This window comes from Carya illinoinensis, chromosome 1, assembly GCF_018687715.1.
Source record: "Carya illinoinensis cultivar Pawnee chromosome 1, C.illinoinensisPawnee_v1, whole genome shotgun sequence".
NCBI lineage: Eukaryota > Viridiplantae > Streptophyta > Magnoliopsida > Fagales > Juglandaceae > Carya > Carya illinoinensis.
Window position 1 is genome coordinate 57,006,723 of NC_056752.1, and position 125,699 is coordinate 57,132,421.

The 125,699-nt window shown below is 36.3% G+C and overlaps 14 protein-coding genes and 1 pseudogene across 22 annotated transcripts; 8 read left to right on the forward strand and 7 right to left on the reverse strand.

Moving 5' to 3' along the window:
* Positions 1–1,778: 1,778 nt before the first annotated feature.
* On the forward strand, positions 1,779–6,246 carry LOC122291997 (cytochrome P450 90A1). Of its 2 annotated transcripts, none has more exons than XM_043100128.1 (8): positions 1,779–2,462; positions 3,027–3,176; positions 3,357–3,602; positions 5,089–5,175; positions 5,293–5,371; positions 5,453–5,559; positions 5,692–5,822; positions 5,924–6,246. In XM_043100128.1, the coding sequence occupies exons 1-8, from the start codon at positions 1,944–1,946 to the stop codon at positions 6,036–6,038; spliced, it is 1,434 nt and encodes a 477-aa protein (XP_042956062.1). In that variant the 5' UTR covers positions 1,779–1,943; the 3' UTR covers positions 6,039–6,246. The 2 variants fall into 2 exon arrangements, with proteins under 2 accessions (XP_042956062.1, XP_042956073.1); XM_043100139.1 differs by lacking the exon at positions 1,779–2,462 and adding an exon at positions 2,542–2,670.
* A 491-nt stretch (positions 6,247–6,737) lies between these two features.
* Positions 6,738–16,954, reverse strand: LOC122292003 (nuclear pore complex protein NUP88). 4 transcript variants are annotated; one of them, XM_043100151.1, is made up of 9 exons: positions 16,561–16,954; positions 15,997–16,148; positions 15,509–15,631; positions 14,339–14,483; positions 13,719–13,780; positions 13,150–13,366; positions 8,638–9,558; positions 7,711–7,960; positions 6,738–7,479 (listed from the first exon to the last, which is right to left on the reverse strand). In XM_043100151.1, exons 1-9 carry the CDS (start codon positions 16,834–16,836, stop codon positions 7,214–7,216), a joined length of 2,412 nt encoding a protein of 803 aa, XP_042956085.1. In that variant the 5' UTR covers positions 16,837–16,954; the 3' UTR covers positions 6,738–7,213. The 4 variants fall into 4 exon arrangements, with proteins under 4 accessions (XP_042956085.1, XP_042956109.1, XP_042956094.1 ...); XM_043100175.1 differs by lacking the exon at positions 15,997–16,148 and adding an exon at positions 15,806–15,996 and having other exon boundaries at positions 14,339–14,463; positions 16,561–16,696; XM_043100160.1 differs by lacking the exon at positions 15,997–16,148 and adding an exon at positions 15,806–15,996 and having other exon boundaries at positions 16,561–16,696.
* An 8,301-nt stretch (positions 16,955–25,255) lies between these two features.
* Positions 25,256–28,083, reverse strand: LOC122292027. The gene is made up of 4 exons (XM_043100186.1): positions 27,556–28,083; positions 27,183–27,457; positions 25,730–25,877; positions 25,256–25,564 (listed from the first exon to the last, which is right to left on the reverse strand). Exons 1-3 carry the CDS (start codon positions 27,830–27,832, stop codon positions 25,782–25,784), a joined length of 648 nt encoding a protein of 215 aa, XP_042956120.1. The 5' UTR covers positions 27,833–28,083; the 3' UTR covers positions 25,256–25,564; positions 25,730–25,781.
* Positions 28,084–41,418: 13,335 nt separating this feature from the next.
* On the forward strand, positions 41,419–45,626 carry LOC122292031 (annotated as a pseudogene).
* An 801-nt stretch (positions 45,627–46,427) lies between these two features.
* On the forward strand, positions 46,428–47,263 carry LOC122292053 (protein EARLY FLOWERING 4-like). The gene has a single exon (XM_043100239.1). The coding sequence runs from the start codon at positions 46,683–46,685 to the stop codon at positions 47,064–47,066; it is 384 nt and encodes a 127-aa protein (XP_042956173.1). The 5' UTR covers positions 46,428–46,682; the 3' UTR covers positions 47,067–47,263.
* Positions 47,264–49,180: 1,917 nt separating this feature from the next.
* On the reverse strand, positions 49,181–51,969 carry LOC122292046 (peptidyl-prolyl cis-trans isomerase CYP20-1-like). Its single transcript, XM_043100226.1, has 8 exons — positions 51,809–51,969; positions 51,531–51,593; positions 51,324–51,399; positions 50,591–50,638; positions 50,464–50,487; positions 50,116–50,298; positions 49,908–49,983; positions 49,181–49,509 (listed from the first exon to the last, which is right to left on the reverse strand). The coding sequence occupies exons 1-8, from the start codon at positions 51,884–51,886 to the stop codon at positions 49,371–49,373; spliced, it is 687 nt and encodes a 228-aa protein (XP_042956160.1). The 5' UTR covers positions 51,887–51,969; the 3' UTR covers positions 49,181–49,370.
* A 1,087-nt stretch (positions 51,970–53,056) lies between these two features.
* Positions 53,057–57,009, forward strand: LOC122292038 (phosphoinositide phospholipase C 6-like). The gene is made up of 9 exons (XM_043100213.1): positions 53,057–53,580; positions 54,185–54,381; positions 54,633–54,768; positions 54,859–55,101; positions 55,184–55,404; positions 55,513–55,630; positions 56,127–56,279; positions 56,361–56,447; positions 56,617–57,009. The coding sequence occupies exons 1-9, from the start codon at positions 53,275–53,277 to the stop codon at positions 56,908–56,910; spliced, it is 1,755 nt and encodes a 584-aa protein (XP_042956147.1). The 5' UTR covers positions 53,057–53,274; the 3' UTR covers positions 56,911–57,009.
* Positions 57,010–58,280: 1,271 nt separating this feature from the next.
* Positions 58,281–64,464, forward strand: LOC122292058 (phosphoinositide phospholipase C 2-like). Of its 2 annotated transcripts, none has more exons than XM_043100253.1 (9): positions 58,281–58,718; positions 59,441–59,637; positions 60,048–60,183; positions 60,258–60,503; positions 60,587–60,822; positions 62,611–62,728; positions 63,259–63,411; positions 63,519–63,605; positions 63,899–64,464. In XM_043100253.1, the coding sequence occupies exons 1-9, from the start codon at positions 58,395–58,397 to the stop codon at positions 64,190–64,192; spliced, it is 1,791 nt and encodes a 596-aa protein (XP_042956187.1). In that variant the 5' UTR covers positions 58,281–58,394; the 3' UTR covers positions 64,193–64,464. The 2 variants fall into 2 exon arrangements, with proteins under 2 accessions (XP_042956187.1, XP_042956193.1); XM_043100259.1 differs by having other exon boundaries at positions 58,283–58,718; positions 60,590–60,822.
* A 1,385-nt stretch (positions 64,465–65,849) lies between these two features.
* On the forward strand, positions 65,850–67,399 carry LOC122292069 (F-box protein At5g49610-like). Its single transcript, XM_043100272.1, has one exon. It carries the CDS (start codon positions 66,231–66,233, stop codon positions 67,380–67,382), a length of 1,152 nt encoding a protein of 383 aa, XP_042956206.1. The 5' UTR covers positions 65,850–66,230; the 3' UTR covers positions 67,383–67,399.
* Positions 67,400–67,853: 454 nt separating this feature from the next.
* LOC122292077 (NF-X1-type zinc finger protein NFXL2) lies at positions 67,854–73,657 on the forward strand. 4 transcript variants are annotated; one of them, XM_043100297.1, is made up of 13 exons: positions 67,854–69,212; positions 69,317–69,430; positions 69,515–69,570; positions 69,920–69,986; positions 70,422–70,514; positions 70,921–71,006; positions 71,112–71,274; positions 71,356–71,529; positions 71,667–71,857; positions 72,035–72,116; positions 72,256–72,462; positions 73,074–73,177; positions 73,266–73,657. In XM_043100297.1, the coding sequence occupies exons 1-13, from the start codon at positions 68,067–68,069 to the stop codon at positions 73,282–73,284; spliced, it is 2,502 nt and encodes an 833-aa protein (XP_042956231.1). In that variant the 5' UTR covers positions 67,854–68,066; the 3' UTR covers positions 73,285–73,657. The 4 variants fall into 4 exon arrangements, with proteins under 4 accessions (XP_042956231.1, XP_042956238.1, XP_042956222.1 ...); XM_043100288.1 differs by having other exon boundaries at positions 67,855–69,212; positions 73,094–73,177; XM_043100284.1 differs by having other exon boundaries at positions 67,860–69,212; positions 73,088–73,177.
* Positions 73,658–75,601: 1,944 nt separating this feature from the next.
* LOC122292096 (putative serine/threonine-protein kinase-like protein CCR3) lies at positions 75,602–78,708 on the reverse strand. Its single transcript, XM_043100316.1, has one exon. The coding sequence runs from the start codon at positions 78,281–78,283 to the stop codon at positions 75,887–75,889; it is 2,397 nt and encodes a 798-aa protein (XP_042956250.1). The 5' UTR covers positions 78,284–78,708; the 3' UTR covers positions 75,602–75,886.
* Positions 78,709–83,518: 4,810 nt separating this feature from the next.
* LOC122292110 (carboxy-terminal domain RNA polymerase II polypeptide A small phosphatase 1-like) lies at positions 83,519–87,236 on the reverse strand. Its single transcript, XM_043100338.1, has 6 exons — positions 86,820–87,236; positions 85,641–85,769; positions 85,432–85,552; positions 85,046–85,127; positions 84,106–84,259; positions 83,519–83,994 (listed from the first exon to the last, which is right to left on the reverse strand). The coding sequence occupies exons 1-6, from the start codon at positions 87,102–87,104 to the stop codon at positions 83,860–83,862; spliced, it is 906 nt and encodes a 301-aa protein (XP_042956272.1). The 5' UTR covers positions 87,105–87,236; the 3' UTR covers positions 83,519–83,859.
* A 1,583-nt stretch (positions 87,237–88,819) lies between these two features.
* Positions 88,820–93,931, reverse strand: LOC122292104 (dual specificity tyrosine-phosphorylation-regulated kinase 2). The gene is made up of 7 exons (XM_043100329.1): positions 93,412–93,931; positions 91,539–92,376; positions 91,021–91,300; positions 90,635–90,742; positions 90,111–90,389; positions 89,782–89,925; positions 88,820–89,330 (listed from the first exon to the last, which is right to left on the reverse strand). Exons 1-7 carry the CDS (start codon positions 93,698–93,700, stop codon positions 89,157–89,159), a joined length of 2,112 nt encoding a protein of 703 aa, XP_042956263.1. The 5' UTR covers positions 93,701–93,931; the 3' UTR covers positions 88,820–89,156.
* A 2,904-nt stretch (positions 93,932–96,835) lies between these two features.
* LOC122301324 (disease resistance protein RUN1-like) lies at positions 96,836–106,405 on the reverse strand. Its single transcript, XM_043112603.1, has 7 exons — positions 105,732–106,405; positions 104,208–105,306; positions 103,700–103,975; positions 102,707–103,612; positions 101,566–102,156; positions 98,548–99,068; positions 96,836–97,766 (listed from the first exon to the last, which is right to left on the reverse strand). Exons 1-7 carry the CDS (start codon positions 106,226–106,228, stop codon positions 96,974–96,976), a joined length of 4,683 nt encoding a protein of 1,560 aa, XP_042968537.1. The 5' UTR covers positions 106,229–106,405; the 3' UTR covers positions 96,836–96,973.
* Positions 106,406–119,148: 12,743 nt separating this feature from the next.
* On the forward strand, positions 119,149–120,607 carry LOC122303756 (bZIP transcription factor 53-like). The gene has a single exon (XM_043115702.1). It carries the CDS (start codon positions 119,498–119,500, stop codon positions 119,927–119,929), a length of 432 nt encoding a protein of 143 aa, XP_042971636.1. The 5' UTR covers positions 119,149–119,497; the 3' UTR covers positions 119,930–120,607.
* Positions 120,608–125,699: the final 5,092 nt, after the last annotated feature.

Here is a 125,699-nt window from a genome sequence, read left to right on the forward strand (position 1 = left end):
TAATAAATGGATCAATGATGAAAAATAGTTTTTTTTTTTTTTTTTTGTTAAGAAAAAGGAGAGGCAGGATCAACCAATGTAGTAACCCTCTTTGAGCATGACCATGATCCTCCTCGGACATGACCATGATAGGAGTATCTCCCCTCTACAGAATGTCCGATTTGAGCCATAATTACTACTCCAAAGATGAGTCTAATATTTACAGCACTTCTAAAGTATCCAACTAGTTCAAAGCACATCATATGGCCTAAATGTCAGATTTTACTACCACAAGTGATTCAACTTAATTATATCTTAACTTAAACTCTTAATCTTGAAATCATAAAGTATCAATTCGTACCAATTGAGCTACCACCTTGGTGGTGATGACAATTAGGTTGATCCATTAAAAAGACTGCTAACCAGATATTTGTTTTAAAGATCAGACAGATGAAACATCGATGCTAATATATAATGGGTTTTTAAGAATTTTATATGGTAACTGATAATCTGTACAGCCAAATTAGTGAACCAATTAAAAAAGGTTTGGAGAGGGCAGGCAAAGACGTACACATGACATGATTCTCCCTCATCGATCTAATTATTGCAATATCAAAAAGGTGGTGTGGGTGCTACTTGGGGATCATAATTCTTATGGGGCTGTCTAGTGGGTGGAAAGCTTAATGTCCCTTATGGGGACCATCATGTGGATCCATGAACATGCTTTCATAAAACTCATATTAAAATCCATCCCTATTATTGAAACATACTCCTCATTATTCATCAACACGTGTCCGGTTGTTAAGCTGGATGATCATCAATTGCTTTATATATACCGTTTAGTACTACTAATTCTTAATTAGAACCTTCATCTGTGGGATCTCACCCATGCAACTAGTAATTGCCCAGGCCTTGAGTCGATCTGCTTAATTGATCTCTACCTCATGCTAATTAATCAGAACTTTAGCTAATAATTAATTTGCATCAAAAGGAAGGGCTTGATCTATATATATATATATATGATCAAGATCATCAGAAAAAGCTAGCTTTTCCTCATCTTTTCTTTGATACACTCTGATCATAAACTCCTCAATTAATCCGATTAATGTGTACACTTAAAAGGAAAGCCTTAATGATAGTTGGGCTCATTATTAAAAGCTCCTCCCTCGATCAGTGCCTTTCCTTGGAATTCTTTTACCATTCGGCCTCCATATATATTCCAAAAATAAATTATTTTTCAATTTATTTCTCCAAAGTTTTATCTGATCAGAGACATAAAGGGGATGAAAAGTTTCTGATGAAAAGAAGGTTGTCATGAGATACGAAATTATATATCGACCAGACACGGGTTTATTTTCCACGACCTTCTCGCCCTTTTGACATATCGAATACTCTAGTACGTACCGTGTAGCATGCATCCGGACACATTAATAGATATTTGTCAAAATTATTTAATTTTAAAAATAGTAATTATTAAAATATGATTTAACAGCTTTGAAAAAGTCAGATATTTGACTAGCTAGCTATAGCCATTTGAATTGGGATTTCATCGGAATTGTTAGAACTCGTCATTTCAACAAACTGATCTCTCGAACAGGGAGTCGGAACTGTCACCTCCTTTTTTCGCTTTAATTGTTTTCCATTTTAAACGTCATACTTTTTTTTTTCCATGTTTATTGGAAATCTCCATTCTAGAATCTATTATATTTCAATGTTAATCAGTTTTTTATTCAAAAAAATCAATTTTAATTTAGTAATAAAAGAACTAAATTAGCATGCCAGACTATATATATATATATATATATGTACAAGTTGATCTGTACGAACAAAAAGGATATAAGATCCCCCATCCGTTTCTCTCTCTGCCCTTCCCTCTCTCACCGTAAAACCCTGCATTCAAAGGCTCATGGATTACCTCCAGTGATTTCCTCGATCCAATCTCAGCGGCCCTGTTCGTAAACTTCATGGCGGCCTTTGTTTTTCTGCTTCTTTGTGTTACTCTCGCTGCTATCCCTTTCTTCTTCCTGTTCCGTGCCTCTCGGTGCCGGAGGCGGATGCTGCCACCAGGAAACCTCGGCCTCCCTTTCATCGGGGAGACTCTGCAACTCATTTCGGCTTACAAGACCGAGAATCCTGAGCCGTTCATCGACGAGCGGGTGAAACGGTTCGGACCCATATTCACGACCCACGTTTTCGGCGAGCCCACCGTGTTCTCCGCCGACCCAGAGACAAATAGGTTCATCTTGATGAACGAAGGGAAGCTTTTTGACTGTAGCTACCCCGCCTCGATATCGAACCTGCTGGGAAGGCATTCTTTGTTGCTCATGAAGGGTAGCCTTCATAAAAGAATGCACTCTCTCACCATGAGCTTCGCCAACTCGTCGAACATCAGGGACCATCTTTTGGTCGATATAGACCGGTTGGTCCGGCTCAATTTGGATTCTTGGAACGGTCGGATCTTTCTCATGGAGGAGGCCAAGAAGGTGAAATCAATTTTAATGTAATTAGCATTCGGGACTAATTCATTTTTTCACCGAGGGAAAAAAAAAAAAAAAAAAAAAAAAAACTTATTGCCAAAATGTTCATTGAGTCGACTCGGTTCTGTGTGGTCTGATGTTACCACAGTTCAGGCTTCAGGCTAGGGGTCCTGTGTCGCACATTAGAGTTGCTCAGCACTTTACCTTGGCTCGGGTTAGTAATAATTGAGCAGAGACATTCTTCCCTCTTAATTTGTCTAATTAATGGTGTGTGTCATACTTCTTGTTAAAGAAGTAGTGGCGATTAAGATTCCATGTCTAGTGGGTGACATGCATACGTGCCTGTGCACGTTGGTGTGTAAAAGTTTACTGCTAAAACTCAATTCTCTCTAGGTCATCATATCATAGGCACATTTGTAATATGCTCTTCTCTCTCTGATCTTTCTCTCTCATCATCATAGTTTTTCTTTTTCTTTTGTTGGATAAGTTCATTAATTTTCATAATAACCTCTCAAGAGGCTTGTTTTAGGTTATATAAGAGAACACTTATATTTTTCCCCCTCGTTGCAGATAACATTTGAGTTAACGGTGAAGCAGCTGATGAGCTTTGATCCAGGGGAATGGACTGAAAGTCTGAGGAAGGAGTACGTTCTAGTCATTGAGGGCTTTTTTACCGTTGCTTTGCCTTTCTTCTCGACCACTTACAGCAGAGCCATCAAAGTATATTGTTTCTCTCACTAATAGATTTTATTACCGTTTAGCTTTTACGTTGTCGAGAAAACTACAAGATCGAGTTTTGTTTTCTTATACTAAGCTAGGTTTTCCTAGCTAGCAAACGTCATTTTTTTTTCTTGTCTTAATCATCCCTATTAAGTTTGTTATTGCTATCCTGTTATGAAGGCCAGAACTAAGGTAGCAGAGGCATTGAGCTTGATAGTGAAGCAAAGAAGGAAACAGAGCGAAGCGGGAGAGAAAAAGAAAGACATCTTGGAAACCCTCTTGGCCGGAGACTACGGATTCTCCGACGAGCATATTGTAGATTTCTTGCTGGCTCTTCTTGTTGCCGGCTATGAAACAACCTCAACTATTATGACTCTCGCCGTTAAGTTTCTGACTGAAACACCTCTAGCTCTTGCTCAGCTCAAGGTTTGTAACTTTGTATGCCTCTCTCACCCTCTCCCCCTCTCTGCCCTCGGACCGTCACGTGCTCCTTTTTTTTTTTTTTGCTTGCTGGTTTGATGTTTGGTCAATAATTCTCTCTCCCGGTATACCTAGGCCCCACTGCCAAAATGATAGAGAGTTGCCTAACTCGTTAGGAACGTTATTTTCATTATCTGAAAATCCTCATCCGTCCACATTGGACGCTTTTACTACCGATATGTGGGTAAGATCTCATGCTTTGTTTTACTGTTTGTCATTGACAAATGAGAGCAGTACTACTTGAGCACGCACGTACGTCTTTAACCTTTTAAAAAAAAAAAAAATTTTGGTTTGTTTGATGGGCTACATGTCTCAACTTTTTGGCAAAAACCGAAACTTTATGCCTCACTCAAAAGGTAAATTAATTTCATATATTGTTGTGCAGTATGATCACCCTCTCAATTTTGCTACATTTTGAGTATAGTCTGGGAGCTGGAGAGATTATTCTTCTGAATTACCGAAATTCTTGCAAGCAAATCTGAGAAAAAAGGGAAAGCTTTTCTTCCAGTAGGCAGTAAAGTGTCTTTTAAAAAAATTAAAATAGGAGTAAAGGTGCGTATGCCCCGGGAAGTGTAACTACGTGGTCAAAAGTAAAAGGAAAGGTACAGACCGTAAAGTCAAAGTAGTAGAAAAAAAAAAAAAACAATTCGTCGAAAACCAACGGACAAAATGATGGTCTTTCTTCCAAAACTGCCCGTCTCAAGATGCGCTTAGACGTGTCAGATTCTGATAACACATGATCTTTGACCACAGGGCCCCTCACGTGCAACGGTGTGAGGGGGTATTTCTGGCACCGAAGATTGCACGGTCTCTATGGGTCATCGGAAATCGTGTGGTTCAGAGTTCGAGGTCTGTAAAGGATCAGACGGTGAACAAGTGAAGGATGATGAGGTCATAGAGACACGAGACACCACCCTAGCGTGCCCCTCTCTATATTCCTAGGATTGTTTTTGGTTTCTGTGCGCACACGTGATTAGTGTAGCGTCACCGTCGGATTATCTTTTGATTCAATGAGGGGTGGGGCCAGTCAGTGGTAACCACCAAGTCATTAGGGATACCGCATTGTCCATCTCGGCTTTCTATCACTGAACATTAAATGGGCTTAAATCCCCTCTCTCTCTCTCTGTGGACCCTTTTGCAGTCATTAGGAACACCACGCCCACATGGTCCATGTTGGCTTTTAACACAACATTAAATGGGCTTAAATACTCTTCTAAGGTATATACACTTTTCCTCGGCACTCTAAATGGTGTAATCAGATATAGCTTCGGCTCACAAAATTAGAGGTAGCGTGTGGGCTTTCAATGCAGCAGGTTGACATTTTTTGTTTATGTTTATCCAAATTGTTTTAGCCAAGGGTACAGTAGTTTGTATCAAATCCTACCATTTTGTGCAGTGGTCTAATGGTTGATGCGTATGTTGTGTATGGCAGGAAGAGCACGACCAAATTAGAGCAGAGAAGAGAGAGAACGAGGCTCTTGAATGGAGTGATTACAAGTCTATGCCATTCACTCAATGTGTAAGTACATGATTTAATGAACCCAACATCAGTATCACTACAGATGTCAAAAGCTTGATTTTGTGGTGGTTGCCTTGCTGAGATGTTCTTTTTTATTTTTCCCGTTGTGATTTCAAGGTTGTTAACGAAACTCTGCGGGTCGCAAACATAATTGGTGGGATATTCAGGAGAGCAATGACAGACATCCCTATAAAGGGTAAGGACTTTTCCTGAAAAGTTAAGGATAATTTTATCTACAGATTAAGGGTAAGATGGTGTATTTATCTCATTGGAACAGGTTATACAATTCCTAAAGGATGGAAGGTTTTTGCATCATTTCGGGCTGTACATTTGGACCGTGACCACTTCAAAGATGCTCGCTCTTTTAATCCATGGAGATGGCAGGTAACTACTCTCTGTCGACTGTCCCTGATCACCTTCAAATCTCTCACACTCTTCATGTACATGTCCTGTGTTTTAGCTGCTCCTAATTAAAAGAATCATCACAATTTTGAACATGTGTATCTAAATAAACAGGAGAATTCGGGAACAACAAGCGCAGGGAATGTGTTTACGCCATTTGGAGGAGGACCGCGGCTGTGCCCTGGCTATGAGCTTGCTAGAGTGGAGCTCTCCGTCTTCCTCCACCACCTAGTCACTCGTTTGAGGTTAGTGGAGTGAACAATTGGCATACATACAATATTATCTTTATGATTCGCGTTCTATTATCCATTTATATATATTGCATTTGTCGTCATTGGGAATGCAGTTGGGTTCCTGCTGAAGAGGATAAGTTGGTTTTCTTCCCAACCACCAGGACGCAGAAGCGGTATCCGATCAACGTGCAGCGTCGAAATCATGTGTCCAAGTTGTGTAAAGAGTAAGACCAGGAAAAATGAAAGAGAGGCAATTTGCAAGAGCCAAGAGGGGGGTGTAATCCCGCTGATCTGATCGTGTCAGTAGGAAATAAAATCAAATTATTCGCTTACTAGCCGATGTAAATTAATTTTATTCAAAATGTTGTTTTACTTACAGCAGCTGTATCAATGGCTGCGTATTATTTTTCTCCTCAATACATCCAATTGCAAGCAACCTTCAGATTCCAGCTCCCAATACATAAATTGCTCTCGCTAGCACGCAAACTTTGTTGTCAAAATCAATATTAATATGATCTTTTGGTTGGCCTGGAAACTAATATTTGGGAGATGAAGAGAGAGATTTCTCTAAATTTCATTCCTAATAATCATACAAATACAAACTATTTTTTTATTTTTAATTTTCAACCTTTTTATCTAATTAAATTGTTATAATTTTTATAAATTTCAAAACAAATTACAAAAATCAGTATAGCCTTTTCAAACTTCTAAATAAAAATTATATTCAAACAATTTTTTTAATTTTTAATATTTTTATTCAATTTTTTCTCTTGTTTTTCAAAATTTAATAAAATATTTTAATTCAAACTATATTTATTCATAGAATTCTAAGCTACTACAAGTGTCCTAAAAAGGAATAAATCCTTTTGGGAAAAAACCAAAAACAAAAACCAACCTCATAAGCCTAAAAAATCGTGAACTCGGAAATTACGTTTTAACGGCAATCAGTAGAAGTAATGTTTCATATAAATCATCATTTTGCAATCCAATCGTGTTTCTTTCATGTTAGCAATGGGAAGAGATTAACATTACTCGGCAGTCAAGACCAAGGAATTGTAGCACAAAGACGAAGAGCCTCTAGTTCTCCCAAGGAAGTGCATGTCAAAATATCACCCATAAGATATACTATACAGACTCATATCATCTACCTCTCAAAACATGCAAGAACTATCTCTCGAACTGCTCACGGGCGCCCACGGGGCAGGGGCAGGGGCAGGGGCGGGGGCTGCGGTTTGCTAAAAGTTAAATAGGTACTCAGTCGCCAGGTGATTGCTATGCAAAGTGCAAATCACCGAAGCTCCAAAGACTAGAAGTGGCTCCCGTGATTCTTCTTCATACTCACTAGAAGGGTACTTCAATCACCCGGTAATCCACCCTGTAAACAATCACTGAAACGGTAGGTTTCAGAATCTTCTGCTTTCCCGGTTTTTTAATGCAGCCTCCACGAGCTTTGCTTTTTGTGTATTCTCACTATTGACAAGTGAAAGCTTCTCGAGCGAGGATTTCAGCTGGGAGATGTGGGTATCATGGCCAAAATCCTTCTTAGCTGATATTTGTCTTGGTCGATTTGATATGTTATCCTTTGGAGATTGTGTATACCTTCTTAGCCTCGCGGCCAAAGCATCAATGGATGTGTGTAAAGCATCCAACTCAACTCCTGTGTAGTGGCCTACATAGCGAGAACATTTTATGTAAATAAAGTGCAAGCAAAATGCAAAATCATAATGATGTCTACAAGATCACGTTACGAATAATCTTGATAAGCATAGTCAATCATGGTCAATTGAATTATATGAGCAATAGTATTGAGCTACCATGCTAGGAAAATTTGTATCAATGCAAAACTTTTTCTTTCAAAGGATTTCACCACAGTATTTATAATGGACAAGAAGTTCATCACCAAGCTCAGATTTGAACTGACGCTCTGCCCTCGACAGTGGTCTTTTGTGAGCACCAGGCAAGTTTCTCAACCCTTGCAAGCGCTGCTCCAGAAAATTTTGCAGCTGGATTGCTCGATCAATCCTCTCCTCCAACCTTGAGTGCTTATCCGCAACTTTCTGAAGCTTCTGCTGTGCCTCAACTAAACGTCTGTGTTGGTCGTCGATTATTCTCTTCAACTGAGGCCCATGATGCTTGATCTCAAAGTGAACCTAGAAAATAGGGGTAAAATGTTGATATGATATCATCTCAAATTCACAACAATCTGGTAGGTAGTCTGCTGTTCGTCTTCTAGGCAGATCAAGTTATTACCATGTATGAGCAATGCATTAAAGTGGTGGACATTCCTAAAATCATAAACCTCAGGATTACGGAACTGAGAAAGCAAACGTATTTTCACAATACTGGATATATTCCTCTGATGCATTAAATGCTGTTATAGATCTGTATGATCATTTAGGCTACCCAAAAGCAGATCCTGTTGAAAACATGGGACTGCTTTATTGACTACTTACAAATATTTACTTTCTCTGAAAGGAGTCAAACTTTAACCATGATAGTTCATCCAACTTTTGGGACTCTTTTTTTCAGCTGGTTTAAAGCCAAACAAACATTGGGAAGATCCTTAGTTCATGAATGGGCAAATTCTTATGTGTTTTTCGCATTTTGCCCAAGATCAAGCCTAATGCACAACAAAACTTAAAAATGAAAAGTGAGATCTTGAAAGCTAATTATGTTAGCTGAGAAAAAGAAAGAAAAAAAGGGAACTTATTATCTCCTGCAATGACTGACAGAGTAACCATATATGAAAGAGGTCCTATTGTAAATATACCCTGTTAATGAGAGTAAAACACGGTTATTGTATGTTTATTGGTAGGTATGTTCTCACCTTATGTGCATACTCCACATAATTTTCATGAAAAAGCTTGAAGTACTGATGAAGGGTTTGCCGACCTTCGATAGAATCAGCAGCAACAGAACGAAGATTTGGTGAGGCCTGTGGAAGAAGAATAGCCTTAGGTCCAATGAGTAGTTCTTTGCTTATAATATCCGGAATATCTCTCTCCTTCTGTTCATCTGAGCTAATGGATTTCTTCTCAATATCAATATGAATAGGCAGCAAAAGATTCCAAGTTTTCATCTCTAGCACAACACATTCTTGAGAAAGTGTGACTCCAACAATCCATGAATATCCAAACGAATCTGATAAAGATACAAAACCACACAGCGGATACTGCATGGAGGTTTCCCCCTGGCATGTACTTAGAACAGGATGCACAGAGGGTGTTCTCATGGTCTCATCCTTGCCAGTGGACTGACATGTAAATGGGAGAAAATGTAACACTATTGAATCAATTCCTCCATCATGAAGGCAAAATAGTCTTTCCGGCATAAGGGGATCAACAAACAGCATGATAAGAGAACCACTATCTGTTTCTCTTGGCAGAGCTAAATCCACTAGAGCCAGTCTCAACAGAGGGGGTGGATGGCCCAACCAAACAGTGTGATCAAGTGGTTGATCAAGCTTCACTACAGGAAGCTTCCCTTTGAATGATTCACATATCATAGCAACACCAAGAATATGGTCATTTGAATCAACACGAAGACGAGGTGGGCTACCAACACTCCAGACCGGCTGAATTTCATCAGCTAGTGCATCAATTTGCAGTTGCCCACCACTCCAGGCAGTTACCAAAATGGAGTCCTTGCTTACAATATTATAAAGAAAACTGACAGCACAGCCTTCGCATTCTGCACCCCGAACTGCTGAATCTTCATCTCCACCATGACCTACTTTCCGCAGTGGACCCTATTAAATACAACAAAATAAGAATGTTGGGCCGTTGGCTTCACGGAAATGTGTAATAAACAAGGCCAAATTTCAAGTGGTAAAACTCGATGAACTATGTTATCACTAGTCAATTACACATTTGAGCATCACTATGCCATGCTAACTTGAGTGTAAGTACAGATTTAGACAGACTTCAGCACATATTAGGTAAATGTGTCTAGATGTCAGATTGGCTCAACCCGGCGAATTTCTCTAAATCTCCCAATGTTATACAGAGCAATACCAAATATAATGGATGATTCATCCACAAATAAAAAATCCCACATTTTAGAAACAAAAACTTCAAATCTTCCACTTGTGTGGCATATCCAATAGGTATATATGACAATCATCTACAGATATAGGCAACCATGAAAAGTAAGTTACATATCCCATATATCTGGCTTCACATAAGTAATTTACACATCTCAGAACATCTATGGAACATGGGCAACTACCAGATCACATAGGCAAGAAAGTATAGATATGTAACATCCCGATCCCAAAAATGTAATTATTATTATTTATTATTATTTTTTTATTAAATAGGTCTTGAGATGGTAATTGTTTTGAATAGGATTTCTCTACTGTTGAACCATATGCCTCTTTTATTTTTCTTTTTGGTTTCCAGAGTGAGTAGTTTTCTTATTTGAAACTAATTTTCAATTCAAACACTTCAAAACTCTTATCCTCTTGAGAGTAGTTTTCCAAAGTTTAGTTGAATTCAAACCCTCCAAATTACCCACGACACTTCCCTCTCCCTCATCTAAAAATCCCACGGGACCCTCAGAATTAAACAAAAGAAACCTTATACTCATAACCACCGTCGCAGCCTCTACAAGCCAAGAACCCACCTCCTTCAACCAAACAGCCGCCACTTCACCGGAATCCACCACAGAGCCCGCCGACAGTGAGTTTTCCTCCCACCTTGACGTCCGTCATTGCCATTTAAGCCTTTCTCGTCGTTTTTCCCTCTGTTGTTACTGACCAAAACCACTGGGTGTTGTGACCAGCCACCATCGATCACATAGAGGAGGTCGGAGCACTTTTCTGACTGCCCATAACCTGTCGGCCAGGCACCCACTGCCACCTCACGCCGTTTCCGGTAAGCTCATGTTGGAATCTTTCTCCCTCCTCTCTCGGTTATTCTCGGCTAGGCAGTTCTCTCTCTAACTCTCTCACTCTTTCTCTCTCTTACGTCGCATCCTGCTCAGAGTACCCAGTGGTGTCACCGACCACTCCCAACCACTCTTGACCCACCATCGCCTCAGCTTCCTCTCGGTGAGCATTGCACGACCACTCCCTTTTGTTTAGTCCCAATTTCCTTTGTTGCGTGATGTGAGCTTTCCCCGCAAGCCTTTATGCTCCCTTTATATTCAGTTTTCCAGAATGACCATGCCATTAGGATGTTTTCCCAAAATGCCTTGTTAGTAAGATGAGTTTTTTTGCTGGGCCTGGGTTTTGTATCTGGGCTAATGTTTTAAATCAGGTGGGCTTGATGATTTTAATGGGCTGGTTGTGTTTGCAGAGAACTGTTTTAGTGATTTTAAGTGGGCTGTTTTCTTTAATTGGGGCTGGGCTGGAATTTAAGTTAACCGAAAGTTTTACATGAATAAATATGAGCCCATAGACTTGTTTTTATCAGAAAATATTTAAGGAATTTTAAGCATATTTCAAAGTATACTTTTTAGTCTATTATTTTAATTAATATTCTAATTGTCTATTCTATTTAACTATGTTTTTAAGAAAATTATTAAATCATATTTTAAATAGAGAATTAAGGAATATGTTACAAGTTTCGAAAAATATTATTATTAATCCTAGTGTAATTGAATACGATTAAATTATCTCTATGGTATGATTTTAAGCATTTAGAATGCTACGACACGTTTTTCTAGAAAAGTTAGTAACGATTAGTGCCTTCTATAGATTACGAGCTACGACGTGAGATTTTGGAAGCAGCGGTAAGAGGTAATTAATATGATCACATAATTGCATGTGTACTGTAATTTTCTATTGGTATATGAAAATATGATATTTGTCTACACTATGTTACGAGCTAAGTCAATGTTAGATTCCTTTCAGGATCTGATGGAGTGAATGATTCTAAAATCACATGGAAGCCATGAAATGTACATGTAGTAATTTAAGTTAAGTATACCATGTAATAAAATAGCCAGATTATGTATGTTATGTTCATGGAGTGATTAAATCATATATGCTATGTAATGTCATGAAGTATTTAGATCAAGTATGTCATGTAAAGTTTACATAGAACTCAGATCATGTATGCCATGGAATGTTTATGAAGTATTTAGCTCATATTATGCCATGTACAAAAATATTTCATGTTATGCTATGCCATGTACAAGGATATGTCATGTTATGCTATGCCAATTACAAGTATATGCCATGCTAGAAAAGTTCATGATATTAAATAAGTTCTCATGCATTAAGAAAGATAAGATGTTTAAGGGTGACACAGACCGAAGCGTGTTCACCACAAGCTATGTTAAGACGATGCCACATACCTAAGTATGGTTCACTATATGTTATGTGAAACATGGACCTAATTGTGTTTCACCCCAAGTTATGTTAAGGATGACACGGACCTAAGTGTGTTCATCACAAGTTATGTTAAGGATAACATGGACCTAAACGTGTTCATCACAAGATATGTTAAGGAAGACATGGACCTAAGCGTATTCATCACAAATTAAGTTAAGGATGACACGGATCTAAGCATGTTCATCACAAGTTATGTTCAGGGTGACAAGGACCTAAGCGTGTTCACCACAAGTTATGATAAGAGGTGCCATGGACCTAAGCATGATTCACCATATCACTCCATGATATGTTAAAAGGTGACACAGACCTAAGCGTGTTCACCACAAGTTATGATAAGCAGTACCACAGACCTAAGCATGGTTCACCATATGTTAAGTGAACACGGACTCAAGCGTGTTTCACTCTATGTTATGACACGTTATGTGGTGCCACAGACTCAAGCATGGTTCACCATATAATAAATGAAAGATAAGATAAACACGTAATTTATGCATTCACGTTATATGTGTGCCATGATTATGTATGTTTCTGCTCATGTTGATGATGAATAGACATGTTATGAGAATCTATGAATGATATATGTTGTTTGAAGAGTCTTTCAAAAATTAGGTCTAAGCTAAATTATATTTTACGGTATGATGTATTATTTACTGAGTATTCGACTCATTTTTTTTGTTTTTGTTTCTTGGTTCTCTTCTACGTTTAACTGTCACAGATGATGATTGTAAGGATGTAAAGCTGGAGGACCAGGAGTAGATCTAGTGCAAGGACTTAATTTCTTTTATAATTTTTGGATAAAAAAGTTATGCGTAGGGTTAGTTTATGTTTTTACTTTACGTTTTTAGTTTCATGTTTTCAAAAAAAAAAAAAAAACAGTTATGTTCAGTTTAATTAATGTTTTCAATAAATGAGGTATTTCAAAATATGAATCTCTTTACCGGGTACTATGCTATGAATGTTAGTGATATCTCTATCCTACGGGAATGGGGTGTTACAAGATACCTGCAAGGAAAGTGATGCATCAAATAAAGCATAAGGATGAGCTCTTAGCATAGAAAGATCTCCCCCTTCCAATTCTGAGTCCGCAAACTCAGGAAATGTTGCTTCCAGCCAAGAAATTGCTACATTAGAATTGCTAACAGCTGTTGAATTGGCCGATTGCAGCCCAAATGTATGAGCATCTGTGTGTATCTCAAGTATAGATTCCCACTTGTAGAAACTGTAGGAAAAACAAAAAAACAAAAACAAAACATACTCACATTCAATAAATATTGTCAGCCAACAAGCAAAAAGGCACACTCAGAATAAACTTTCAGCAAGCCATCAAGAAACTGCAGCCTTATTGAACAACCAATACATTGGATAAGGAATCTGGGTGCATCATAAAACGATGCATCCAGCTTCCTCCATGGCATGCCACTCCAATAGTAATGAGCAAAATAGGTCTCTTCAGGTTGAATCTTAATCGTTGAAGTATCAATCAATAACTCTCTCAAGAAGTAACTCTAAAACATCAAGGAAAGGAGAAAAAAGAAGAAGAAAAGAACAGGTAGATCATAATTTATTGTTACCTTCCAAATGGAACAACTGGGCAGAGGATGTAAATTGTACCATCGGTGTATAAAACAAAAACCTGCACAGTGGCATAAAAGTGAACCAATAGATGAGAAAAACGGCTACAGATTAAACTGCTAATCACAAAATCTATTGCAACAAACAAGATTAATTCATGGAAGATTATATGAAAATAGTTCAAATCCAGATTTACTAAGTCAAGAAGTGCAGGAAACAGCATTTAAACGTGGATCATGATTCTTGATTTCCAGAAAATATCAGCTGAGCCACAGGAAGAACGGAATGGTTTGATGTCCATGGAATGTCATTCTGAATAATTGCAAGCAAACACAAAGCATAGTAATTTTTTTATAAGTAAACACAAAGTGTAGTATTAGAACTGTTTTCATTGATGTGAACAAACCTACCATGAATGAGCGCACACATTAAGCAAAGAATAAGACAGATTTGGGTAAAAAGTGCACCAATGTATTATTGACATTGGTCACAATTATATTAATTTGGGTTTTTTTTTTTTTTTTTTTTTTTGGGGAGGGGGGGGGGGGGGGAAGCAGGAATTTATGCATTAAGAATGTCTCAAAAAGTCAATGTCATTGTGAGTTTCAACTGAACTTACGCTAAACCTATCCCATAAGTGATCCCCTCCAAAAGAAAAATCAACGGGGCAGATTGATGTGGCACTCCTGGATCGACCTGGTTCCACAGGCTGCAAATAATATTCTTGCTCTGGTAGCACAAGATCTGAAGACAAATCAAAGATTCTAAAAGAAAATGAAAAAAAAAAAAAACAGTAAGACCAGATAAGAATTAACCAATGGTTCTCATGTATAAGTCTTAATACAACCCCAAATCTTTTACAGAACCCATAATTATTACCAACATAACACTTCACATGGAAGGTTATTTTTAAAAAACTAATCGAATAATTTATCAGAGAACAAAAGGCACAATCCAAGTAATAAAAAATATATGAGAGGAACCCCTAACTGGGAATAAAAAATAAAAAGAGAAACAACAAAATCACAAAAACTCAGCCCATTAAAACCTAGAGAAGCCGCCCAACGGAACGGAGACTCAGAGAGTGTTGAAAAAGAAGAAACAAATGGAAGTTTAGCAGTTGGGTTTTTTTATATGATGCAGCCTTTTTGTTTTGAACATCTCTTTATTATATTCCCCTACAAAAATAAGTCATTAACCAACCAATATTGTGATACCCCATATGATAAGGATAAGGGTAGGTGGTGTATGGGATTCCACATTACTTGGAAATGAGAAGTTCTCGCTTTTTATAAAGTTCTAATAGGGCTCCAATCATATCATTGACTAGTCCTTTTAGAGTATAGGCCATGTGGTTTGGGCCTTCCATTGGGGCATTACAAATGGTATCAAAGCCTATCACAACCAAAAATGTGGGATTTGAGCTGTGCCACCTACGACAGATTGGCCCGGGAATTTGAGGGGGGAGATTGTTATACCCCATATGATAAGGATAAGGGTGGATAGTGTATGGAATCCGACATTACTTGGAAACGAGAAGTTCTTGCTCTTTATAAGGTTCCAATAAGGCTCTAATTGTATCACTGACTAGTCTTTTTGGAGTATAAGCTATGTGGTTTGGACCTTTCATTGGGGCATTACAAATATGTAGTACAGTTTTAATGCAATAACATGCATGCTACTACCTGAACCTAATAAGAACGCCCCCCCCCCCCCCCCCCACCCCCCCCACAAAAAAAAAGGTAAAAAAGTGGTAAACAAAACAAATAAAAAATAACTTAACTTATACCTGAAAACTGAATCAGAAGAAAGTATTCCCAGGTGTGTGTCACTATATGGGTGCCATGAAACCTGTAGCATACGTATGGCATTGCTGCCATCAGAATAGGTTTGTGGACCGACAGTAACAGTCCTGTAAGAAAGGTACAATAAGAATATTCTCAATGGAAACACTATAACCAATTGCATAGCAGATAATAACCAAGAAAATTGAAAATTTAACACATCAATACACCCATTATATCATAAGTTAAACTTCCCCGCGGGGGGAAGGGGGGTTGCAGACATTTTGGATATCAAGAGTTACCATCAGATCGGAAGGGTTTAAAAGTTTGTATTCTAAAGAGAAGTGCGCCCCAACTTGGATGCGAAAATACAATTCAGTCACTAGTCAGCCAGATTAAGTCACATTTCAGTGATTTCACCAGGTGTTGCTTCCAGAGACGCCCCACTCCACATGCAGAAAATGTGAAAAAAATGGCATCATGTTGCTAGTACCTGCAAATTATTGTATTCTCTTCAGATGAATTATGCCCATAGAGGTACATGATGTATAAACGCTCTGAACCGGCAAGCAGTAGTGCCGATCCATTCCTATTGATGGAGATTTTATGAACTACAAAGTTGAGCTCCATATCTGCTTGCAATACCTATTAACCGATGATATTATTAGCGAAGCACTTCAAGCTAAAAAATGAAACAGAACTAAATGTAGCATTCGAGCATGAGGAGAAGAAGAGGTTTAAAATAAAAATAAGAGGGGCAAACTTTCAAAGCCTTTATGCTTGCTTAGCTCATGTGATAATACTAAGCCATCCAATTTTAGAACCAAAATGATTATTCTCAACTCAACTCTTCAAGAATTTATCCCAACTTCCCAGACACTCAAGTTGGGCTGCAATACTACAGAAAAAAAAAAAAAAAAAAAAAAAAAAAACATATAGAACTAAAAGAAGATCAAATTTTAAACCATATTGAGTTATACCTTTCATTTACCAGCAAGTCAGGGGAAAAGAGCGTAAAAATTGTAAATTAGAGGGAGAGAAGAGGGAGAGAGAGAACCTTAGAGGGCGAAGCAGCAAGAACAGAAGTGGGTTCGGGCTCGCCCAGGCGAATAGAGATGCGATGGAGACAATTCTTGTGGGAGTCCCAGAAGTAGAGTCGGGAGGCACCGTCCCATGCCACCAGGTTCCCAGGAAACGAGGCGATAGACGCATGGGCGACGGTGGAGGTGAAGACGGGGTGGTTGTGGAGGGGAACCCATTGCACTTCATCTTTGGGCGTGACGGAACGCGTTTGCACTATATCCGAATCGTACAAGTCGAAATTGAACCTCATTTTGGTTCCCCAATCTCTCTCTTTCGCTCACTCTTTTGATGTATGCTTCTGCTATGAGCCCGCACTGACTGTTGGAACTTGGAATTTGTTTCCAGGAAATGGTAAGAGAAAACCTAGCAGACACGCTAGCATACTTTTATTTATTTTTTATATAAAAATATTATTTTTAGAACTTTATTTATTTACAGAAATATTCTTTGTATTATAAATTTTTTATATTTTTAATTTCTCAAAGTTTATAACCAAATCGTTCCATCTAAAAAATCAATAACTTTCTTTTTTTACAAACGAATATTCAACACCGACTTTCATTTAATCCATTTTTATGAGTTGAATTTAAAAAAAAAAATAGAAATGAGATCAACGCCTTTACTTCTCGTATGTTTTGATAGGGGTTTTATTAGATCTTCATAAATGATATCAAAGTCAAATAAAATTAAAAAGTGCGTGACTTAAAATCATGATATGTTATGAATCAATCAAAATAGAGAGAGAGTTTCAAAATTGAGAGAGAACGAGAGAGGAGATTCTCTTATTGATCTGTTATCAAACTTATATATTTCTTAAAGAATTCAAGGATAGATATAGGCGTACAAAGGGAACTATGCTAACTTACTATGCTGCATTATGCACTATGCATTTGACGACTAGATAAATGTGGTCATACAATTCAAGATAGTTTATAACACTTCCCCTTTGGATGACCATATTTAAAGAATATGCCTCGTTAAAATCTTGCCAAGGAAAAACCCTGTGAGAAAAAAAATCAATGGCGAAGGAAAAAGAGTACAGTATTTATGTGTATCGCCGAGTGCTTTAGGATTGCCTCATTAAAACCTTGCAAAGGAAAACCCAGTGGGATAAAACCTTAGCGAAGGAAAAAGAGTACAATCAGCACAAGTCTTCAAGACATTACTTCCCCTGAAAAGTGCATGATAACAGGTCTTCAAACCTCTGCATTCTAATGTTCTGCATAATCTTCTTAAATGTTGCAGTTGGTAGTGCATGATAACAGGTCTTCAAACCTCCGCATTCCAATGTTCTGCATAATCTTCTTAAATGTTGCAGTTGGTAATGCTTTAGTGAATAAATCTGCCAGATTTTTACTTGACCGTACCTTCTTGATATCAATTTCAACTTTCTTCTCATGAATTGCAATGATCTTCTTGTGTGTATCTGAAAGATAACTTGCATCTGTACATCTAACTAACTGTGGACTTGATCCATGTTGATAAAATAATCACAACTGGATCTTTCTGCTCATCACTACTCTTCTGGAGTTGTACTCTTCTGGAGTTCTTGTAAATAACACAGTTAGTGGAGAATTCATCAACATTAAACCGCTAACCTCATTTTTTAATAAAAACGGTGGCTAGCCTTTTAAGATCAGACAAGCATCGCGGATTTTCAACTCCTCTGTAGGTGTCAGGCGTGCTGTCAGGCACCGCAGCTGTCAGGCGCCGCAGAGCTATGAAGCTATATTTCATCTCTTTTCTCTTGCTTCACGAGAGATGTTGTATCATAATTTTCTCTATAAAAGAGATATTCAGTTCATCTTCATTCGCATCTTATCTTCTTTACTTTTCTGTAATCATACTGCATTTTTACTCTACAATCTCTTTCTGCATTCTTATCCTGCAATCTTTCTCTGCAATGGCTCAGCAATCTTCTCAGGGTCAATATATGAGGTATTCTGCACCTCGTTCATCAGTTGTTCCTACTTCTACCACAGGTGCTATCATACAATATAATGATCTGACTCGTAGGTCAGATAATGAAACTATCTATGAGCTTGTGAGTCTCGGTACCCGATACTCATCATCCATTGTCGCATTTTCTCAACGACTGCAATCCAGAACTTGTGGAGTTGACAATCTCCACGAGAATATTGCTATACTTCAGCGACTTCTTCTGGAGTCCAACATGAAGATAGAATCAATAAAGAAAGAGAATAGGAATTTAAAATCCTTACTTAAATCTTCTTTTCGATTGCCCACCCCTTTAGATAGGGATGCTATGCAGATTCTTGAATAACAAGAGCGTTTGAAGAATGAGGCAAAGTGTCTCAAATTTTTGTAATTCTTGCTTCAAGATAATAAAATAATATTTCACAAATATTCATATTTGTGTTTCTATCTTTTAGTAGATGTTTTGTGTGCTCCCTTTTATTTCTTCTTTAATAATGCACACTTCATATCAAACCCATAATATGAATCTGAAATACTAATTGTATTAAAAGATGGTATTTCATGACTAATAACATCATCCATCTTCCCCTTGAAACCGCAAGGGTTTCATATTTATATTTCAAATATGTGCAGTTTTTATGAGCTCTTCTGGAGCCTCAATGACATTTAAATCATATATATAAACTGCAATAATAGCTTGTTTTCATTTGCATTTGGATTGCTTTAGATCATATAAGGATCTTTGAAACTTGATAGAATACATATTTCCAGATGTATTCATATTAGAAGTTTCAGACATTTTCTATCATTCAGGGATTTTCATATATATATCATGATCCAATGATCCATATAAATATGCAGTTAATCATGCATATCCAAACTCTCGGTAACTTTCAAGCTAATAAAAATCTCAATATGATTTCAACCACTTTAAAATCATATCAATATTGTTTCTTCGAGAAACTAACTTGTGATTTCTATATCACATTTTCATATTAAAAGTTTCAGGTTTTTTATATCATATATATAAATATCCACTGATATTTAACAAAAATCACATCTTTAGATGTTTGGACTTTAAGTCCATATTTATCACATTTTACTTAGTGATATCAATTCTGCAGGAATTGAGAAACTGACTCGTGATTTATATATCACATATTTATTTTCTTTCCATAAATACCCACTGACATTCAACAAGCATCACCTCTTTAGGTGTTTGGACTATAAGTCCCGATGTATCATATTTTACTAATGAATCAATTCTGCAGAAATTGTTTCTTTCAAATTTGGCCAATATTTTACGTCATATTCTTCGACGATTCTTGATTCACTTTTCATCATTACTTCTGGTAATGTCAATTGCCATCTCATATAGAAATACGTTGTCAACAACGATTTTATTTCTATCAATAATTTCTCCATTATTCATGAAATGTAACGAGATCTCGTTATTTTTAGGTACCTGTCCCTCTTCAAGGGAAGACATTTTCATGAAAAACCTCTTCAGAAGGCACTCTTCAGGAGATTTATACTCTTCAAGAGTTTATATAGGAGAATTTTATACAGAAAATTTGGATGGACTTTATTGCTTGTTTTGTGGGTATGGCCTCTTCAGGAGCACCAAATTATTTGTGCTTTTCTCTTTTGAGATACTCTATCTTTTGTATCAATAAGTCTCACATGCCTTTAGACATGTCTTTAGACTGCTGAATTTCTTAATTGTCCTACAGGGACTACAATCCTCGCTGGGATTTTAGCAGCTAGAATATGAGACATTTTTATCTTATTGCATCCAAAATTTAATTATCATCTGAACTTCTGGTTCACATATGATAATCAAGATAACGTCGAATTATTTCATCTTATTTGCTTCTGGCAAATTTTTCTTTCCACTTCTGGTGGTAAGACTTTATAGTAAAAGAATCTTCTGGTTCTTTAGAAGATTCTTTTACTGACGTCCATATGAAAATCATTCGACTTATCATAATTGATTTTGGATGATCAAGATAACCATGAAAAGATACAAATATTTTGAATCATATCACCTTTTGATGCATTATAATATTTGATTCAATAATTTGTATAATATTATCTCAAAGAGAAAGCTTACAGCTTTTCTAATACGAGTTTCTGGCCCGAAAAGATATTCATTATCACGTCTAATCTCTTAGTTTCTTTGAATGAAATGCATCATTCTTTTCATTTCAGGGAATAGAATGATATAAATTCATTATCATTCACTTCAGGGAATGATATAGATCTAGTAAGACATAACTAATGATTCTTATCAAAAACTCATTATTTTACTCAGCCACTAAAAGATCAGATATAAATTTAGAATATATTGTGAACTTTTGCACTTGATATTGCTACTTCAGGAGCACATTCGAGACGTTCATTTAAATATATATTCTTTAGTGGCTTTTCAATACACAATTTCAATTATGCAACTTCAGGTGCATTAATCATAATGAGCTTTTGGTACACAATCCTTCAGGGATGTTCAATTTCTATTTCAATATGAAATTTAACATCAATAACTCATAACAAGTATAAAAGAATAAATAAAACTTGTATATTAATTATGAGAATAAAAATTTACCACAGATATAACTGAAATATAAATTATTTAAATTTTAATTCACCACAGATATATCTTGAGAAATAATTATTAATACTCACCTCAAAAATTATAAATAATATATTAAAAAACTTACTTGAAAACTACTATCTTCAGTGTCACCAGGACCTCCGTGTATTTAAAAAAAATCACGATATACAGCTCCTGTCAGAAAATAAAAATAAGTAAGTTGTAGGTAATGGTGTATAAAATAAAGCTTCTTTTTCAAACTTCCATGTTTCCTTTAATGACTTTGTTGCATAAAGCCGAAATGATAAAGGTCCACTCTTGAAAATTGCATGTGAGATCCATCGTCAGTGAAGTCGGCCACGTTCATGGACTCCAGCACCTCCTTTTCCTGGGGTAGAACCCAGCTCACCTCCCACCCACCTTTGTCGGCAAAATCATTGCTGCCTTTCTTATTTATTTTTATTTTTCTTTCATTTTTTTTTAATGGTCAAACTTTCAAATCAACGTCTGAGACGCGTTGGGCACCAGAATTATCGGCACCCCTTCACCGATCTTGCTTCCCTTCATGTGCGTCGCGTCATAATCACGTAGGAGGTTTCGCAACTGAGAATCCAGTTTGATCTTCTCCTTGTGTTCTCTAATAATTTCATCGCAGACTGCTCTTAGATCCTCTAGGTTCCTGGTCAACCTCGTTGTGTACCCACTCAGCGAGTTCACCCACTTCCAGTTGGGATAGAAGTCACCCAAACAAAACCCAGCAAACAATACCGAGTAACCTACCTCCCCTTGGTGCCGCCCATTCTGGTGGCGCTTGTTAACGGTGCTGATCAGATACGGTCCAAGTACGATCTGAGCTCGCTGCAGTCGGTCTTGTCGGGTGGTGCGCCGCTGAGCAAGGAGGTGATCGAGGGGTTCGTGGAGAGGTCTCATGGATTCTGCAGCAGCAGAACACTAATAGCTTCGTCCACGCTCTTCACCTGGAACATACCCTCCTCCATGTCTTTATCCTCCATGCAAACCCCGGTGCAGCACAGCACCAACCGATCTCGACCCTCGGCGACGTCATTTCCTGGCTAACAATCTAAAGCTCCAGCGATTGTGGTGGCCGGTGGAGATCGGCCTGTCGTCCTAGATCAGGGTGAGCTTGGACATGTCGGTCGGAAGACAATCTGAACAACCGGAGCTGCAAAGTAGTTTCCCATGACGATAACTCTTTTTCGTCACCAGAAGTTGCTCGCCAGCCTCCTTCTCTTCTGTCATTGCCAGGAAAAACCAGGGGCCGTGGCTTCTGCGAGGACCATCCCGAAGCTGCAGCGACTTCGGCTCGACCTTCCAGATCTTTAGCTAGCTTGAGTCCGAGGTCGACCTGCACCGCCTCCCAGAATCCGTGCCCCTCTGTAACCAGCTTGTTATCAAAATGAAATAAAAGCTCTACTGCTCCCTCTCTTTTCGAATGTTGGGGACCTCGGCTTGTGTGGTACTGACGGATAATGGCTACGTTTGAACTTTACCGGAGGTCAACGATCGGGATATGCCTGATAGAGACTTTGGACGAGATGGTTCAGAACGGCACTCTTAGTCCTGAACTGGCAGTTCAGGTTCTTGTCCAGTTTGACAAGCCTATGACTGAAGCTTTGGAAGATCAAGTGAAAAGTAAGGTCTGAGAGTATGCCGATGGCTTGCAGGTGTTTGGTGTAGCATACGCACCGCTGCAACAGTATTCCGGCTGGCCAAAGAGAGATGAGTGTTGGAGTAGGTGGAGTACTTGGCCTGGTAGGTGGCTTGGTAGGCGGTGGAAAAAATTGCATCGTGCTAATAACGTGTTATGAATCAATCAAAATAGAGAGATGGTTTCAAAATTGAGAGAGAACGAGAGAGGAGATTTTCTTATTGATCTGTTATCAAACTTATATATTTCTTAAAGAATTCAACGATATATATAGGCGTACAAAGGGAACTATGCTAGCTTACTATGCTGCACTATGCTAGCACTATGCACTGTGCATTTGACGACTAGATAAATGTGGTCATACAATTCAAGATAGTTTATAACATGATAAAATTATTTGACGAGAATGTCATATCTTTAAAGGGGAGATTGTGGTGAATAGAATTTCATACCGCATCATTACTTGTGATGTAGATATATATATTTTTTTAATAGTGATGATAAGTGATTCAAATTAGAATAAATCTTCAGAGCAGCAACTATTTGGCAGCAATCATTGCACTCATTACGTGTAAACCGGGTTCACTAACAAGTGAACTGGCTCTACCCTAAACCGACCCCATCCCTTTGAGCACAACCAGGATTCCGTCGAGAACACGAGGATCAGATACATCAAGAGCAGAAGCAGATACAACACGTACCCAAGCGTTTGTAGTTCCCCCTCTCTTCACAGCCTTCAACCCCTCCAATCTCGCGTTGCCCACTCAGTTCCACGACTTTTCTTCTGCGGCACGACTCTTCTTCTGCAGCTCCCCCTCCCTTCACCCGTCAGCCTTCCACGTCCTCAGTCTCACGATGGCGATGCGGTTGCTCCCTTGGTCTCACGATGGTGGCTCGAGCCTTCAACGTCCTCAGTCTCACAATGGCGACGCAGTAGCTCTCTCAGTCTCGCGATGGCGATGCGGTTGCCCCCTCAGTCCCGCGACGGTGTCCCCTCAGTCCCGTGACGGTGCCCGCAACCCTTCTTCAGCAGCTCCCCGTCGCAGTGATTTCTTGGTTTTTTTTCTTTGAATGTCTCTGTAATTTGCCCCAAATTGATAAGAATCTAGAGTTTTTGTTTGTGATTTGCCCCACCCCACCCTGACTTCTCTGTGATTTCACTGATTTCTTGGTTTTTGTAATTTTCTCCAAATTGATAATAATTTAGGGTTTTTGGCTATGATTTGAATTTGGTGATTGTATTACTAGCTGATGTGCGGAGTAGATGTAATTAGTGACAAAAATCTCACAAATTTTGCACAAATTTTGCTTCACCGTGGAGATCAAGTTCAATCAATGTCATTATTTCCATATGAAAATCTTGAGTTATATCTCTTTCAACTTCTATGAAGTTCATTACCTACTATTAATCTATTGGTTACAAAACTAAATAGACACGAGTTGAGAAAATCTAAGCATCTATGTTTCAAGAGAGTTGGATTGTATGCCAGTACACGAGTCGCGGGTGCCGCTGGGAAGAGACGCAGGTTCCTGGCAAGGGAAGAGGGTAGGTTTCAAGATGGGATTGATGCAAAATTCAAACGGGGGAAGAAAGTAAAACCTGTTTTACTTGAAACACGTTCTGCTTGAAAAAAAGAAAGAAAGCAACAGAAGCAGCCACGTAGTGTGTGCAATGTGTGCACTGCTACAATGGCTGCTATGTAGCACGACTCTTCAAATTATACCTTTGATTGATTTTCTCGAGTATGGAAGCATGACTTACAATTTTCTTGAATTTTTAAGTACTAATTTTTTAAAATAATAAATTTGCAATTACCTATAAATACAGAATATGTATTATTATTATACTGTCAAAAAATACCATATTAGTAGGAAAATATCACACTCTTGTCATACCTTCATTCTATTAAATAAGATATATCATATTCATTATCTGATAAATAAGCATGTAATAACTAATAAATCAAATGATGATAAGTATACTATATCTTAATTAGTGGGATAAGAATATGGTTTATAGAATTTTTCTATTAACAAAGGGTTCACGTTTAAAGCCCCCATAAACTCTAATAAAAGTGGCTGTCAAAGCCTCACAGTTAAAATTTTTACAAGCTTGCTCGTGTCTGTCAACTGAAACAGAACAAGGCCCTTAAAACCTCCAATCCCCCGAGAAGGAGAAATTGAACTGCACCACCGGCCTCGTTTGAACCTGACCGCGAAGAATTCATTAGCTTTTGCTTCTTCTTCTTTTTTTTTTTTTTTTTTTTTTTCCCCTCTTGGGAGGAATTAATTTTCTTCATTGGCTGGCTGTACAACAGAAGTGATCCCCTGTTTTCTCATAGGCCTACGCTTGTTTGAACGCGCTGCATTTTGGATACTAAATTAATTGAGGCATCACTGCGGAAAGATCCATGCGCTGAATTTACAGGGAACCTCGATGCAGGGACACAGGGATAGCTCACTCTTTGATTCCTTAAGAGATAGTACCCTTCATTGAGTATCAAAGAATAAAGTCGATATATTGTACGGTTCGGAAGAAAGCCTTCGGCCAATTCTTTCACCCTTCGATTTTCATGTACAAATATTGAGTATACATCTCTAGAAAGAGAGGAGACGACTACAAGTTAGACAGACATGCCGACATCATAGCCAGCCAGCCAGCCAACCTCTATAGTGACAAATAAAACTTATCCAACACTTGTTTACTACAGTATAGCCGATGGTTAGTTTCCCACATGTTCGATCTCCAGGAGCCTGGTTTTCCTCGAATGAATGAGTCTGTACCCAAGAAAAAAAAAAAAACCAGAGAGGCATAAGGTGACGGTTGGTTACTAGAAGTTAGTGAAACATAATAGATTAAGGAGTCAAATGTGCGTTTGGTAGTAGCACATGGACATGGGTTTTGATGAAATTTAGTTGACAAAACCAGTTTTAAAATATTACCTGAAATCTCACGCCTCTGAAGATTTTGATTACCATATGAAAAAACATATCATCATAATGATATCTGCTTCATTGTTAGGTTCACTTCACCCTTTCTTTCTTGCAAAATCTTCTGATACCTTAGAAACCCATTCTTGAAAGCTGAAACCTGCGCACATGACATAACATGACCTATTATTTCAAATCCTTTCAACATTATTATTATTTATTATCAACGGTCACATTGATTAATAATAAAAGAGACAACAATAGTATTCTATTTGCCAAGTAGTGGTTGTGACTATGTTGTCAAAAATGGCACATGGTCAACATACTCTCATGGTGTTTAGTTTCCCAGGGGCGGCTACCCATTAAGATTCGCTGAACATAAAAACATGAGGGCTGGAGGAACAAGTCAAATCTCTAAATTCTAAAGGAAAAATATAGTTATAAGTATAATTGTGTACTAATTTATGCACCAATATGATGTGATTGACTAAAAAGTAAATTTTATTAAAAACAGTGTTAATTTAAATTTTAAATACGAATAAATCAATATTAATATACAGATTAGTATGCGATTATGCTTATATGTAACAAAACTCAATTCTAAATAGTATAATAAGAAAAATTTTATATATCATAATACCATTCTACTTGAATCTTATGACACATTTATCGTTATTAAATGATTATTTATTAAATACTTATTTATCATTAAATAATGATAAATGCGTCATATCATATATAATAAAATGCAAGTGAGATGGTAATATAGTGTATAATATTACTCTTATAATAATTATGTGACCACGCCTTTTTATTTATTTTAAACACGCATAACATCAACTTGTTTCGAGCTCAATTTAATACTAGTTGATCTTTTTTCTTTTTTCTTTTAATCTTTTATTTTTCTGAGTATAAGATATTAATCAGTCACATCCCAAATAGAAATAATAGTAACTTCAAGGATACGTGAAAGAAAGAAGGTAATCAAGCACATCAGCAGAGGCAGTAGTAAATAATTCAAGTAAAAATTGAGCACATAAATTCGGGAAAAAATCATCGATGAAACGAAATCGAGCACTAGGTGATAACAGAAAGATCATCATCTTCTTTAATGAACATAGAATAAAATCAAGAGAGTATCGTGAACATTCAAGAGATATCTACTTGAAAGTTCGACATAATTTGTCCGACCCAACGAGGAATCCCCCTAAGAAGAGGTCGTTCTTTCTAGGTAATTAATGTTATAATCTTGACCTTCCAGAAGCACAAAAATTCAAACCTTGCAATGAAAGATTGCTGAAATTTCATTTCTTCTTTCATTTTTAATGGTGTGGGGCCAGATACCTCCTAACTCATATATCACAAGACTTTTCTAATCTTAATCAAAGAATTACACCCCTAATAATAATAATTAGCACAGATTAGATTTCCAATTCATCTGTGAGATAATAGAGAAGAGACTTACTGCTTCAATGTCGATTTTGTAAACCAGAAGCTTTCGTCTCTCCCTGCAACTTGTTCTATAGGCCACGATGATATGCCCAACAGCCAGAACCAGCGAGCATATGAACAACGCTACTTCCGTGGTCCTAACATATTCTCCTCCAGCGGTTCCCGAAACGCCAAACATATACGCAGCTTTCAACGACACGAACATTAGAGATAACACCGAACACATCGTCGTAATTCCCAAATACGGTCCCCGTGAAAGCCTTGGCCCATCACACAAGCTATAAACACCTGGAAAAATGAAAGAATACCGGGGGAAAAATCAATTATTTTAGTTCCAAAAGGGTAAAAAAACGATTGTTACAAATATTTCTTTTTTCTGTACTTACAGATTATGATTGCCGATCTTATGAAGGATATGAGAGGTATATCGATGAGGGAGTACCGAAAATCGTAGTCTTGGAAATGCGAAGAGAGAGTCTGAAAAGAGAGAGGGGCAGAAGAAAGAAAAGTAGAAAGAAGCGCCGAAGGAAGCACCATATCCGCTACAACCAAAAGAACCGGTGCCGAGAAAAGCAGCAAAGAAATTAGCATGCTGATCAAGAAGAACAGAGTCTTCAAACCCCTCAAAACCCTTTTTGATTTCTCATCCTTTGAAAAACCCATTTCTATAACTGGCCCGTTACAATTTTCGATTGTTACAATTGAAGGCTATATATGTGCCTGTACAGGAAAAGATTTGGAGAGGGACAACGAGTTGAGAGAGGCTCAAACTATATGAGAAGATTTTGGGGGTGCTAGGGAAGAGGCTCAAACTTAATAGGGAAGGGAGACACAGAAGAGTGGAAGGTGTTGGCCAAGGTGCAATGTTTTGACTGGACTTCTCTACTCGACAAGTGATGACGAGGACATTGGAACTTTGCACGATGAAATGTGAATTCACCGGTCAAATAGTGACATTGCCTCTCTCTCTCTCTCTACTCGAGGCCAACGGCAATACCTAAATGTCTTTAAACGACAAACAACGACATATTTTTTTCCTTTTCTTTTTTTTTTTTTTAAATAAAATGAAAGTTGATTTACTGATTTATCGGGACATAATTGTCTGGGTGTGCGGCTTTAGCGTCGAGAACAATTTTTTGGCTCTTAGTTTAAGGCGTTGGACATGTGACTCGAGTAGAGCTTATTCAAAGAATGTACAAGTGTCGGCTGTATAAACCCATCCTTTTTCGATTGTCGTCATGGTAATATTGATGGAATCTCTACTATTTTCGTATTTTTTCCACGAGATTACGTGCAAATCAAAACGTACTTTCGTAAATATAGCATAGATATCTATATTTAATAATTTACTTCAAACTAATAGAGTCGAAATACATTTTATTTTACTTAAAACCATGAAAAAGTTAATAAACTTTATTACTTATTTGATTGTACGTACGAGTGATTTGTAGGAATCGAAGGTTACAAGAGTTCATCAGTTCGTGGAAGTAGCTAATAAAAAAGCAACCAATTAGATGAAGTTGATTAAAAGGTTACATGGCGTGAAAATAAAACTTAATGCATAATGATGCCATCTTATTATATTTATATATATATATATATATATAGTTTCAAACAAATAATCAATAAATATTTTATACATATATATAACGATCAAATAAACGGGTGCATGCGGGTCTATTTTTTAATATTTACCACCAATCAAGCGGATATTATACATGGTGGAGCTGACCGATAGAGCATGTGGTATCACATGCAACGTTTATCCTTATGAATCATTCGTCTGTTATCATATAAATTAAATAATAAAATTTATTTATTTTTATCAATTTATATTTTTAAAATAAATGATAATTTCACATATTATCAGGATAAAAGTCTTGAATTTGAATCTTAACTTTACACTCTATCTAATTTAATTAAATATTATATTTATTGGGCAATTGATTGAGGGAGAGTCTAGTCACAAGTGAGGGAGGGTATTAAAATATAAAATAAATAATAAAATCTATATATTCTCATCAGTTTAAACTTTTAGAATAAGTGATAATTTTATACTTTCTTTCTTTGCCTAATATTTTTAAAACACTTCACAATTATAAAGTATTAATTTAATATAGTTATAACTTATAATCAGATTCTCTAGTGGTTGATTTCACAAAACCAGTGAGCCGTTCATATGGCTTTTAATTTGGGTTTACAAATTATAACGTTAAGAGATTTTAATTAACCACTTGCTTCTGAATTTCTTTGAAATATAGTAATGATTTATGGTGTTTTTATGTATTGGAATAGATCATTAAACTTTGGTCCATTATGTTAATAATATTATACAAATACTTAAATATATATGTTTTTATTAACTTAAACTTTTGAGAGAAATGATAATTTCACGTACATGTATTAGAACAAAGTTTTTAAATTCAAACTGTGACTTTATAAGAATATAATACAATAATTAAATATACATCTTATTTGTTTTAGAATAAATGATAATTTCAAGCTGAAAAGACGATACCATTTGGCATCTGTAATTCCAGTCTAGAAGGCGAGAGAGTTACGTAGTAGCTTACGTTTTAATTATTTGAATGCGTAATATCACACGTTCCCATTATATGATATTCACATGCCACGCATGGCGTGACAGTAGCCCCAAGTTTATTAAATTCATATGATCACATTTTTGCTTTTTTTAAGTCAATGAAAATTAAAAACAGTTATACAGACATAATTATTTTACAATTTTTTTTTCAATGAGTGACATTTTTATAAAACAATAATACTCTTCTGATTATACTTTACTAAAATACTTTCCATTTAAAACAGAATTATAAAATAATGGTAAAAAATACTATGTTTTTATCATTTTCTAAAACAGTTAAAACTCAGGGATTGGCCGGGGATGGGAAGAATTCTATGTTAGTTGGGTAAGTTTGGAAAATTGGTTGATTTTTCTTGGGTTGCTGGTTGAAATGCCATTACGTCGTCGGTGCTTTTGACATTATAAACATCTAGAAGAAAAGTACGTATATGCATTTGATTCATTTTTTATACGCAACTGGTCCAGAAAAGTACGACCAAACAGTACTTATTGGTAATTAGATCGATGAATGAGAAATAAACCCGGCCTACCTGTTGCTTGACGGAATTGACCATATATCCACCAATGTAAAATACCCTTTTTTTGTTATCAGTCAAACCCCACAAGGGCGGATTCATATATATTGTTCATGCTTGTTTTGGGGTTTATTAATTTGAAGCCGCCTTCTGCCGTCAAATGTCACGCACGCCGTGGCCAATCTTGGCACAGACATCATGCATGGCCTGTGAACCCCACACGTAGCCATATATATAGCTACCCCATTCAATACTTTTCTTTCCCGTGTCATGGTCCAGCGAAAGTACGTGATCAATACAGAGTTTTGAACTCAGAATGTCTGATTTACGAAGCTCGTTCTAGGATTACTGCGCCATGTCCTGAGAAATGCAAAGGCAGTTAGAGTTTTAGTTATTCTCTTCGCTGGCCATCAATTAAATATATAAATAAATAAATAATTTTTTAATAATTAAATATTATATTAAATCATGGAAATTAATAGAATAATAAATAATATTACTTTGGACAATAGATAAATAATTTTCTTTAAATGGGAGAATTATTTCCAAAAGATTTATAAATTGCAATATTGATTCAAGAACTTTTTTTTTTTTTTAAATATTATCTAAAATATTTAAAAATCTTCAAGTTTTTTAATCATTGATTGATCCTTAAAATTGTTATTTTAGGTTTCGGCTCGTTTAAGTAGCCCTAAGGAAGATTGAGACTTTATTAGTTATTAGGTTTTATAGAGCGCTCTCTTTTTCTTTGGAGAGATTTAGAAATTAACATAATGTCTGTTATTATGTGTGCAGAGATATTTTAGAATAGATGCGTTAGTTGACTTATAATCTAATTTTCTTATATTGATAAGTCAGAATTATAATTTTAATTTGTCGAATAAATTCAATGGATACATTTAAATAATAATAATAAAAAAAAAAGAACCTTCGACCACACTACACGCGGAAACTTGTCTTTAAGCTGTAAAGTAGTAGTTGGCCACGCAACCAGAAAAGTACTGCGTGTTGGAGCATAGAAACATAGATGAAGATGAGAGAAGGACCCCTCCCTTCCTTCCCGCTATAGGAGAAAAGGATCGATGGCCTTTGCATCAATCCAAACACGCGTACTACACGCGGAGTAATCGAGACACCATGAGAAGATTGGTCTTGTTTTATAAATAAACTATTTTTTTTTTAGTGTAAAGGCATGTGTCATACATTTATATAAAGCATGAGTCATGATAAAGAACATTTGAATGCGATGAACAAAAGGCAGGCTATTTGCTAGGTCACTCTTGAGTCGTGCAGGTCGCGACTTTTTTTTATTTTAATTTTTCTGAGATGCTGTACTTTTTATCCATAAAAATTTGTTACGCAGTTCGTAAATGGAGCCGAAAGTTATGTTTTGGGGGGCTCTAGAGAATTTCTTCCTTGAATATATATCTGCTGAAAAGTTGCATTTGGCGTGTTCAGATTTCAGACCACGCTTGGTGCAAAAACTTAAAGAAACCGATGGATGGATCATGGAATCGATATGGTAATTGCGTTGCTTTTTACACGTACTTGTCGGAAATCAAAATCCATCTTTTTGGGGGTGAGCTAGCTGGGATGTCAAAGCATACAGACAACTTTAAAACCCAATTAAAGTGGTTTGGCGTATGATTTTGGATCTGATTCTTAAAGAAAATTATCTTAATCTCCAGCAATCTGCCAACTTTACATGTCCAACTTTTATTGCTTTATCGTTCATGGTTTTTTTAAACATGAAGTACGCCAATCTTATCTGTAAAATAAAAGCGACCGAGGTTTGGTTGGTTGGATCCCATTGTGGTTGATGACAAATAACTCTTGATGTTTTTGTTAATTTACATGTAGCAATTGCGCTTTGTAGGAGCTTTGAATTTCAATATGTAATTTAAATGAAAAAAGCTTAAGACCGGATGGGTGTAAATTAATTTTTCACACTATCGAATAAACACATGTCACACAAGCGTTTCCAACAGCTCAAGAATGAACCTGCATACGACAAAACTTTCACTCACTCTCTCTCTCTCTCTCCAACGGCATAGGTATCCAAAATTAACAAACGAATTTCTTAGCCTTTTCTTACTTGAGAAATCCAAAAAAGGTGAATTCCATTCTTTCATTCTTCAAAGAGAGCGATTTCTTCCTTACTCATACCGAGCAAGTGGTTAAGAGAATACCCAAGGTTCTCTTTGCCAAAATTGCCGTTATAGTCAAATCCAAAATCTAAATTTTCTAAGATTTGGGCTTTACACCTAATGACATTGCCGAGATTGTATATGATGACCCATGGATTCTTACTTGGAGTGTCGGTAATCAGATTGCACTCTCAATTTTGGCGTTGAGGAGTATTCTGGGTTCCAATGAAGACATCGTTAAGGTCTTAAAGTCCTTAGGGTGGTTTTTGAAGCATGATTTGGATAAGACTATGATGCCTAATATTGAATTTATGAAACATTGTGAAATTAGTTCTGTTAGAAAGCACAGCGAAAAGTACCTCAAGCTCAGCTTATAAAATTACTCCACAAGTTTCTTCAAATAGACAAAAGTTTTCACTTAGTGGTAAAGCGTACTACTAGAGTAACGCTTTAACAATCTACAACCTAAATAATATCTTAAGAGAAAAAACAAGAGAGAGAGATTTTTCTGAGTTCTTATCTTATATCTTTGAAGCAAGAGGGGGGGCTATATATAGCCCTTAAGGCCAGCCTATGCATGTAATGCATGTAACGCATGGCTTAAAGCATTTAACGCATGGCTTAAAGCCATGCGTTAGGTAGAATAGGGGAGTGGTCTGCTCCACGTGGGCGGCCCTCCAATTAACATCTCCCACTTGCACACAGTGGGCATGACCCCAGGTCAGCATCTCTCTAATGTTCTCAATCTTATTCATACAAGTAAATAGGTTGTGCGACCACCAAGCATATCTATAGAAAGGTGGGAGTACATACACTAAATCTCTCCCAGAGAAGACTAGCATAGTAACATCCCTAAAGTGTCTGGTTATGTCCTAGACTCATTCGATCGCATCAGTTTCAAGTATTTTCGAAACCCTCTTGAGTTTCAGAAAAACTCAGAACAATGCTTGACTATCTCTAAATCATTTCAATATGTTCACAATCTTAGTCGCTACCAGTATGTAGCGTCATAGTTTGACATCAGCAAACACTATCAAAGATGCGATATCGAAGAATCTTCCCTTTGCACTCATATCATTCAATTTTGGTCAAACCGCTTTTCCAGCAATGTCTCTTTAGACCGTATTAATCATGGCTATAGACAACATGCCAAAGTAGCAGATATTATAACTTCCATCTTGTGACATAGTCAAAAGTAAATGACACTTAAAAAATGAGACTCACACAGTGAGAAATAGGGAAACAATTTACTCACTTACTCATTTGGTCGAATAAGCAGATGTAGTATGAAACACATGCTACGGTGGATTTCTCTTTCTCAAAGAGCATATGTCTATATCAACACCGTACAGATCTTAGTCTAGCCGCTCCTTAAGCGTCTAACCCGAGTTCCTTTATTTGCTCACCTCCAAGGCGTCAAAGAGGATCTCACATTTGGCTAACCACATGCTACATAGGTTGTGGGATAACCCATGCATAGTCCTCTCATTGGACCTGATCTTAGCTCCCACTAAAATCGACATATCTTTGTGTCAACTAACTTATCCATTTAGACAAGTATGTAAGAACACAATGTCTCATCTCTACTCGCTTCTCAAGCGCTAGAGGCGATCGCTCGTGTGAGTGAGCCGATCTAAACTTGTTGACATATCTTGTGTGTGAATTAGAAAGACAATACAATAAAGACAATAACTGAATCATATTGTATTAATATCCCAAAGGAAAGGTTACATCTCAATGTCATTTGAAACACAAAATACATTTACAATTTACGTAGTCCTAGATTCCTAACATGAGCCTCAAAGACATCTCTTGCTATGGGCTTCGTTAAGGGATCAGCAACCATGCGACTTGTAGAGAGGTGTTTCAGAACCACTTCCTTTTGCGCTACCATGTCTCTTATGTAGTGATATCTGATATCTATGTGTTTGGTTCTTCCATGGTACTTAGAATCCTTAGCATATGCGAGAGCAGCCGTGCTATCGCAGAATATTGTCACCGGATCTGAAGAATCCGTGCCAATGTCTAAATGCTTAAGGAATCTCCGTAACCAAACAGCTTCTTGAACTGTTGCAGAACAAGCTATGTATTCTGCCTCCATGGTGGATAAAGCTATACAGGGTTGTTTCTTGCTGCTCCATGTAATGGCGCCATTGTTGAGCAGAAAGGCATACCCAGTGGTTGATTTACGCTCATCTAGGTCACTGCCCCAGTCGGCATCGCTGTAACCTTTTAGCTGCAAATCTGAGCCTTGATAGCACAGCACATAGTCTGCAGTTCCCTTGAGATATCGCATAATCTTCTTGACTGCTTTCCAGCGAGACAGTCCTGGATTAGATTGGAGTGCCGAGTACACATCATTGTGTACATCAGACTACCCACAGCATTAGCATAAGGGACACGGGCCATCTTTTCCTTTTCTATTTGAATCTTAGGACATAACTCTTTAGATAAGTTCTCGCTTTTTGTCACAGGGGTGTCAATGGGTTTACATTCATTCATTAGGAAACGCTCGAAGACTTTCTTTATGTAAGTCTGTTGGGACAAACACAAAAGTTTCTTTGAGCGATCTCTGTAGATCTTAACTCCCAGAATGTATTCTGCTTCACTCATATCCTTCATCTCAAAATTGAAGGATAACCACTCTTTTGTGGAGACTATTAACCCTTTATCATTTCTAGCTAGTAGTATGTCGTCAACATATAATGACAACATAATGAAACTCTTCTTGGACCTTTTAACATAGACACAATGGTCCTCTGTGATCATCGTAAACCCATTCGAAAGAACGGCTCGATGGAATCTGAGGTACCATTGCCTAGATGATTGTTTTAGGCCATTATTGATCGTTTGAGCTTGCACACTTTGCGCTCTTGACCTTTGATCACAAAACCCGTTGGTTGATCCATATAGATCTCTTCATCTAGTTCTCCATTGAGAAATGCTGTCTTAACATCCATTTGGTAGAGTTCCAAATCCATATTCGCTACTATAGCCAGAATTAGGCGAATCGAAGCAAACCTCATCACTGGTGAAAAAGTTTCCTCATAGTCTATACCCTCCTGCTAGGTATATCCTTTCGCTACTAAGCGAGCTTTGTACTTATCTATTGATCCATCCGACTTGCGTTTGACTTTTAGAACCCATTTGTTCCCAATAGTCTTACGCCCTGTTGGTAGATCAACCAGATCCCAGACTTGGTTAGTCTTCATAGACTCAATTTCATCATTAAGAGCTTTCATCCACTCATCTTTAGTAGAAAATGAGAGAGCCTCATGAATTGTCCTAGGCTCATCATCATCATGCGGAGCTACTATAAAAGCTTCCCCTTCAATCTCAAAACGATGACGGGAAATACTTTCACGTGTGCTTCTACGCGGCTGAGGTTGTTGTGATTGATTGACAAGCGGTGTGCTCCCACTCAGATTTAAGTCCTTTTTATCATTTGTAGGAGCTTGAAGAATTTCTTCCTCATTCTCAACTAAATTCCTTGGAGCACTTTCCTCTTGTTCCACAATCTCATGAAGTTTTAAACTCCTATCAATCTCACCTCTACTTGGAAATTCATTTTCAATGAAGTCCACATCTCGTGATTCAATTTCAGTTACACTTCTATCAGTTTGTTCACCTATTAACACATACCCTTTAGAGTGTTCTGAGTACCTTATAAAGATATACACTTCTATCAGTTTGTTCACCTATTAACACATACCCTTTAGAGTGTTCTGAGTACCTTATAAAGATACACTTCTTCCCTCTAGGGCCTAATTTATCATACTTATGAGAAAGATCATGAACAAACCCGTTGAACCCCATGGCCGCAAGTTACTCAAATTGGGTTTCTCGCCGGTCCATAGTTCATATGGGGTGGAAGTTACTGATTTGGAGGGCACTCGGTTAAGAATGTAGGCAGCAGTCAAAAGTGCATCCCCCAAAAAAAAAATTGGTAGGTTTGCTTACACCATCATTGACCTAACCATCTCAAGCAGTGTTCGATTTCTCCTTTCCGCCACGCCATTTTGTTGTGGCGTACTTGGCATCGTTAACTGTCTTTTGATTCCTTTTTCATCACAGAGCCTTTTAAATTGCTCAGAGAGATATTCTTGTCCTCGGCCAGTTCTTAGAGTTTTTAAACTCTTATCTAACTGATTCTCGACTATTCTTAGATATCGCCTAAAGCATTCCAATGTCTCAGACTTATGGGAGATTAAGTAGACATGACCGTAATGTGAAAAATCATCTATCAAAGTGATGAAATAGACACCTCCGTGTCTTGCCCTCACACTCATTGGACCACAGATGTCTGAGTGGATTAATTGTAGTGGAAAAGAGGCCCTAGTGGCTTTTCCAAACGGTTTTCTCTTAACTTTTCCCATTAGACAATGTTCACACGTGGGCAAGATGACTTTAGCGAGATTGCCTATCAGGCCTTCTCTAACTAATCGAGTCATTCTATCTTGCCCTATATGGCCAAGCCTAGCATGCCATGTGTATGAATCCAAATTATTAATAGATGAAGAAAGAAAAGCAATAGATTTATTTATATTAGAATAAACCAAATCCAATATCATAAAACCGTCTTGAAGAAAAGTATTGCCATAAAACACATGGCCCAAATAAAAGGAAACATAATTGTTTTAAAAAACAATCCGAAAACCAAGTTTTAATAGAGTAACAACTGAAAGTAAGTTTCGTCGGATCTCGAGAACGTATAGCACATTGTGGAGGAAAAGAGTGTGGCCACCCCGCAAGTTCAGCTTGTAGGTACCAAGTCCCAGTACCTCCACGCTAGTTCCATTTCCCACCTTGATATCACGGCTCCCAGTTGGAATTCGGTGATACTCCACAAATCCAATTCTATCTCACGCTATGTGCTCGGTCGCTCCTTCTTCGGCTCAGTGCAGTCACGAGCGAAGTGGCCAATCTTTCCGCAGTTGAAGCACTCTAATTTTGACTTGTTTTTCCCGCGCTTGCCTCTCTTGGTGCGCTGAGAAGTTCCTGACACTTTTTTAATATGTCCAGCAGCTACTCCATTCTTGGACTTCTTGCGCTTAGGCCTTGATGCCTTGCACAGACCAGCATTAGCCACATAGGCCGTATGGTTGGGCTTAGCAGCCTCTAAGCGCTCAGCCTCCAATTCCAAGTGACGTGAGACATCATCAAAGTCTTTGATATTCTCGTTATGTGTCAGGTTCTGGCTCATATTTTTTCAAGAATTCGGTAGTGATCTTATCACTGCTTGTACTTGCTGTTCATTTGTCAGGTTGTTTCCTGCCAACCTAAGTTCGCGGATCATAGTTGACATAGCCCTAAGATGCTGCTTCATCGTGTAGTCAGAGCGCATCTTATAGGAGTCGAACCTCATGGTTAATCCACGCAACCTAGTGGCTGAAGTTCCACCAAACTTCAATTTCAAAGCCTCCCACATGCTTTGGGCAGCGTCATAGACCTCGAACTCACACATTAGATCATTGTGCATGCTGCTTAACATAATTATGCGCGCGCACCGATTTTTCTTAGCCCATTGGGTATAGGCTTGTTGATCTATTTTGTGTTGTTCCGAGTTCCCTTTCCCGGGCATAGTAAGGGTGTGAGATAAGGCCTCCAAGACCTCTTGCTCATCTAAGACATATTGGATCTTGCGATGCCATATGTCATAGTTTTCCCCATCTAATTTCTCACATTTGTTTAAGTCGACAACAATATTCTTGGATGCCATTTCACTACAATACGCAAAGAATGGATATTACTCACACACCTAGAAAATCTGCTGCGTCCTTTCAAATTAGAAAAATAATAATTTAGACATATCGCAAGATCGAAAAATCGCTAGGCTTTAGAATCATCTCTTGTGCCACAATATCCAATTATTAGATTTCTAGTTCAATTCCCGCGCAATTTTTTTTTTTTTTTTTATAAATATGGGAGAATTTATCATCATAAATCTCAACCATATTCCCACTATCTTAAGTAGTCATCTAGGCCTAGTCACATGTAAAGACATAACCTACTAAAATCGCAGTAACCTTTTGGGCCAATCTACAAGGATAGCTACCCAGACCATGGCAACCTGTTGGGCCGTCTACAAAGATGGTTCATATAAGACCATTACAGTCCATTTTTCTTGTTCCATCAGTGCATTTATAGTTCTTACTGGGGTCACCATGGTCCTTTGGCTATACAGTGCATTTACAGTTCTTACTGGGATCACTGCAATTCTTTCAGCCTATCATTCACACTGACAATTCTAACTAAGACTATCTAGTGGGATTTTCTATTTTATCACTTAAAAGAAATAAAGACTAATGTCCAAACATTCAAGTCTAACATTCATAGATGATAAAATAATCATATTTTCACATGTTCAATACACACATACATATTATCATATTTAATCTCAAAATTAAATAAAAGATCACATGTAATATAACATTATGGAAAAAAAATATAGCATGAAAATAAATAAATATTCACATGTTATCATATTTAATCTCAAAATTAAATAAAAGATCACATGTAATATAACAATATATCTAAGCATATATTAAATCATGCCAATTTTTTTTTTCAGCTTTAAAAAAAAATTATAGAAAAAAATACTGGGCTTAAAAACCCAGCCCCCCCTTTTTTTTCTGCTTAAACCCAAAACAAAGTGGGCCAAAGGGCCCATCAGAGGGTAGATGACTCAAGTCATCTCCTTCCTCCCGCAAGTTACTGTTCACACGAACAGTAACTCTGGAAAAAAAAAATTTTCAGATACCGTTTATGGACATCATCGGCGCCTCCGATCGCCGAAAATTGCTTCCAGAGGAAGCTGGGTGCTGCCGCATCACCTAGGTGGTGCTGGCAGCACCTCACGATGCGCGCAGCACCTAGCCGGCGCTGCTCTGGTGCACGCAGCACCTCAAGGTGCGCAGCACTAAGCTGGCGCTGCTCTGGTGCTGGCAGCACCCCTCTGGTGCGCGCAGCACCGCTGTGGTGCCCCCACGGTGCTCCGTGCACCGTGGGCTCCCACAGGTGCTTGCTGCACCGTGGTGCGCGCTGCACCACCATGCTCAAGTGGTGCGCGCTACACCACCGTGTGTGGTTGGTGAGCGCTGCACCACTATGGCGGCTTCGGCCAAAAAAAATATATATATATAATTTTTTTATTAAAAAAATGCAGCACAACATATGCACAAATCACTTAAAAAACACAATCACAGTTTACATGCATATGCCAAAAAGAAACTGGAAGCAATTATAAAAGCTCTTATACCAATGTTAGAAAGCACAGCGGAAAGTACCTCAAGTTCAGCTTATAAAGTTGCTCCACAAGTTTCTTCAGATCGACAAAAGTTTTCACTTAGTGGTAAAGCGTACTATTAGAGTAACGCTTTAACAATCCACAGCCTAAATACTATCTTAAGAGAAAAAACAAGAGAGAGATTTTTCTAAGTTCTTATCTTATATCTTTGAATCAAAAGTGGGGGCTATATAACGGCTGGTCGTAAAGGCCAGCCTATGCATGTAATGCATGTAACGCATGGCTCATGCGTTAGGTAGAACAGGGGAGTGGTCTGCCCCACGGCCCTCCAATTAACAAGTTCTTCACATATTATTAAATATTTGAGTTCAAATAATTCATTCTAAAAACGTTTGCGATTTTCTGTTGTCTATTTGATTTACAATGAAATCATAAAAGATAAGAATAAATATCTGATTTTGAGTACCTATGTCATTGGAGTGAAGGGAAATGGAGAGAAAAAGGAGAGGGCTAGCTTCTTCGGATTTTTTCGTTGAGTGCAGATGGGGAAAGGGGAGGGAGAGGGAGAGAAAGAAATAGGAAATGTTCAGTGTATGCAGGTTCATTCTTGAGCTGTTAGAAACGCCTACATGGCATGTGTTTATTGGTTGGTGTGAAAAATTAATTCACACCCATTGGACTTGAAGGTTTTTTCAATTTAAATATAAAAAAAGAGAAATATTAATTGTACCTTAAAAAAAAAAAATTCACTTATTGGTATGCTAAAAATCATAAAATTTGATATTCAACCAAACTGAAGTGCTTGACTAGTTTATGTGAAATTTTTAAATTGGTGTAAAAAAAAGTACTATTATTATTATTATTATGTCGAAACCATTACTTGGATCGATTTCTGACTCGGCTGAAACTCATCGGATATTAAGAAGGTGGGCCCAACAGTTGTCTTGGGCTGAGCTCGTGTGAACTAGAATCTAAATGCAACACATCAGGGGAAAAGCCCTCATTTTTGGATAGGCCGACCGCTAGCTGCCATATATCATGACATGATGAAAACATGATATTTGGAACATGATATTTGGAACGTGTGAATGAAACTAATGGGCCGTATCTTTCGTTACCTGTTTACTGCTCCAAAACTTGCCAAAGGCCCACATAGCCGACCCATTAGTACTGGGTCCAGCCTGCTCCAAACTCGACCCTTCAGCCTGTACTCGTCTTCTGCGCACACAACAAAAACTAACTGGAAAAAGATTATACAATTAAATAACCATTTGTATGAAGTTGAATAAAATCGTTTTCATGATTTGAGTATTTTAGATAAAATACCATTTTAATTTTTTCTTATATATATATATATTTTAAAATTTTGATTATTTTAATTCTTTCATAACTCTTTCGTTAGCTATTGCAACCACCTATGGATTTGCTGGGGGGTGGCCACGCGGGCCTTATGCAAGTTTTTGTTTATTGTTTTTAATTTAATGGACATATGTGTACGGAAAATAGAAGTTTGTCTGTTGTCATCAACGATGACAGGTGGAGTTCTTTCTATATCCGCCAAAAGACAAATGCCGAAAACAGATATATTTATTTATTTATAGCGTCCTACTATTATTTTCGGTAAATATATTATTATTAGTAAATTTCCGTTTTACATATATTAAAAATATATTTATACCTATATTAAGATGTGATAATATCAGAATTTCAAGTGTAATGCATAAGGTTTGTTTAAAAAAAAAAAGGTACAAGGTTTGTTAGAGCTGAATGTTGTTCAGGGTAAAAAACTGGAGTGTATTTTTTACCTTTATTTCGTGCGGCACTGGTTTCTCTGTGCTCCAATTAAGAGGGAGATGCCAGGCATTGGGCAGGGAGCAAAAAACCATTTGGTGGAAAAAGGAAAGTTGGTGTTGGTGTAGAGTAGAGTGCTTTTTCAATAAAGAACCAACTTGAGAGACATGGTGGGACCAGCGAGGCCTCAGTTTGTTCTCTTCGGATCCTCCATTGTTCAACTCGGCTTTGGCCAGGGGGGTTGGGGTGCCATTCTTGCTGATATCTACGCTCGCAAAGTATCCTCTTTTTCTCTGTGTCCCTGTGTATATGATTTGTTTCAATGTTAGTTTATTAACTTAATTTTGTGAATTTTGGTTGACGCTCCATTCCGATTATTACAAGAAAGTAAACCATGTTGAAGCCCATCTCTTTGTATGCTAAAAGGAAACCGGTTTTGGGTGGAACTGGCTATGATGGTATTTATTTAGGTTTGTTAAAAAAATTGGGCTTGTTGGGTGTTGAGTATATTTTTGTTTTTTGCTTTCGACTACGACATTTTGCCCTAAAAAAGCACTAACTTTTTCCCGAAAGGGATCATGTAGTCGGACTCAATGCTGCTTTCCATGTTGTGATTCTCAAGTTTAGATATTTACTTATTTGTGATTAATGTTCCAGATTATCTCCAAAGGTCGTTGTAAGGAGTAGTTTGTATCATTCTTGTAACATCTTTTTGGGGAGGGATAATCGGGACCAAGCCCAGTAAGCTCTATCTATTGAATTTTGTCTCATCTCTTTAAATTACTGTTTTAGATGCCTACCGGTCATAATTCACTTCTCGAAACATTAAGCTTCTAAATGTTTTATACATCCTTCCAAGCCCATCTTTTTTATTATACTAGTATACGTGAACTTCTTGTGTTATAAACTGGCCGGTATGTAAAAAACAGAACAAATAAAGAAAATGTCATGTTAATATGACAATGCTTATCCAATTTATCATTTCATGTGCTCATTTTTGGGTGTATACGAATTTTCCACTGCCACGAGAGAGGGAGAAAGTAAATAATACTACAGTTTTTCAGTTAAAAACCAGTTCGCGTGCTCATGTGAGTGCGTACTTGATCAGTAGTTGGTCTTATGTTCCTTTGTGCATAATGTGGTGTATATGGATGAAATGAATGATCAGTGCTTTGAAGATAGGGAGCGCACAATGGAGAAACTTAGGAACTTTTTTGTACACACCTAATTGATTTGGTTTTCAGCCATTGTGCTTAATGGAACTAGTGTTCATGATGTTCTGTCTTTAATTTCTGGTTCCTAGAATGTTCAGGTGTTTTTTTGTATACTTTCTGTGTACACGGACTTCGCCTACTTCATTTGTATCAATACAATTTTCATTTTACTTACCAAAAAAAGTAGTTGGTCTTATGTTTATATCTACAATGGGCTCTCTTACTAATAACTTGATTATAATGCATCATAATTGTTGTATGGCAATCTTATTTTATTCATGATTCGCTGTAGGCAGATATTGTGTTGCGAGGGTATTTTGGGTGGAACTCACGACGTGCTATCCAGGTCCTTGATCAAGTTTTTCCCAAGGTATTATACTTCTAGCTGAAAATTCCTTTTGCCTTATAAGGTACTCAGGTGACCATATTATTTACAAAGAGACCTCAATGCACTTTGGTAAACCTTTATGGTTCCTATTTTTGTTTCTTTTCTTTTTTTGGTTCTGGGAATGCAGTAAACATCAATAATGCTCAGATGGTGTAAGCAAGTGGAGATTTTCTTGTAAAATTTTTGTCCTTTTCAAGGTAAACCTAAGGATAGACCTTATAGAATGAGATATTTCTGCACATCTGTATGCCCGTTGATCTCCCTTTAACTTTGCAAACTGTGGGGTAATTCCATATTGGAATGTGCATGAACACAGATGCTTATTAGTAGAATCGTGGAGTTTAGTGGCCATATGTACACAGACTCCCATACTCTTGGAGCCCTTGTTGCTTATGAGGGCTGAATTAATATTCCATCTTCTCCTGACGATAGCTGTCCTGCATAATTTAATAGAGACAGTGGAAGGTTGGTTCTAGTTGAACATATGCAGTTCATTGTTGCTGGTGACCTTGCTTTGATTGTGACAGCTCCCTATGTATCCTTTAAAATTGGTATTCATGAGGAAATGCTTCTTCTATATGATGCCAGGTTTCCAACTACATTAGTAGAGCTTTTGTTACTTAAGCCATCCGGTGTTTTTATCATTTAATTATGCTCTGAATCCCTACATTACATTTCTTGGTTCTAGGATGCTGCTTTACAGCCTTCTTTGGTGATAGTTTATTTCGGAGGTAATGATTCAATGGGGCCTCAATCATGTGGCCTAGGCCCACATGTACCACTTCCTGAATATATTGAGAACATGAGAAAGATTGCAACTCATCTCCAGGTACTTTCTTCACCTACTAATTTATGCAATGTTGCAATGTTTCATGTGTGAAGCAAATATATGTGTATTCGACTGTAGACCATGAGGGAACCAGACACAGTGACTTTAGTGAAAGGTTCAACGAATAACTCGTCCAATCTGATTCTTGGGAACCACTGAAGATATTATTTCAGCTCCTGGAAACTGCTCTGGGAAGAAGTGATTTAGTTTCAACTTTATAACATATATCAATGGAGTGAGATGAAATCTTCACCTGTGTCGTGTAAATTATATCCGTAATCTTTATTTTACTGTTGAGTAAGGTGGACTCATGTTGTTTTGATTTCTAACTGCTGTGTATGGTGTAATTGATCATTCTTAAATTTTGCCGTATCTGATGCACACCCTATTGCAAATTTGAACCAGAGCCTTTCAGAGGAAACACGTATCATTTTCTTAAGTTGTCCTCCTGTCAATGAGCACAAGATTCACGAAAACACAAGGTGCTCTCATTGATATCTCAAAAGTTTTTTCTTGGGCTTTCAATGCTAGTGTTAATTTTAACATGGGTTTCTGTCTTAAACCAGTCAAATTTTCAGTGAGATGGTCAGAACAAATGAGTTATGCCAAAGCTACTCGGAAGCTTGTAGAAAGCTATGTCAAGAAATAGGTGTGAAAGTTGTTGATCTATTTAGTGCACTTCAGAAAAGAGATGATTGGATGGATGCTTGCTTCACGTAAGATTGCTTTGCCCAGTTGCCTGGGTCTGTTTTTATTTTTATTTTCCTCTGTAAACACCGTTAATTTTCACATTCACAGCTTAATCATCCCATCCGTCTTCCTGTCTTATTCCTTAGGTCTTCTCATCTGTCCATTTTCACTGATAGTTAACTGAGTGCGGCAGTGGAACTTCTTATAATCATAGTAAATGCAATATTATGTAATTACACCCCGAGGACTCCTCGGCTCTCGATGCGTAAAAAATTAATAAACTATTAACATTGAAAAAAAAAACTCCTCAGCTCCTCTTCCTTTGGATTGGGAAGAATGTCCGTCAGGCTTTAGGTCATCACAGTTTTGCGTTTGGTTCTTCTTTGAAAGCTTAGGCTTTAAGTACAACCTTTTCGTCCTCCTTGTGTTTGTCAGAAGATGCCTAATGCATTCACGTTATGCAGTGATATATTTGAGTGTTTGAGAGGAGTCCTTTTGATCTTGAAACTCAACAACTTCCCTTCCATTCACATTCTTCCCTAGAGATGTGTCATGTTAAAACGATTATTTGGTGCGTTGACCCTGTTTTGACTGTGGAAATTAGTGTCAAAAGAGCTGGTGCTAGTTTTATATTTATTATTACTTTTTTTATTTCCCCAGAGATGGGCTTCATTTATCAGCTGAAGGAAACAAGATAGTTGTGGGGAGATACTAAATGTGCTCAAGGAAGCTGACTGGGAGCCATGTCTGCACTGGAAGTCTATACCGACCGAGTTTGCAGAGGACTCGCCATATGATCTTATTGCTGCTGATGGAAAGACAACCTTGAATCCTTCGGAGTGGACTTTCCACTGGGAGAATCAGTGGGACTAGTTTGTAGAATCCCAGATAAACGATCCTAGGCTGGTATACATACCTATATATAAAGTTTATGGACAATAGATCATCTAACTGTGAAATTCTTAACGCTGAATATTATCGTTTCTCCTCCAATCACTTGGAACATAAGCTGCACAGAAATCGGTTCTCCTCCAATTTTACTTGAGAATATTATCGTAATCTTCTTCTACTACGGGCCACGGCTGCCAAATAATAACTAAAGCACTTCACGTTGCACAATCACTTAGACCTTGTTTGGATTGCAAGATGGTCTCGTATCATATATCTCTTCTCAACATCTAAAATTAAACATATTTTAATTTTTAATTTTTAATATTTCATTTAATCAGTATTTAATTATTATAATTTTTTTAAATTTCTAAACAAAATATAAAAAATAATTTAATGTTTTCAAATCTTAAAATAAAATTAATATTAAAAAATTATATTGTAACAATATTTTAATTTTATAATATTTTTATTTATTTAAATTTTATAAAATATTTTAATTCAAATAATCATAAAATAATTAGTATATATACGTTTTAAATTGTTTGGCTGTTGAAAGGTGTGGGTAATTTCGGAAGTGAATTTTGCTTATATTAATCTTGAGAGATGTTATTTATTATTATTTATATTTAATATTATTCTTATGATATAAAATAATAGCGATTAAAAAAAGGTGAAAATTTTTATTTTATTTTCTGCGTGAATTTTATTCGAGGTTTGAAGTTATTTGTGTCGGAGCCACTGCTGGGGTTACGCTAGGCTAAATTTTTTTTTTTTTTTTTTTTTTTTCACATCATTTTTTAATGCTTTTAAATATTTAAAAAAAATATAAAAAATTTATAATAATATCAAGCACCTTTTTCTTAATAAAACAAAAAATAAAAATAAAAAAACTGGAAGCCCTGGCCCTAGCGGGATCCCCCGCGGGGGATCTAGCTTTATTCATTTATGTCAAGGGAGATATTTTCTGATACGAACGAGGTAAAGTTTCCGCCGTGGCAAAACATTGATTTCGCTTTTTCCTGTCTCTGAGATATTTATGGTGCTACTGCTCGAACGAGAGGCGCGTGTTGTGCTTTGTTGAGCGTGGTTCCACATTCCCCCACCCGTCTCATCCAAAACCAAACCCCCCCAAGCCTCTTCAGTCCGGAAACTCTCGTATAATTCACCTGCTGACTGCTCCAGCTTAGCCTCTCCGTGCACATGAGCACACCCGATTCCTCCATCTCCGCCGCCGAGTCGAGTATGGAGCTCCCATCCAACCACAAGAAAACCCTAACTACCACCGGAGAATCGGCTGACGAAAGCGGCGACGGCGAGGTGTGGGATGCCTTTAACCAGAGTTTCCGGCAAGTGCAGACGGTGCTGGATCGGAACCGATCGCTGATCCAGCAAGTGAACGAGAACCACCAGTCGAGAATCCCGGACAACATGGTCAAGAACGTGGCCCTCATCCAAGAGATCAACGGTAACATCTCCAAGGTCGTCTCCCTCTACTCCGACCTCTCTTCCAATTTCTCCACCTTGTTCCATCAACGCACTGCCAAGAGCGGCTCCGAAGACAAAACCTCGAGTCCCCAGGCCTGAAATTCCGTCCCTTGCCACAATCCGCTGTAATTCACATCTAATCTATATTGGCTTGGAATTGAAACTATCGGTCTGTCTGAGTAAGCGTTTGTTGAGTTCAATACGCTTGTTGTTAAGAGTATGGGGAATGAATCTGGTTTGTGTGGTACTCTTGTTATGGACCAAAGTAATGAGTTACGTATGCTCTGTTTAGTCCATGCTTTTGTATTCGTTTTTTATGGTACTAGATTATGCGAGGAAGTTGGGGAAAGAAGCATATGAGAAGTTGTCTAGCTAATGTCTATGTCAGTGTGCTATTACGGTATGAGATTAGGATGTTTGAAACGAGCGACGGGGTTGAAAAATATGGTATCCCGTTATAAGGACGATTGATTTGGAGAAAAAGATCCATCTGGGTTACTCTGCAAGCTTTCTTAGAGCGCTGGATCTTCTACGCGTTCTGCTTTCATGCCTGCTTAATCTTAGGTATGTGTTGCGTCTGTTTGGAATTTGATTGTTCGCAGAGAAGCTTGGAGGGATTGGAGGAAGCAAAGCGAGGAGTTTATTGGCCATACATAGTGAAGGGGAATGGGGGTCAACCTTTCAAAATTAGTAGACGTGGTGAGTGGAGATTCCCCTCTAGAGAGCCGGACGAGGGGAGAACTTCGCGTCCAGTTTGGAGGGTTGGGATATCCCGACCCTACCATTATTATGCCTTTGCAATGTTACTTGGATCAACTTAGATCTCATAGAATTTCATTTCATTTCTCAACCCATGATGGATTTGAGCTCGAAGCTTCCTTTGTAACTTTGGGAACTTCTTCTTGCTGACTCTGTCCCATGCCTCATTTCATAGGTAACCTCAAAGTGGCTCTATTTCAGTATATTTCCATACATGTCTCAATTCCATTTATTTAATATTCCGTTGGTGTCATTGAGATAAGAGATACTTTTTAGTCTGTCTGGCTCTATTTCTATACATTTCTGTCTGTCTTTCTAAACATCAAATGTCATATCTAATGTTAAATTAACTATAAGTAGGTAATATTCAGTAGACTGTTGATTAACTCTATATACCCCAATGTTATGTCAGCCGGTTACCCAAAAATAGAAATGAGTTAGGGAGTTAGTTTACCGCCCATAGGTTTGGTTCCATAGATGTTCTTATTTTTTATGGGTGTTCCCCATCTTCTACTGGTCTTGGGAAAGATCTATAATGCTTATTTAGTGCGCTGTTTTGTTTTACAAGGAGGATTAGAGTGGAATCACCTACTTACCTGTTGAATCCGCCAACCTGATAAGGTATTTATAGTTCATTTGCTTATATTTCGTGCTTATGCTCCGTATGGTGAATAATTGCTTTTGTTTGAAGGTGGGGGAATCCACGGTTTTTGAATTTGATATCATCGTAGTGACAAAGATTAGTTCAACAAAGGGAAGGATACGGCCTCAAATGGATTTGTTGTTGATTGAGCTCCTCTTGGGTGGTAAAAAGGATTTATGTAGCTTGGCACAAGTAGTTGGGGATTAGGGTTTTGTTAAGTTCTGTTGAAGTGTATCGGCTATGCCATGATGTGTTCAAAGATTTTTGTTGGCATCCCCAACCCCTTTGGGTAATTGCCCTGTTACCTGCTTACGTTATATAGCTGGATATGTCATAGATGTCGCCACAAATTCCATTCTTAGAATGTAACCAGTGAATGGTTTTTGTAGTTATTATCGAAGATCAAATATACTGGGACTTAATATTAAATAGGCATCACAGAAAAAGTCCGGGTTCAGTAATTTGTCGTTAAAGGTTCGGTACCTCACTTATAAAGATATCCATTGGTGCCTGTAAGTTGGAAAATTGCATTCAGAAAACTTTGATTATGTTGGGTTTCGGAAAATCTGAGTTTCCCTCCTCGCTAATTTAGCTGGGTTTGCGTGGTCATGCTCATGTCAAATTAGTTGTGTCATCGTGAGGCCATCGAACGTTGGAGATATTTCTGGAGTTTTGGTATTCTTGGAACAGTTTGCGAATTTTGTCATCAAATACTGTAAGTGTACGTGGCAACCACGTGAAGAGCAAATACCAGGGTCGTGGTAGTCCACCACCATGGAATGTTTATAGGATGAAGAGAAACAAAAAGAGAGACGGGAACCGGAATTACCTTAAAATTAACGCAACGGTAACATGCAACCTAGGTCTATTTTTGAAATGCACTGAGTTCCTAGGAGAGGGAAACCAATAAAATAAAGTCATTTTACAGAGAAGAGAGACGGCGCAGAGCACCATTCTTGACAGTTAGCATTTATATGTTAAAAATGAGATAAATAGGGCGGTCACACGGTAAGTTCACCACTGTCTGAAATGACAACCTCGCTTTTGGGCACGCCATTCTGTCTTCCTTCCCCTTCAATCTTGTAGACAATATCCATTCCAGAAAGCACTTTGCCAAATACAACATGGCGCCCATCCAACCTTTAAAGGAAACCAAAAGCAGTCGTGAGTAAGAGAAGTGGGTACGCAGAGATTTATAGCATATTTTACAGATCCCATGCAAAGTTTCAGACGACTATATATGTACTACTAAATTTATCTAGTTGCAAATGTCTGGCCGAAAGGCAGGAGCCAATAGACAATAGGTGACTAATGGATATGCCTCTAGGCCCTCTACTACCCCTTGTTATGTAACAGATCATATGGCGGGTCCTAAATTGGGTGGATTCGTACCTACTCAAAATTCCCGGCTGCAACAAGCACTGTTGATCAGTGCAAATTCGTGACACTAACAATTTTACTGATGAACAACATTCTCTAAAAACTAAAATTGCTATTCTACAAAGTATTTTACACATGCTCTCAAAAAGGACCATTACCAACTAGTTTCGACTGTGGTAATGAAGAATTGAGATCCGTTGGTGTCTGGTCCAGCATTTGCCATTGACAGATTTCCTGTCAAGTGAAAAAATAATTCGGCAAATTAAAATTCTCTATGAAACTTACATTTTTCAGTATACTTGGGAACCAATTACAAGATATTTTATCGGGAACATAACAAATCCAACATCAAGGACTTTAGCTTGCCTGGCCCGGTGTGCTTTAGTTTAAAGTTCTCATCAGCAAACTTCTCGCCATAGATCGACTCCCCACCTCTCCCATCACCACGAGTAAAATCACCTCCCTGTATCATAAAGCTCGGAATGATTCTATGGAATGTGCTCCCTTTGTAATGAAGAGGCTTCCCACTTTTTCCATTTCCTTTCTCCCCTGAAATGAGAGGGATCCTTGAACTTGAATAAAGAGCAAACAGTTATGTAAGCCTATTGGCAGTGGAAGTAACTCCTATAGGATCATAAAAAGGCACGGTAAAATATAAGAAGCGGCCTTCATATGATAAGAGTTACAAGAGGGGAGCAAAAGTTACTTGGCTACCAGTGCAAAGAGCTCGAAAGTTGTCTGTGGAGGAAAAAAGTACAAGTCAGTAACTTCCTATAATGATGAAAGATCTCAATTAAAACATGCACAAGGCAGCAGCTTCCATTGTCCTTGGGTACCATACCTACAGTCTTAGGAACTGTATTACCAAAGAGGCCAATGACTATGCGACCTGAGAGAAAAAAAAAAAAAAAACTTTATATTATACTAAAAGAACAACCTTGCAGTATGTAGAAGAATGTTCAGACTAAATTCATGCAGCCAATCAACGGTATGCTCCTTCACAAATCCCATGGTAACAACATTTGAAATGGCATTTCGGATCAAGTCCATTTTGTTTTATATAAAACTTCTGAGTCCCTTCACCTTCAAAGGTCATGAAAAACACTGCCCCTATTCTTCTAACAGATCAAAAAACTTTGTGACAGCAAGAAAAAAAAAAACAAATAGATTTCACAGGCAGATAGAATGTCAATGAAAGTAGAGTAAAGAAACAATTCTTCACAAAAATTAATAATAATGCTAAAAAAACCTGAGTTTAACCAGTTGCTGCCATCTTGAGATGCTTACCATTTGACTCGTGGACTACTTAATTTCAAAATTCTAGTTATCAAGTGAAAAATCATGGTGAACATGTAAACATTTTGTCAAACACTTAGAACACAAAACTACCCTGGCCAATGCATATATGCCTAAATGAATTCCCCAACCACAAAAAAAGCAGCAAAGCTGCAATACTGTGTAGAACTAATAACAAAGCACATCCATTCATAAAAACGATAATAGTAATACTAATAACAACAAAGCACATCCACATGGTCAAACACCCCCGCCGTCCCGAGCTACCAGGTCCATACCCATATGTTTTCCACCAATTTCAATATCAAAGAAAACTTTATTGGTAACTTCTTCCAGCTCCTCCAACTTCTTCTCCTGTTATAAAGCATTCACCACTTACTCAAGTTAATACTCATCTAAAGGCACCCAAAAAGAAAAAAAAAATAAACTAAAATTAGAGTAATGCGTAAGCCTTCGTTTACATGAACCAAAAATTAGTTTCCAACCTCCTGGCGCTGACTTCTGGTAACAATTTGCTCAGATGAGGCTCCGGCATCGCTTAATCTATTCTGAAATTGACACCAAAACAAAAACTTATAAGAAAAACTTCTTACGCATATTTTCTGAATCTCCCGGGGGGTGGGTAATACCCGGAACAGCTAGATATGATTCTATGCAATTTATAGCATCAGATGCGCAGACGTCTGCATGGGATTAGCCACTTCAATGGGATCCTTTTATTCTGGTTGATCTCCATGAACATTTAATAGCAGGGCGGAAGTACCTGGATGATAGCTAGGGTTCCGAACAAAATCAGGACCCACAAAAGAGCTAGTGTCACCAACTTTGTTGTGGTGGCCATGCCTTCAGGCTTTTCAGCTCCGATGATGTTTAAGTTTAGACGCTGCGATAATGTATCGGATTTTGGGCTTTTATTCAAGCATTTTGATAATTTACGAGCTTTAGTATTTTTTTTTAATTTTATTTAGTGAGAAATTATTCAGGTTGACCACTTTGTTATTATCCAAAATAACTAATCGAGCATGAGAAATTTGGCATGAATAACGGAATTGTTTATTTATGATATGTGACCAACGTTTTATGTTTTTAGTTATAAATAATCCCTGCCCCGGTGTTGGAGGGCGGGGTAAAAAATGTCATCTGCCCTGCCTTCACTTGGCCAACTTATTGGGTGTAAAAAAATTAATTTTTGGTCTAAATTATAATATAATTTAAATTATAAATTAAAATTTATAAATTTAAAAAGAATTTAAATTTATTAAAATTATATTTTGAATTGTCTTGATCTTCTAGACCAATATTTATATAAAGGAAAATACTTGTATGTCTCTTCTATTTGTTCCCTTAAAGTGACCTCTGGTTACAAAATTTTTTTTAATTATTATTTTTCTTAATAATTAAGAAAGTAATTTTAATTGTATTGATATTTTTTTATTTTTTTAAAATGTTTAAATATATTAAAAAAATGTGAAATGAGAAAAAAAAAATTACAAAAGGCGGCAGGCATAGTAACATTGTCCCTATATAAAAGGTTAAGGTAATACAATAGTCATACTTAAGTAAGACAATACGATAAGAGCAGAATAGTCTACCCGCCCATGCAGGAGTAGAGGTGGACAAGGCGAGGGCAGGATAGAGGGGTACGGGTTCTCACTGTCCACTCCTAATGTTTTAACTATAATATATTATACGTTGATTTGATAAGAGAATAATATATTTTACAAAAATTATAATATTTAAAAAATAATATTAATATTTTGAGTTTTTTTAGCATAAATTGATGTGATCTACATCTCAATTATTTGTGTAGTGTGCATGTAAACAAGTTATTAATAAATTTATTTTTCATAAGGTGAAATGTTGACTTATTAAGTAATAACCAGTAAATGAATGAAAATAGTGTTAATAAGTTAGTTTAAACCTCAAGAAGTTTGTGCTAATCCACGACTATTTTTGCTAACTATCGCTTTATATACGAATCTATAGCAAGACAACCGTTGCTGTCGGTCTCGTCCAACGAACCAGCTTCAAACACTCCCGAGTTATGGGCCACCTCCTAAGTCACGCGCTCTCTCTCTCTCTCTCTCTCTCTCTCTCTCTCTCTCTCCTAATAGAATTCTCCAAGTTTCAAGTCTTCGAGCTATTAGTCTTCGAGATATTTGTAATTCTCCAAACGCATTGAAAAGCCAATAACAGAGAGAGAGGGAGAGAGAGTTTTTGCGTGTTTCAATGGCGAGCTACAAGTACAAGATGTTGGGGTTCAGTAGGAAGTTCAAGATGAACGAGGTGGGCCCACCGGCCGACGTGAAGGAAGCGTTCTCGAAGTTCGCCGAGGGTGCGGACCACATGTCCGCCGACCAGCTCCGTCGCTTTCTGGTGGAGCACCAGGGCGACGTGGACGGCACTGTGGCCGAAGCGGACCGAATCATAGAGCAGGTTCTGCATGAACGCCGCGATGCGTGCGAAGGCCTTTCCCTCTCCGATTTCTTTCATTTTCTGTTTCACAGTGATCTCAACGGCCCCATCAAATCTCAGGTCATCTCTCTCTCTCTCTCTCTTTCTCTCTCTCTCTCGCTCTCCCTGACACCCTGTTGCTTTGGTATTCCTCTGTTTGGCTAGTTATTATTCTTAACATTAGGGTATCTTAGAAAAGAAAATTATTGCCTGATAACTAATAAGGGTTCATTCGACGATCTCGTTTAGAGAGATGTTTTTTTGTTCCCTTCTTTCAATCACAACGCAGCAGTTTCGTGTGGAATGAAATTGATATGGTAACAGTGAGACCTCTAGCACTTATATTACAGATTGTTCACCAGTTATAATTGTACATATGCATTGGAATGGATCACTTATTGTTAAGGGCAAGCTTGACAAAGAAAATTTGATAGGCCCTTTTTAGTTTTTATAAAAGTAACCCTATTGTTGGTAAATGTCAAATAGACAGTTTATTTTCATCAGAAGGTTTGTTTATCAGAACATGAAAGAGCCCCAAACAACTTCTGTTGCTGGTCTTGGACATTAACGTGTTGATAAGAATGTATCGTTGTCTTTGGCACGTAATCATTTACTATCATTATTTGAAGAATCCAAAATAAGAACAAATGTAGGTTTGTTATTGACATATTATATGTGATTTCAGGTACACCATGATATGACTGCTCCATTGTCACATTATTTCATATACACAGGGCACAATTCCTATTTGACAGGGAATCAACTCAGCAGTGATTGTAGTGATGCACCAATCATAAAGGCATTGCAGAGGGGTGTGAGAGTAATTGAACTTGATATATGGCCAAATTCTACAAAAGATGACGTCCTTGTTCTTCATGGAAGGTATAAGTTAATTCTCAAATCTCTCATTTAGTGATGTGATCGTTCTTGTGGGTACATTTGTGGTTGTGCCATAAGATGTTTATCTACAGGGACCCAAGTCCCAATGGCAGAGGCATTTCTTACAAAACAGCATATGTTACTATACTAAGGATGATCATCATCATCATCATCATTATTTCTTATCTATCTATCTATTTTAGCAACTCCCATATCTATCTTATTTTGCCGCACCACTTTCTGAATAACTGTAGGACCCTGACCACTCCTGTGAAGCTCCTCAAATGTTTGCAGTCCATTAAAGAGTACGCTTTTGTTAAATCTCAATACCCTGTCATTATAACTTTAGAAGACCACCTTACCCCTAACCTTCAGGCCAAAGTTGCGGAGGTTAGACCTCTCTCTCTTTCTGTCTCTCACTATTATTTAAATTCGAGGTGTTTTTTTTTTCTTTGTGACCGCAATTCACTTTGCATGTAGATGCTCATTCAAATATTTGGAGAAATGCTGTATTATCCCCAGGCAGAATGCTTAGCTGAATTACCATCAACAGAATCATTAAAACATCGGATTGTTATTTCTACCAAACCACCAAAAGAATACCTGGAATCTAAGGATAGCAAGGATAAGGAAAGTATCTTGACTGGTGAAAGGGAATCATTTCAAGAAGCATCTGGAAGGGAAACACCAGGTTTTATGGCTGAGCAAGAAGCGAATGAGAGAGTGAGCTGGAATATGATGTATAAGTTTGCAGTTTGAATCTCAAAGAATGCTTATTTACATCAACTCTTTTGATGTATGGCAGAGTGACAGCGATCAAGATGATGAAGAAATTACTGCATGTGATCACAAATCAGGCCAACGAGGAGCACCAGAATACAAACGCTTGATTTCAATCCATTCTGGGAAACCAAAGGGTAGTTTAAAGGACGCATTAGGAGTTGTAGCTAACAAAGTTAGACGTCTTAGTCTGAGTGAACAAGCACTTGAGAAGGCTGCCACAAATCATGGCACTGATGTTGTAAGGTATCTATTTAACTTAATTGACAGCAGATAGTTGCAATACAATTTAGCATTCTTATTTTTTATCTCGCTTGGACAACTCTTTCTGGTATCAGCTTTTATCCTTTGTAGGTTCACACAGAAACATGTACTAAGAATATACCCTAAAGGAACACGTGTCACCTCCTCTAATTACAAGCCACATGTTGGGTGGATGCATGGGGCCCAGATGGTTGCGTTTAATATGCAGGTTAGGTTCAAATTTCATCATTCAAATAAAATCATAATTCAAATGAATCTTGCTGCGCTGTATTCTACAAAGCTTCCAATTTTCTGATCAGTATTGTGTTTATCTGATAGCGTTGATGAATATGGGAATGCTTACAGTGTAATAAGATTTTCCTTTACCACATTTCTTTCATGCCATATGAGGGCTGTTTATTTACTTCTCACTTACTTGAGTTTGATGTCAAAGTTTTTCTTCTGATCTTCTGTCGTCAAGTCATTTGCCCATGTGAATGTGAATTGACATAAGATAACTGTCACACAAAAGAGTGACAATGGTAAACAAGAGAACAATAAAGGTATTTGATTAAAGGATAACCCTTTCGTAAAGAAGGCTTTGGAAGGTCAATTCTAAATCAAGAAATGATTAGTCAGCATGAAACTACAAGGTTTTCCAAGTAAACAATCATCATGATCCCCACCAGAAAATTATCATTAACTTGTGAGCGTTCCTTTACCAGGGATATGGCAAATTGCTTTGGTCGATGCAAGGGATGTTCCGAACCAATGGAGAGTGTGGTTATGTGAAAAAACCTGATTTTCTGATGCAGAAGGGTCCACATGATGAGGTGTTCGATCCTAAAATAACACTGCCAGTGAAGAAGACATTAAAGGTGTGAATAATGTTTTAGCTTAGAACCGAATATAGTGTGTCTAATGACCCCTTCTTATCATCGACGTTGATTAATTATCAGGTGAAAGTCTATATGGGAGATGGATGGCACTTGGATTTTAGCCAAACACACTTTGACTCATTTTCTCCCCCGGATTTCTATACAAAGGTATAGTTATATTGTACAGTAAATATACGTGTGACATGCATTTTTTTTTAGATTTAATATTATCTTAATGTTCATGACTCTAAATGCTGGTCAGTTCTATACATAATTTTTTTCATGGGTGGACTCTTGAAACATGTTGTACACATACAATGATAGTTGTTTTTGGCAGGTTCGCATTATTGGGGTGCCAGCTGATGTTACCAAGAAGAAAACGAGGATAATCGAGGATGATTGGGCTCCTTTTTGGGATGAAGAATTCAAATTCCCTTTGACAGTTCCTGAGCTCGCCCTACTTCAGATTGAAGTACGCGATTATGATAGGTCTGAGAAGGATGACTTTGGAGGGCAGACATGTTTGCCTGTCTTGGAACTAAGACCGGGAATTCATGCTGTCCCACTTTATGACAAAAAGGGTGATAAACTAAAATCTGTGAAGCTTCTAATGCAGTTTCAGTTTGTTTAGGCTCCAGGACAGATGGTCTTGCTACGAGTCCATGTTACATTATTACAGGGTTGCACTTTTTCTTTTTCTTTTTAAATAATTAAAAAAGCTGTGTTCTTATATCCAGTAGTTGCTTTTGCTTTTAATTGAAGCCATGGTAAGGATGTCGGCTGCCATGTTGACATTTTAGAATAGGCAGTCAAGGTGTGTTAGATATTCGTGTACAATGTCGTCAGATTAATTTATTCATTTAAAGAAATATTAAAAGAAGGTGGGGCCGAGAAAGAGAATGCTAGCAACAAAGAAGTAGTAGAGCGGGTCCCTAATAAATTCACCGACAGAAATCATGAGGTCTTGAATCACACTCCAACAACTCTACTTTTGGCATCTAACGATGACACGTGTTACTAAATTCACCCATCTAAACTCTTCTGGAAAACTTTAATGCACCTGTTTGGATTGAGGATCAAGTCCGTACTTTATATTTTATATTTTTTTTTTTACTTTTTCTTATATAATTTTTAAATATTTAAAAGAAATTATAATATTATTAAAAAAATATTTTTTTAATCATTAAATAAAAAAACAAATCGAGACGCACTCTCGATTCGATGGATTTAGTATTTCTGATCGTAAATTATTGCTACCAGTGTCGAGATTATCTCAATTATTAAAGTAACAAAAATGGCCTACCGAGATTGAGTTTCGAATGATCTCAAATTTTTTTTACTTAGTGATAAAAAAATTATTTTTTTAGTGATATTATGAATTTTAAAAAAATATTAAGAATATTAAAAAATAAATTAAAAATATTCCTCTTCTCATTATGAGTCTCGTGTTACGGCTGATATGAATAGTTGTTATTTTATAAAAATAAACAATAGAACGATGCTACTTTGTCGTTCTTTGTTATAGTAAAAATTATTTTTTAATTTTTTTCTAATTTTCTTAATTATATTTGTTTATCATTTTAAAATATTTTTAAAAAATATAAAATAAAATATTATTAAACTAATAATCACTTTCTTTATCATTAAGTAAAAAAAATTAAAAAAATATGAGATGTCAAAGTAAGTAAGCAAAATAACATTTGTCTAAATAATAACACATACAATTATAAATATGTGTGTACAATTATTTTAAAAGAAAATAAAATTTATTATTAAAACAGTAACTTTTTTTTTTATATATAATTTTCATATTTATTCATTATTTTAAAAATAAATAAACGACTTACGAACTCACGAGTCCAAACTCCAATATCACCTTCTCGAAAGCCTAATCCCCAACAAGTCGACTTTTTTCGTTGATCCAACGAAAGCCTCCCGCGTGTAAATTATCCGCTTGGGTCCCACGCCAATCATTCCCTATCTTCCTGGAAATATTAAACCGCCCTCATCGTCAAAACCATTTTTTTTCAATCTGATCAGAGAGTAAACCTGAGCTCTGTTTCTGTCTGTCTCTCTCTCGTCCACACTCCCTGTATATAGAATTCCACTATCCCGATGTCCAAACAGACCTACAAAATCTGCTTCTGCTTCCGCCGGCGGTTCCCGCTAACCGCAACGGAAGCACCGGACGAGGTCAAGAGCCTGTTCGACCAGTACTCGGAGAATGGAGCAATGTCCGTCGACCATCTCCGGAGGTTCTTGATTGAGGTCCAGAAGGAAAATAACCTTACTGTAGAGGACGCTCAGGCCATCATTGACGGTCTCGGCCACCTCCACGAGCTTCGGCACCTCAATATTTTTTCCCGAAAATGCATCAATATCGAGGCGTTCTTCAAGTACCTCTTCTCTGACACCAACCATCCTCTCCCGCCTCCTATGGTAATGCTCATGCTCTTTGTTTGTTGTTTTTCCAATATATATATATATACATATTTATATATATGTATATGGATCTAACTTAGACACTGGAATTTGTATTTATTATATTTAAAGGCTCTGTTGGCTGTACGGAATTCTAATTCCCCGTTTACTCGTGAGTACAATATAAAAAGGAAAGAGAGGACAATACAAACGAATTTGATGGTTTCTGCCGACTGCTTTGTTTGTTTTTGGAAAGAAAGGAAGAAATGGACTTAGCTTAAGTTTATTTCTTTGAATTTACCAATTTGACACTAGTAGAAATTCTTCCCCTCAGAAATCTGTCCCCAGCAGTAATGGACATATATATAATAAATGACATATGGAGGGACACCGCCATCATGCTTGAAAAACGAAAAGCTTTGGTAATTTCGATCTTTTATAAGTTTCTTAAGGAACCTTGATAATTTCGATTAATCCCTTATCGCTGAAATTTAATGCAATCTCCTTTTTTTCTTTTAATTCAAGTGGCATGCTGTGACAGATAATTGTTTATTCTATTTAAAAAATTTGTATTTAGTTTTATAAAATCGATGGTTTTTACTTTTTTTTTTTGCGCTTACAATTTGGTGTCTCACTTGTATATAACTTACAGTGAAGCAGATTAAGGACTCAATAATTAACTTGACACTGTAAATTTTAAATAACAGCAATTTTTATGGTAACCATTTGTTATATTCTAGGTACACCATGATATGTCTGCGCCCTTGTCTCATTATTTCATATATACGGGTCACAATTCCTATCTGACCGGGAATCAACTCAGCAGTGCCTGCAGCGATGGTCCCATCACAAATGCACTGCAGAGAGGAGTGCGGGTAATTGAATTGGATATATGGCCAAACTCCAAGAAAGATAATGTGGAGGTTCTTCATGGAAGGTTTGGATTTTAGGGTCGAAATTGTTGTGAACTTTGTAATTTCTGCAACAGGCTTAGCATCTTTTTGACAATGACCATCTAGTAATTGCCATCCAAATAAGTTGAGTTTAGATGAATGAGAATTTAAAAGTAGTTTCCTATACAAGACTGTGCTTCTATGCTACGATAATATGATTTTTCTAGTAGTGCGTTCTCCCTCCCTCTCTTTTGGATACACTTTCACAAGTGTCTTTAAATTTCAAAATAAGAGTTGTAGTGTATATTGCCTCAGATTGGGCTGGTTGTTGAAAAAATGATTTATATAGCCAACTCCACTTGTTGGGATTTAACCCTTGTTTGAGTCGAGTTGAACTAAGTTGATTATATGCTACTTAGTGTAAACCTAGTAAAGAGATATGTTTCGCGTACAGGACACTTACTACTCCAGTGGAACTCATAAAATGTTTGAAGTCTATAAAGGAGCATGCCTTCACTGCATCTGAATATCCAGTTGTGATAACTCTAGAAGACCACCTTACTCCAGATCTTCAGGCTAAAGTGGCTGAAGTGAGTATTTAATTTTATGTTGGTAATTCAGCGCCCTTGTTCTAATAATTTACCATCTTTTCACCAATTTCTAGATGGCCACTCAAACTTTTGGAGACATACTCTTTTGCCCTGGCTCAGAATGCTTGAAGGAGTTCCCATCCCCAGAATCGTTGAAGAAAAGGATTATCATTTCAACCAAACCACCTAAGGAATACCTTGAGGCCAAAGAAATCAAGGAAAAAGAAAGTGATTCACAGAAAGGGAAAGCTTTAGGCGATGAACAGGCTTGGGGGAGAGAAGTCTCTAACCTAAAAGGCATACCTGTGGCAAATGACAAGGTGTGAACTATAATTTCCTAGTTCGCTGATTTATTCAAGGTACAGAATTCTTATTTTTCATTTGCTGACATAACATCTTCTAGCAGCATGATTTGGATGAAGATGATAATAATGAAGGGGAAGATCTTGATGATGCAGATCCTAAGTCAAACCAACATGCAGCACCTGAATATAAACGTTTAATTACCATTCATGCTGGTAAGCCAAAAGGTGGATTACAGGATAGTTTCAAGTTGGATCCTGAGAAAGTGAGACGACTTAGCTTAAGTGAGCAACAGCTTGAGAAGGCTGTACAGATTCATGGAAAAGAAATTGTCAGGTATTATACGATTTCCTTTTGTATTTTTTATAATTTAGGTGTTACAAGAGATTTAATTCGTGCCTGTGGTGTGTTTCATTGTGTCGTGTTACCACAGTGCCACCAATTTAGTATCAAGCAAAAAGCCTCATTCAGCTGGTTTTTTAAGTTTTGTTCTGTACTGCTTGGTGCAGAGAAGCTCAAAGCTATATGATATTCTGTATTGACAGACCTTGAGAAATAGTTAAATGACGTTGGAGCTTGACAAAAAAGCCCTCATCTCTTCATCAGATAGATCTTCACCCATGAATTTTTGATGTTCCCCTCAAACCTTCTCAACTTGGCCATTGAACTTCTAGTTTTTCTTTGATATGTTTATTTCCTGATTTTTCCTTACTGTAAATCCAACATTTATTTTATGAGCACTTACAATCATTTTACCACTCAAAAGAAAAGTAATCCTTACTTGTTCCTTTGACTCTCTTCAAAGTTTTCCACCACTTTTGTGGAATGCCAAGTTGCATGAGAGACAGAATTATTTTGGGAGAATTATAGTGATTTGCTTGCCATTTAAGAAAGAAGATTGCTGATTTACCCATGTGGAGCACACTTTATGTTCTCTATGCCAACAACAGGAAGAAATGAGCTACTTCTTGTTCCAATTCACAAGAATTGCTTGGTTGGAGAATAATTGGGGTTTCAGATTGGAACAATCCAAGCAAGATTGACAGCAGGGCTCATTGGTCGTTTCCTAGCCTCCCTCTCAGGCTTCTAGGTCCTCTTAACCCACAAAGACCAAACCAGTATTACGAGGTTCCTATGTTGTTGCAAAAGCTCTTGCTTGAATCCAAACCACAAACCCAAGGAATAATAAGATGACAAAGCCACCCAATTTGCATTGTTGGATCCCTCTGATTGCAAATTGCATCAAGTTAAGTATTGAGATATCAATGACATAAGGATACGGTTGCTTGGTGTCATTGCTAGAGATCATCAAGCTAAAACACTCTTTACATGGACTAGAATAATTGATTCTTAGCAGAGGCCTTAGCTGGGAGATAGGCTCTAGAACTAGTGCAACATGGGTGCTGGAGTAATGTTCTAGTGGAAGGCCATGCAGCACTTGTAATGGAGCCCATTCTGAAAAAGGAGTTGCTGGCTAACGGGAGTATTGAGACTACAGTTTAATACGTTTGGTGGATTATGGTTACTTCTGTGTATTTTTATGTCTAGCATCAGAAGAAATTCCAATTCTGCATCTGATGAGCTATGTCAATGTGCAGTATTGGTTTAGTTTGGTTTTCTGGTATTTTTAAGCCAGACCAATTCCCTGTGTCCCTTGATACAGCTCTCTTTGTTTGTTGGCAGTGCTTGATGCAGTATATGTGATAAATGAGCTGAGATGAAGAACCAAATATTAGAGATCCTTCAATAAGTTGAGTCAATTTGGTGGCATGCCTATTTTTGTTGATAACATAGTTTAAAGTGCTGATAGTCATGGTTAGGGAGGGCATCTTTTGGTGGGATGGCAATTATCTGGTTGAGTGAAATTATTGCCTGAGATAGGAGGTCTCAGGCTTGATACTCAATGGTGGCTCTTATTTTTTTACCCTGCCAGAGCCATCATGTGATGTAGTGTTTTCTGTCTTCTGCAACTATCATATAGGTTATTTACAGTAACATATCAACAAACTTTCATATGTAATAATATAATTTTCTCTCTGCTTAGAATATATATATATATAAATTTCTATCTTGATTTTTAAACAATCAAGTCCTCCCATGTTCTGATGATAGGGCTTGCTGTAGGTTTACCCAGCGAAATATTCTGAGGGTTTATCCAAAGGGTATACGCATTGACTCATCAAATTACAACCCACTGATTGGGTGGTCGCATGGAGCTCAAATGGTTGCGTTTAATATGCAGGTTTGTCTGTTCTTTATCTTTTGTCAGTTGGGAATATCTTGCTGTAACTACTCCCTTTATTGTTAGATAAATTGCTTTCTTTTTTCTTTTTCTTTTTCTTTTTCTTTTTTTTTTTTTGTGGGGGGGGGGGGTATCATTGAAGGAAGGTGTGATATTTAGCTTCTAACATTCTAGCGTGTCGCAAACAATATTCAAATAAATAAAAAAAAAAAAACATTCTACCGTATCACTGGTACACCTTATGTTCTGAAGTTATGAGTAACAATTAATTAATTAGTTATTTGAATTTGAAATTTTTTAGCAGTGTTTGTCTTTTAAATGGACCTATTAGATAAGAAATCCGCACATGTATATCTATGGGTGTGCATTTTATTTCCTGATATGAAAGATTGGATTTGGGATTGGGTACTATGGTGAGTCTATGTGTGAGACTCTCTTGAGCGGTGAATTAAGCTCAGTCCTACTATTGATCCCTGCCTGTGAAATTGTTCTCTCAAAGAGTTCTACATATGCTAATTTCCTTATGACAGGGATATGGAAGATCACTGTGGTTGATGCATGGGATGTTCAAAGCAAATGGTGGGTGTGGTTATATTAAAAAACCAGATTTCCTGTTGAATACTGGTCCACATAATGAGGTCTTTGATCCTAATGTTAGATTGCCGGAGAAAAAAACTCTGAAGGTTAGGCTTCTGCCTTAATTTAGTTTCCTTTATCCTTTTGGGGAAGTGCTTTCTATAGTATATATGTATTATGTTCAACAGGTTATAATTCTCTCGTTATTCAACAGGTGACTGTCTATATGGGGGAAGGATGGTATCAAGATTTCACTCACACGCACTTCGATGCGTTTTCCCCACCGGATTTCTATGTGAGGGTAAGATGATTGAAGCTACAAAAATGTTCTCATTCATACAGCTGCATTCTATTCTAGTTTGGCTCGTGGTGTAACTGCCTTCCTTATCTGCTTTGATTCTGATAATATCTTGAGTTACTTTAGTTTTGCCTTAATGATGGGTGACTTACCTTTTATTAACAAGTTTAGCTATGTAATATTGGTTGATCTTTTGGCTGCACCCACCCATTCCCCTTTTCTCCCGGGTGCCCTTCTGCAACTTTTGATCTTTTTGAAATTCTTCCGTATTTGAGAAACGATAAATATGTATGCAGGTTGGAATTGCTGGGGTGCCTGCTGATACTATAATGAAGAAAACAAAGACATTAGAGGATAATTGGGTGCCTGATTGGAATGAAAAATTTGAGTTTCCACTGTCTGTCCCAGAACTGGCTTTGCTTAGAATTGAAGTTCACGAGTATGACATGTCTGAAAAGGATGATTTCGGAGGCCAAACATGTCTACCCGTTTCCGAACTGAGAAGTGGGATTCGAGCCGTTCCACTTCATAGCCTTGAGGGAGAGAAATACAAATCTGTAAAGCTTCTTATGCGCTTTGAATTTGTGTGATGCATTGGTGGTCCCAATCTATGGGCGGGTTGAAAGAGGGGTAAAATAATGTACAGCTTTTAACTGTTCTTGTCGTTTTTTATAGGAAGTTTTATTGAGAAGATGTATATAGTTGTACTTATTATACTTGAGGCCTGTTATGTGGTATGTATACATGTAAAACCTTCCTTTCTGTTCAGGGTTATTGTGTGCAAAACTGCAGCGTATTTTCGTGAGATATAGATTTCCATGTGTATATATATTGTTTTTTTTATAATATATATGTTTGTACATATATATTTTTTATAATTAGGTTCTTTCTAATTTAATATATTTTAGATCTTAATATGATATTTATTGTTTTTTTTTTAAGTATTATTCTGTCGAGCCCCCAATTCCCACCACTTTCCTCTTCCATGGAAATCTTTCCATATATATATATATATATATATTGGATACTCTCGTTCACTTCCGTCTGCCGCTGCACTTAACTGGGTCTTGAAGGATGGACTTGGGCGGATAAGTAGGTGCATCTACACGGCTAGTCTAGCCTCTGCTTTCCATACCAATCTGAAGACAGTTAGGTTCTCAACGTTTGTTATCTTCACTTTGAGCATTGGAGTGGAGTTGTTGATTCCTGCATTTCCTGATCAATACTTCTTGACATTTGTTGCTATCATTGCCAAACAAATAAGCCTTTTTAGCCACAAATACAGCTGTTCATCGAAGCTTTGCAATGGAAGATAGCCTTGGTGAATTTTCTTCAAAGGCACTTATTCAAACAGTATGCTTTGACGATCTTGGCTTATTGCTTGCTGCACTTCTTAATATGTTGTCAAAGCTTTGCAATATGATGTTGGGTGCTTAACGGCATGTTTGGATAATGAGATAAAAATGAAAACTTCGTAAATAATAATAAAATTGTTTATGAATATGAGTGAAATAGTTTAACTTAAGACATTTTATTTAATTTTCTCTCTTCTTTTTAAAAAATTAATAAAAATATTATAAAATTAAAATATCTATACAACATATTTGATCCATATATATTAACATGCAAGAGTCGCTTTTATGTACAATTGACATTAATGTTAATGTGATATACTTAATGATCATATACATAAAAGGATTAATTAATATATCAAACAGGAAATTAAAGGGTAAAATTTTTTATTTAAAAACAATATATGACACGTAAATTTGCAGTTAAAACTATTTTTATTAAAAGCTAGCCAAGTATTGCGGCAAAAAGAAATTAAAACTAGACAAATAAATTAACATGAAAAATGATAAAATAACTACTTATTTATAATTTTTCTACAACCTTTTAAAAAAAGAGCAATGCTGTATAAAGTCGTGGAATTGTAAATGTCGCGCAATCGCTTTGAAAAAGAGTGGAGTCCACGATTAAAAAATTAGTTTTTTTTTTCGTGTGAGTCCCATATTAATTCATTTTTTTTAAAATAACTGCACACCGCTTATACAACCACGACTGCAAATATCATTTCTCTTAAAAAAATAATATTTTTTTGAAAAATTTATTTTGATTTTGATTTGATGTGTTTGAAATTTTAAAAAATATTTTTTTTATTGATATGTTGTAGATAGATTGCAGTGGAATTGTAAGTCTATCACCTCACAATAAATTGATAAGTTAAATAACAGCTAGCGGCCTCGATGCGATTACTGAAAGAATCCTAGTCCTTTCAGAGATCTATTAATTGTAAGTTAACTTATAAAAGTGAAGTCTTTAATTTATTTAGATAGGAAAGAAAAAGAATTTTGTTGAATCAAGTCAGTGATCGTCAATTATATAAATTCTCTACTTCCATATAAGGAATTGGTTCCACGGCCGGCCTAGATATATCCACACCAATAATTTCCCAGGACGGTACCATTCCATATTTACCAAGTAGAGAGCTCGAGGGAAGAACAGGGACACATAACACGATCTACAGTCGCATAGACAAAACCACGGTTTGTGATCTCCTTGTTTCCACTGCTGATCTCCGGCAATCTCTAGCTTGTTGTCACTTCTCTTTTGCTTTTGATCGTTTCAATGGAATCCCAGTCGCCTGCTGATCTTCCACCGGATATGATCTTCGAGATTTTAACCCGACTATCTCTGGAAGATATCGGGAGATGCAGGCTTGTTTCGAAGGATTGGAACCTGACTACGTACGAGTCAACTTTCATGCAACAGAATTGTCAAAGAGCAAAAATAATATCCGGGTGTTTCATACAAAGCTGGTACAACAACGAGCCGTCTCCTCAGTTCGTCTCCATCAACAACGTCTCGGATTGCGACCATAAACTTTCTCTAAGATTCTTGCCCGGTCCTGTCAAAATCGAAGCCGCCCCTAAACAAGGTATTCTGTTATGCGTGAATGATTATCGAACAAAAAGATTGAGAATACCCGAGTATTATGTGTGCAAGCCCAGCACCAAAGAATGGCACCAGATACCGAATCCAAAAACTCGGTATTTTACTAAAAAGATGGCGATGTTGGTTCTAAGATCAAAACCATTACGCTACAAGATAGTTCGATTTTCACAACCAAAGTCTTCGTGCACCTGGTATAAGTCTATATTGTATAATTGTTATCGGTGTGAAATTTTCGATTCAGAAACATGGGCGTGGAAAAGACTGAAAGATGTGTTGTTGCCTTATGGCAAGTTCATTGGATTTGATCCTGCTGTGTCTGCATGTGGTGTGCTTTACTCGCTTATGCCTGACAATGAAATCTTCGCGTTTCATGAAGATACAGAGAGTTGGACAACCTTCGAACTGCCTTTCCCTCTGTGCAAGAAATATTATTTCAAGTACATGAAGCTTGTGGAATACAGAGGCCGACTTGGGATGCTTTGCATGGGAGAGAACTTTATAATGCAACTCTGGGTAATGGAAGACCATGACATGAAAATATGGAGTAAGAGAGAAACAATAAGCATTGAATCCCTTCGGGAAGTGGAAACCCATACTATTCCTGCTGCCATGGACAGTACTGGTGTTGCACTAATGCAGGGATATTCCGCCCTAGTTTTTTATGATGTAAAAACTGGCAGGTCCATTAATGTCTGCAAGGTGGGGATCAAGCCTCTCGATGCAATTTTTCCCTTCCAATCTGATTTAGAGCCGGTTCATTTGAAGAAGAAATCCTTTACAAGGGGTAGTACACTAGTAGTGTGGGATCAGCTGGCCGGGGCTTGAGATTTCCGAGATTTCCCTTCCCATTATCCGTAGTTGTTCTTTCTTTGTTTTTTTTTTTTTTTTGTATTACTCTAATTAGAACCTAAAATTAATTAATTAGTATGATATATTATTTCTTGTGGTTTGCAACTAAATTCTATATATGTACGCGCGGTAGAAACATTAATTTTTTTTGTTCTGTAATTTTTTTTTTTTTTATGACGAGAAATTAGATATTATCTCTTTTGATTAAATTTCTTGTGTGGTTTTTTTTTTTTTTTTTTTTTTTTTTTTTTTTTTTCTTGGGATCTACTTTCTAGATACCTGAGTGGAATGGGACAAGTAGGAGGAACATATAGATGGACTCGGTCAACAAAATAAGCGATTGAAGTGTAATAGGATACAACCTTAATAACCAAACATCTAACATATTAAAATTAAAATTTCTCATAAAAACAAAACTTATAACAAAACATCTCGATACGTATTTCTCGTGTTCATGGGCTTGAAGAATCCACCATCTGGCTGGGAAAAGCCCAAAATCCTCCAACCTACCGTAACTGTTCCTGTGTTCAGCCCAAATCTCAGAAGGGTGAAAGAAGGAAACTTACGAAACATCTCCGATAACCTCGCCCGGACTGGAGCAAAGCAACGACACCATCATCGGTGAAGTCTGCAACTCTTAATAATTTCCAAATCCGCAAAATGACCTCAACTAATGACCACCGCCAACAACCTCCCTCCGATTCAGACTCCGACTTCGATTCAGACACCGACCACGGCCACACTGGATCCCGGCCCTTCCGCCACGCCGATCTCTCAAATTCCATTTTCAAAGCCTACTTCGAATCAACCAACCAATCATCACCATCCACCTCCGACTTCAACAAAATACAGTCCTTCCTCACCTCCTCCTCCTCCGGCGCCCTATCATGCCTCATATGCCTGGAGCGCATCAGGCCCTCCGACCCCACCTGGTCCTGCTCCTCTCTCTGCTTCGCCGTCTTCCATCTCGTCTGCATCCAGAGCTGGGCCCGCCAGGCATCCGATCTCGCCGCCGCGCGTGCTGCCACACGCCTTTCCGTATCTCCGGAACTTGCCTCCGTCTGGAACTGCCCCAAGTGTCGTGTCCAATACACCAAATCCCAAATCCCTAAGATCTACCTCTGCTTTTGTGGCAAATTACCAGACCCGCCCAGTGACCCCTGGGTTCTACCACATTCTTGCGGCGAAATCTGCGATCGCCCTTTGAAGCACAACTGTGGCCATCGTTGCTTGCTTCTCTGCCACCCTGGGCCGTGCCCCTCGTGCCCTAAGCTGGTGAAATCAGTGTGCTTTTGCGGCGCCGTTAACGACGTTCGTCGCTGTGGCTTCAAGAAATTCTTTTGTAACAATGTGTGTTCGAAGCTGTTGGACTGTGGGGTTCATAGGTGCACTGAAACTTGCCACGACGGGCCGTGCCCTCCGTGCCGTGCGCGTGGGGTCTACAGGTGCCAGTGCGGGAAGGTGGAGGAGGCAGAGAGGGAGTGCTGCGAGCGGAATTTTCGGTGCGAGAATCCGTGCGGGAAGGCGCTGGCTTGTGGGAAGCACGCGTGTGGGAAAGGATGCCATTTGGCCGGGGAATGCGGTGAATGCCCGCTTCAGGGGAAGCGGACGTGCCCGTGTGGGAAGAGAGTGTATCAAGGGATGTCATGTGATGTCGAGACACCGCCACTGTGCGGGGCGACTTGCGATAAGACGTTGAGCTGCGGCCTGCATAGGTGCCACGAGAGGTGCCATCGCGGGCTCTGCATTGAAACTTGCAGGATTGTGGTCTCCAAGTCCTGCCGGTGTGGGAGCCTCAAGAAAGAGGTACTTTCTTTGTTTCTTCTTTTTAGTCTTTGCGCTTTGGTTGTATGGATTTGAAGAATTCCTGGAATCTCAGTATGGGAAAAATGAAACTGAAATTAGAATAGGTTCCTTGCTATCAAGATTTGCTATGTGAAAGGAAGTGTCAGAGAATGCGGGACTGTGGGCGCCATGCTTGTAAGCGTCGCTGCTGTGACGGGGATTGTCCTCCATGCTCAGAGGTGAGTGTGTATGGTTATTGTTGTAGCTCCGTTTTGTAACAAATAATCTCTGATTCTGTTTTTTTCTTTTCAAATTACTTCCAGGTCTGTGGCAGGAAGCTACGGTGTAAGAACCATAAATGCCCTTCTCCATGCCATAGGTGTGTCATGTGTAACCCTTTGCCATTTGCAGTAACCAACATGTGATGATGCTGCTATCGTATGGTTCTCTGGTTTGGAGATACTAACATGAAATTTGTGGGGGGTCTCTATGGTTTAGCCAATGAGCTTAACACATAAGATTTATACTCAACTTTAGCTATTAGCGGCTCTGGAAATTTTGTGCGTAGGTTGCAATTATAAGAAGCTTTTGGTAGCTATAATTTGTGTAATCCTGAATTACTTATCAAAAACATTTGTGTACTTTTGAATTAATAAACAGAGGCGCTGTATAATGATAGTCAGTTTAACTTATAAAAAAATTGATGATAGTCAGTTTTGTTCTTGCAGAGGTGTCTGTGCTCCCTGCCCAGTGATGGTGACGATTTCATGTGCATGTGGTGAGACACACTTTGAGGTGTGAGTTTGATCTTTTGGATCCTGTAGTTAGTTTCTTATTTGGGAGCTGGTTTTCATCTCAAGCACCAGTTTTTTAAGTACTGAATGAAGTATAGAGAAGTTGGGAAACATATTATCTTCTGTTATTACTCAAATTGATGGCCTAAGAGTCCAATTATTCCATAATTATGTTGTAGCTGACACCTTGCTAGTGTTTGTATAGCACGTGCATTGATTACATATGCTAACCTTATAAATGTATAAATAACGCCGCCCCTTCTATAATTTGGTGTTTCCTTGTAACTCGAGATAAGCTTTTGTATTTTTCATGCGTCTCTGATTGATGGTATCAATGGACCATTTCAAAAAATTTGGAAAGAAAACAGAAAGACTTTCCTGCAATAAATGCATGTTTGACAACCTTTATTGAATAGTCTCTTGGTTTCTGTACTAGGTCCCTTGTGGTACTGAGGCGGATCAGAAGCCTCCTAGATGTCCCAAGCCATGTCATATTGTGCCTCTATGCAGGCATGGATCAAATTGCAAGGTACTGTTGGTTGTTCTAATGCGGCTTTTCGATATTAGAGGTTTCTAGATTTTTTCAAATATATGTCCTCATGCATGAAGATTGGTCTCTAAGTTGGGAGGATACTTGCATTTGCCAAAAATCACATGATTTCGAATTCCCTATTTTGATTTCTGACAACCCTTATCATATCTGACCTCGTTCGTTTTCATCATGTGTGGTTATGAAACTAAAGGACCCGAGGACTTGAAATTCCTTGAAACATTGATGATTAGCTGATTCTTGATATCTGTACAATTTCTTTGGGTTTTTGTCTTAAAAATTTCCATCATTATACTTGAAAGTCTTGTAAACGAGAAATTTAGTTATTCATTACATGTCCTGCCCCTGGATATTTTAAAAATTGACAAGCCTTTATTGTTTCCAGCCACACAAATGTCATTATGGAGCTTGCCCCCCTTGTCGTTTACCTTGTGAAGAAGAATATCCATGTGGCCATAAATGCAATCTAAGGTTTTCAATATCTCTCATTTCATGAATGTTTATGTTAATATCTCCTTTCGATGCTAGATAGTCTTTTTTTGGTACAACTTATTCTTCTTTTCCCTTATTTTCCAGGTGTCATGGCCCTAGACCTCCTCCTAATTCCGAATTTACATTGAAACCAAAGAAAAAGAAGTCAATACATCAGAGCGAGTGTACACCAGGTTCTGCATGCCCTCCTTGTCCAGAACTGGTGTGGAGGTCATGCCTCGGGCAGCACATTGGAGCAGAGAGAATGGTTAGTTTCAGTATTCTTGCCATAAATTTTCATTTTTCCTATATGCATACAAGTAGGATAATGGTTTCCTCTGTATACCAGGTGGTCTGCTCCAATAGAACACGGTTTTCCTGTGAAAATTTGCGTGGAAATCTTCTATCTTGCGGTAATCATTATTGTACTAAAACCTGCCATACTCTGAAGAGCCTATCTGCAACATCCATCCAGAATGAAAGAAGCGAGTCTTGTGAAGAGTGTTATCTTCCTTGCCAAAAGGTGTTTATTACACTTCTATTTCTTCCTTTCCAGTGTACTTTTTATCTTTTATATTCCTCCAGTGACTACTCTGTATCTTAGGACTCATCACTTTAAAACTCATTAGTTGCCTTCTTCTTTTCAACTTCTTTATTCAGGAGAGGAAGCCCACATGTTCTCATCATTGCCCCCTACCATGTCATCCTGGAGAATGTCCCCCATGCAAAGTGCTTGTAAAACGATCATGCCACTGTGGTGCTATGGTCCATGTTTTTGAGTGCATATACTACAATGGGTTGTCTGAAAAAGAGCAGATGATTGTTCGCTCATGCGGTGGGCCTTGTCATAGGTAATTTATGAATATATGCTCATGCTAAGTTATTATGGAGCGTGCTTATTTTATTACTTAAAGTAAACAGAGCCTCAATCTAAACTCTCTAAATTCTTCCTCCTGCTCTGGTATTCTTCTTGTGGTCTAAGAAATAAAACGGAACAATGGACTTAAGAGTTGATATTGATGCTGCAGGAGGTTGCCCAATTGTACCCATCTATGTCCAGAGCCATGTCATCCTGGTGAATGCCCATCACCTCAAAAGTGCTCTAAGAAGGTAATGATTTCAATAAATTTATAGAGAAGACCATGCCATTTATTGGAACATATGGACTCTCAATTATTATGACACAATTGTAGCATTTCAACTAGCATTTGTATATTTGAGTACTCTTTTCAATTATTTCTTTTGCTAGATTTTTGTCCGTTGTAAATGCCAAACCTTGAAAAGAGAGTGGTTATGTCAAGATGTTCAAGCAGCCTATAGGAATGCTGGCTGTGATCCTAGAGATATACCAAAAAATCAGTATGGGCTTGGACTTCTTTCATGCAATTGTGATTGCAAGAGCAAAGTAGAGGTTGCTACTTCAGAATTACAGTTGCGTAAATCGAAGGTGGTGGAGGTAATATACTTCTAATCCTACCAGAATCCTTTTTACTTTCCTTTCTCTTTGCTTGGAGTCATTGTGGCTCTACTACAAGATTTTATTGGGTATGGCAATCGAGTAATGATATACGTGCAACTCTTTTTTACAACTTTTATACTATCTTAGCTTAATATGAGGGTATTTATGTAAAGTGATGATACTTTTATAAGTTATTTTACAAAAATGTCCCTCATTTAATACATAGTTATATAGAAGTTGTAAAAATGATTCTAAGTGTGTCATTTTCCATGGCCAATCAGTTGGCACAAACTTTTTGCCATGTACTGTGGAATAATTCCTGTAATCCCAAAAATGAATATAGAGAATTAGATGCAAACATGCAGACTTGAGTTTTTAAAAGATCTGATGGCACTCAGTTCTCCTCAGGGACCATAGAGAGTGGCGGGAATGGGAAAATGGAGCGACCCATAAACCTGATTTTGGATGGAATTTCTTGTCCGCTGATAAATATTCAGTTTAAAAAATACAGCTCTTACCTTTTTGTACATGAGAATTTGCTTCTGTGTTTTCAGATTCAGTAGCTTTTTGACAGATGAACTTTATTCTGATGAAATCTAATACCACAGTTGATTTTTGCAAGGAAAAGGAGCCAGATACTGAAAAGAATGTACGAAAGCGCAGAAAAAGACGAGAACGGATACAAGACGCGGAGCAAATCTCACGACTACAGGTTTGATATCTTTACTAGACAAAAAAGTTAGCCCCCCCATGTACCCTCTTGTTTGCTTACACCACCAGAAACTCTTATTTGCAAACAGAAAATTGCTGCGAATGTGAAGTGGCTGCTTCTCTTCGCCGCCCTCGCGGTTGTCATAATTGCTGTGGCAAATTATGGTTACAAGGGTCTCATGTGGCTCTCTGATTGGATGGATCAAGTTGAAGAACAAAGACACAGAAGAAGATACCCTCGGATCTAACCATTGTCTAGTCTTCTTGCTCTTCTAATGCTTGATGTGGATTGATTTACAAAAGGATACTACTACAATGAAATTCTTTATACATTGATTGCTCGCCAAACAATATTTACCATCATCTCAGATTCTCAAATACCCATACAATGTACGGACAGCTATTTGCTCATGTCGGTCAACAACAACAAAATTGCTAAAAGATATTCGATAATAATGCCTACGATTCATTCATTCAGTCAGCTCTGGCGGCCCAAGCCCATTTAACATCTCTCTTTGCATTTACTACATTTGGACCTCGGTTCTCGTGATCAATATCGAAGTACCCAACTATTCTAGCTTCTTTCATTAGCCTATTGTCGAGTATTGGTTTTGGTTTTGGATTGGTTATAATTTTTAAAATTTAAAGGATATATAAAGTTTTAATTTTAATTAATTATTTAATACTTAAAATTAAATCTACATTAGATTAGTTATAATATTCCCTATAATAATAAAATTTTATTATTTTTATTTCTTTAATTAATTTTTATTTTTTAATTACTTTTTAATTTATTTACCTAATCTTCAATAACTTCTAACAATCATATTCATTTTTATTTTCACAATCTAATAATCTATAATATAATAATTTCATATGCACATAGATAGTAAAATTTGATATGGAAATAAAAATCACATATGTATAATTCAAAAAAATCCTATATCTATAATATAATAATCTCAAAATATAACAAAATAACATATAATAATCTATAATATTGTTTGTCTCACTTTTAATTCTTATTTAGAATTGTTAATATTTTATTCAACGTGTGTCTTGTAATTTTTATCAAATACAAGTTCTTCACACAAGTAGTCGGCTATATAGGGGAACACTCAGTGATAGGGATAAAAGGAGTGGACAGCAGTAAAGAAAATATAATAAAAAATAGATTTAGACTTGCTTCAGTATACTTCATATTTAAAAAGAATAATAGATTTATTGTAGCTCATATTTGAGATGAAAATAGTTTAGCTAATTCAATGCAGAGCAAATATGATGATATTTTTTTAATTTTAAAAATGAAAATGAATTTAACTAATTCAATGTTAATGCTCTCAGTCTCACGTCGCGATCGGATTCGGGACCAACGATAAACGATCCCAAGTCAGAATACTCTATGCTGTCCAATTGGCGTCGAGTAATTAAGCAATATGTTTAAACGACGATATTATAAAATTTTATCCACAAGCCAATATCCAGCACGTGTGAAACCCGCTGTCCGACCAAAGCAGTACGCGTTTGACTTGGTCCATGAGTTTTGTTTTACACGTTGCCAGCCGTGTGAAATGCGAATGGTTCGTGACACTGACATCAAAACGAGGATGCGAGAATATGTCGCCAAGACGTCAATGTCGTGTATTCCGGGGATTTTACATGGACGTGTTCCATTGATTCTAAAACCAGTACATATAATGGATGTGTCTGTATAGAGCTTTAATTCGTTTGTCAAACTTAGAAAACTTTGAGCCAATAACGAACAAATCTATTTTGTAAATGTACATGTGATTAGGCTATACTTATCAAGTTAGGTTCAATATTTAGTTGCAATTACAATGTAAGGAAAGCACGAGATGTTAAAAATTGAAACCTGTATGGTTCCTAGCTAAGACACACTTGATAGGGTGAAGCTTCCTAGAGTCTGTAGCTCACACTTGTGCCGTGCGGGACTCCCTTCCTCCCAACAGGCAGTGTCATATTTAATTAAAGTTTGTGCACATAGTCATTCACCCAACAGCCTAACAAAAAGGAGCAAATTAAGGCATGAGGTGGTGCCTCAAGGCCCCCCCACCCCTAATCCTATAGTACTCTCTATAGAATGGAGGAGAGGAGAGTATAGAAACCGCTGAGACTTTTTCCGGAAACTACTAGAAGTCAAAGTGGCATTAATTTCTTTCCAGGAAGGATTGACAGAGTCCGAGTACGAGTGGGGCTCAAGTACAAAGCGCAAGCCGCGTATCTGGGCGCACTTACAAAGTGCATCATTTTATGCTCCCTCCAAAACCCAAAAAAATCTTTGTTCACGTACACGTGGTATTTCTGTCATATGCTCATCAAATTGAGTGAAGAATATTCTGCACCTGAAAAGCGTTCTTCCCACCCATTCAGACTTCGTTTATACTTGATTAGTACAACATTGCAATTACGAAAATTAGAAAGCTTTATCAACAAGTCCGAGTTACAAAAGGAAACATAAAAGCCTTTTCCTTAAAAATAAACCAGGTAATCCTTCTTCCTGGCTGTCACTGTTCACATAAATCCTACCCTACTGCCTACTAACAGCTCAAAGTTAGATGAAATCCCTCAACTTTACACACGCACACAACAAAAAAAAAAAACAAATTTATACCAAAAAAGAATTCTCCAAAAACAATCGTGAAAATGGACAAAAAAAATTGTTTCTTTTCTTGTGTTCCAGTTCGGAACTTCATTCTAAAACGATGGAGATTGCACCACTAGAGACGCTGCCATGACTAAAATCGCAGACAGCCAATGCTCGGTCCAGATTCGTAACAATGTCAGACATGGTTGGCCTGTCCTTTCCTTCCAAATTCACACAATGCAGTGCAGTATATGCCATCAGCTCCACCGCCTCTACTTCATTCACCTCTGGTGGCCCAACCCTGGAGTCCAGGATCTTTACCATTTCTCCAGCCATAATTGCTGGCACCGCAAAGTCCACCACACTTACGGGTGTTCCTCCATCTTCACCATTCCTGAATATTGCTCTCTTTCCTGTCAAAAGTTCTAGCAGTACTATTCCAAGTCCATAAACATCACTCTTTGATGTTAATAGATTTAGACCATAGTATTCAGGATCAATGTACCCAACTGTTCCGGCCGCTTTCGTTGGCCTGTAATCGCAATCGGATTCCGGGCCTAATAACGACAATCCAAAATCAGATACTCTTGCTGTCCAATTCGCATCGAGTAATATGTTAGAAGACTTGATGTCTCTATGAATTATGGATGGGACGGCATAATTGTGGAGATATTCAATTCCTCGTGCAGCATCTAAGGCGACTTTGATCCTCATCTTCCAAGAATTCAAAACGCTACTACTCTTTTCCACGTTGTTCTTGTCGTGTATATGATCGTAAAGGGCACCATTCTTCATGTAGTCGTAAACCAGGAGCCTTTCATCCTTTTCCTCGCAATACCCAACAAGCCTAACCAAGTGTTTGTGATGAAGGCGGGACAAGAAGGCCAATTCTGAATCAAATGCGCTTTCTTTCTCTTGAAACTTCTTCGTCTTTGAACCTGTTTCGCCCCTTTTGATCGCAACCTCGCGACCATCAGTTAATTTACCTCTGTATACAATGCCAAAGCTTCCAGCACCGAGCTTATTCTGTAGGGAGAAGCTGTTGGTAGCTTCTGCGAGCTCAGCTAGTGAAAATTCCTCGGCCCTGTCTGCGTGCTTGGATGAGGTTCCACTCCTCTGGCGCCTCATAATGAGCGAACCCTGGCGCCTAATGGTGGATGATCTCGAAGGTGGGCTATTGTTTGAGGCGGTGCCATTGTTAGAACTGGGAGCCCTTGTGATTGTGGGTTGTACTGAATTGTGCACTTTCTTCTTCCCAAAACAGACTCCAGTCCACAAGCAGTAGACAACTGTACAAATACCCGCAATAGCTCCAACCGAGCCCACAATGCAAAACGCCAATAGTCCCTTTCTCAGACCCTTCGATGGAGATGACCGAGCGGAACCTGTTGGCCCCGGGGGTAATGGTACTGGTGGCAGCGGCGTAGTTGAACTTTGAGTAACACAAGGCTTGCAAATATTCCCAAAACCAGAGCACAAGTTTTGAGACATTGGATACAGACCACACTCGCTGCAAGAAGAATGACTGCAAGGCCCCGGAAGAATTGCAGGAAAATCAGCCCCTAAACTATAATTGGCCTCACCAGCCCAGCCGGGTCCCCAACATGTAATTGACAAATTCCCCATCGTTAATCCACATGTAAAATTCGACCCCGACGCAATGGTTGCAAACGAAACACCTTGCGTCACATTCACTGAATACTCTCCACCACCACCCCAACACACAACCGAATTATTAGGTCCCCTAATTGCACAACTATGGCTCTCTCCAAGCGCCAACGTCGAGAACTCCCATGCCGAATTCGAAGGAACATTCAACTGCCCAGAATCGTTGCTTCCTTTGCAAAACACAAACCCGGTAGAATTGAGGCCGCATACATGAGAGCCACCAGCTACAATACTCGCCATCGGTGAGATCCCAAACTCTGTCTGTATACGATTCGCCATAGTAGTATTACTTCCCCAACACCGGACCTGACTATTGTCCCTTAAGATACCGCAAGAGAATCCTATCCCAGAGGAGATTGACAAGAACCCATTAGATGGTAGTCTAGACCTATCGTCACCTCTCCAGCATTTGACGGAGCCTGTACCAACAACCGTGGCGCAGACTTGGTCGTCACCGACCGAAAGGTTTTCTAATACGACAGTGTCATTGAAGTAAACTCGTTGGGGGTCGAAGCGACTGCTAGAAAAGTTGGTCGTGTCCCAGCAGAGGAGGCTGTAGCCACCGGAGCGGAGGCCACAGAAGAAGTTCTGGCCACCGGATATGGAGGAGAAATTGACGCTGGGATTGACGGGGATGGTTTGGCCACGTCGGTAGCATTGGATGCTTTGCCTGGGCTTCGAGGCGACGATGCCGCAGACGGTGGCGGAGGCGTAGCTGATTGCGAGGGTGGCGCCGGAGCCAAGCGCATGGGTTGAGGGTATCCTGTAGATGAAAAAAATTACGGAGAGGATGATGATGACGGCGGATGAGGAAGAAGATGGTAGTTTCGTCATCTAAAAGACTCTGTTTTTACGAAAGGAATGGTGGTTTGGAGGCTGGTCAGCTTCATTGGCGGAGTTGACCGAGAGAGAGGGAGTGAGAAAACAGAGAGCACCTTAAAGACGGATAGAGGGTTACAGAGGTCGAGATTGCAGGTGGATTAGTTGTGTGTGAGAGATTAGAAAGAGAGAGGACCAGACGTTTCGGAGTTTTCAGCATGGCAACAAATTACAATTGAACTCTCTCGGGGAAGTCTTTCAAGGTTGTGTTTGGCAGATTCTTGTGAACGGGTCTTTAAATATTCGTATTTAAAAACAAACAAATTTACAGGCAAAATCAACGGAAGTGTCAAAAGAAAGACTAACCACTAACCAAACATACTTCAAAGAATTTACAGTACAAAATAGTTTTGAATGACGACGAACCAAACATATGCTTAAAAGCTGCTTGTGAGAAGGAGGTGACAGCAGGAGTACGCGGAACTCGGTGCCCCCTAAAGGACAGGAAAAACAAGGGAGACTCGCCTCGCCGCCATTTGCGAAGACGTGGCATTGCTTTTGTTTACGCGCCCTGAGACGAAGCACGCGAGTACAGGTGGCGGATTTTGACCCAGAAAATATGCTGTGATTTCTGCATGTTTTTTTTTTTTCAAAGCAAAATGAGTGAATGTATGGAATTGGGTGGAAAATATAATTTATATATTTAGTATTTATAGTTTATAATTTAAGTAACATGTTTTATTATTAAAAAATTATTTAATATATTATATTTGTTTATATTTTAATTATAATATATAATATATTAAAAAGTATTATAATATATAATATCCAAACAATTTATTTTTTTCATTAAAAAACTTTTAATACTATTTAAATACTTTTTAATACTCCTAATGCAACCCTAAATAAACTTAAGAGTGCATTGCTTATTCTTTAACCCGAGATAAGTGAAATGTTATTTTCTACAGTTTGTTGATTTTTTTTTTTTAATCTCATTAGTACATTTCAATTTTTTTACTATATATATATAATTATTTAAAATATATAACACTAGTACGAATTATTAGAGATGATGAAATTTAAACGAAGGATATCACATCTTAAATATATTCAAAATAATTATTTTAGTTGTAAGTTTAGAACATGAGCTGTTGTTAAGAGATTTTGAATTATGGATACATGAATTATCGAATGTTGTTTATCGGCTATTTGTAGAATGTTAAATCAGGATTAGGTCCGAGAACACGTTTCCCTCCACATGACCAATATCCTATCAAATTAAAAAAAAAAAATTAAATTTAAATTTTAAACTTTTTATCAAATTGATTTCAAAATAAAAAAAAAAATACTATCTACACTTATAATTTGAAATTTGAGATTTAGAATTGAAATTTAAAAAAAAAAAAAACTCATGAATCGATAAATTTCACATTTAAATACATCTAATATTGTATAAAAGAGTAATATGGAATACAGTCTTAACTTATGTAAAAGTTACAAACTTCTTTTTAAAAAAAATAAGATTTATTATTAAAAAATTCATTTATTCATATAAACTCCTTTTTTTTCATTTTTTTAATAAAAATACAAAACACTTATACAATCAATAACTATAAATATCATTTTTTTAAAAAAAAAATTGTTGACACTTGTTGGAGACTAGAGAGAGAAAGAGAGAAGAAAGAGTCAAAGACTCAAGGCGTTGCGTACATAGTTTCATTTGTAACTTTCTTAATTTTTCTGGACCACTGAAAATTAAAAATGGATTAATCAAGTCCGACGGAGACCCACAAGTGCATCCCACCCGACCTGGTCAATGCATCATCTGGCAAAAGAATAAATATTCTATTTATCATCACTATATATTATATATTTTTTATTTTTTAATAATAAATATATGATATATAGATGATAAGTAGAATAACTTAATTAATTTAATAATAAAAAATAATATTAAAATATATAAAATATATTGTGTAGAATGATAAATAATATAAAATTATAAATAATATTAAGGTCACCATCTTTCCTTTTTTTTTTTTTAATAATTATTTTTAAATTTATCACTTTATCCAGATATCCTCGGCCAGTTAATTTATGAGGTTATTGTCCTACGTCTTCGTTCTTTTAAATTCGATAGTTAATTTGTTAGGTTGTATATAGTTAAGATATCTATTTTTTTAAAATATATTTATAAAGGATTGGGATATGAAAATTCGTTGCTTAAGACTTTGTCATAAAGAGATGGAGGATAAATACAGTCAAAGCAGGAACTCTGTTTTATTCAAATTCAAATACGAGGGACGCCAGATATCACAAACTTCATGCATATACACAGTGACGGGTCAATTAATTCAACCATTTACTCCATTTACAGCTTATTTATTTAAACTAATATTAAAATCGAGAATGGCTACTTATCATTCTTATGCAATAAATCAACATGTGATTTATTATTTTTATTTTTTTTATTTAAACACACACATTAAAATGAGTGCTCGTGAATGGACAACAATCCAATGTATGTGAACATGGCAAATATTCACACGTATTCATGAATGGACAACATAGGCACATTTCATTTTCTGCTCTCAACTACCTATACTATGACTATTTCAGAAAGGACGGTGCTACTCTGCCGCCCAGAGTGCACCGCTCCATTTGACCGCACGGTCAAAATTTTTTTTTTTTTTTTTTCATTTTTCGTTTCAGATTTTTTTAATATATTTAAACATTTTTAAAAAATATAAAAAAAATATCAATACACTTAAAATCACTTCCTTAATCACTAAGTAAAAAAAAAAATTAAAAAAAAAATTTTTTGTGACCAGCGGTCACTTTGAGGGGGCACGGAGAGGCGGCATACAAGCATTTTCCTTTCAGAAATACAGGACATTTAGGACATTTCGCCGGTCAACTTGGTTGAAGAATTCTAGAAAGAAATTATTCTATTGCCTTTTATTTTTCCTGTTTCATTTTTGTGTCAGCATTATTTAAAAAAGAAGTTGTTGACTAATCTTAGTAGATTTCGTCACGTTGATGCTGATAATAATAAGTGTTCTAGATCTTTTTATGGGAATGAATCGAATAGATATAAAAAAATATTGAATTCCGTGACATAACTATACGACTTTACTTTTCCACCCTCTATATGACGTGGATGAAATGATCAATTCCATATATAAATATATACACACACATATATATATTTATATTCTTTGGATAAACAGTGACGTAATTTTTAATTCGTGTGAAATACTAGCTCGTGTTTAATTTCATTTCATCACGCATGTGTATGGAAATTTGAAGGCAATTTCCCATTCCTAGCATGAATAAACAAGATCCTAAATTTTTCCATTTTTTTAAGGGTATTATCAAAATTATTACAAAATATGCTACAAAATACACGTTATTTTACAAATACATTACGCAGTATAGTCCATATTAGGTATTAAATCAAGGACGTCCACCCACGTGTCATATAATAAGTTCTTCAAAAAGACAAATTATAAACTTTATAAATACCCAAAAAAAAAAAAAAAAACAACCTTTCTCAAATCATTTTTGCTCTTTTTAAATGTTTGAACTTTATGACTATCACTCACTCAAATTAAAAAATATGAAACTGGTGAGGTATTATGCATGAACCACGCTTCTTTTGATCTTACCTAAGTACCCCATCTTACGTTTCTTGCCCTATGAACATCTCACACAAATCTAAACCTTGCAGTCAAGATTTTTACGGGCGTGATCTCCCAAATCCACAATTTCATAATAAGGTAAAACTATGAAAAATTTACGAACAAAAATGAAGCATATCATCGAGAGAGGCAAATTTAGCAATTCAATGAGTCCAATTATCCATACAGACTATACAGTAAAATTAGGCAGCAAGGTTGTACAATTATGTCATTTCAAACTTCAATTATCAGATCCAATCCAAAAAAGATACATAGCCTGAGGCTCGGGGCAATGAGAACATGGAATATTTTAAAACAAACTTTGAAAAAAATTAAAAAAAAAATGAACAAAGAAAACAACAGAAGCTTAACATAAAAATACATATATGATAAATGTGTAAATATATATACTAGACTATACATCGATAGAAGATCGTCTGGCCTTTTAGAAGGGATAGAAGTGTTTCCAACGTAGTCGATGCTGTTGCTTGACACTGAGATGGATAAGCTTTTAAGGACAAACAAAGTTGTAAAAGTTTCATTTGGTTGCCTAAGTTCCTAACATGATGTTGGAGTGCTAACTAATATGATTAACGATTCATCATTGGCAATTTTTTTTTTTTTTTTTTAAAAAAAAAGATTCCTACAGACCATGTGGCCGTGCAAAGTATGCTTACTGTGTCCCATTATCAGAGACTACCATAAATTTCCCAAATACTCAAAGATCACAAGTTTAAAACAAGTGAAGAAGTGCACAAACTAACTCTGATAAAAGGAAATTAAATTATCATAGATTTACCTAGACTCAAATTACCTATGCTTATAGTTAGCTCGTCTATTCGAGTTATGGCAGCCAGGGTGTAGAACTCCCCAACTGGGAGGGCAGCCAGATGAGTTACAAGGCTTGAATCTTGAAAGCAAGAAAAACCTACCTCTTGACAACAGTTTAGGGTTGTGGCTCATAAAAGGTTTTCAGTCTAAGAATGGGCAGCCGAGCTTGTGTTCGACTCTTCACAATGAACCTCTAACTTTCTTCCCTTTGTTTCTAAAAGGAAGAAGGGAATGAAAAAAATGGATAGACAAGGTTGAATCTTAGCTTGTAAATGACAAACTTAAAGGTTCCGACTCATTTAAATTAAAAAATGAGATGAGATGATTTTAAATAAAAAATAAAAATTAAACAAAATATTATTTTATAATATTATTATTATTTTAAAATCTTAAAAAGTAGAATTGTTTATTATATTTTATATGAAAATTTAAAAAAATTATAATTATAAGATAAGATAGAATACTTTTTTAATCCAAAGGAGCAAACCAACACACCCCTAAATATAAAAAGAAAAAAAAAGGTTACTTGATAAATCTGCATGCATCTGATAGATGCAGTGCAGGCGTTCGTCCGTTGTGCTCTTGTTTCATGCCCATAGCCATCGCAAGTTTAGGTAATCTAGATCTCAAATAGTACGTACGGCACGAAAAACGTACAAAGCAAACAATCTCATCCCCCCCGCCCCCGGCGGGCGGGGTGTGCTTTTTTCTGTTCTCCCAACGGTGTTTTGAGCAATGCTGCTGGGAACATTTAAACAGCTAATAATTATTGATTACTGTCTTAACAAATTTCTAACAAGTTACAGAAACAATCAAGATGATCACAAGCCTGAAAATCAAGTTTCATAACAATCAGAACTTTGACAAATCTACATGCATAAATGGTGTAGCTATGGGACCAAGGCGTGCAGCAGTTGAAATCTTCGGATAGAGCTTCAAACGAGGTTTCATCACCTCCTGTGTACAAATCGATGCTATACAAAAATTTTGAGTCCATTGATGAGGTGCTACCTTTGAAAAAGAGGAATTGTAGGTGATCGTACAAAGAAGAATGGCGGCTCTTATTGCATAGTCTTTATTCTACAACATCCAAGCAGAAGTAGGAATTCCTTGCTTTTGAAACCATTCAGGCATATGGAACCTTTCATGGAGCAACGGTCTCACATCTTTCTGCTGAGAAAGGTGCTTGAGGAGTGGAAGGAGGACATCCAGAAGCTGATCAACAGGTCAATAGTAAGTACTTGATAAGGGGATAAAAGAGTCGAACAATAGATGATGAAATTATTTGTGAAAAGATACCGATATATTAAATGCAAATATTGGTACCTGTGTGTCATGTGGTTGCCCAGCAGTAAATGGAATGCATGGAATTCCATTCAATGGTTGCAATAAGAAACTGAATGGATTGTTGTCAACAATAACAATTCGGGATGGATTCTTTGACAGGCAGGAGAGATCCTTCACATGCTCCCGGTGCTCCCTATAGTTTAGCAGAATCAAAGGATTTACCAAACTAAACCAAGTTGTTTTGAGCTAGGGGGCTTTTGAAAGTTCATTCTTCCAATAAGTGCACATAAATCATGGGAAGAAATGTGTGCTCATGGAATTAAACTTGAAGTTTCATACTTGACCAAAATTTATGAGATGGATTGGAGCTTTATAAAAATGGAGTATATAAACATGTGAATAGTTTGGGCATCTCATAAGAATCAAACAAATCCTTCAATAATTTATAAAAGTTTCTGTGACCCCATGATGTTTCCAAAGGATCTTAATGAGCCAGAAAGCGTACCAAAAAGATAAAGGAAAACCTAGTCATTTACAACAATTAACTTTTTTTATAAGCAAGAAAAATTATTGATCCTCATAATTAGGCAAAGCCCAAATACACAGGTAGTTACGAGAGATAAATACCTAATTACAGCCTACGAGCAAGAAAAAGAAGCATAAAAGTCATTAAAATTGATCCCCTCTAAAGCAATGGCCTTAGCCCAAAGTAATAAAGATTGGAAAAATAAGTCTCTACTCTGCCCCAATGAGCGTTATCTATACAACAATAAAAAAAAATGAAACACGAGGAGGACAAAGACACAGGTGCAGTCATCAAAATGACTTTACAAAGCAGCAAAAAGTCCCCAACAGGTACAAATAAAATTTCACAAGAAGGTTTCCACATTATTGGCTACGATTTGCAAAGAAAAGAAACGGGAAGGGTGGAGGGTGGGAAGGGAGAAGATCACAAAAGGGAAGTGGAAGCAGTACTTACGTGCTAATTGTTGAAGGTCGATAGAGTCGACTACCAAATCGATTTTCCTTATCTATTTTGTCAACAAGTGGTCTAGCATAACCTGTGTGCATAAATAAAGAGATCATGTGTAAATGAGAAAAGGGGCAAATAGAGGTGAGAAGGACATCTAAAGTTTTGAAGTAATGCTAAAAACAACACTACTGCCCCACCATTATCCCTCTTTGATGATGCGACAATGTATAATAACCCTTGGAGTTTTATCTTGATCTTCTTCTTCATCTTTTCTTTCTTTCTTTCTTTCTTTTTTTAACAAGGATTATTGTGCACTCCTACATCAGTAGAGCGAGATAAAGGTGGAGGAGTGGGATAATTTCTAGCATTTTCCTTTTAAGTAATAACCAAACCTTCTAAACCAGCAGTAAACAGCACAAGATCCGCAAATTCACCAAGGTCTTTTAAGAATTCTTGCAACCCAGGACGCTCAAAAACTGTAACGTAGTTGACCTTAGGTTTTCCTTCACTTTCCTTCAATCCCAAAACATTCATGTGAAGACATTTTTATATGAATTACTACCGTACAAACTAGATATGACATGTTTGTTATGCAAAGCACCTTGTCTGAAGAGATGCATTCCAGTTCAAACCACTTCAACCCAGCTTCTGTGGCTTGATTACGAACAACAGCTGGCAAACTAGATGTCTCATAGGCACATACTAGAGTTTCATCCAAGTCAAGAACTACCTGCGAGTAAATTTTTCATTTGCGATATCTATCAAGGTATCAGCTTTCAATTGAAACTCAAAACAAAGATGATGGTAAGAAAAGAAACAAAAGAAAAGAAAATTATACACATTTTGCCAACCTATGTTACCATTTTCTTTTGCTCGACTGCAGTTCCTTACCTGAACTAATTGGGGTTGGCATATTTTGCACTCATGTTCTTAAACTTTCTTAACAAACTTGCACATCGGAAGTTTGTGATGGTCAAAAACATTGTACACCTACACCTTCCAAAAATAGATACCGGTACTGTAGTATGGATGGGAAGCAAACTAAATGCAAACTGCAGAGAATAATGGTAGCAAATTTGAAAAGCATACCCGCAAGATCAACCCAGACAGCATAACCGAATTGTATAGGTAACCACATAAAAAAGTACTAGGTGAACACCAGCATGCTACCTGTGGTTTTGTCAGCTTTTGCAACCCCAGTACTTTCCTATAAATAGCAGCAACATCTAGCTTATTTCCGATTCAAGTGGTTCCTTTCATGTCCTCAATATATCTATTTAATGCCCGCACTAATCACTATATCTCAAGCGCAACTTAATTTCAATCTTAGAAACAAAAGGGTTTCCATATATTAAATTTTTAAAATGCGGTTTACATTTATCTCTAGCATATATATAGTAAGCTCTCTACTTATGTGAACAAAATAAAATGAAAAAAAAAAAAAAGATTTAACCTGCACAAAACGTTTCTCTAAGCAAAAGCAACGTTTTTGCCCCAATAAACCTAGAAAGCAATCGATTATCTAACCCACCATGCAAAAAGACGGGGCTATATCTCCTACAGACTAAAATCCTCTGCAATTAACAAAAACAAAATACTTTTTAACCGATGAATGTTTATACAATCGAAATACAGTCATTCAATTGAACATAAAAGCTAAAGATAGAAATTTTATATAATGAATAAACAAAGAATTTGAAAAACCAGATCAAATTCAAATTTGACAAAAGGGAAAAAAAGAGAACTTTAAAAAGAAAGGTGGGTCGAAACGAAGCCGTACCGTGAGCTTCTCGGACTGCTCGCCGGAATCGAAATCCCCGGATGCGGTGGCGATTTCAACGGTGGAGGCTTCCGGAGAGTCGTTGTCCGGGAGCTCAGAGACCGGCAAGGGCTTGAAGGAAGGAGAAGAAGAGGAGGAGGAAGAGAGCAAAGCGTGGTGGCCAAGAGCTCTGAGGATCTGAAGGAAGATCTGAAAGAACAAGGCCAACCAGTTCAGGAGCGTCCGCCATACTTGCAGAGACCTCGGTGAGTACACCTCTGTCTGAGTCAACTCGGCCATAGGCATAGCCAAGGGTGCGTCTCTTTCTCTCAGAGAAGAGAGGAAGAGAATGATTAGGGTGCGTAGGATATCAACGAATGATCTGCTCGCCCAGATACGTACGTTAATTGCTTCTGTAGTTTTCTCTAATTTTCTCGGAGATGTGCTCGTGGTCTTCGTCGAGAAAGAGAGATGTCAGTCACGCGTTTTTCAGGAGAGTGGCACGTACTGTCGAGCTACATCACCAGAGTTTCTTTTTTTAAAAATGATATTTACAGTTGTAGTAGTGTAAAAAACGTGCAATCGTTTTAAAAAAGATGAATTAATATAAAACTTATATGAAAAAAAATTAACTTTTTAATCGTAGATTTTACTTTTTTTCAAAACAATTACACGATATTTACAATTTCACAATTATATATAACATTACTCTTTTTTATCTTTTGGTCGGAAGAAGGTTTTGTTTCTTTCTTTTTATTTTTTGTTTTGTTGGTTATACTCTTTTTTTTTTTCTTAATTTGTTAAAAAGAAAGTTGTGACTATCAGCATAGTTATCGTCTCTGGACGTAATTATAAGAGTTTCTTTTTACTGTAAAATGTTTAATTTGAACTATTAACTACTATTTTATAGACGAATCCATCACCATAATACTATTAGACTGTCAGCCGATCCCTAGTCCATCATAAACTCTTGGTTAGACACTACTATCCATGTAAAGAGAAAATAAAGCTTAAAATTCATTTTTTTCTAAAAATTAAAAAATAAAAATGAACATGATCACTTACTCAAAAATTCAAAATAGGTGACATCTATGTGGGGACGGCTGGCTTTAGCCTTTAGGGAATGATTGATGGGGGAATGGAATCCACGCGCAATTGGGGAATCGTGGGCTTGCAAATATTTCGGGCGACAAAAGTGATAAAAGTGAGGGAGAGAAAAGAGAGAGAGAGAGAGCGAGGCTTCGGATTTGAGGATGTTAGAACTCCGCCAATCAGAAAGAGACAATATTTCCTTCTTTAAGACTCTGTCCTTTGTAATTATTACTTTTGATTTTATTATATGCTCAGAACAAAAGAAATTAAAATATTATTGGTTATGATTCATAGGAGGGGGCTAATTTGGTGCCCTCGGGCGTATTCAAAGGTCATGGAGTTCCTTTCCTTGGACTGACTGAGAAACCACTGATCATTGAAAAGTTGTCGTGGAAGATCTTGTAGACGTGGAATTACGTGTGCCTATTGCATCATGTGTGTATGTACCATGGTGGCCAAGAAACATTATCTTTTGACCATTCCCGTCGAGCATGTTCAATGTTTTTGGCCAAAATGTCAAGTGGCAAAGCTTGGTCAATGATCAACCCTAGTTTATTTACTTTATTTCCAGTTTTATGATCCACATTTTTTTTCAGCTTAAGCAAAACTAGTCAAATATTACTTGCGTCAACAAAAATAAATAATAAATTAATAATGCTAAAGTTAGAGACAAATTCTCTCAAAATTGTCTGTTAATTTTTTTTTTGTTTTTACTTAATGATTAAAGAAATATATTTAAAATAACTTTAAAAATACCTAAAAAAATGGATTTTACGTAGAAACTATCGGGCGGGCACCTACCAGTTTCCACAATAAATATAGTGCTTTCCAGAGTGGTACCAATTTTCTTATTTAATACATAATATATGTATTTGTTGAGTGAGAAAAACAAAAAACAAAAAACAAAAGTGAAGCACAGCAAAACATCGTTTGCCAAAATCGAGAACAATAATATTGTGGAACGGAATGAAACTGTGTACAACTTTTGTACTCACCAGCACATAGAACCCAAATTGGTTCGGAAAGTCTGTTTTTGGTTACTTACAAACCCCCCCATAACTTAAAAAGGGTAAAAAGAATTGGGTAGCAGCTTTGAACAAAACATATGTATGTGCTAATTAATAAATAAATTGTAACAACATATATGCCAACCAAAACTGAAGTCAGAAATGCATTCCATTCTCACCCTCAGGGAAATTTGGCTTATGGTGAAAAATAATCCTCACAAGAATGAAAATTCCACCACTAATACTCGAAAGAAGTGGACTAGTACAGGTGGGAAAGCCATGGGTGCTCCAGTGCCTCCATTGCTGTTGGGCGCCTCTTTGGATCGATCTCAAGCAGACTTTTCACGAAATCGATAAACCCGATATCAGTAACCTGCAGTTGATGCTCCAACGAGGATGACTCGGGGATTATGTATTCCAGTTGGTCTGTCTCCTGGTCAAAATAACGTGATATGAGCTAAAATGCAATTTCATGTTCATGACATGATCACAGCATCACCATGCTGAAGATAGCACCAGATTTTTTAACCTCTTCTTGGTCAAAGGAGTATCAGCTCTTAGAAAATTTATACCATTCAAGGGAACCATATTTAATACCTTATCTTTCAATCGAAAAAGTACACGTTTTCAAAACCATACCCCGTAATTTGAATGAAGTTAGTGAGCACATTTAAAACACACAATATAGTAATTAGAACTGACACAGTTGGGTTAAGCAAAAAAAAAAAAAAAATCAAACTTTTGATTGATCTGCCTTTCATTAAGCATGAGAAATGAGGTTAAAGTCTCATGAGTTGAGCTGCAAGCAAGACACTATACATTCACAATATCTTGTTCAGATAAAACGGGCAATATGCTTGACGTAGTAAACATGGGAAACAAACCTCGTTTATATGATAAAGATCATATTCTTTTGTGAAATACTTGTTTGTCTCCTGCCCCTGTTCCAACATCTCTAAATCAATAGGGCCAAACATCCCAATCATGCGTGCAAGGATCGTCACAATTGAATCATTTGGAAACAGCACCTGGCAAACACATAATTCACTAATTACAGGATGTATTTTTATCTCGCATTGGTCACAAAGAAAAACATCAGAATGAACAGTTATAGAGAAAACTCCAAATTGGCATGATACTTTAAAGCAAGCATCTATGACAATGAATTTTAACTTCAATTAAATAGTATACACGAAGCAAAACAAAGACATACTTCCCCAGAGCATAGCTCAACCAATATACAGCCAAGAGACCAGATGTCAATCCTTTGGTCATATGGAAGGCCTAGGATTACTTCAGGAGCTCGATAGGAACGGGATTGTACATACAGGCACAAGTTGTCTGTCAGAAAGCAACTGCTTCCAAGATCAATAACCTTGATCTCACATCTTCTGTAACTTTTGATAAGAATATTTTCCGGCTTTAGATCACAGTGAATAATTCCCAAGTGATGTAAGTACTCCAATGCCTCCAAACATTGACGGGTTATGACCTGTGAGAAGGAAAGGAAATTTTTGAAGCATAACATTAAGTTTCACGCCTGTGGTAAAATGCCTAAATAATTGCTCATTAACATACACAAAAACTTCATTGAGAAAATCTATAAATCCAGTGTAACAAATATGGACTGTGTGAATCAAAGACACTCATACCATCAGACTAGAATCCTAAACAAAACAAACAACATAAGGAATCAACTGGAAGAAGTACTGCAAGTAGATATTCTAATTGAACAACCTGCAATCTGCTCAAGGTAAAATAAGCCTCTCCACCAGATTCTTGATTGAATTTCTGAAATTCATATAAGTTTGCTCGGAGGAGTTCACAAACAATGAAGAGATGCTCCTGCATTATTTTCACGAAGAAAGAAGTTGCCCACAATAAGTGAATGAGCTACATAATAAGTAAATAGCATGCCAATCATATCAGAAAGATCAAAATCCATCATTCTAACAGAACTATCTCAACCTATATGCATGCCAAAACACATAAACAGAATGCGACAATCGTATGGTGTTGAAATATAGATTCAGGATATTACATTTGGTAATCTTTGAGAGACATAAAGCAATGAAGGAAGCACACACAATAAGTTACTTGAATGCTGTACCACATAATCATACCTGATGATAAAAGAAGTCATAAAGACGCAAAATGTGCCGTTCATCAGAAGGGTCATACTTGTTGACAAGCTTTAAAAGTTTTATTTCATCTAAACTTTGATCGAAAAAGTCTTTATCATTTTTTATGATCTTCAGGCAAACATCCATTCCAGTGTGAAGATCATGGGCCTGAACAACCTTACTGAAAGCAGCCGAACCAAGGTACTCTGTCATATAGTATCTACCTGCAATGACAGTATTCAGCACAATTGGCAGATCCTTGTTTTCCTCGAATCCAGTCCTGTAGATGGCATAACCCATGACATCTCAACCCGGAACACAAGATTCAAATCTTGAATAAAACAAAGAACTAATTGTATGAACATTTTGATGACTAGAATCAACTTCTAATGATCTTATGCTCCCCAGTTAAAACCGAAATTCAATCCAAACAAATTGAGAAAAAATTGTTGGATGAAAAAAGAAATTTATTGAAGACTAGAACAACCAAAAGTAAAAGAGGAAAATTTCCAACGAACCTGTTTTTCCTATGTATGATTCGTAGGTCAAATACTTCATACTCATCCTCATGAGTATCATACATTAAAAGATCATCAATAAAATCCTCCCCTTCTGCAGCAGCTTCAGGCTTGCTGGGTTCTGAATTTACTTTTCCACCATCTCCAAACTCATAGCTGTCAACTCCATTTGGTATGAAATCTTTCTCAGCAACCTTAACATTAAAGTGATGGGAATCTTTAAACCCTTCAACCCAGTCATTTGAGCAGCCCCTTTTAGCAGAGTAGCCAGTCTTCCTTATTTTATCTTGTGCAGCAGCACCACAGTCAGTGGGAATATTCCCTACAACCTTTAACTGAGAACCATTCAAATCAGTTTCTTTAGAGCTCGTGTAGCTGCCGTTTGCAAGATTGTCACCATAATATCCTCCAGCTCCAACACTGTATGTATAAAAAGGGGCTAGACAATCATAAGTGGTAACACCTTTGGTTTGCTCCTGAATGCCTTCTCCAGGGTCACACTTTCTACCAAAATTATCATAATCCACCAGGTGAACCTCATTTTCGTCATTTAAGGGATCAATGTAAAAAAGACATTTCTCTTCCAGTGGATTCCCATGTTGCTTCTCATTCTCTGACATCATGACAAACTTATCCTCACTTGGACAGCCAAAGAAGTCTGGTCCATCAAATGAGGGAGTCATGAAGTCGCTGTCATCTTTCTCATCATACCAAAAGAGGTCATTTTGCATATCAAAATCATGATAATCGCGTGCCGTGCCAAATTGAGATAGGTTTTCTGATGAGGCTTCAGAGGTATCATGAGATGTTGACTGAACTCCATATGGATTTACGAATTCTGTAATGATAGATTAGAAAAAATAAAATAAAATTGAGTGCTACAGGGTGAAATCAAGAAAAAGAGAGGAAAAATGGGAAATATGATGAATAATAGGAAAACAAATTAGACTTAGTTTGAAATTTAACAAGTCCAGCGATACGGCATTTCCTGACTCTTTAGTTGAAAGAACATTTGAAATGCAAATATCAGACAAGCATAAGTGACATAGCAACAGTGGCAATCAGATTGCAATCAGATTGATGGTTTAAATCATAAAAGAGAAGCCTAAAGGTAAGTTTCAGAAACTACATGGTGATGAAGCCGCCATTGTTTAAGTAATTATAGAAAAGAAAGTGGTAGCAATGGAGTGATAGTGGAGAAAAAAGATTCTGCTCCATTTCTAGAGTAAGAAACCGAAGATAGACTACAGTAAAGTGAGATCACAAGATCAAATCAGGCCTTTCTGAGTGAAGAATCTCACTATCGACAACAGATTATAAGTACACAACTTGACATATAAGAGGAAATGGTGGAAAAAATGAAGTTGACTATCAAGACCAAGAGAACAACTAAAGTTGACCATCCCGATAAAGAGATCAATTTTCGTGCTATGCAAAGATGCCGCTTTGATTGCCAATACTTCATTAAAAGATATATGCTAAATGAAATTTTGTCTTGTGAACCGGCTTGGATAGAGTATCAGTGGCGTGCACATCAGCATCAATTAACATCGGAACAATTTGGTAACCAACTACTGGAAGATCATCGGACCATAAGTTCCTTTGATCAAACAAAGCTACAATTCGATTATTGAGCCATGATATTCCATAAATTGGTCCCAGAAAAAAGCAAAAAATCCACTCGACTGAATCGAATTAATACACCAGATTAGCATGTGTCAACTAAAACATCCGTTTCGTTTCTTTTGTTGTCATCGGTTATCTTGGAAAACAGACAGAAGGTTAAAAAAGTAATCGAAAATGCAAGAATTTTATGCTTACTGAGCACGCTGTACCACAAAGATAAACATAAACTCAATCCAAGAACAAGCACCTGAAGAACACACATCCGAAGTGGAAGAACCTAAGCTCACGAACTCGTCGTCCCCGGACCTAGAGTTCGACCTCGAAGATTCACCATCATCAGGAATCCCCGATCCCCGGAAAGTCGACGGAATTCTCACCGGTGGGGGAGGGGGCACCATTGGGAAGAAGAATTTCTCGAAATCAAACGAACCCAGTTCACCCTTTTCAATCATATCCTCTTTGAGAGCAGACTCGGCCTCCGAGAACCCGTTGTTCCTCAAGAACTCTAGCACTGCCTCGACGTCTGAGACCGCCATGAACGTGAAAAGTCAAATGTAAAGTGGGAGCAGAGGGAGAGAGAGACGCAAGGGCAGGGAAGTTAAGTGAATTAGGTGGGGTAGGAGTGGAAACTATGACATGGTTCAGGGTTTGCATGCTTCTACGAGACTCGAGTTCTAAAAGGCTCAGGTTTCTTTCTTTCTATGTCTGCTGTAAAACACAAGCTACGGGAAGGGAAGGGAAGGGGTTGTGTCGTTACCAACTTTGACAAGTGAGAGGTGTGGGTTTTGGGGGTTTTTGCTAAGTGGGGCCGCAAGTGCCTCATGGTTTCGACCGATTGACACGTGGAAATTATTCTATCTAATCGTTGAAGATGATATTATTTATTTATGACTGTTATTATTATTTTGCTAACAAGGTTTTTAATGGTGGTATAAGTAAAGTGGGATGTCGGGACCGTTTGATTTTGACCATTCTGCACTTTCCAACTGGGAGAATTTATCACCGAAAAAATAAATTAAAGAAAAGGAAGAAAAATCTTCCAAGATGATGTGATTTTCCCTTTTTTCTTTGCTTTACACTTGTAATTTTTTTTTTTTAACAAATTTATGACTATATAGTTATAAGCGTAATTAAGAATATCTGTATTAAAATATAGTGAGGAGACAAAGTTTGGTGATTAACATGTTTCTGTTTGGGTTTCGGTTGAAATGTTTTGTCTAATACCTATTACTCCATACGCATTTGGATTATATGAAAGGCTTGTCGTGTTCTTTTGGTTGATACGAATAAATAAATAAATCAACAGAAAAATATGTCATCGAAAATAAGTGAATATATCAACCAATGGGAAAGTTCTATAAATAGAAAAAGAGAATGTGTCACTTAAAAGGAAATATAATAAACAGAAGTGGACCTGACATTCCTAACTTAGTTTCCATATTTAAATGGAATGTTAAAAGAATATATCTTAATATAAATAAAATTATTATTTTTACTTAAAAAATATTAAATCACATTAATTTATAAATTTATTTTATATACAAATTTTTCGAATAGTCTCGGTCGATGATGAAAATAGTAATACGACCCACCGCAGGCCATAATGTTGCTCCTACACAAGCAGGACACAGCTTTTTTTTTTCACTTTCTAGCTTCTTTTCCATGTGACCATAGTAAAGAATGATTAACCACTTTTTCTTTCTCTTTTCTTTCCTGTCTCTCCCTTCTTATTATTACTTGCTTCTTTTCCTTTTTATTTTTTATTTTTTGGGGCATCTACTCTTCTTGTTTTCAATTTTCAAATTCAAATGAACTGTTGGTTCGTACTGTACTTGGTGAGACCCAAATGGCAAAGTCTTTTTATTTTTGCAAAGAACAGGTTCAAATTTAATTCACATTAATGAAAATCTAATCAAAATAATAAAATTGTGAGGTGAGCAATACGAATCGGGGGTCGAATTTGTTAACTGATAAATGGTCAGCATCAACCATCAACTCAAAGAGGAAAAAAAATAAATTATGAAAACGGGGTATCAACTTTAGAAATTATTAGCTTTTTAGAGGGATTGGGTCCAAGTTCGGACCCTCTTCTGCTACCAAACTTTTTTTATAATTTATTTTTCGGGTGGGATGATGAATCGACCCAATCTGATATTTGGGCAAATTTCATTTTTTATTTTTAAATAATTATTCATGTTTAATTTGAGTGCAAGACAGGCATGCCTCTCTAAAATTTTACTTGCAGACGGTGGGGAAAGGGCTTTTAAGATTTTACTTTTTCACAGGATACCTCGAAACTATAATGACCACGACCAGATGTCCCTGAATTCATATATCTATACTTGTTTTAGCTAATTTCCATATGATTATTCGCTATAACTCAGCAAGCAGTTCCATTCATGTTGTAAGGTCAAAATTCATAAAAGCATCTTTGGATTCCCATATCTTGAAGCATCTTTGAAAAAATGGACAAAAGTTTAAGGTTTTCAATTTCCATCCACAATGAAAACGACTCGAAGAAAACTAACAACAATTTCTAGAAGTAATGGAAATTCCACATTTCCCACTGCCATTCTCAAATATTATGTAATTCTATTGGCTCCAGCGAATTTTCAACTCCAGTTTGTGAAATCCGGTACTCTTTCTGTGGCCTATAAAATATGTCGTTAAGGATAAGTGAAACGTAGAGGATTTTTCTCACGAAGCTTCCACAGAAGGGCTCATTTATATTTAAAGGGACCACGATTGGGGTTTGTTCAAGATCGAACCGGGTCGAAACAGTGAGGATAATTGGGGTGTTAAATGGGCAGTAAGCCTTGGATCTATATGGTTTCGGTGTTTTTGTAGCAATGGTGTGAGAAATTAGTGTCTTTGTGAGAGTGGTTTTGCCATGTGATGTAGTCGACTTCGATGCTGAAGTGCGTTTTTGGCGTTTTAGTTTGCAAAGTGGTCTGAATTTATGTAAATCAGCCATTATCTTCATTCGCATCCCACTTTGAAAACGACAAGGTACATGAAAAGATCCCAAAAGTCCATCTCTATGGCCGAATCAATTTGGAAACAAAAGGAAACGCAATATATATGTTTAATACTTTCGTCTCTTTCCACAATTTTTTGGCATAATATTACTGCACCGAAAGGACAACAAGTTTCTATTGGTGAAATTTGGGGGTCGAAAATTTAGAGAACTGCAGAAGCCATCGTAGCTCTTTGGAATGATATTCATAGAATCCCTTTTAGATCCACAGCTTTCATTTGTAGCAATCTCAAAATTCTTATCGCAACAAATGATTGGGTTTCCTTAGGGTACATCTTCGAGTATGAGCACAATTAGGATGAGAACCTCTTCTGATCTCGATCCCATATTCTCACGCCATCTAACATCTAACATATACATATTTGTGCACTCGTACGTGTTTATAAAATATAAATTTCCTTTATCAAGGATATGTTCATGAATCCTCCACTTCTTTCTTTCGTTCACTGGTCAAGAGGGACCCTTAAAATAAACCCTGGTTTGTTTTAAAAAATGAATTTAAATTAAAATTGAATAAAATATTATTAAAATATATTTTTATTTTTTATTATTTAAAAAAATTAACTTATTTATTTTATTTTATATGAAAATTTAAAAAAATTATAATAATTAGATTAGATGAGATAAATTAAAATAGGCTGCGAAAACAAACCAGGCATACTAAACTAGAAACAACGGGTACATTGGTGACATTTCCTTGTCTGCACCGATAAAGAAACATATATACAATATCAAGGAATCTGCCCAGCCGCCGTATCATCTAGCTAGGAGATCACAACTTATTGTAAGTACTTTTCTGAATATTAATATGAGGACTTTTTTGTAATTTTTCTAATGCGCTTTTCCATTCAATAATGCTTCTTCCTAGAAGATAGGAACCCAGAGCTTCAAGAGAACGAGGAATTCCTCCAACATGATCCACTGCATCAATCGAAAGCTGTAAGAAACCATCACTTGGATGTGCCATTCTAAAGGCATGCCAACTGAAAAGTTGAAGGGACTCCTCAGGATTCAATTCCAGTACCTCGTATTTCTCATTCACTCCTAGCTCAGTAAGCAAATGTTCATCTCTTGTCGTAGCAATAACCCTACTTCCTGGAGCCAACCACTCGAGGTTTCCAACTAATGCACTAAACTGATTTAAATGATCCACATCATCAAGAACAATAAGAACTCTTTTGTGACAAAATCTTTCATTGATTCCTCCATCAACATTCCCAGACTTCAAGTTCTTTGTTTTCAAGATATCAGAAACAAGTTGTTCTTGTAAATGAATTAAACCGTCAGGTTGTTGTGAAATTTCTTTAATCTTTAGAAGACAACTGCTTCCTTCAAAACCATTACATAGTTCATTATAGACGGCTTTAGCTATGGTTGTTTTACCAATTCCACCTATCCCATAGATACCCACAACACGAACACCACTTGTTCCAATATTTAATAAAGCTTTCATCTCTTCAACACGAGAATCTATTCCTACAGGGTGGACGGCAACATGCAAGCAAACTTGGTTTACTTTACACAAAATTTCTTCAACTATCTTCTCAATAAGCCTTGATTCAAACCTGATCATCATAATTCAAATAGAAAATAGCAAAATAAAATAAGCACAAGGAAAGAAAAAGAAAAAAATATTAAGCCTGTATTGTAAATAATTGAGTAGTCTCAAATATATAAAATATATCATTTAAATATGTTGCTCTGTAATTTCTTGTCCAATACATTGGCATGCTGCATGCCATAACCCCCACTTTTTTTTTTCTTTTCTTTTCTTTTTTTCCTTTTAACTGTTTCGGGGAGAATATTGTCACAATATTATTTCTCTTGTATATTGCATTTTATCTGAAAATCCACCTAGACTTAAATATCCAAAACCAACATCTGTTTTAATATCTAGATTTATACAGGAGAAGTAAGGTTCTAGGGCAAGAGATATCACACTCACATTGGCAGATGGAAAAGATTTGATTTGCCGTTTTATTCTCTGGGATGAACTAAAATTATTGTTGACTTCGTCCTGGTGGATAGAGTTGCAATCATTCAAACACTATATCTATCACACTTGCCAAAACTTGTTTATTCTTTTTAATGGGATAACTAATAATAATTTAAGATATCCAGTTACAATTATTACGCAGGGATTGTCAAAGGGAAATTATGTACATTAAAGATGATGCAAGCATGCCCAAATTAGTTTGAAATCCTTTAATATGGTCAGATTTAGATTATATTTGATTCAAAAATAAATTTAGAAATTTCTCCAAAATTTATGAAATGAAAAGAATTGAAAATTGGGCAAAAGGAAAAAAAATGCATAAAGAAGCAAAAGAGACTGTAGCATTATACCCATTTGCATCATTCTGGAGATCCAAGCCGGAAACATTTGCAGCTTCGGTAAGAGCTTCTCTCCACTTCTGCACCCTCTCCATCTCAGCCTGAAACCGCTTTTCATGGTTAATGAATGCTTCAGCAAAAGTTTGGGTCTGATTTCGGACATCTCTGGGTATCACATCAAAAAATATTGGAAGAAGAGCGTGGCTCAGGGCACTCTTACAGTGCACGATCTCCACAAGCTCGTCAAGGCACCAACTGGAAGAAGCATAGTCTTTTGAGAAAACAACAATGTAAATTCTGGATCCTTGAATAGCATTGATCTGTTCACTAGAAATGTGCTCTCCTCTTGGAAGCTCGTCTTCATCTCGAAAGGTGTGAATTCCAGCTTGCTTTAGGGCACCATAGAGGTGGTCAATGAAGTTCTTGCGGGTGTGTTCACCACTGAAACTAAGGAAGACATCATGGCTCCAAGAAGGATTGGGAGGGGATGAAAGGGTCTGAGCAGCCATGAAAAAGGAGAAACTTTGTTGTAATCAAGCTTGTCTGGAAAAGGAGATAAACCTTATGTGAGTAACAGAAACGGTGGAGCTAGGCTAGCGGATAGAGCATAATTTAAATTTAATATATATTACAGTATATTTATTTATTTTCTTAACTAATTTGGGAAAACATAATTTATTATATTTGGCATAATTGTGAAGACATATTAAGTATCCTAGGCACCGTGGATGACCTACCAAACTATGTTTGCTAGTCGCCTTGCAACACGTGAAAACTTGCGGAATACAAAATTGAGGGTCGATTTTGTAAGAACGCTACAGAACGCGTCCCCTCGATCGGATCCCTCCTCGTATCCCAGTTATTACCTTTCCATTCATAGTCTCTCATTAAGAATCTCTTGTGATTGTGGAAAATTTTGCCAGTTCCACATATCAAAATCATCAGGAAATTACTAGGACCAAAGTGAAACACTACACACATAACTAAAGCTTTAAATTTCCAATGCGAAATGAAAAGATTGACCAGTACCCAGATCACGTGTTTTCCGAATTGCAAAAGAAACCCAATACGAAACTCTAGATCTGATTTGAGTTTAGAAAACTTCGAGATTGATCTGTCCAGAAAGTTTTGGGATACAGGTGAAAATATGGTACAAATGCTCGATTTGCCTATAGATAAAAGATCATCGAAGATAAAATAAAAATCACGTAGATGCAACCATAAAATATAAATATAATAAGAACATTTGAAATTTCCAACTCTATATAAACACTGCAAGTTAAGAATAAGACAAACCAACCGGGAAAAAAAAATTGTTCTTCGCAAAGTGGAGAAGGAACGGCCGAAGACGAACCAGTACTGTCGCTCATGTTCCCCGAGTGATTCGAGACTTGGAGCCTGGGGTGTGTTCGCCGGGGTTGGGTTGGGGCGAGAAGGGGATGCTTCGAAGGTTTTTTAGGGGTAGAGAGGGCTTCTGTCCTACCATTTGGCTGACCTTGGAGTTTGGTTTGGTCAGATTTTCATCGACACGGAGGTGCGTTTTGTTATAATTTTATGAAAAAGATTTTATATCAGTTGGGCATATTTGCGAAGGGACCATTGACCAAGCCCGTAGAAAGCCCATTAGAAAGGAACCAGAACTCCCGAGAAATATCAGGCACACGTGGCATCATCGGGAACAAAAGTCACGAATAGTGAGAATCATATTCTTCTCACTCTTTTATTATTATTTTACTATTTAATTTTTATTTTTATTTAATTTTTATTTTTTCAGTTTTGCTCTTTAAATTTGAACTAAAAATCTTATAATATAATCTTCTTACCTAATTTAGTCTAAAATAAATTTAATCAACTAACTTAATCAAATAATTTAATTAAAAATAAATTCAATTAACTGAAACGGTCAATTTTTATAAAATTAGATTTGTTTTTAATTAGATTACGTTAGTAAATTGAATTTATTTTCTTATAAATCATGTTAGAAGATAATGTTATGAGCTTTTTAGTCTAAATTCAAATTACAAAAAGAAAGTAAGGTTATTATTACCCATCCAACAATGCTAACTATACTCATGAAAAATGTATTAAGAATTTAAATATTTACACGACTTTTTCATATGTACATTACTTAATTTTATTAAAAAATAAAACATAAAAAAAATTGTGAAAAATGATATGTAATTTTTTTTTTTTTTTCTGTGAGTAAAATACCATTTTCCAATCTCAAAACATTCTGTGCAGACGGCTTGTTTCAGGACCACTATGCCACCGCCTTAAGATTAGAGTCATTGAAGTTGAACAGCCAGATTAAAATGTTTTGATCTGGCTCCCCTTGGCCATTATAAAATGTCTTGAATAATAACTCCTGTGGAAACATTGATGCGTTAACCAATATTTCCAAATACAAATATATATATATATATATATATATATAAAATAAAATAAAAAAAAATAAAAGTAGAAGAAGAAGAAGAAGAAGAAGAAGAAGAAGAGAGAGAGAGAGAGAGAGAGAGAGAGAGAGATGACACCAATTGCGCAAGCAAGAGCTAAATGCCATTGCTTTGCTTTAATACCAACTTGGAGACAGAGACTCTCGCACGTACCTCCATACCCATGTCGAAAGGGAATTGCAACGTTAAATAAGCCCACTGAATTAGAAGATGTCGTAGAGCTACAGAATTTTCCTTAGCAAGGCTAGTTATGAGAAATTGAAGAAACAAAACCAAGGAATAGCACGAGCGATTGTTCGATCAGAAACACGTCTCAGAATCTCAATAATGTGGATATTACTCATCCCAATTATTGTCTCATCTCCTCACTCGAGGAGTCGGAATTAAATAAAAACAACACTACTTGTACAGACATTATTGAAAAAATCACAGTTAATAGACCGAATGGGAAAATAATCAATTTCAAAAGCTGAAGGGCCTGAGCTTAGTTGCAGAACTTATGGGCAAGATGATACATATACATATATACATATATACATATCATCATCTTCTTCTTCATCATAAAGGACTTTCATTCTTATACTTCAGCCTCCATCCTCGACCTTTTAGGACAACTTTCTTGAATAGACCAGTCATTGCTTGATCCTCCCTCATGCTCATCACGACCCCTCTTCATATACACCATATCCATTGCAGTATCGGCACAAGTAACAAAATCGCCGTCTTTGACCAAACTTCCCTGTTCATCTTCATCTATAACATCTGGCTCTGCCTCCTCAATTAATCTTAAAGATATTCCACACTTGTTCACTTCAAAGGCTTCTCCAAAGTCGAAAGACACATTTATTTCCTCTCCACTTGCCATCCCAGCTTTGAAATTTGACATGGGTATGGAGGTCATAAAGGTTGTTACCTCCCGGAATTTATCAAACCAATGTGATTGGTTAGTAAAAAAGCGGCTCTTAATTTCTAAAGTGCGTACCAGGGGCTCAGCTGTGGTTTCTTTCTTGGGTGCAAAAATAGCGCAAACATCCACCCCCACGATTTTACCCTCTGAAAGTGGAGGTACATAACAAGATATCGAAGACCCAACTCTCGTATGGCTGAACCGATCTAGAGAGTCGCGACCAGGGTGAAATGGATAACTCCACTGGCTCTGCAAGTTTGAGGACTGCAGTCTCGAAAAAGAATAAATAATTTACAACAAAAACGAAAGATAAATATTATCTTTTTCATTCTATATTTTGTTAAGAGTTTTGTTACGTAAAAATAAAATTGTGTACTAATACGCATATTAATATTGATTCTTTTATATTTAAAATTTAAATTAGTATTATTTTTAATAAAACTTATTTTTTAACTAATCATATTATATTATTACATAATTATACTTGTAACTAGATTTTTCTTTTTGTCAATACCTGTCATCATTACTCACCACTTAAAATATGTTATAAGATGGATGTGATGCATATGACAAAGAATAATATTATATACAGTCACTTTTACGTATTTTTTGCACGTTCTATTGATATAATTGGTTGGATCAAATTTTTTTAATACATAACCAATCATATCAATAGAATACGCAAAAGAGTACACAAAATGACTATACATAGAATTTTTAGATGAAAAAATATAAAATTGAAAAGAATGATTGCTTTAAAGAAATTTCATATCGTTAAAAGAAAAGGGAAAAAAAAAAAAAACAGAGACGAAACCTGGAAAATATTCTTTGAGAAAAAATATGACACATTGTAGCCCTCGTCCGTGTGAGTGATGGCAAATTGTAGCTTCTCCAAACCTTGAATCTCAACCAGTTTGTTGCACTCAGATAGGCTAATCGACGACCACCGTTTCACGTTAAACAGATTTGAGACTCTTTCCAATGATGTGCAGCGAGCTGCTTTCAACTCGGTTACACTTGTGGGAAGTTCTGCAATCGATTGAAGACTTTTACAGTCATTCAAACGAAGTTTAGCTAACTTAGGAAGGCGACTCATGCAGGTAGGTAGCTTTAAAAAACTGTTACTTGATAAATCCAACTCTTCGAGTGAAGATAAACTCCCAAAATCAATGGGAATCCCATCTTCACGTAAATTGCAGTCACTGAGATCCAATTCTCTCAAGGAACATAATCCAGAAATTGAAGCTGGTAGCAAGTTCGTGGGGTTCGAACTTGGTAATATCCCAGATAATAATCGCGAGATCCAAGATTCCGAGGCTTTTCCTTTGCATCCAGATAATGTTAAAGTTTGGAGATTTGTCAAAAGACCAAAGGAGGATGGGAGTCGCTTAATTGCAGTTTTATCTGCACGCAACTCCCTCAGAGCCATCATATACCCCAAATCCTCTGGTAGCATCGTAAGTTTTGAACAGCCAGACAAGTTGAGAGTTTCAAGAGATTTTGAGTTGGAAATGCTTATTGGAAGATGCCTCAGATTCTTGCATCCTTTCAAATTAAGCAAAACAAGGCTTTTCAGATGTCCAATAGACTCGTGAATCTCAGTCAAACTAGTACAACCTTCAAGTATCATTATCTCCAATAGAGGGACTCCCAATAAGTTCGGTGATTTGGTGAGATTTATGGAATTGCTCATATTTAAGAATTTCAACTTGTTGAATATCTGCCAAATAAAAAATAAAGGTTAAGAAAATATTTAAAATAAAAAATCCCTGATATAGAAACACAAGGCATGTAAAATTTCTCATACTTTGATCTCCCTCCAAACTTGTTTGACATGACTATGCTGCATGTCAAGGACAGCAAGGCTCTCGAGTTGGAAATTTGGTGGTAAAAATTGCAGAGGACACTTATGCCAACAAAGCCATTTGAGCTCTTTGGGAAGAAGCTCATAACATCCTTTGAGATATACACCATCGATCTGGAGTAATCTCAAATTCTTCATCTCTCTAAATGCTTCGGTTTCCAAATGTACATCTTCAAGTGTTGGCAAATTTAAGACGAGACCCTGCACTGCTTTTGTTCCCTGACAATATAATTTAATAAGTCATATCTTGTATAAAGCTAGAACACCTTCAAACCTGATCACCATAGTTCAAAACATACAGGTGTATGCGATTTATACATGATTAAAATTGCCAAAACATGATTGCATGCATCATTTTTTACCATCGTGAAGTATCAGTTGTTTACTTGAACTATGTTGTTAGAACATTTGAACTATGTTTATAAAATATAAATGTAAATATGCCTTTTACCGTATGTTTGCGAAGCACATTTAAGACATCCTCATGAAACCATAATCTATTACGTTCGCCTAGATCATTGGGTGACTCTTCACGAACAATCTCTCTTCCCATGTCACGAATCAGATCATGCATTCTCAATTCATTTCTTTCATTAACCGTCAGGAGAGATCTTTGAATGAGAATACTTAGACCAATATCTGGAAAGAAACAACAGCCATCAAGTACTCTGTTGACATATTCTTTGTCTGTACCAATAAAGAAACATGCAATATCAAGGAATATGTCTTTCTCCGTAACATCTAGTGAATCAAAACTTATTCTAAGCTTCCCCTGAATCTGTTTGTCAGGAACTTTTTGTAATTTTTCCAACGTGCTTTTCCATTCAATAATGCTTCTTCTTAATAGAGAGGAACCCAAAACTTCAAGAGCTAATGGAAGTCCTCCAACATAACCCACCACATCAGTCGAAAGCTTTAGATACTCTTCTACTGGATTAGTCATCCTAAATGCATGCCAACTAAAAAGTTGAAGGGACTCCTCGTGATTCAATTCTTCAACCTCATATTTTTCATTTACTCCTAGTAGAGTTAGCATTTGTTCATCCCTAGTTGTTGCAATAACTCTACTTCCTGGACCAAACCATTCAAATTCTCCAGCCAATGAATAAAGTTGGTTCAAGTGATCCACGTCATCAAGAACAATGAGAACTCTTTTATGGCGAAATCTTTCCTTAATCAAAGTTATTCCTCCATCAACATTGGAAATCTTCAAATTCTTCGTCTTCAATACATCAGAAAGTAGCTGTTCCTGTAAACGTACCAAGCCATCGGGTTTCTCTGAAATTTCTTTGATGTTCAAAAGAAAACTGCTTCCTTCAAAATCAAGATATATTTCATTATAGACAGCTTTTGCTATTGTGGTTTTACCTATTCCTCCCATCCCATATATGCCCACAATGCGAACATCATTTGTTCCAAGATTCAATAAATCTTTTATTTGTTCAAGACGAGAGTCTATTCCCACTGGGTGTGCGGCAACATGTAATTGAACTTTGTTTACTTTGCGCAAAACTTCTTCCAGGATTTTCTTGATGAACTTTGATTCATACCTGATCAATAATTTACATGGAAAGAATTTTAGACAAGCACAAGGAAGAGTATAAAACATTTAAAAAAAGAACATTATGAGTTTTCACTTTTTTAACCAAAAGCTCCTTTACTTTTGACGTGGTTTGGACCGCCAATTTAATATGACATATTAATTTAACGTAATACATCAAATTATATTAATTTATAAATTTATTTTTATATAACCTTTTTAAGTTTTTTTATGTAATTTTTTTTGTAGTTAAAATAAATTTTAACCATAAATATATATATATATATATTTCGAGCTTTCCTTCACCTCAACTTTAATTTTGTAGCTCAAATCCATTTTATCAATTTTCTTAAACTACTTAAAAAATGAAAAATGAAAAAAAAAATAAAAAATAAAAAATTGCATGAAGAAGATCAAGAGGCGGTAGCACGATACCCATTTGCAACGTCCCGGAGATCCCAGCCGGAAAAATCTGCAGCTTCGATAAGAGCTGCCCTCCACTTTTGTACCCTTTCCATCTCAGCCCGAAACCGTTCTTCATGCCTAACGAATGCTCCGGCGAAAGTTCCGGTCTGTTTTCGAACATCAGAAGGGTTCACATCATAAAATATCGGAAAAAATATCTGACCCACGGTCTTTTTGCAGTGCAAAATCTCCACGAGCTCGTCAAGGCACCATCTAGAAGAAGCATAGTCTTTAGAGAAAACGACAATTGCAATTCTGGATGCTCGAATAGCGTTGATCAGTTCGGAAGAGATAAGCTCTCCCCTTGGAAGCTCTTCGTCATCTCGGAATGTGTGAACTCCTGCTTGCTTCAAGGCGGTGTAAAGGTGATCGGTAAAATTCTTGCGGGTGTCTTCACCTCTGAAACTCAAAAAGACGTCGTAACTCCATCTAGGTTTGGAAGAGGATGGAAGGGTTTGAGCATCCATGAAAAAGGAGATGCTTTGTCGTGATCAAGCTTAGAGTGTAAAAAGAGATCACGAACCCTGTGAGAAAATAGGAAAGGCCAAAGGTGGAATCAGGATGGCTTGTTTTGATGCTTCCATATTTTCTTTTACTTTATTGACAAAAACAAGACAATGAGATTTATTTGACTTGGTGTAGACTGGGAAGGAAAAAGCCGTTGAAGGTTGAGCGAGTTATACGAGATGAATAAGATATTATTTTTAATATTATTATTATTTTAAATTTTTTATTATATTTTATATAAAAATTTAAAAAAATTATAATATATTAAATAAAATAAATTAAGATAAGTTAGAAAAATCTTTGTATCCGGATTTAAAGGAAACACTAAGATCTGATAGCTCGCGTTGGGGTCGTTGGCATTTTTTTTTTTTTAATATTAATGATTAATAAAAAATTATTTAATATTATTATAAATTATTTATATTTTTTTAAAATATTTAAAAATATTAAAAATTTATTTTAAAAAAAACAACACAAAAAAAAAAAAAAAAAAAAAAAAAATTTACTTAACGGTCTGTCACCAATGATGCCTCTAGCACGGTCTTGGAATTAAAACTATACTTTTCGTATAGAAGTCTGGTGATCAAGAAGATAATTTTTTTTAATATTGCACTTTCACTTATTCCTAAAACTATGTTGGGTAGCCGTTTCGAAAGACATGAAAACTTGTTAATTCTGCAAGAACCCTACAAAACGCGCCTCCTCGGATCCCTCCTCGCATCCGAATTGTCGGACCTTTCCTTTTCCGGGGTCCCAGTCAAGGACTTTCACACAGCATTTTTTTTTTTTTCTTAAATAAAATAAAAACAAACTCCATCTCTCAAGTGGTAGAAATTACTACGAGCAAACTCCAAATTTCGGATATGGATTAACCAGAACCCAGAATATGAGTGCTTCTGAATTAAAAAAGGAACCCAAAGAGAACTTCTGGATTTTATTTTATAAGTCGTCAAGAAATTAGGTATATATCATCATCGAGAGAAAACAAAAAGCCAATTGAAGTTTCCAACTCTGTAAAATTCACCGATCAGCTAAGAACAAGACATACCAACCAACCAGAGAAGTCAATTATTCATCGGCAAGTGGAGTAGGCACGGCTGAAGACAAGCCAGTACTGTTGTTGACGTAAGTTGGGCAAGAAATACTCCTTCCTGTGGGGCCGAGGATGTAGCACGGTACCCGACCCGATAAGGACAAAAATATATTTTATTTATTTGAATTTTTATTATTTTATTTATATTATTAAATATTTAAAAAAAAAATCGTAATATTTTTAATCACCATAAAATAAAAATAAAAATAAAAATAAATTTGAAAGAACCGATGGCTTTAGCATTTTTGTGCAAGATAAAGCACAGTATCGGATATGACTCACTTGGAGGAAGAATGTGTGGTATAAATTTTATAATAAATTCTACCTGCTGAATGACTTAATTTGATTCTTCAGGATTTGATTTAATTTATTAAATTATAAATCAATTTTTATGATATGATAAAATATATCTAATAAACCACATCAATATATAAGTTTTATTATATAAAATTTGTATATTAATCTCTTATTTTCACAAACAAAAGTGATTGGAACAAAAATAAAATTGTATATAAATTTACAAAAATATAAATGTTGCCCAGATGACTAACACAAGAGGGGGGGTGAATTGAGTTGTATTAAAAAAAATTAACAATTATAAATCAAATATATAATATAAAATATAAACAAAATATGAAATAACAATAAATATAAGGAGTAAGGGTAAGAGAGAAGCAAACTCAGTATGTTAACGAGGTTCGGCCCCACTGCCTACGTCCTCGCCTCAAGCTACCCCTTGAGGATTCCCAAATTCACTATTCAACCTCCTTCAGGTGGAGATAGAAACCTATTACACCTTTGAACAACACCGCTACAAAGGATCCGTGTAGAACACCCTCTACACTTGCAATCACCTTACACGTGGTGATTCAACTATTCCCTGTGTAGAATACTTTCTACACACACAAGGGTTATACACACCCTTTTTCTGATACAAAAGCTGATAGTGGGTAGGTTATCAGAAAACACTCATCAACGAGTGAAATAAAAACAATACAGCGCAAGCTATATCTCTCAAAATGAACAAGGATTAAGGCTCAATGTTTAGAGAAGAGAGAATGAAAGCTTTGAATGAATGTTGTATGCTCTTGGTGTTGTCAATGTGAAGCTCTCAAATGATCTATTTATAGGCATATGAGACTTCATATTCAAATTTAAAAAGATTCACATGTCAAAGACAACATCATTCACTTTTTCAAAAAATTCAAATAAAAGGTTCTTCTTTTTCAATTGTCAAAGACAACATCATTCACTTTTTCAAAGAATTCAAATAAAAGGTTCTTCTTTCTCAATTGTCAAAGACAACATCATTCACTTTTTCAAAAAAAATCAAACCTAATCTTTTACTTTTGGCATATGACAAAATGAGCACACTTTCATTTTCAAAAAATTCAAACCTAATCTTTTACTTTTTGTATAAGTCTAAAAAAGCATCAATCACTTTTGAAAATATTCAAATAAAACATGCACATGTGAAAGATGACAATCAATCATCTTTAATATTTTCAAAGTTCAACCCTTTAATCAAGGCATGCACATGCAAAAGATGACAATCAATCATCTTTCAAAATTTTCAAATTTAATTTTCAAAAATATTCATACACATGTGGAAAATGTATTTTAATGCTTTATGATAAAATATTAATTTTGAGCATTAATCCTAATTTCGAATTTTGAAGAGATTTACAACATTACTCTATAATTTTAATGTGAACTTGTTCCCTTCTTGCTCATGCTTGTTTCCTTGATGTACTTGACTCCATTGTGTAGACAACTTGAGTTTGAGACTTCTTTATTCTTTGAATTCATTTGTTATCATCAAAATCCATGTGTAGATTTATAATCACATGAAACTTGAAATCTTGAGTTCAACAATCTCCCCCTTTTTGATGATGACAAATATTTGATAGAACTTGAAACCTATATTAATACTTAAGCTCCCCCTGAAAATATGCGTTAGTTTTTCAAGCAAAAGTATAAATATAATTCCAAGCATATATAACAAGTTTAGCAATTTAAACAATGTTAATGTTCTAGTCTAACACTTCTCCCCCTTTTGGCATCATTAAAAAGGATCCGCAACAAGAAAATGGACTGAAGAAAACGATGCGTTTAATAGTCACTGTAGATAGTTGAAAAATGGAGCCGTCTGTGACCCGACAAGTGCTGCAAAGCCTCGAGGCCTAACTCTATGAATTTAATACGACTGAAGATTTAAACAATCGCCTGATGTTGTTGACAAACGGGATTGAAGGCTCCGAGTTTCTATAAAAAAATGATCATTTTCATCTATCGGATGCCAAAAAAATAATCACTTCTTTACCTGAGTTCTGTTTTTCCACAACGATAGAATGGCTGAGCAATTCTCTTCCACTAATGTTCCAGACTTGAATCAGGAACCCTTGACGCATCAATCATCAATCTTCTCTCCTGAGGCCGTCAATACCATGATAGGAGCAGTGAACCGTTTTTCTAGTAAGGCTGATTCTGAGATTATTGCAGAATCAAGAATGCTCAGTAATCAATATGCTGCCTCTGTTACGATCATGTCTCGAAGGTTAATGGCGAGGGTGAGTGAGATTGATCATCTTAACATGCAAATATCTGAGTTACGACAGAAGCTTGCTAATAAGGATAGTGAGAATAAAAGGCTAAAGTAAGAAAACCAAGAGTTGAAAAAATTTGCAGATTGGTATGCTCATGATCTGCAACCACGAATAGAAGAGCTGGAACGAGAAAGGGTTCAGATACAAGGTCAACATCGGCAGATAACAGCAGAGGTTCATCGTTTACTAGAAAAATAGGGACAATCTACTGTTAATCTCGCTGGCTTAGTAAGAAAACTTTTGACAATGTATGTCCAGCATATCTTGTATTTCTTTTGACTAAATAAGATTTGAAGAGAAAATAGTTTGTCTTATTCTTTATGCTATCTCTATAAAATCAGTCCTGAAGTTCATCTAATCCGCATCAAGTTTTCATCTCATCTCTATAACTCATCTGCATTCCTTCAGCATTCTCGTTTTAAGCCTTCTATTCTTTTCTCAATGGCTCATTCTTCTAACATTTCTCTAGATCCATCCATGAGGCATTCTGCATCTCAACCTCCTGTTCTTTCTGCAGCTACCATTGGTGCCATGTTGCAGCAAGAAAATAATAATCTGACTAATAAGTCAGATTCTGATGCTATTTATGACTTGGTGAGTCTTGGGACTCGCTACTCTTCCTCTATTGTGGCTTTTTCTCAGCGGCTACAAGCCAAAAATCACGAAGTTGAAAAGCTCAAAGAACAAATTGTTGTACTTCAACAAATTGTTCAAGAGTCTCACACAAGGGAATGAATCATTCGGCAGAAGAATAAACAGTTGAAATCTTTATTAGATTCTTCATTCCGCTTGCCGGTTCCCATGAATAAGAATGACATGATATTGTATGAAGAGAATGAGCGTCTCAAACATGAGGCTAAGAATCTCAAATTTATGTAAAAGTATTAAAAAAAATCTATCTCTATTTTTATTGACTCTGGTCTATCTTTTAAGAGATATTCATAGCATGCATCATACCTATTTCTCTTCTGATCATACATAATCTATCTTCTGGTAAAGGTTTTGTGAAAATATCTGCTAACTGATCGTGTGTGTTTGTGAACTCTAACATTATATCACCTTTTTGCACATGATCTCGAAGAAAATGATACCTTATTTCAATATGCTTAGTTCTAGAATGTTGTATTGGGTTCTTTGAAAGATTTATAGCACTTGTATTATCACATTTGATTGGAATGTGATTATACATGAGTTTAAAATCTTCAAGTTGTTGCTTCATGTAGAGAACTTGAGCACAACAACTACCCGCAGCAACATATTCTGCCTCAGCAGTAGATAGTGCAACAGAATTTTGTTTTTTACTAAACCAGGAAACTAATGCATGACCTAAGAAATGGCATGCTCCACTAGTGCTTTTTCGATCTATTTTACAGCCAGCATAATCTGCATCTGTGTAGCTGATTAAATCGAAAGATGTGTGCTTAGGGTACCATAACCCTAGGTTAATTGTACCACTAAGATATCTAAGAATGCGCTTAACTGCAATTAAATGTGCTTCTTTTGGAGATGATTGAAAACGTGCACATAAGCACACACTAAACATAATATCTGGTCTACTGGCTGTTAAATATAATAAGCTACCAATCATACCTCGATATATCTTCGAGTCAACTGGCTTACCGGATTCATCTTTATCAAGTTTAGTTGATGGGCTCATTGGTGTTCCAATTTCCTTAGCATTTTCCATCCCAAACTTCTTCAGTAATTCCTTAATATATTTTGATTGATTGATGAATGTCCCACTTTTTGCTTGCTTAATTTGCAATCCGAGAAAGAATGTAAGTTCACCCATCATGCTCATCTCAAATTCTTCCTGCATAGTCTTAGCAAAAACTTGACACATATTTTCATTAGTAGCACCGAATATTATATCATCAACATAAATCTGAATCAAAAGAATATCATCATTTTCATATTTAATGAAAAGAGTTGTGTCGATTTTTCCTCTTGAAAAACCTTTTTCAATCAAGAAACCACTGAGTCTCTCGTACCAAGCTCTAGGAGCTTGTTTAAGTCCATATAGTGCTTTTGTGAGTTTGAAAACATGATTTGGGGAAATATGATTTTCAAAACCTGGAGGTTGCTCAACATATACCTCTTCATTTATAAAACCATTTAAGAAAGCACTTTTAACATCCATTTGAAAAAGTTTGAAATCTTTATAACAAGCATATGCAAGTAGCATTCGAATAGCTTCTAATCTTGCGACAGGTGCATATGTCTCATCATAATCGATTCCTTCTTCTTGATTAAAACCTTGGGCTACAAGTCGAGCCTTATTTCTAGTAATGACTCCAGACTCATCTTTCTTGTTTCTAAAAACCCATTTTGTTCCAATAATAGTATAATTTTTGGGTCTAGGAACAAGTGTCCAAACATCATTTCTTTCAAATTGATTCAACTCTTCTTGCATAGCTAGAATCCAAGATTCATCAAGAAGTGCGTCATCAATATTTTTGGGTTCAATTTGAGATAGAAAAGCAGTATGATTACAAATATTTCTAAGAGATGATCGAGTACTTACACCTTGTGAAGGTTCTCCCAAAATTTGTTCCACTGGATGATCTTTCACAAATTTCCACTGTTTGGTTGCATCTTGTATTAAATTTTGATGATCTTTCCTGATGGCTCCATGTTGAACTTCCTCTATTGCTTTCTCTTTGTTGAGATTGAGACTTTCTGTGTTATTTATACCTTCTATTTCTTCATCAATAGATTTCTTGGAGAGTGGAGAATTAGATTCATCAAATACTACATGCATAGATTCTTGTACAGTTAAAGTCTTTTTGTTGAATACTCTATAAGCTTTACTATTAGTAGAATACCCGAGAAAAATACCTTCATCAGATTTTGCATCAAACTTGCCTAAATTATCTCTGTCATTCAAAATAAAACATTTGCATCCAAATACATGAAAGTAACCAATGTTGGGCTTTTTCTCATTCCAAAGCTCATAGGGGGTTTTATCTAATTTAGACCTTAACATAACTCTATTTATAACATAACATGCAGTACTTACCGCTTCGGCCCAAAAATAACTAGGCAAGTTGTTCTCATTGAGCATTGTTCTTGCCATCTCTTGAAGAGATCTATTTTTCCTCTCTACTACCCCATTTTGTTGAGGAGTTCGAGGAGCAGAAAAATTATGAATAAAACCGTTTTCATCACAAAATGTTTCAATATTTTTATTAACAAATTCTTTTCCCCTATCACTTCGGATATTTGAAATAGTATAGCCCTTTTCATTTTGAATTCTCTTGCATAACTTGGTAAAGGCATTATGTGCCTCATCTTTATGAGCAAGAAAGATGACCCAAGTATATCTAGAGAAATCATCAACAATAACAAATGCATAATATTTTCCTCCTAGACTTACAACTCTATTTGGTCCAAAAAGATCCATGTGTATCAGTTGCAATGGTCTAGTAGTGGAAATATGTTTCTTAGTTTTAAAAGAAGTTTTTGTTTGTTTACCAAATTGACATGCATCACAAATTTTGTCTTTAAGAAAATATGTTTTTGGTAAACCTCTCACAAGATCATTTTTTGAAAGTTTGGAAATAAGTTCCATGTTGGCATGACCTAATCTTCTATGCCATAACCAACTAGTTTCATTTTGCGCTGACAAGCAAATAGCATCTTGTGAGGTAATTTCTTCAAAATCAATTGTATAAACATTATTGTTTCTAAAAGCAATAAAACAAATATTACAATCATGATCATTCAAAATAATGCATTTATCCATTTTAAAAGTAACTGTAAATCCTTTATCACATAATTGACTTATGCTCAAAAGATTATGTTTTAAACCTTCAACAAGTAGAACATCTTCAATTATGAGAGAAGATTCATTACCAATTTTACCTATTCCCACGATCTTCCCTTTCGAGTTGTCTCCAAATGTCACGTGTCCTTCTTCTTTAGATCTAAGATCAAAGAATTTAGTCTTGTCTCCCGTCATGTGTCTTGAACATCCACTATCTAAAAACCACTTATTTTTGCTTGTGGATGACTTCATGCATACCTATAAAAACAATTAAAATGATTTTTCTTGGTACCCAAGTTCTTTGGGTCCTTTATTTATTAGTATTAGAAGAAACAAGATTTTTAGGTACCCATATGGCCCTAATAGTCATTGTATGATTTCTTCTAATAGGACAAGTATGATAATTATGACCATTTCTATTACAAAAATTACAAATAGCATGTGACATATATGAAAAACTTGAATGATTATAATAATATCCTTTTTTGACAAAATTATTTTTATGAAAAGAATTTTGAATATTAGTCTTTGAGGTAGAATGATTATCAAAGAAATTTTTATAAGGTTTGTATTTTTGTTTTGGCATATATCCCAAACCTGCCTTGTCAAAAACACATCTTTGACTACCAAGAAGTTTTTCAAAATTTCTTTTTCCATTCGTAAAGTTTTCAACAATATTTTCTAAATCGGTTTTCTTCTTATTCAATTCAAGATTTTCATCTTTCAAAATGATACTTTCTTTTCTTAAAATTTCAATTTCGTTTGTTAAAGAAGAATTTTTCTTTTTCAAAGCAGTATACTTGATACCCAATTTTTCAAATTCCTCATAAATCTCTTCTAAAACATTTTGCAATTCTTCATATGAAGGATTTTCAATATTATCAAGATTTGTTACCTCAATATCATCTTTAGCCATAAGACAAAGATTTGCTGATTCTTCATTGCTTGCTTCACTATCTGAGCTACTTGAATCATCATCCCATGTAGCTTTCATTGCTTTCTTGCCCTTGTTTCGATCTTTCTTTAGCAGAGGACAATCTGGCTTGATATGACCAGGTTTATTGCATTTATAACAAATTAAAGTGTCGTTTTTACCTGAATCTTTCTTGGAAAACTTTTTGAAAGATTTCCTCGGAGGAGTTCTATTTTTCTTCAAGAACCTCTGAATTCTTCTTGTTATCATCGCAACTTCTTCATCTTTATCGTCATTTTCCTCATCTTCATCACTTTCACTTTCATGAGGAACAGCTTTAAGTGCTAAACTCTTCTTTGGCTTTCCTTCTTCTTCTCCTCTTTTCAATGTGTACTCATGGGTGATAAGTGACCCGATGAGTTCATTGACTTCGAGCTTCTTGAGGTCTCTAGCTTCAAGAATCGCTGTAACTTTTGATTCCCAACGTTTTGGTAAAGAGTTGAGAATTTTTCTTACTATCTCTACCTTGGAATAAACTTTGCCAAGAGCTGTCAAGCTGTTTATGATGTTAGTAAAACGAGTGTGCATACTAGAAATAGATTCATCATCATTCATCTTAAACATTTCATATTCATGAGTAAGAATATAAATTTTTGATTCCTTGACTTGCGAAGTTCCTTCATAAGTTACTTCCAAGTTATCCCAAATTTCCTTTGCCGTAGCGCAATTCATTATTCTATTAAACTCATTTCCATTAAGAGCATTATATAATAAATTCATAGCAGTTAAATTTAAAGTATAAAGTCTATCGTCTTCACGATCAAACTCTTCTTCTTCCTTTTTGACCTTTACTCCACCAACCACTTTTGTTGGAATATAAGGTCCATTTACAATACATTTCCATATTTCTCTACCTTGAGCTTGAAGAAATATTCTCATTCTAACTTTCCAGAATGAGTAATTATCTCCACAAAAGAGTGGAGGCCGACTACTAGATTGACCTTCACCAAATGAAGCTGCAATGTTAGCCATAAGATCTTAACTCAAAAGATAGTTAATCTTATAATAGAGCTCTTAGCTCTGATACCAATTGTTGCCCAGATGACTAACACAAGAGGGGGGGTGAATTGAGTTGTATTAAAAAAAATTAACAATTATAAATCAAATATATAATATAAAATATAAACAAAATATGAAATAACAATAAATATAAGGAGTAAGGGTAAGAGAGAAGCAAACTCAGTATGTTAACGAGGTTCGGCCCCACTGCCTACGTCCTCGCCTCAAGCTACCCCTTGAGGATTCCCAAATTCACTATTCAACCTCCTTCAGGTGGAGATAGAAACCTATTACACCTTTGAACAACACCGCTACAAAGGATCCGTGTAGAACACCCTCTACACTTGCAATCACCTTACACGTGGTGATTCAACTATTCCCTGTGTAGAATACTTTCTACACACACAAGGGTTATACACACCCTTTTTCTGATACAAAAGCTGATAGTGGGTAGGTTATCAGAAAACACTCCTCAACGAGTGAAATAAAAACAATACAGCGCAAGCTATATCTCTCAAAATGAACAAGGATTAAGGCTCAATGTTTAGAGAAGAGAGAATGAAAGCTTTGAATGAATGTTGTATGCTCTTGGTGTTGTCAATGTGAAGCTCTCAAATGATCTATTTATAGGCATATGAGACTTCATATTCAAATTTAAAAAGATTCACATGTCAAAGACAACATCATTCACTTTTTCAAAAAATTCAAATAAAAGGTTCTTCTTTTTCAATTGTCAAAGACAACATCATTCACTTTTTCAAAGAATTCAAATAAAAGGTTCTTCTTTCTCAATTGTCAAAGACAACATCATTCACTTTTTCAAAAAAAATCAAACCTAATCTTTTACTTTTGGCATATGACAAAATGAGCACACTTTCATTTTCAAAAAATTCAAACCTAATCTTTTACTTTTTGTATAAGTCTAAAAAAGCATCAATCACTTTTGAAAATATTCAAATAAAACATGCACATGTGAAAGATGACAATCAATCATCTTTAATATTTTCAAAGTTCAACCCTTTAATCAAGGCATGCACATGCAAAAGATGACAATCAATCATCTTTCAAAATTTTCAAATTTAATTTTCAAAAATATTCATACACATGTGGAAAATGTATTTTAATGCTTTATGATAAAATATTAATTTTGAGCATTAATCCTAATTTCGAATTTTGAAGAGATTTACAACATTACTCTATAATTTTAATGTGAACTTGTTCCCTTCTTGCTCATGCTTGTTTCCTTGATGTACTTGACTCCATTGTGTAGACAACTTGAGTTTGAGACTTCTTTATTCTTTGAATTCATTTGTTATCATCAAAATCCATGTGTAGATTTATAATCACATGAAACTTGAAATCTTGAGTTCAACAATAAAGAAAATTTACTTTAAATAAAATATATTTTTATAAACTAAGGTATAAAAATATCACAATCTTAAAAAAATACCTTTATTTAAAATATGATTGTGTGTCTATCATCAATTAAATTTTTAGGCGTAATCATAAGGCTACTACTCATACACCACTATTATTATAAGGATAATTTATTTAATTTATCAACAGTTTAAAAATATAAAAAAAAAATTGTATTAATTATAATTGTGTTAAAATTATTTATAAGTTGTAACTCAATGATTTTTCAATTTTTAATATTTATGGTGGCTGCCAAAATTTGACAGTGAGTTTTATTTTGGACTGCAGTAGTCCAGTCAGTTGCCTAGCCTGGCCCGGTTAGGGAATTCCGCAAGTCTACAGAGAGGTGGGAATGGCAGTTTGAGGCCTATGGGGGCCCAAAGGGTAGAGTCCAACGCCCAAATTAGCTATTTCCCACCGCAATTACCATACCTGGAATCATGCTATCTCACGTGCGCGGCTTGGCTAGACTCTGATCATAGGGGCCATCAGATGTCGTAGAGGTGGGCAGCGGGGGGCCGCCCCCGTCCACCCTGCCTCCGCATGGGTGGACGGGGTACCCTGCACCGCACATGCCGGGGCCGGGTCCCCCGCCCTGCATGAAATACACTAAATGGAGGTAGGGGGCAGGGAGGGCTCAACCCCACCCCGCTTTTTCCCCGCTCCGCACTTTATATTTTATATTTATAAATATATATTTTTATTTTACAAATTGTATATATACATATATATAAATATATATTACAATTTGTTAAACTTGTTCACAAGAGTCAAAAAGAGAGTGAGATTTGTTCATCACAAGATTACATATGTCATGGACACCCTAGTAAGTCCCACATTGCTCAAGTAAGACTCTTGTATGGCCTTAGAGTTCTATATAAAGGAGGCCTAGGGTGCCCATGACACATGCAATCTTGTGATGAACACGTTTCACTCTCTTGTGACTCTTGTGAACAAGTCCAATAAATTTAAAAATTAGTAACATAATTTTTATGTTATTAGTTTTTAAATTATTATTATGTATATAAATTTTAATTTACGATTTAATTATATAATAATTTGAGTCTAAAAATAATATTTTTAGACACAATTTTTTTTTAAGCCAATTGAAATATGAGATTCTTGAAGTGAACGGGGGCGGAGCGAATGAGGTGTACGCCCCGCCCCCCTGGCACCGGAGTGGGGGCCCCCGCCCCCGCCTCACTGGGTCGGGGTGCGGGATGAAATCTTCATCCCCCGCATGTGCAGGGCCGGGGTTCGGGGAAGGGGTGCCCCCACCCCTGCATATGTGGGTAGCACCCCTAGATGTCGATGCGGAACTAGTTTACCGGAGACACATTACTCTCACTATCAAATTGTGAGCAATATATATGATCTGTGTGCCCAGATGTTATTCCATATATTTTGGAAATAGAGTAATATTATACATTATACTATTATTTTATTTGTATCTTACTATATATAATGTGATGTATTTATCATTATTTAATGATAAAAAAATATGTAATAAATATTTATTTATTGATAATAAATATATCAAATCTTATTTAATAAAAATGCAAGTATGATGTATAGAATTTGGAGAAGAAGTTATAATTAAAGTTGGGAAAAAAAATCGAACCAAAAAATTCTCTCGGGCCCATCTTTTGCGGGGAATATCTGAAAATAGATTCTCCTAATTATCCAAAAAGATACATACTTTAAATTAGTTAGCTAGCTTTCGGCTCATTCAACAATAAAGTCAAAATAGCTATCGAGCAGTTGCATGCAGATAAAAATACATTGTAATATTCATCGATATCTGCATAACTACTAAAGCAAAATAAAACAAAACAAAATTAGCAAGATTATCCATGAGAACGTTTTAAAAACGATACGGTTAAAGAAAGAAAGAAACTTCCGTGATAAGCCTCAACATTAACTGTAAAACTAATCACAGGCGCAATTCCAGCCAAAAAATCATCCACCATCCATCCTATATTATATAATGCACAATATCTTGGGGGTAGAGATCTCACTTACTATTGCAACTACCCTTAATTTCCCTAAACCTCTAAATCTCTTGTTTAATTTCCTATTCTGTCTGTGTTCTAATGGTTGTTGGTTGTGGTGATCTTTCTTAATCTAAAGTTCTCTTCTTCTTCTTTTTTCATATATTGGATTTGGGGTGGCGCTCATTATCTAATTTCTCATCTTTTTTTATTTGTCATAATCTTTATTTTTATCATTTTATAACGTGGTATTAGATTATAAGTTTATAAATGATATATAATAAATAATTTACAATCATCTAATGTCAAATTATGAGATGAAGAGTAACATTACTCAATACTTTTTTGAATCTATCGACGAGAGTTCAGTAATACGTGAAAAAAGATGCCGTCCACACAACCTGCGGGCTCGGGGTCTGAAGCTGATGCAATTAAATACGGATTAATGGATGAGAAGAAAAGGAAGAGGATGCAGTCAAACAGAGAATCTGCAAAGCGCTCGCGAATCAAGCAACAGAAAAAGATGGAGGATTTAACCGATGAAAAGGCAAGGCTGTTGAGAGAGCTTGAGAAGAATAGCGCAAGGTACTCTTGCCGGGAGAGAGGATGGTATTCCCTGGAGTCGGAGAACAACCTTTTGATGGCTGAAAAGATGTGCTTGGCCAAGCGTTTAGACGAGTTGAACTCACTTATCGTCAATCTTGGGCTTGTAAAAAATATCACACCCAAAAGTCCGGAGCCAATAATGTTGAATCCGTCGCAGCTTCCCACTTCAATGCAGCTTGTCGCGGCCTCTGCAGGAAGGTTTTGGCGCTAGCTGCTGCTGATCTTGTTTTGGCTTGAATTCAGTAAGTGGCCGCGGATTTTGATCTCTTGTGGACAAGTCTGCATGACATTGGTTGATGTCTTTACGCAGATAATTTGTCGATGGGGGCGGTTGCTCATTGTTTTCAATTGGTAATTTAAGTTGTCTTTCTTGACCCAGTCCATGACTATTGGATGTCTTGCACATAGTTTTCGTACGAATGAAGGAAAGAGCACTAGGATGGTATGATTACTCATATATACTTGACACTGGTAAATTGAGATGCAATGCCTTAATTACGTGCAGTATGGTCTGACATGCCAGAGGCAAAATAAGCAGAATCTCCACAGTTTAGAGCAATTTGTTGGAACGCCAAAATCTGATCTAAATCACCCACTTGGGTCTGGGCGGCTGGGCCTGAACATGGAACGCAATTGTGGGTCTAACAATTGGTGGAGGTACATAAGGAAAGGCTGTTGGATCAGGCCGGAGTTGCACAAGCTTGGGCTGCTATTCTACACTTGGGGCTTGTTATTGTATTTATCTTTTGTTATTATACTCGTGTCAAATTGCAATGATAAGTCGGTTGCTGGGACGAGCCACTTTGTTGTTGTTGTCGTTGGTATTTTTTTATTTTAAATGGTTGTCTTGTCAAATTATGTGCAATCGAATCAATAGGGACAAAGTAAGATGGCCAAATCTTTTCAAAACCAATGGATTTCTTACAACAAATGTCCTTTGAAGTGAATGTAATTTAAGAAAAAAGAAATGAAAAAGAAAAATTGTCAAAGTCAGTAGACTAATGGAATGAAAGAAGTACTAAGGTTTCCCACTAGCACGAAACATGTATTCCTATTTATGGTAAAGTCCAAGGCAGCACCAAGTATCCCACTTGGCCACCCACCCACCCACCCACCATGCCAATGTCTCTTCATGTTTCCCTTTTCCTCTTTTCCACCTCTCCATAATTGTTTCTTTACGTGGAAAAGAAAAACTTTTTCCACAGTTCAAGGATCACTTCCTCTGCTTGGCCATGCCCATACGTATCTCCTACCGAGGAATAGAATTCCCCACATCAATTCCATTTTCTTTTTTTCTTCTCTCTTTTACTATCTTTTTTCCTAAGAAATTGTTTGACGTTGCTTCACTTTAGTGATTGAAGCAATTGAAACTATCATGGACGGGGACCAAAAAAATAAAAACAGTATATGATATTATCTGTACCAAATATAGAAAAAGAAGATGCCAGTGGGGGAGGTTCTTCTACTGTAAGTCTGTAACGTATAGAGTGGCCATTGTTGGGTGGGCTCCCCTGTAAACCCCTAAATGATTCGGGTTGGTGTTTGGGGGCCTTTTAATTTTTATTGTTTTCTATTGGCCAGAAAATATATTATTCACGCCGATGTTATGACAAGATTTTAATTTTTAATTTTTTTTAAAAAAATTAAATTATATCATGTCAACAATATAAAATATATATCAACTGCATCAATTTATAAATAAAATTTTCATTTTAATAAGTGGGATGTCCTGTCTAAACCTTTGAAAATTATTATTATTGGTGTCATATCTTAGTCTTTGTTATTACTAAATATCTTCTTTGTTTGTTCAAATTATGGTCTTGTCACAGTAGGGCATCCAGAGAATGAGCTACCTAAATATTCCTACCAAAAAGCACAGAAAAAGGGAAGTTTTGAATTTCCCAAGTATCAAAATCTGTTTGCATAAATTAATGGTAAAAGAAAAATAAAAATATCAAGAACTTAAATTTATAAGATCAAAAAGCTACAAAAGCTTCAAATATATATATATATAAATATAAATTATAGATAGAAAAAAATCAATAAAAGACTCGATTAAAATATAGATAAATGAAGTAAAAAATGAAGGGGTGTGGAGTCGCATCTAATCACCCCTTTTTATCATTATGCAGCTAGCTAGCAAGCATGCATGTCTATTAGTGATGTTGCTGCTTGTTAACAGCTAACGCCGGTACCATTTCATGAGTAGCAAAGTGAAATGAAATGGTACCATGCATGTCTGTTAGTTGATGAATGAATATATTCGTGCAGACTTAACTTTACACGATGCAATTCCTTACCAAGCTAGCTAGCTTTGTAAATTTTCATTTTATTGTGATCGTTCGTTGCTTAATTCATTGGTCCCAAAAACAATTAATCGACCTTCCACCTTTGTGGGATTCCTTAATTCTTTTTTCTTCTTACTTCGATACTCTTTTTAATTCCCTCCCTGATAGAAACGTTGCCACGCCGGCCCAAGGTATTGGCAATTCGCATCTATCCCCTCCCCACACTTTTAATTCCGTTGTTCGTATTTAAAAGGCTAAAGTAATAGCGACTTGCATGTTCCTCTGATCATATATATATATATATATATATCAGGCAAAAAAGAAAAAGAAAAATCAAAATTACTATTTACCACCTTTATAATAATTCATTATTATTTTAATATATCTTTATTAATTCGCATTTATACTATCCAAAAGTAACGTTAATATGCCCACGATGATGAATGATTAAGGTTGCGTTTTGAGACTGAAATAATTTAAATTGATTTGAGTTGTTATGTGATAATAATATTTTGTGAGTTTTTTATAAGATGTGTTTAAATATAAATAGATTTAAATATATATTTAAATATATAAAATGAGTTGAAATAGATTTAATTTTTTTATAAAAATTTTAAAAAATTGTAAATCTCATAAATAACGAGTTTGTATTCCAAACATGACCTAATTATGTATCCACTTTTCTTGATATAATATATTATTTCGAAAATATCGTACCACCTTTGTTCCGACCATGGTACGCTTCTCACGATCTCCCAAAATGAACGGCTTCCAACTCTTCCATTAGAAGCGTTTTCCATTTCGTTTTCCCCGGCATCTGTAAAAGCTAACATGTAAAAGCTAGTGTGATATCAAACTTTCCTGACCCTGATTATTTATTTGTATACTTTTTATAAACTTATCTTAAAAGGTTCAGTCGATTAAAAAATTATATATTAAATTATTTATATTATCCCAACATCTATTTTTATGTGTGGATCAAATTCCAGCTTCTCAGTAAATGCACTCATCAATCATCTGACTGATAGAAATAAATAAATTTAATTATTTATATTTATTTTAATAGAATTTGCTTGAGATAAAAAAATTAAGATATAATATTCTTTTTCTCCACTAATCCATACCAATATATTCTATAATCCTGGTAGAAGTATTCGCATGATTTCACGGCAGTACAAGAAAAATATTTATTTGTAACAATTAATTATTTGTCACAAGAATGATCATTTTAACGTAAATAACTAGTAACAAATATTTATTTATTTTTTGTAGTGTAGATATGAAGATTTTGAATATAAAGATAAGATAACCAGATAAGATTACAAGAACCTAGCTGGAATCCTTCTTAGTTTTTGTTTCTAAGTAACATAAACGAATATAGAAAATACTGTACACAATGAAATATGCTAATTATGAACAGTGGCACATTCCATTTACAATCATAAATCCCACCTCAAATACAGATAGATCATAAACACATGACACAGTAGACAAATATGCGACCTGTTGCATTTATCTTTTTCCCTTCATTAACATGGCGATCGATGAGTTAGGAATATGTGCATGATGCGGAAATGGTCCCGATCTAATCATAACTTGGTGGAGAATGCCCACTACGAAAGTTGAATTCTAAATTTGATCAGCAAAATTTTTTTGCAGGGCAAAAAGAGAGAGAGAGAGAGAGAGTTAGTAGAGGAATAATAACTCATGCGCATTAGGCAGTAGGAGGTGGCCCAGAAAGAAAGCGATCGAAGTCAAATCCCATCACTCTTTATAAATAAAAGTTTTATTCAAAAATTGGTGCAAAGCAGTTTTCAACAGCGAAGCGGAGAGTGACGTTGAATATTTCCAACAATAAAAAGAAGAAAGAAAGGAAAAATAAAAAAAAAATCCGAGCAAGTAATGATTTTTAGTGATGCCCCATCAAACACAAGACTGGTTTAGCTGTTGGTCCCCTAACAGACCAACCTTTGCGCTCGTTTTCTCCTCCATTTTTGCCCAGCCCACAGTTTATTCGATGCAGGGGTTTTAATTATTTTAGTACCAGATCATGAGCAACTCTAAGGCCACGTTCAATTATTTAATTAAGATGAGGTGAAATATTTTATTAAAAATTAAATAAAAATTTATTATAATATTAATTTTATTTTAAAATTTGAAAAAATTATATTATTTATTATATTTTGTATAAAAATTTATAATAATTAAATAAAATAAGGTAGTCAGACCTAAATTCCCCATTATTCTTAGCCTCCTGGCATTGGCATCTATAAAGTATTGCTTTTCTATATGGTTTGAGTTGATGATTGCTCCCAAACAACAACAGCTACAATTTTCAATAATTTACCTACCATTTTTGTTGTACACCCACCGTTAGTGTTTTTTTTTTCATTTTTTCAAAATATCCGTTTTTTATTAATTTATTTATTTATCGACAGAGACAACAGAGGCCGCTCAACTATGCACAAGAATTGTCCGAACCTGAAAAATAATTGGGACCAGTCTTGTGTTGTGTACAACTTTTTGAGTGTCAATAGACTTGAACAGTAAGCTAGCTAATTGAAGATTTTTAGGTCTGTGTCATTGGCTGAAAAGGCTAAGTGGTGGATGATTGTAACGAATACTAAAAGCCAAGTCAATTTCGAACATATAATGCGCAATTTTTAGCAGCAAAAAAATAAATAAAGTGAAGATTCCAAACCCAAAGATCTTACAATCCGAGATTCGTCCTTTCCCTTTCTCCATCACAATATATATATATATATATATATAAAATTCGTATTTATTTTCCCGAATATTGATTATGATTTTAGTGGGAAAAGAATGTTGTCCTTTTGGCCGTCTAGAGCGCAACAATATATATGCGAAAATGACATTGCCAGAATACTGATCACATGAGTTTTTGCTAAGTTTTTAGACTTTTAGCCATCTATTTTTCGAAAAACCATGCATAATGCATACGACTTTCTCTATCTTATTTAATATTATATTTAATTACTTTCAATTATTACTTTATTCTTTCTTTGTTATAATTATTTGGGAAGACTAGGTCATGTCAGTTACATGTATACTGGAGATTTTTTAGAGATTTAAGTTGACTTGTAATGAGAATTATAAGTCTAGTTTGTAATACCCAATTTATATGAATGCAAGATGCGTTTTTATAAAAAAAAAAAAAAAATCAAATACAGCATAAAAAGAAGGAATCTGAACAATCAAATGAGTGCTCAAAGAATTAAAAATTATGCCCAAAAACCAAATAATCAAGTTCGGGAGATTTAGATGGGGGGGGGGGGTTTGTTGCAACTACGAGTTAAAAAGATGTTTTATTGAATTTTAATAAATGAAAGAGAAAATTTTAATATAAAAATATTATAAAATTAATTTAATATTACTTTTATTTTAAAATTTTAAAATTGTATTGATTTTTGTGTTTTATTTTAAAATTTGTAAAAATGTTTTAATTTTTGTGTTTAGATAATGATTAAGTATTGATGAGTACAAAAAATGAAGATTTGAAACTGAAATCCTTTTTTATAATTGAGAGATGTTTGGGAATTAAATTATAAATTTTTTTGATAATTTTATGTTTCATCTATGTTTCTAAACTAGACATCCCTTAAAAGAAAACTATAAAATTTAACTATCCTAATATACTAATCTCATATTTCAAACAATAGTAATGAAAAATAC

Bases quoted from the DNA above. Each gene is read 5' to 3' on its own strand.
- LOC122292096 (XM_043100316.1), bottom strand. From the start codon at position 78,283: ATGACGAAACTACCATCTTCTTCCTCATCCGCCGTCATCATCATCCTC.
- LOC122292003 (XM_043100151.1), bottom strand. From the start codon at position 16,836: ATGAGGTTCAATTTCGACTTGTACGATTCGGATATAGTGCAAACGCGT. The intron at 15,632-15,996 runs GTACTAGCAACA...CCTTTCTTACAG, and splicing joins GAGAATACAATAATTTGCAG to GACTGTTACTGTCGGTCCAC. The intron at 7,961-8,637 runs GTGAGAACATAC...CCTATTTTCTAG, and splicing joins ATGTGGAGTATGCACATAAG to GTTCACTTTGAGATCAAGCA.
- LOC122292077 (XM_043100284.1), top strand. From the start codon at position 68,067: ATGACCTCAACTAATGACCACCGCCAACAACCTCCCTCCGATTCAGAC. The intron at 69,987-70,421 runs GTGTGAGTTTGA...TTTCTGTACTAG, and splicing joins GTGGTGAGACACACTTTGAG to GTCCCTTGTGGTACTGAGGC. The intron at 71,530-71,666 runs GTGTTTATTACA...TTCTTTATTCAG, and splicing joins GTTATCTTCCTTGCCAAAAG to GAGAGGAAGCCCACATGTTC.
- LOC122292053 (XM_043100239.1), top strand. From the start codon at position 46,683: ATGAGCACACCCGATTCCTCCATCTCCGCCGCCGAGTCGAGTATGGAG.
- LOC122292104 (XM_043100329.1), bottom strand. From the start codon at position 93,700: ATGGCGGTCTCAGACGTCGAGGCAGTGCTAGAGTTCTTGAGGAACAAC. The intron at 91,301-91,538 runs GTTCGTTGGAAA...TGCCATCTACAG, and splicing joins ATCATACATAGGAAAAACAG to GACTGGATTCGAGGAAAACA. The intron at 89,331-89,781 runs GTTTGTTTCCCA...TATTTTGACCAG, and splicing joins ATCTTTATCATATAAACGAG to GAGACAGACCAACTGGAATA.
- LOC122292069 (XM_043100272.1), top strand. From the start codon at position 66,231: ATGGAATCCCAGTCGCCTGCTGATCTTCCACCGGATATGATCTTCGAG.
- LOC122303756 (XM_043115702.1), top strand. From the start codon at position 119,498: ATGCCGTCCACACAACCTGCGGGCTCGGGGTCTGAAGCTGATGCAATT.
- LOC122291997 (XM_043100128.1), top strand. From the start codon at position 1,944: ATGGCGGCCTTTGTTTTTCTGCTTCTTTGTGTTACTCTCGCTGCTATC. The intron at 5,176-5,292 runs GTAAGTACATGA...TGTGATTTCAAG, and splicing joins CTATGCCATTCACTCAATGT to GTTGTTAACGAAACTCTGCG. The intron at 5,823-5,923 runs GTTAGTGGAGTG...TTGGGAATGCAG, and splicing joins CACCTAGTCACTCGTTTGAG to TTGGGTTCCTGCTGAAGAGG.
- LOC122292027 (XM_043100186.1), bottom strand. From the start codon at position 27,832: ATGGGTTTTTCAAAGGATGAGAAATCAAAAAGGGTTTTGAGGGGTTTG. The intron at 27,458-27,555 runs GTAAGTACAGAA...TCATTTTTCCAG, and splicing joins AAGATCGGCAATCATAATCT to GTGTTTATAGCTTGTGTGAT. The intron at 25,878-27,182 runs GTAAGTCTCTTC...TCATGTGCGCAG, and splicing joins ACAAAATCGACATTGAAGCA to GTTTCAGCTTTCAAGAATGG.
- LOC122301324 (XM_043112603.1), bottom strand. From the start codon at position 106,228: ATGGATGCTCAAACCCTTCCATCCTCTTCCAAACCTAGATGGAGTTAC. The intron at 103,613-103,699 runs GTATGAGAAATT...TTTATTTGGCAG, and splicing joins AAGTTTGGAGGGAGATCAAA to ATATTCAACAAGTTGAAATT. The intron at 97,767-98,547 runs GTATAATGCTAC...TATGATGATCAG, and splicing joins CTCCAGAATGATGCAAATGG to GTTTGAATCAAGGCTTATTG.
- LOC122292110 (XM_043100338.1), bottom strand. From the start codon at position 87,104: ATGCCTATGGCCGAGTTGACTCAGACAGAGGTGTACTCACCGAGGTCT. The intron at 85,128-85,431 runs GTTTGGTTATTA...TTATGCACACAG, and splicing joins GTTTACTGCTGGTTTAGAAG to GTTATGCTAGACCACTTGTT. The intron at 84,260-85,045 runs GTAAGTACTGCT...GCTAAACTATAG, and splicing joins CGACCTTCAACAATTAGCAC to GGAGCACCGGGAGCATGTGA.
- LOC122292038 (XM_043100213.1), top strand. From the start codon at position 53,275: ATGGCGAGCTACAAGTACAAGATGTTGGGGTTCAGTAGGAAGTTCAAG. The intron at 54,382-54,632 runs GTATAAGTTAAT...GAATAACTGTAG, and splicing joins GTCCTTGTTCTTCATGGAAG to GACCCTGACCACTCCTGTGA. The intron at 54,769-54,858 runs GTTAGACCTCTC...CTTTGCATGTAG, and splicing joins TTCAGGCCAAAGTTGCGGAG to ATGCTCATTCAAATATTTGG.
- LOC122292046 (XM_043100226.1), bottom strand. From the start codon at position 51,886: ATGGCCACCACAACAAAGTTGGTGACACTAGCTCTTTTGTGGGTCCTG. The intron at 50,299-50,463 runs GTAGCCAAGTAA...CTCTCATTTCAG, and splicing joins CTTTCGAGCTCTTTGCACTG to GGGAGAAAGGAAATGGAAAA. The intron at 49,510-49,907 runs GTAATGGTCCTT...TTTCCTTTAAAG, and splicing joins ACCACAGTCGAAACTAGTTG to GTTGGATGGGCGCCATGTTG.
- LOC122292058 (XM_043100253.1), top strand. From the start codon at position 58,395: ATGTCCAAACAGACCTACAAAATCTGCTTCTGCTTCCGCCGGCGGTTC. The intron at 58,719-59,440 runs GTAATGCTCATG...GTTATATTCTAG, and splicing joins ATCCTCTCCCGCCTCCTATG to GTACACCATGATATGTCTGC. The intron at 60,823-62,610 runs GTATTATACGAT...GGCTTGCTGTAG, and splicing joins CATGGAAAAGAAATTGTCAG to GTTTACCCAGCGAAATATTC.